General features: G+C 36.1%; 3 protein-coding genes, 1 long non-coding RNA gene and 2 pseudogenes across 5 annotated transcripts in view; 3 read left to right on the top strand and 3 right to left on the bottom strand.

Annotated features, from left to right (window-relative positions):
- Positions 1 to 5,364, bottom strand: part of LOC149065219 (uncharacterized) — an 8,683-nt gene extending 3,319 nt beyond the window's left edge. The window contains exons 1-2 of the long non-coding RNA XR_016195671.1: positions 4,883 to 5,364; positions 3,907 to 4,044 (exon numbers count right to left, since the gene is read on the bottom strand). This is a non-coding gene — a long non-coding RNA (uncharacterized LOC149065219). The remainder of the gene's footprint in view (positions 1 to 3,906; positions 4,045 to 4,882) is intronic.
- Positions 5,365 to 11,390: 6,026 nt separating this feature from the next.
- On the top strand, positions 11,391 to 12,471 carry LOC149065218 (uncharacterized). Its single transcript, XM_089254371.1, has one exon. The coding sequence runs from the start codon at positions 11,478 to 11,480 to the stop codon at positions 12,318 to 12,320; it is 843 nt and encodes a 280-aa protein (XP_089110497.1). The 5' UTR covers positions 11,391 to 11,477; the 3' UTR covers positions 12,321 to 12,471.
- An 11,945-nt stretch (positions 12,472 to 24,416) lies between these two features.
- Positions 24,417 to 33,842, top strand: S2P (membrane-bound transcription factor site-2 protease). The gene is made up of 2 exons (XM_089254451.1): positions 24,417 to 24,710; positions 31,482 to 33,842. The coding sequence occupies exon 2, from the start codon at positions 31,667 to 31,669 to the stop codon at positions 33,089 to 33,091; it is 1,425 nt and encodes a 474-aa protein (XP_089110577.1). The 5' UTR covers positions 24,417 to 24,710; positions 31,482 to 31,666; the 3' UTR covers positions 33,092 to 33,842.
- A 13,756-nt stretch (positions 33,843 to 47,598) lies between these two features.
- Positions 47,599 to 51,758, bottom strand: LOC149065216 (speckle-type POZ protein pseudogene; annotated as a pseudogene). Its single transcript, XR_016195696.1, has one exon. The product of XR_016195696.1 is annotated as a speckle-type POZ protein pseudogene (transcript).
- Positions 51,759 to 55,256: 3,498 nt separating this feature from the next.
- Positions 55,257 to 138,854, bottom strand: LOC149065214 (histone-lysine N-methyltransferase SETD2-like). Its single transcript, XM_089254544.1, has 20 exons — positions 138,598 to 138,854; positions 135,756 to 135,823; positions 131,570 to 132,966; positions 125,933 to 126,061; positions 125,330 to 125,458; positions 123,006 to 123,207; positions 122,767 to 122,864; positions 120,622 to 120,781; positions 113,464 to 113,595; positions 111,381 to 111,485; positions 106,948 to 107,511; positions 96,241 to 96,376; positions 94,540 to 94,648; positions 92,724 to 92,926; positions 86,742 to 86,896; positions 85,933 to 86,487; positions 80,979 to 81,097; positions 80,563 to 80,653; positions 76,511 to 76,702; positions 55,257 to 70,760 (listed from the first exon to the last, which is right to left on the bottom strand). Exons 3-20 carry the CDS (start codon positions 132,886 to 132,888, stop codon positions 70,605 to 70,607), a joined length of 4,554 nt encoding a protein of 1,517 aa, XP_089110670.1. The 5' UTR covers positions 132,889 to 132,966; positions 135,756 to 135,823; positions 138,598 to 138,854; the 3' UTR covers positions 55,257 to 70,604.
- Positions 88,809 to 88,956, top strand: LOC149065215 (U2 spliceosomal RNA; annotated as a pseudogene).
- Positions 138,855 to 144,179: the final 5,325 nt, after the last annotated feature.

Here is a 144,179-nt window from a genome sequence, read left to right as displayed (position 1 = left end):
TAAACTCCGTAGGATGCAAATATATCCTTAACAGCGACAAATTCCTCCACAATGATATTTTTTAAGGAGATTTAGCAACTGTTACAACAAAATTTTTTTATATTTCACTCAAAATCACCTTAATTTTGTTCCTCCCAGTATTTTTTGTTTCCAGCGTGTAGTGTCGGTGTTTTGCACTATCTACCCTTTGAAAGCGTTAATAAAGTTACTGTGAAGTTGATTAAAATTTTTGTTGTTATGAATAAACACTAATAAATACATTTTGTGGTGGTACTAACAATGCAATTCAGAACAACTGGCACCAGCAGTATAAATTTGTACCAATCAAAATATATATAACGATAACCCCTATAAAACAATACTTCTTCTTCACTCTTAGAGTATCGTTACATTGAGATTTCACTGTATATCATCAGGATAAGTTTTTCTTTTACTTCATTTCAATGTATTTCATTAACGACCTTTACTCATACTGAAATGCCCCTTTTGACACATTTTCCTGAATCTGTGCTGGGCAGTGATTTTGCCGTTTTCCATCTTCGAGGCGTGAATGCTAGCTGGTCTCTTATTCAAAAAGTCTCTAGAGTCACTAAAAAAGTCACATAGAGCAGGCGGACCAACAACACGATACTGACACAACATGAAAATTCAAGCATTTAGCATATTTTCTCGACAATATAAAAGTCCGGTGGCAGCACCAGCAAGGACACGAAACAAACACAATTCTGACAACAGAAATACTTTAAGAGCTCCACATACACATAGAGCACGCATTTTGGTATGCACCGATTCGTTAGAAATTCTGCAGAGGCATGTGTGTCATTCCCAAAAAAAGTGTATACAAACTGTTTCCAAGACTATATATTTTTTTTACCAAATTTCAGAGCATTCTGGAAGTAATTTTAGTTCTTTTACAGTTCTTTATCTAATTCTCTGTCATATGGCATTTCTTAATTTGTTTCGGACGGTATCTAATGGTTTTTTTTAAAATCATTATCTTTAGAGCAAAACGTCAACAGTCTGGCTGTTCCCAGCTTCAAAAAAGTGTTATACAAAGAGACTTGGTGCGAATCTCTCGCTGGATTTTTTTTTTCAAATAACTTGGAACGTTTAAAAATTTTTGAATTTTTTTATTTTATTTTATGAAAAACTTTTTTTGTGCGTTTCGAAATGTTTCCCATTTTAAAATGTCCACTCTGTTACCGTCATTTGCAAAATATGTGTTTATTCCACATTAAATGTGATAACACTTTTTAACTCATTGAAAGCTTTACTTTTTAATTCTTCATCAACTTTTTTGGATTTGATTTTTGGAAAACAACTTAATATTAACATTATGTTTTTAATACAATACCAACGCCGAATGTCTACTCTGTTATGTCATTATCACAAATGATTTTCTTTTTCCATCTATATCAACATCACGTGAGAGTATATGGAGATATGCTTAAAAATACAATAAAAGTTTTCACAAATCGTTTAAATTTATAATGAAAAAATAATAATTTAGGCTAATTTGTCCACTCTGTTACATCTTCCAAAAACTCAAGCAACGCAACACAATGGAAACTATGATTTAAAGTAAAGTTTCCTGAGTTAAGAGATTTTAAAATTTTAAGTTAAATTTAATATATATAAATTGCATGTGTTTCATTTAAACTCTTTACTACAATAATCATCATATTATTTTTTTCAGTTAAATTACAAAGTTAAGTGGTACAGATCAGCAAAATCACTGCCAGGCACAGATCCAGGAAGATGTGTCAAAAGAGGCATTTTAGTATGAGTAAATGTCGTTCTATGAGAATACATCCTGTTTTTTATGAAACGAAACCATTATTTTCCTATATTATTTTTATTTCTTCTCTACTTCCCCCCCCCCCAATCCACTCTAGATCACTAATCCTGAGAGGCATAAACACAAAATTTATTCAAACACTACATTACAACTCAATATGAGCAAAAAATTTTTGAAGTAAAACAAAAAAAAATCATCCTGATGATATAAAGTGAAAACTCGATGTAATGATACTCTGCAAACCAAGAAAAAATAGTGTTGTAGAGGGGCTATCATTGCATCAAGAAGTAGTGTTTTCATCAGTAGCCGCCAAATTTATGCTATTGTTGGAATTGTGTTGTTAGTTAACACCACAAAATATACTTGTGTTTATTCCCAACAAAAAATTGTAATTGATTAGATTCGATGTAACTTTATTAACTCTTTCAAAGGATAGATTGTACAAATACAGACATTATTATACTTGCTAGAAACACTCGGAGGAACAGGGTAGTAAACTCTAGCACAACTGACACATTTAAAAAAGAAATACAATGAACATGTTGGGGTAAATCGAGAAGCTATCCATGCTTAGAATGAGACATCCACATAAATACATCTTATAAGCATTGCATGATATTTTATCATGTACATATAAATTGTTTATAGTTTTTGTAATCATGTTTTTAATTGGGTTGCTGTTGTGGAGCCTCAATATTCTCATGTATTATTATTATACTTTGCACATTGGCTTTAATACCAAACTCTGGTCACGTGAGAGAATCTCAGTACAACCTGTACTGAAGCACGAGATGATCACGTCACCAGATGCCCTCTGAAGGACCATGTGTCAGAACATCAGATCAGTTTCAGCTTTCACATGAGAGAAGGCATCCATGTCGTCTTCCTCTCTCTTAATCTCATGTGAATATGTAAAATTAATTAAATATATCATGTTTCTTCATAAATAAACCTCATCAATATTGGAGTCAGATGTGCTACCGTCACCTTAGCACTGTATTTTAGAAATATATGACACCCATATTTGTTACCGGTATCTTCTTCTCAGCCACCTCATCTGTCATTTTGCCTGTAGTGGCCTTGTATTTGTATCCACATAATGAAAGTGATTTGGAGCGAAACAAAAAAAAATATTGTTGTAGTAATTGCTAACTAAAATATCATAAAGAGATTTATCGCTGTAAATGATATATTTCATTTGTATCAGTTTAACATTAGCCTATAGACAATTCCAAACAAGATATGAAAAAATATACTATATAGCTCTACGTTGTAGAACACGATTTATTGTTACATTGAGTATCGCTGTAGTGAGTTTTCACTGTAATATAAGCTACAGCTGAGCAAGTCTGGTGTCCATTGTGATTAGATTTTAGAAAAATTACCAGAGGAAAAATTCAAACTATGGGGGGGGGGGGCATACGTTTTTTTGAATTTGCTCATAGTGTGAACGTCTATCAAACATCATAGATGAGTCTCTGGTACACCGATCACATTGTGTATATAATTGTTGAGAAAATAAAACCACATTTGCATAATAGTCTATTTATAATTTTTAAAATATATTTTTCTCACTCGAACATTTCTGTCCACTCTGCGATATAACCTGCAAAAAATATAACATATTTTAAAAATACAGTCGATCCCATTTATAACGTTTTCCTGCTTAGTAAGACTTATTTTCGTGGTCTCAATTCTCAACGTAATTCTACGTAATTCTCATTGAGATTTTCCGCTTACAGCATTTGTTTATGATGGTTTCTTAAAAAACGCTATAAGCGGGATCCACTGCTTATAACGCATCTTCAGGGGTGTTGCCAGGGCCGTAACTAAAATTTTTGCCCCCCCCCCCCAAATCTTTAAAATTTGATAATTCTATAACATGTTCTTTGTTCTCACCTGAAATTGCTGTCCGGGCTGCAGCCCCCAGTTCCGGCCCTGGGTGTCAACCCCCATAAATAAATTTTTACAACTATTGGGTCACCATTTCTTTCTGTGCCATTCGCCTGTGTGTCAGTGGAATAACCGACTTTCTCCTTCACTCAAAGACATTCCTGTTTTTATTATTAAAACCAAAATGTTGGAAGGGAAAAAATAGAATTACTTACGGACTTCAGATAGCAGATGAATCTGAAGCAGCAATGGATTCAGACCACTTTGATGGTTTATAACTCATTAGCTCATATGAAAGATCAGCTTTTGGCCCCGTTTTCTGATGAATCGTGAACCACATTTCTACAAGACACCTACGAAGAAAAAAAAACGAAACATATAAATAGCAAAAAATGATTTGCATATAATCAGCAAATACCGATTCTTCTGCAATGAATTTTTATTAATTTCAAGGGCAGCTCGTGGAGGCGGCGTGATGGCGTGCACTCCCCCCCCCCTGAAAATTTCAAGTCGTTAATTTAATAATTCAAATGGATTTGGTACCAACTTAATACCATTGAATTTCTTTTCTTTTTTTTCAAATGAATTTGTTAAATAAGAAAAGAAATATTTTCGGAAGGAGACAACCTCCTTCCTTCCCAAAAATCGTCATGTCCGTCCTTCAAGGGAGTCGCTACCCACGCTTATTAGGGTAATAGAGTTTAAGAAAGCAAACTCGTCTCACATAATCGTATGTTGAGGGCAGCTAAATTTCTAGGGCTGGCCTAGTCCTTCCCTTACAAAGGAATGCTTGGGCTCAAGAAAAAAATACATGATGACAAACATGGGTGGAACGATTTTCACATGGGCAAGTGGGGGCATTTGCTCAGGTTCCCCATGATTTTAGAATCCCCCAAAACGTGGACCCCCCTCCCCGATTCCCCTTTACCTAGGGCCACTACCAAAATGGGGTCCGCTTCTGTATTTCCAAAAATATATCACTTTGATTAAAATTGTTTGTTCGGGTTCGAAGACCGTCGTCCGTTTGAGTTAGTTCTCAACCTTTCCCCAACATTAGTGGTTGGCATCATCAGGAGTATTGATACCATACGTTAAGATGGCACTGTGGGAAATATATAAATGGGTAAAAATGAAACGGTAAACCACTCACGGCGGCAGTTGAGAAACACTGCCCTGCACGCATCTACTGACCTGTCCTCGAATGTGAACTTGACACGAACGAATCCGCCCCAAGGAATTAGTGAATCCGTACAAGGTGGAATCCTAATTGAATCCCTTGGTGACAAGTTATGACCATTTAACGATCAACATAGACGAGAGCACGATCTGAACAGGAATGACCGTCGAGTAAACATTGTCGTCTGTAACTGCACTTGACTCTCGAGATAAACAAAGAATAAAGTTCGTAGTGGTTGTTATAGTTTTTTTAAATTAATATGACATAATCGTTTTTTTTTCCCTTGAGACATTGCTATTGCCAAAATTTCCAATTTCGTCTCCATTAAAAGTTCTTTAAAGTTGTTCTTGTTACGACGAATCTGATCAGATTTCTACAATAAAATCTTTGGTTGTTTTCGGAAAAACAACCACTACGAACTTTATCTTTGCTTATCGGGTTAGCTGAGTTCAGTCACAGTCGACAATATTTACCCGATAAAAGCTTGGCCGATTGTGTTTTCGCTGATCTCGATCGTTAAATGGTTATTATGAATTGTCATAATTAGTCGTCAAGTTCGCCTTCAAGTGCAGGTCAGTAGATGTAGGCCCGTTTTAACGTATTCGGAGGAAGAAAGCATTTTTTTTCTTTATAGCAGAGGAAAGGGGGTGTCTTTATTCTTAGTTTGTTTATTAAAAGTATTGGCGTTAATGAGACAAGATGTTGATAATTATCAGCCCCGTTGATCAATCACCCGTCAAGGATCTTGGCTCTCTCCTGAACATATACATTAGAGGGGAGTGCCCCCCACCCCCTTAATGGAAGACCGTGATGAGAAGCTTATAGTTCAGCTTGAAACAGCTTTGGTATAGAAGGCCACGCCAAGCTGGCGACTTTTTTCCGACGATAAGTTGCTAAAGCTGGGTTTTCCTAGGAGCAGGTTTTCTACAGAGGGCTCATTGGTCAACAAAACCTGAATTTAAATTTTTCAATTTTTCACGTTGCACAAGGTGAAGAAATTCTACTTGCAGGAAAATCCGGCTTAATGGCGACACAATTGTGCTCTCTGGGTCGTCATTCTAGATCAGGTATATTCAACCCATTGCTCGCGAGCACCACTGTGCTCCCTGAAGCACCTAGAGTGCTGGATGCTTGTGTTTGATTTCGTGCTCGCAAGCACTTGATCCACGTTCCTATTAAGCACCTTGTACAAACTATGATCAAAGACTAAAATCATCCTGATTTCATGCATTGAAGACCTCTATTCTAGATAGTTTTTATCCAGATGGCGCTAGTTGTTGTTTCTTTTATACTTTCTGGTATATTCGATGCCAAGTGGCGCTATTCGAGGAAGTTACTCTTGGCTATCCATATGAAGGCCTTTAACAGCTGGCTGAAGTGAAGATTTATTTAGGAAAGAGAGAAAATTCAATTGTCCTTGCGGGGAATCGAACCCACGTACTTTCACTGTGAAAAGGCTTATCATATATGGCTTAGAAGGTGGGTCGGAATGAATTTCTTGAAAAGAAATTTTGAGTTCTTCAAATAACGTTGAAATTAACATGAATTGATTATAATAACACATAGATATAAAAATTTCCAAAATTTTAATTTTGGGCCCCTGCGCATACGTCTCTGATCCCACCAATATGCGTTAGGAAACAGGGGCGAGGACTAATGACAAAGTTTTGCTGATGGGGGGGGGAGTGTCAGAGTTTTGCTGACAAGAGAGGGGGAGGAGGTCAAAAATGGCTGAAAATTTGCTGATGTAATACTTGAATGGCCCCTAACAAAGTGGTCTCTCCGGTCTCTTGGAGTTCATTATAACGTGATTCGATTGTAGTTTTCAGAGACACATCTCAGATGAATAAACAATCACCGATCTTTTTCTCTCGCATAACAGCCATACTTTTCGGCCATAAAAGGTTCTCGTATGGAATACGACTGCCATACAGACCAAGGTTTCTAACATATAATGGTGTAGACTACGATTTCAGGAAAAAAGGCTTTGAGAATGCTGGTCGGGTCCCCAGGGGGTGACGTTGATAAACTTTGAGGGTAACAAGTCTGTCCCTCCAGTTCACAAAAAAAAAAATTGGTATAGGTGGGAAGAAAGAGATGGACAATCATCCCCCCCCCCCCCTTCTTTCTTTCACTAATAACTTGGTGAGGGAGTGTCTGAGATAACCGCTGACCTGTACATGGAAAATCTGGACACAAAAGAGGCAGATGTCTGTATTTTCTCTCTTATAAGCCCCTATGCAGGTGAAGAGATAAGCTCACATTCACGCTTCAAAGTTGGCAACCACGGAAAACCATCTTCGCCTGACCTCCAACAGTGCCCCCAATGGGACCCATGTTTGCTTACAGTGGTGTTGAACCTTGGGAGGCTTGCAGCCTGTTTCATTTATTTTTTGTAACTGGAAGGCCCGGTCAAAAACACAAATAAAGGAAAATAAATGGGTTGAAAAAGAACTGCCAATCACTCGCATCCTGGTATGAATGATGGCGCAACCTGGTGGTTGACAAAACATGTGTGTTTTCTGTTAGAACCGATGGTTTTTCCTGGAATTTTACATGAATAGCTGTGAATTATCTTATTGGTGCTATAAAGAAAACTGGTTTATACTAAAGAAATATTGATTTTTTTTCAGACATTGGAGTTCCATAACAGTTTCAAAACCATCGATGGTTCCGTGCAAATTTGAATGTTGCAAATTTCTAGTCTAACGCTCCACCCACAAGCACCAGTAACAGTAAGGCATTTTATTTATCTAGTTTATACATTGTAAATCGTGTATAACAATAGTTGTTCATACAACAATAAGGTGGGACACAGTAAACCACCACTTTTGAATTGATATATTTTCCCATTTCTTGAGGTTGATGTTTTTAGTTTTTCGATGACAATAAATGTTTTTGACCGAAAAAGTAAGGGTCCTCCTTACGCTGGGATACTCAAATCAATCTTGAGTAGTGTAAAGATCAAAGTGACTGGCCAAACTGGCTCAAGTTGCTCGTTTTCCCAAACACTGGGCTGCTGAAAACATTTCAAAAGACTGAAGAAAAATGTTTTTTTAAGTTTCTTACACAGTGACGAATTATTCACAATTACGAGAATATATTAGTAAATACACATAGTGAGAAGATAGATGAGACATAGTTTTGGAAAATTTACAATTTTTTAGCGTAAAAAAATCTGAAGGGAGATCTTGACACAAAAATGGTGAACGAGATTATCTAATAATGACCAGATTCATGCAAAAAAGAAGCATGAGAATTGATGCTCCATCTATATGTGAAAAAGCTCTCAAAAACAAATATAGAGAAATATTTCATAGTCAAGATATTGGAGTAATGAGAAGACTGGCCATGCAAAATGCTTACGAAGGCACAAGGCGTAATTTCTCCTTTTTCTTAAATCTTGTACATAATCTTGTATATAATTTCGTCCATGTGCTAACTTATGGCATTATATTTTATTTTGGTTAGAAGAATTTGTTATTTGGAATCTTATTCTACTGTATGTGTTGCTATCATTGCCACCCCCAGGCACGAATTCCGTAATTCAATATTAAATATGTCCATGCAGAAAATACATCTTTGAGGAATTTCTTACTAAAAATATATTGAAGTTTATTTTCGTATTTAAAGTTTATTTTATTATTAAACTTGGGAAGGGGTGCAGAGAAGAGCTACACGTGCCCTTATTGGCACACAGGGCTTGAGTTATGAAGAGAGACTTCATTTTTTGAATATGTTAACATTGGATGAATGCAGGTGTCGGGGAGATATGATCGAAGTGTTCAAAATTTTCAATGGGATGGATAGGATTATTAGTACCACATCAATTGACTGCCTTTACAAGGGGACATGAGTATCGTTTGGTAAGGGACAATTCTAGGTTATGGTGTAGCAGGGAATTTTTCTCTAATGGGGTTGTAAATAAATGGAATAACTTACCCCGGAGGTAATAAATTGTAGCACAATTGACACGTTTAAAAGGAAATACGATAAACATGTTGGGGTGAAACCGAGGTGCTATCCATATTTAGAATTAGGCAACCATATGTATTCTTATGGTCATTGTATAATATTTTATCATGTGTATATTTTGTTTGTAATCGCATTTTTAATTGGGTTGCTGTTCTTTGGTAATATATGACATCCATATTTGTTATGGGCATCTTTTTCTCAGCCACTTCGTTGGGCATTTTGCCTGTTGTGGCGTTGTATTTGTATATATAACAGCTGTAGAAAGTGTTATTTTAAAATTTTCTTGCAATCTCATGTGCATTTCAAATCATCTTGCATAAGCATGACGAAATAATATTCAGACGCCCTATTCTCTTTGACAGTTGCATTGGGTAATTATTTGGCAGTGGACAGGGAGCTTGATGCAGATGTGTGTTAGCATTTATGTTACTGGTTTTTAATTTCAGTTTATCTTTGACTGGCCATAAATTGATTTTAGTCCTCTTCTACTTTTTATGAGACATTCCATTGCAGTGTCCTCAGCGTCTAGCACTGTATCATCAGCGAAAGATATCAATTATCCCTTTAATTTCAATTTACAAAAACCATAGACATAAATTAAGAACAAAATGTTCCTTGTACGGATTTTTGTGGTACGAATTTCTACTTGATCGCAATTTATCATCTTGAAGAGCGAGCACCCTAATGCCCCTCATTGCGAGAAATGTAAATCCTGACAGAAATAGCGAGGATTGGCTTATACAGTGAAAATTAAAATTTCAAAATTTATTTGATCGTACTTTATTATTTTTATCGGCTCCCCAATGCCCCTTGTTAGGAGAAATGCAAATCTCGACAGAAAACGTGAAGTGTGACTTATATGGTGTAATTCTGCTGGGATTTGCATTTCTTGCAGCGAGGGCGTTGGGACGCAATCAAGATAATAAACTGCGACCAAATCAATTTTGAAATTTTAGTTTTAACCATATAAACCGCACTCCACTCTTTCTGTCAGGATTTCAATTGCCTGCAGCAATGGGGTTTGGAGCGCTGATCAGGTTAATAAATTGTGATCAAATTTTGTAACGTGGGAAAAATCAAAGGATTGTGGGTTTCCTTTTTCTGACATTTATCACTTTCTTTGTTCGGCACAAATATTGCACTTCCTTTTGATTTTGTATGAGAATTTTTCGAAATTCTTTCTCTCTCAAATTTCAAAGGGATTTTAAATGTCAAATAATATTGCACATAGTTAGACTGTATCACAAAGCTCTTTAAAATTTTTAAGAAATTTTCCTCAAAGCAATTTAAAGTTAGAGCAACGTTTTAACCAGGGTTGGGTTTTGACGTCAAAAACGTTTCGAACACAATAGGCATATAACATGATGGGAACTTACTTTTTTGCATATTACAATGTTTTGATTGATAGCATCCATATTTTTTATGGCCACAATGTAAGCCTACATCCTTTTTTAGTTGTGTGTCTGAAAGTGTAGTTTGGTTTTTATCTCTGGTGCTTTGTTAGCGCTTCTGTCAAGTTGATGAGTTTTGAGCTGAAAAAATCTGTGCTATAAATTAATATCAGTCATATATAACTGTTTAAATTTGGTGGTTTCTTTTCAATTTCACAATTTTTTATTTGGTTATAGATTTTATCTTTACTTTGATTTTCATTTTTCATGTATGGTTATTGAGGCTGAGCTTTTTGATAGTAAAGTATACCATTGCTTTTTCCCCAAATTTCCCAAAACATTGCCAATCTTGATTGAAATATATTTAGAACTTTAAGATGATGATACTTTTTATTTTACAGGTTATCGAAGATTCCCATCATAACCTGCAGGATAAAACATCAGAATGTTTACAAGAGGATATGCATAGAAAAAAAACTTTGGAAAAACATTGAACTTCACAAGAATCGAAGAAACTATAACAGACTTGGTTGTCTGCTCTCGCTTCAAACACAGCTTTAATAGTGTGGATGATAGTCTGCAATATCGCGTAGTGAAGATAATGTGGATGAAGATGTCAGTTTTGTATAAATTTGAAAGCAATCTGTAGTTTCTGATAAATTTTTTGATGAAGAAATCTCACATGAATGTCAGTGCTGCAGAAGAACATTGATGAAAGGGAATAATTTAGATTTATATCCATAAAGATATTTGACTGAAATGCCCATACTGCAGAAAACACACGTGTGTTATTATGTGTGGTAAAATTTTTAAAATCAAATAAGCAATTTAAATCTATGTGAAAAAGGCACACACATAAAAGTAGCTACAATGTCAGTGCAATAGCGGATCCTGGAACTAACACTTCAAACGGGCACACAAATACTTAACAAGCCACACTGTCAATTTTGTAGACAGAATTGTTTTTGAAAAGGTTTAAATATATATAAACATACAAAACATACCATACAGGAGAGAAGCTGTATAAATGTGATAAAATATTTTCTGCAGCAATATATTATCAGCTATTTGAACCAACACAGAATAGTCCACACTCAGAAGCGAAATGTATGTTATATATGTAGTTACACATTTTCAAGCTGTAGCAATTTGAGTGAGTACAGAAGAGACCATGTGAGTTTGAAATCTGTGGTAAGACATTTTCTATAGATTGGATCATTTAAACCTACAGAAAAGATTCTGCATGGCAGAGAAGATACATAAATGTGATATCTGTGGTAAAACATTTTCCCAAAGTAGCAATTTAAACATGCACAGAAATTTGCACACTGAGAAGTCACACAAGTGTGATGTCTGTAGTAAAATATTTTCCAGCCATAGCTGTTTAAAAAGTCACCAAAGAGTCCACACAGGAGAGAAGCCACACAAATGTAATGTCTGTCATAAAACATTTTCTCGAAGTAGCAATTTAAACATTCACAAAAGAGTCCACACTGGAGAAAAGCCACACGAGTGTGAAGTCTGTGGTAGAAAATTTTCTCAACTGATCCATTTAAAATTACACCATAGGCTCCATAATGGAGAGAAGCCACATGAATGTCATATCTGTGGTAAAGCATTCACTGTAGTAGATGGATTGAACAAACACAAAAGAGTCCACACGGGAGAGAAGCCACACAAATGTAGTATCTGCCATAAAACATTTTCTCGAAGTAGCAATTTAAACATTCACAAAAGAATCCATACTGGAGAGAAGCCACATGACTGTGAAATCTGCGGTAGAAAATTTTCTCGCGTGGGAGATTTAAATGTACACAAAAGATTCCATACTGGTGAAAAGCCACATCAGTGTGAAATCTGTGGTAAAAAATTTTCTCAAGTTGGCGATTTAAAATCACACCTCAGGGTCCATACTAGAGAGAAGCCCTACAAGTGTGATATCTGTCAAAAAACGTTTTCTCAAAGTGGGAGTTTCAACCGACACAAAAGGGTCCACACTGGGACAGGGTTGGACAGTTTCTGCCAAAGTGGAAAAAACTGGCCGGAAGAAACTAGTTTTTCTTCAATAATTTATCATATAAGTTAGAATTTATGCTTTTGATATAGGAAATGTATATTTTTTATAACATTAAGTAAATTTAATTTCACTAATTTAATTATGTATGCAAATTAATAACTGCATCAGTCTTTTGAAGAGTTGGACAGTTTCTTCCTCTTGGAAAACACTGCAGACCAAAACGGGCTTTTTCCAAACAGGAGAAAAACCAGTCTTCCTTCCGTATTCATCATTTGCACTATAAAGTAAGATATGACAAATACATTTTAACACCCCTAATAAATTGGAATTAGGACTATGGCAATTTAACTATGCACATGTAAAATGAATTAGAAAACTGAGATCAGTCCTTTGACCAAGATAAGATATCTAACTGAAGCTTTTCATCAGACCTAGAGAAATTTCATTGAAAGTTTGAAATTCATTCATCTAATTTCAATCTAATTGACAAAATTATTTTTTAACTTTTTTAAGTAACAAAACAATTAAGCATTATTCATTTTAAATGACACTGATCTCTACCGTACTATTGCAAAATGAAAATTTTTATCTTATTTTATAGATCATTAGAAAACATTATTATTACGAATAATAGTTACAAAATATCAGAAAATATTATAAAAACCCTCTTTCATCTCACTGCATTGGAACATTGAAAAACAAAACTGTTTTTAGCAGTTGTATGCTGTAATTGATTTCTCAGATTAGTATGAATGAATGCAAAAGACAAAATTCTTCTGAGTTCTGTAGAATTTAAAAGGGTGCCTAAAAGCAATTTGACATATCTACCAAGTTCATCAGGTATGTCGCTGTCAAGATTTGGAAACTCCTTCCGAGTTGAAAAAAACCATGGAAAACAACAGCAGGACTAATAGGTTTCCACTTTAATGTGGAAGAAACTGATTTCTAAAACATTTCTTTTCATACTCATGCAGTCATAAGTTTAATTTACTGCTGTTACAGGAGGATTTTTTATCAATGGTAATTTTTAATATAGTAACAATTTTGAAAGGTTTTATTAGATGTGTATTTGAATAAAAAAGTCCTTTATTTATGAACTTCAAATTACTTTTATTAACAAGATATATGTCCATTTCAAAACTAATTGTTCACTTTCATCAGTTCAGTGTAACATAGTGTAACAAAACCTTTTTCGGTATGATAGTCATTAGTGCTTTGAAACAGCCAGCTGTTCCAAAGCACTAATGAAGCATCATTCAATGAAAATTTTAAGTTTGAGATATTTAACACATTACTTCTTTATTACATCTCTCTTACCATAATACTATATTAAAATTTGAATGTCATGACTGAAGTTTTGCACTTGCAGAGTTACAAAAAATCACACGTTACTATATTTTTTTGCACAGTGTTCCTGTTTCAGAATTCAATCTTTCATCCTAATATTCAGTATTGATGAGACATGAGAACAATTGATAGGGAAGAATAGTTTCTTCATATGTTAATTTCATGACTTACAAATAAGGCATCAAGTCAGCATTTTGTAAAAGCACCATTCATTTGATTCATTCGTGATAATAATCAGCACTGTTTACACAATCTATCTGTAGCTGATACATTGAGTGCAATTTATGAAATTCAAATTATGTCACAAGTATGCTTCTATCCACCTCATCAAGATAGTCACCCACAATGATGAAAAACATTACAATTAAAGATGTTTCTAAGCATTTCAATTGGCTGTTATATCTGATGTCTCCCAGCAGCTTTGGTTTTATTGCATAGGGAATGCCTGTTTATCGTACATAAGTCCTATGCCTGGATGCGACATGTAAATGTTTAGGAACTTCTAAGTTGGAACTTAAACCTCATCTCAAAATTGTTAATGAAATTTAAATGAGACAAAACAGATGAAAACAGACATTTTGTGCAGAATTTTGATCAAAAAGTGAAAACTTTTTTATTTTTGGGTATAACGATTATGTAAAAATTTGAAAAGTGTGCATACACACAAAAGAAAAAAACTGGTTTTTGCTTTCTTGATTTCTCTTAAAGGGTTAATATATCATTATCACCTTCAAAAATTTCTAGTTATACGTTTGTTGTACATTCTATGAATTTGGCAGGAACAAATGACATATTCAGGGTTGGGGTTTTGGACAGGACACACGGAATAAACTGTCCAAAACCTCTGTGTTTCAAAATGTTATGTGGAAACCTATAGATTTTATTTTCCTGGTACTAACATATTAAAAAAACACTAGCAGAATATAAAAAAAAAGGTGTCATTTGATTTTTGTTTTGGTTTTTTAAGTTAATTGTTTCACCAAATTCATGGTTTTAAGTGAGAAATCTTATGTAAAAAAATTAATATCACTCATATTGCTTTTTAAATAAACACTGTTTTCAATTTTTTAGTTTGTTATAAATGTTATTTCTGCTTCACATCTTATTTTTTATTTATGATTATGAAGCAAGTACTGTATTTAGGACAGTGCTTGTCCAGAACCCTGCCGAATTTGCCACAACATTTTTCTTTAGAAAATACATTATATTGAAGGTACTGAATACGCATAGTCCCAGTTATAACAATTGCATTATTATGAAACTCAACATTTTTTATTGGATAACATTATGATGATGCACATAAATATTAATGGTATAACATTTATTTAATGAAAATCATTCTATTTGACATTCCAAATTTTTATTTCTTTAAGTGAACTTTCTTTTTTACATTTTGAATTAAAAAATTGAATTTTGAATAAAAGAAAATATCAGAACAAAATGAAGCCACTATAGCCTCATTTACAATGCAATCATTTACATTTGCAATATTGTGGTAGCATTGGAGTTCTAGAGTTCTAGCACCCTCTTGACGGCTTTTTTTTCCCTTGTAAGGAATGAAATGGAGAGCAGGAATTGGAGAAAATTCTTAAAAGCGGGTTGTAAACACGATTTTTCCATTTCCCATGTAAACGGGGCTTACGAAGCACCTATGCATGACCAACAGAACACAATTTCACAAACACTGATTATACCTATATGACGGTAAGACTTGAAGATTAGGCCCGTCATTTGGGGGGGGGGGGGGAGGGTCTTTAGAAAATACACTATAAATAGTACTATATATACACTGAAGAGCCAAAAAAAACTGTACACCTGCATAATGTCGTGTAGGGCCCCCGCGAATCCGCAGAAGTGCCGCAACACGACGTGGCATGGACTCGACTAATGTCTGAAGTAGTGCTGGAGGTAATTGACACCATGAATCCTGCAGGGCTGTCCATAAATCCGTAGGAGTAAGAGGGGGGTGCAGATCTCTTCTGAACAGCACGTTGCCAGGCATCCCAGATATGTTCAATAATGTTCATGTCTGGGGATTCTGGTGGCCAGCGGAAGTGTCTAAAGTCAGAAGAGTGTTCCTGGAGCCACTTTGTAGCTATTCTGGACGTGTGGGGGTGTCGCATTGTCCTGCTGAAATTGTCCAAGTCCGTCGGAATGCACAATGGACATGAATGGGTGCGGGTGATCAGACATTATGCTTACGTACCTGTCAGAGTCGTATCAGAGGTCCCATATCACGCCAACTGCACACGCCCCATCACCATCACAGAGCCTCCACCAGCTTGAAGAGTCCCCTGTTGATATGTAGGGTCCATGGATTCACGAGGTTGTCTCCATACCCGTACACATCCATCAGCTCGAAGAAATTGGAAACGAGACTCGTCAGACCAGGCAACGTGTTTCCAGTCCTGAACAGTCCAATGTCGGTGTTGTCGGACCCAGGCGAGGCGTAAAGCTTTGTGTCGTGCAGTCATCAAGGGTACACGAGTGGACCTTGGCTCCGAAAGCCCATATCGATGATGTTTCGTTGAATGGTTCGTACGCTGATACTTGTTGATGGGCCAGCATTGAAATCTGCAGCAATTAGCGGAAGGGTTGCACGTCTGTCACATTTAATGATTCTCGTCAGTCCCGTTCTTGCATGATCTTTTTCCGGCCGCAGCGATGTCGTAGATTTAATTTTTTACCGGATTCCCGATATTCACGGTAACTCGTGAAATGGTCGTACGTGAAAATCCAAATTTCATCGCTACCTCGGAGATGCTATGTCCCATCTCTCGTGCGCCGACTATAACACCACGTTCAAATCACTTAAATCTCGATAACCTGCCATTGTAGCAGCAGTAACCGATCTAACAGCTATGCTTGACACTTGTTGTGTTATATAGGCGTTGCCGACCGCAGCGCCGTACTCTGATTGGTTCCATCTCTTTATTTGCATACGCATGCCCTCAGCAGTTTTTTTTGGCTCTTCAGTTTATATATATACATAATATAAAAAAAAATAATATATATATATATATAAATGTATTTTAATTCCATTTTTCCTGCGCATCCGCATGAACCTGGAACTATGATTAGATCGTTTTCTCAGTAATATTTATGCTGTCCTCCGGTTTCACTTCCTTTTATATGCATAACAAACACGGCAAATGAATAGCTTACATTTTGCATTTGCAATTTATTATGTTTCTGTAATTACTTCATTTTTTGGGATTAAACTTGCTGCTCTTACGTTCTAAAAATGTGATTTTATAAGCTGACGGTGACCACACTTGGGTGACGTGTTAGTTCACTCTCGTGTGTATATACCAACTTTCAGAGATTGACCTGATTTTATATCATATAATAATCAAATGCCAATCAACTAAACTACATTTCGGGAATATGGAACTGTTACTGAGCACTAGGAAAGCATTTTCTGTATTTAAAATTTAAAATTTATTAAATTTATTTAAATTTATTAAATTAAAATTTATATCAGGAAAATGGTTCCTACACCCTGGAACAGGGACCGCAAGGCTGAAGTCTTTGCCGGCGCTATGGTGAATTTATAATGTGAATAATAATAATAAGACGTACCCAGGGCTACAGCTACAGTACACATTTTTGTTTATCACTTAAAGATTTTTGCCACAAAAATTAATTTCAATATCTTAAGAAAACAACTATAAGGTATATCATTATGACCTCTCTTCAAACCTTTTGATTATTTCTACATGAACACTTCAAAATCAATAACTTTGGTGTCATTGAATAGCTTTTGGTGTAAAAATAGAGAAAAAAGAATAGAGTTAAACCTTAAATTTTTTTTTAATTTAGCAGCTTTTGATTTTTCAAAAAATTAAAAAGAGTTAATGGAAAAAGTAATAATTTTGCCTGTTGTGGCGTTGTATTTGTATTTGTACATAGAAACTCCAATTTTTAATAAATAGCCGAATATGTCCGACCCGCCAAAATTTTGTCTTTTCGTTTTTTGGCTCGCTCTCAAAAACGTTCGTCCGCCACTGGGTTAAAGCCGGGTTTTCCTAGAAGTAGAACTTCTGCGCCGTGTGCAGCGTGAAAACGCTGATTGGTTAAAAACGGGAAATTCAGGTTATTTTGACCAGAGTTTTCACTCTGCACGCGCTGTAGAAACCTGCTTCTAGGAAAACCAGGTTCAAGCCGTTTTTTGTTTTTCCTTTGCTACTTTTTTTCCCTTTTTTATGTCTTATAATTCCTTCGACTGCGTTGTTGTCGCGTTTTGTCTGAATGAGCACTCATTTTGCAATGATTTGTGCGCAAAATCCTCCCCTGACTCTTTTTAATCCTTCTCTATACACAATTCACGCACATGCACAAACTCATCTTTCCCCTTCACATACCACCCCTGGTGATTTTTAGGTCGCCCGACAAGCTGCGAGGGCTGGGCAGCCACGGATACGTTCAATTCTGGTCTGGCCAATTTTTTTTTTTTTGCATTTTATATGCACAGTGTACGTTTTGAGCAAGGTATATTATAGCTAAGATAAAATATATATATATATATAGTACTTATGAAATATATAAGTGAATGGGAAAATAAAAGTCGTAAAACACAAAACCCCATGTTAAATCCACATTGCATGTTATATCCAGGATGTTATAAGTGTATTCAACTTGTATATCAGCGCTGACGTTATCTTCTATTCTTGTTTTAGAATAGAAAAACAAAAATGAATGGAACGATTGAAAATTTTGCAACCAATTCTGTGGAAAGAAAAACAAAAGTTATCCCGTTTCCCATCCCAATCAACCATATATCCCGTTCGAGCAAACGGGATGTCTGGTCACTACACTTACAAACGGGACTCTTTTCGGATATAGTTATCATTCGGTTATTGTTCTCAGAAACTTCGAGTTCCGATGCGATCATATTAAGCTGCGTGGCTGTATATGAATTACTGTAACAAGAATGAACTGAAACATCGTCTTTTATGCAGTTCATCGAAGTCCCATATTCGATATCAGTCATTGTTATTGTTGAGCAAGAATTATATCCCTGCTTTTTCAATAATTCGTGTTGAATGTTTACCACGGCAAAAAGAGTTAGATTATGCAGTATTTCGAGATAGCCAAGTACGGCACACCACCAAAAGGTAACTTCGACTTCAGATTTAGATAAAGATCCATGGTGGAAGGGCAAAACAAAATTAAGGAAAAGGATTTCGGGATTTTTCAGCCGCCTCGTTTTGCCTGTTGTGGCATTGTATTTGTATTTGTATTTGTATAAAACAGGCATCTTCAACCCGTTGCTCACGAGCACCACTGTGTTTCCTGAAGTACTCAGAGTGCTCAAAGCTCTTGTCCGATTTCGTGTTTACGAGTTTTTGATCAATGTTCCAGTTTTAACACCTTGTACAAATCAGGGTTGTAAAAAACCCAGCCCGGGCGAGTTTTTCTAAAATACTCGGGTTTTTTTGGGCAAAATGGGGAAAATTGAATTTTCTTTTTCCACAACCACAAAATATCTAATTTAAACATGTGTACATCTTACGTTATGCCTAAATATATATTTTTAGTGCATGTTAAACTATGTATTTGATTAATAGAATTGGGAATAAGAAAATAATTGTTCACTTACAGCCCAGGCGGGATTTTCGGGAAAAATGGGAGGAAAATTGAATTTTCTTTTTCTCCACAACTTCAAAAATGTATGTACAACAGGGTGGGTTGAAAAAAAATGAAGTTTCATTTTCAAATTGCTATAGTGCGGAAAAGTTGCCTCTTTTAATAAGAAGAAAAACAACATAAAAAATTTTAAGATCAGTTGATATCTTCCGGTCGCGCATAGTACTTGAAGATTATGAAAATTGACAAAATTGAACATTTTTCTTAATTTTTTAATATTACTTAAAATTTTACGATCGACATGCAAAAGTTTGTTATGTTTATTTTATGGTTCAATAAAGTAAAATAAATTAAAACATCATTGATATTTCAATGTTTATCGGTCGCGCAATGTGTTCGAAAAACTGGAATTGACTAAATTTTTGCAAGTTTCATTGTGCAAAAATTAGACTTTAAACGTGAACACTTGGAAAAGAAACAATAGAAGAAACTGTAAACTAGTAAATCCTAGTCAACTTTGGTAACTATAATGTAAAGTACATACACTATCCTACTTTGGATGGTTGATTGGATAGAGTGTAGGTGAAACTCAATGTGCAGCCACCTCTTCATGGTAAATTCTGGGTCATTTTGTTCTGACAAAGCATGCAAAGAGCTGTACAATGAAACTTGCAACAATTTGGTCAATTCCAGTTTTTCGAACACGTTGTGCGACCGATAAACAATGCAATATCAATGATGTTTTAATTTATTTTACTTTATTGAACCATAAAATAAGCATAAGAAACTTTTGTACATCGATCATCAAATTTTAAGTAATATTAAAAAAATTTAAGAAAAATGTTCAATTTTGTCAATTTTCATAAACTTCAAGTACGATGCATGACCGGAAAATGTCAATCGATTTTAAATTTTTTTATGTCATTTTTCTTTTTATTAAAGGAGGCTACTCCTTTTTTCGACCCACCCTTATGCACATCCTTTATGTGTACTATGTGTAATATGTCTAAGTATACATTTTTGGTGAATGTCAAACTATGTATTTGATCTATAAAATTGACTATGATTATAAGTAAGGAAATAATTGTTCACACACAAACACACCCACTTCTGTGTAATTATATCTGAACCTTGAGTTGTATGCCGAACTGCAGCAAGAAAATTGTTTGTGGTAAACTAAATGAATTTGAAGATAATGAAAATTCTGAGAAATCAGAATGGTGCCTGAATTTTTTTTTTCTCCAAATTTTTCAGACCCCGCAGAAAATGTAACCAAAAGTGTCCTGATAAGTCAAAAATAAAACCTTTCAGCTATGTAACCAGAACCACAGTTTTTTTTTTTATAATTGAACCCAAACTTTCAGGAGCTAAAGTCTCTCTCTCATGCTTCTCTTTTTCTTAAATTCCTCACTGTTAAAGAATATCCCTACTTCATTAAATTAAATTCTGAAATATTTTTAAAGGAGCAGTGATAATTAAAAAATGATCTGGCTAAGAGGAGGAGATAAGTCATTCTGAGGATTCATTACTCTGGAGGTGTTTTCCACTTGTCCAAATTAGCCATTTTTGGGAACTTAAAACCACAGAATAACTTGAAGTATCATTAAACATAAATGTCAATAACATTATTATATATTAATTTTACTTTATACAAGAAACCTGTCATGTATAGCAACAGACCTACAGAATTCCTTCATCTGGCTGACGATTTTAACAGGCAAATTTTCTGGGTCGGGCAGCATCTTGACTTATTATCAGCATCTTGAAAAATCAAGCTGTCTTATTTTCTGCTTAGGTGTTATTTTCACATAAGAAAAACTATACTTTTTGTTCTGTTTCAAATGAAGATGTTCGTTGCCAATGTTCAATTCAAGAATCCCACAGTTATTTTCTTTTCATTATAAGATAATGTTATTTTTTTCTCTTGATATTTCAGTCATGAAAGTCTGATGTACCTGTATAAAACGTATAAAAAAGTATTGCAAAAACATGTAAATATTTTTTGAATGAAAATTCAGTGTACATACATTGGTTTACTTCTTCACAGATGCTTCAATTTATTTATACAAAGATTTGTGTGTGTGAAAAATTATTGTGTATTATAAATAAATTTCTGTGGGTATGCTTATCACATATATCAGGTATATTTTTTAAACTAAGGTCCAGGGTTACAATTTTCTGTTTGTGATTTCTTGTAAAACATTTTAATATGTGGATCTCATACCTAAATGCTTACATAAAAAAGTAGAAGAATTATAAAAAAGGGTGTTTGTGATTCCAAGAAATTATTTATTATCACATTTTTGTTCTTAAAAAATCATTAAAAAATATTTCAAAATATACATATTCTAAACACTGCACTATGCAGCAATTTTTGGAATACATAAACTAAGCTCAAACTAAAATTTTAACCTGAAAGTAACACATTTTCTTCGAAAACAAACAGTATTCCTTAAAAAAGCCCATTTTCCCCAAAAAAACCCAGGTTTTTTAGGCTAAAAAACCCAGCCCGGGGGGGGGGGAAATGGGTATCTACCCGGGGAGCAAATTTGACAACCCTGGTACAAATAGCATTCAAAGATTAAAATCATCCTGATTTCATGTATTTGTATGTCGAATTTACCGTAAGGGTGCTCTCCTTTTATTCGACCTTATTCGATATTTGAACCGGATTGTTCGCAAACCAAGACTTGAGTGCAATCATTTCTTATCAGTTTCTCTTGAGTAAAAGCCAGATTTGCGTGAAAGAAAAGTAATTTCCGCGTTTTCTTTTCGCTACGATGAATTTCGATCATTTTGTCGCACCGCGGTAAATTACTTCGAGACAGAGAGGTGGAAGTACATTGATTTTTAGTACAATAAATGCAAAGATCCCTTTTCATATTTGGAGGTATACAGTTTCCAAGGAGCAGAGGTTTTACTGTGCAAGCGATGATATTCACATCACAGTATGAAATGAAATGAAGATTTATTTATTGTGAAATTATTTCTTTTATTGATTATCAATTTCGATAAGTTCAGAAATAATTTTTTTTCACTAATTCTCAAAAAGTTTTGGATTAATTACTGATTAAATTAATTAGTTCCGAGTTTAATTTCAATCTGATATCACTTTGAATTAGTGTTTCCCAAAGTGGGCAATATCGCCCCCTGGTGGGCGATGGAAGCTATGGATATAACATAGTTCACTTGAGTTGGACGGCGACCAGAGAGAAAAATTTCTGAAGAAGGGGGCGAGATGGGACTAAAAAAGTTGAGAAACTATGCTTTAAATGATTCTTTAATTATTTATTTCGGATGTTCTGAAAAATTATTTTCTTTCTTAATGCATCTTTAAATCATTTCTCTTTCTTAGTGCATCTTGAAATCATTTCTCTTCCTTAGTGCATCTTGAAATCATTTCTCTTCCTTAATGCATCTTTAAATCATTTCTCTTCCTTAGTGCATCTTGAAATCATTTCTCTTTCTCAATGCATCTTGAAATCATTTCTCTATCTCAATGCATCTTTAAATCATTTCTCTATCTTAATGCATCTTTAAATCATTTCTCTTCCTTAGTGCATCTTGAAATCATTTCTCTTTCTCAATGCATCTTGAAATAATTTCTCTTTCTCAATGCATCTTGAAATCATTTCTCTTTCTCAGTGCATCTTGAAATCATTTCTCTTTCTTAGTGCATCTTGAAATCATTTCTCTTCCTTAATGCATCTTGAAATCATTTCTCTTCCTTAATGCATCTTTAAATCATTTCTCTTTCTTAGTGCATCTTGAAATCATTTCTCATTCTCAGTGCATCTTGAAATCATTTCTCTATCTTAATGCATCTTTAAATCATTTCTCTTTCTTAGTGCATCTTGAAATCATTTCTCTTTCTCAATGCATCTTGAAATAATTTCTCTTTCTTAATGCATCTTTAAATCATTTCTCTTTCTTAATGCATCTTGAAATAATTTCTCTTTCTCAATGCATCTTGAAATAATTTCTCTTTCTTAGTGCATCTTGAAATCATTTCTCTTTCTTAGTGCATCTTGAAATAATTTCTCTATCTTAATGCATCTTGAAATCATTTCTCTTTCTTAATGTATCTTGAAATCATTTCTCTATCTTAATGCATCTTTAAATCATTTCTCTTCCTAAGTGCATCTTGAAATCATTTCTCTTTCTTAATGCATCTTGAAATAATTTCTCTTTCTCAATGCATCTTGAAATCATTTATCTTTCTTAATGCATCTTGAAATCATTTCTCTATCTTAATGCATCTTGAAATCATTTCTCTTCCTTAATGCATCTTTAAATCATTTCTCTTTCTTAGTGCATCTTGAAATCATTTCTCTTTCTTAATGCATCTTGAAATCATTTCTCTTTCAATGCAATTATTCCTTTATTGATTGTGAAATAATTTCTATCAGAAATTACGAAATTATTTCTCTAAAATTGATTTATAAGTTTTTGCTTGTTTTATTTTTTTATTTTGATTTTTTTTCACTAATTCTGGAATAATTTGTTTCGAAAATTATTTCTTCCAGTAATTATGCATTTTCATCCATTCTGCTGGAATTATTTCTTTCATCAATTTTTTCCGGAATCGAAAGGAGAAAAAAAATTATTCGTTTTTCGTTTCATTTTTTGAACAATAGATATAGCAGCATACGTAGTGTGACCATAAGTCCCGTATTTTCCGGGACAGTCCCGATATTTTTGTTTTTTCAGCCGTCCCGACTTTTTGGCAAAAGTGTCTCGGTTTTTCCCGTATTTCACACGAAGCCTACTTGAATTTTTATTCTTTATTGAAGTCAAATATTGACATTATTTTTCAACTCATATATTATTTTATGATAATTACAACTATATATGAGAATATTAATCTCCCACATTTGCCTTGGTAAACGTTTTTCTTTAGTGGAATACATTTTAATACACTGCAATTTGCAGTATTTCCCGTTATTGTGATTTTTCCGTAATTTCAACAATATTTGGAAACTTTGTTTGGTTTTGGCATCGTTTTTGGCGATAATTAGCGATGTCCCGTATTTGGAATCTCGATGTCCCGTATTCCTCTCGAGAAAATATGGTCAGTTTACGCATAAGTCCTACTTTTTCCTGATTATCGAAGTTTATTAATGAAGTTCTTAAGCTTTTTGATAGATGGCAGCAGTATTTCGACGTGGACTTGAAATTGTTTCAACACAGAACTGACTATAACAAGTTCAAATATTTTGAGCTAATTTTTCGGCTACTTTTGAATAGAAACGTTTTTTTTTTTTCTAAGGATCTGGCAACACTGGTACCTCGTCTGATGTTCGTGTCGTCTGTTTATCAACTCCTTCCTCTGTGCGTGTTTATAATAAGTCAGCGTTGAATAGTGGTCGATCGCTCAGGTTCGATCTCCGAAATGTTCTTTCGTGTTTCTGACCTCGGCTTGCGTGTGCACGATCGTGATCGTCGTGGGCATGACAATGTGGATTGAAGCCCATAACGATCGTGATTGTCGGTTCTTAGGCCATGGGTGCCGGCAAAAGAAAGGTAAGAAAATATTTATTGATTTTATTAGTTCAGGAGGGGGCTATATATTGGACCGGGCAACAAATTTGAGCCACGAGTGGGTCAAGAAAATTTGTAGAATGGGAGAAGGGCGGCAAAATTTGTTTTGTTCACGGGTGGAAAAAAAAACGGATAAATCCGCTTCTGCTAGGGGAGAGAGGAACTAGGTCAGTGAGTGGCCAAACGAGCTACCTGAGAGAATTTGCAAGCATGTAAACAAACACGAAATAGAGTAAAGCACCAGGTCAGTGAGCTGCTAAAAGAGTGACCTAGAGGGCAAGGCACCAGGTCAGTGAGCTGCTAAAAGAGTGACCTAGAGAGCTAGGGACCAGGTCAGTGAGCTGCAAAAAGAAGGACCTAGAGGGCAAAGGATCAGGTCAGTGAGCTGCCATAAGTGTGATCTATAAAATTTGTGACCAAAAACAGTTTGCAAGTATGCGACCAGATCAGCGGGGCAACTTGAAGGGTTTAAAAGCATGTGAGGGGCAGAAACATCAATCTATAGAGTGGAACTAGGTCAGTGAATGACCGTAACAGTGACCTCGAGCTTGTGTTAGCTAGGCCGCACACAGCTACTGGGGAGCAGGCGGATTGCCACCCCAATCGTTGGACTAGATGAGGTGCAGAATTCACCCTATCACTGATCCTTCTACATTACACAGGGGCCTCGAGACGAGTGCTGACACAATATACAGTTGTGATCCTGTGTGTAAGCAACCAAAACAATGTGTAAAAATGTGAATGGTCAGAAGAGAATGTCCAAAAGCACATGACCTAGCTCATGTGCAAGGTTGTGATTGACCAAAAGTGCTACCTTTGAGTGTGTAAGCATAAGAATGAAGGGATTTCAAAAAGTGATTTAGGGAGTGACTGACCAGGTTAGGGAGCATTCAAAAGAACGAGACCAAGAATGTGTGCAAGCATTTGAATGACCAAAGGAATCACTTAGAGTCAGGGGGGCATATTTACAGAAGCGTAGAGGGGGTTAAGACTCCTAGAGCTGTAAATTAGAGGGATGAGTGAGTCGAGAAAATTGGACCAGAATATGAGAAGGTTGGCAAAACTATGAATCTGACTCTGTATTAATTGAGAGTATTGAAAAATCTGCCAAATTTGAATGTTGTCTAGTTTTTAATCTATCGATGCATCTTGGTAATGGTAGTAATTCTGTGATTTGTATCAGAGGTGGATTCATTGTTTTGCCGACCATGGACTGTACAATTTTGTCACTCTTTTGGTCAATCACATGCTTGCATACTTTCTTGGTTGCTGACTGGTGTCTTGCTCTCTAGATCACTCCTTTCATTGCACACTCTTTTGATCACTCCCAGGCTCAATCATTTTCTGAATCACTCTTTTGATTGGTCACTTAACCTACGTTACCCCGCACCAACTCCGGTCATATATTACCGTACGACAATTTCGAACCAGTGGAGTTGGGTGGGAAATGAAGCCACCATATATATATATTGGAGGTCACCTCAGGCTCGGTAGGTAAAGAACTTGTTTTTGATGTTGTTCCCCGGATTTGAACCCGCAGACTTTGACGGCAACCTTCATGGTGGAAGATGAGCATCTTACCACTCGAGCACCCGATCACTGACCTGGTCCCTTGCTTTTTATGTCATTCACATATTTGCAGACTGCTTTGGTTGCTCACATGTTTGCAAATGCTCTAGGTTACTCTTGATCACTCCTATGTTTATGCACTCTGTAGGCATGGGCAGAGATATAGGGGGCGTGGGGGCATTGCCCCCCAGCATCAAAAGTGGAGTGAGCAGATCTAATGTATATGTGTATATATGAATTGACATCATCATCGTGCCCCCCAGCAATAATGACCTTGCCCCCCCCCCCCAGACTTCAAAGTCTATCTCCGCCTATGTCTGTAGGTCACTCTCACTGATCTGGTCCCTCACTCTCTTGGGCACCGAGATGTTTGCACACTGATCTGGTCCCTCACTCTCTTGGGCACCGAGATGTTTGCACACTGATCTGGTCCCTCACTCTCTTGGTCACAGACATGTTTGCACACTGATCTGGTCTCTTGCTCTCTAGGCAGGGCCGTAACTAGTATTTTTGAAAATTTTTGCCACCCAGGGCAAACATGATTTTGCTGCCCCCACCTATACAAAATTTGACAATTCCATAATGGTGTTCTATGTGTCCGCCTAAAATTTGCTGCCCCCTTCCAGTTCCATCCCTGCTCTAGGTCACCATGTGCTGGCACACTGTTTTGGTTGCTCACATGCTTGTGTACACTCCTACAAATCACTCATCTCTTGATCATTCACATTATTTCACACTGTTCTGGCTTAAATGCTTTCACATGCTTTTGGGGGGAACATTCTTTTACTTTCTCACTCTCTTGCTCCGTGGGGCTCTCTTTTGGGAACAGCTATAGTATAATTTGCTTTTTGGTAATGGTGATTTTTTTTTTCTTTCATGAGAAAAACGGCCATCAAGAGTGAAACGAAGTCATTCTTTCGGACATCTTTCTCTTGCCAAAAATAACATCGAAAAGGGATAATACTATGGCTGTTAAAACAAAAGAAAAAATGATAAAAAAAAAAACAACGACAGAAATTATAATTAACAAAGCAACATTCTCAGACTAAGTACGGGATCAAGACAAAAATATATAGCATCCTAGATCGCGTTTCAAGATTGAAAATAATAAAAATGGGGACTCATTCTTTTAAATAACACAACGATCAGGGCAAAGAAAAACTCTCAAACTCTCTGGGTTTCAGTGAAGACATGATTGCTGGATTAAAATTATAACGGCTAGAATGTAAAAAAAATTAATAAAAATGGAAGTATGAAATGTGCATTCAGAGAGAATCTGAATATAATCGCAAGGACAAATGACATATTCCAAAAACAATAACAACAATGTAACATACTGGGAAAACGGTACATATGATACTGTTGAATCCCTTTATAACAAACTCCAAGAGACCGATGAATCACGTTGTTATAAAGGCGTTCCAGGTGTTTGCATTGTTCCTATGTTATTTGGCGGAATTAGAAAAGTGTTTGTTAAAACGAGATTTTTGCTATAACAGGATTCAACTGTACAATGTGTAAATGAACAAAAAAAAGCTTTAAAATGCTAACAGTAGGGTTGGGTTTTTGATGCCAAAAACTGATGTAAGCTGCCATAAACCTAAATGAATGCTTTTTCAATAGGTATGTAACATAACGATAACAAACATACTTTTTACATAGTACAGTGCAACCTTGTTTATACATCGCAGTTGCAATTGGTTCCTATACATGTTAATGTTAATAATTTATTCATTCGGCGCAAAACCTCATTTATTTGACGTTTTCACTACGACTCAAACTCCAAATCTTTTTTTTTAATCATTTATATCCATCAAACGTACATAATTTTTGTATGCTGTGAAAACACGTTGTTGCAACAGCTCTACTTGCATGTTGTCAATGAAAAAGCCATAAATTTTTGGGTGATTGCTGACACATACGAAAATCACCAGTGATCTTACTGATAGCCATTTAAAGCAGGCACTTAAGTGATTTGTTTATTGCTTGCTTTCTGAGAATACACAGACGTAGCAGTCCCCAAAAGAAATGGGTTCCAATTGTTTTGGCGGCCATATATCCTTTCCGAATTTTTTTCTACAGGGTAATTTCAAGAGGATAAAAAAGTCCACACATTGTAAGCATTTGGAAAGTACAGGTCTGCAGAGAAGAGACAGATACGATACACTTACTTTACGATACGAAGTTCTTTCAATCATTTCCTGTAGAATTTTTCTTCTGTTGCGGTGCTTTGCCTGCTAACTGTGTCAAATCCGCTGTTCATAATGTTGAAAAAACAAAAAGCACTTTCTCTAAAAAATATCAGGAAATTTTTCAGAAGAATTTAAAATTAATGACGAAACGTTGAATACGTATGTTTTCAACAGCTGGCTGATGCGAAGATGAATTTAGGAAAAAAGAGAAACTTCAACTGTCCTTGCGGTGAATCAAACCCATGTCTTATCAGTTTTTAGGTGAGCACACTAGACTACAAAAGCAAAGATTCTCAATCTTTCCTTAGTGCTTGTGTGGGCTGAACGGGACAGTTCGTGGATAGTCTCAGGCCAAAGCTCATAATTGGTAACACTACCACCAGATGGCGACTTATCCAAAGATGATGTCATTCTTCGCTATCCATACGAAGGTTTTCAACAGCTGATCTTCGCATCAGCCAGCTGTTGAAACCTTCTTATGGATAGCGTAGAGAGGCATCATCCTCTGAAAAATAGAATCGTTACAAATTAGTTTACAAAAAAATGTACAAACCATTTCCGAGACCAGTTTCAGACAGGGATATAATGAAAACAATTATGAAGCAGAGAAACAAAATCAAAGACCAAGCTGCTGGTTGGAAATCATCTACTACCAAAAAAATTAAATGAGTCCAAGATGGGGAAACTTTCCCACGTCGAGAAGATCTTGCTGCAATTTTTTTTACCCGAAGTAGTGTTCGGCTAAATTTTATTTCTTAAGTGATGTGAGATTTAATTATTTTTTTCCCCTCAAGTATGATTGAAATTATATCTTTTTTATAACAGAATTATGTGGAGATGTAATCAAACGCATCATATTTTATAATACGTATTTTGTATATGTGTGTGTGTGTGGGGGGGGGGGAGAAAAGTCTCAGTTATTGAACTTACACGACATTTGAACTTGGCCCCTTGAACGTCATATGAACGAGGTTCCAATGCACAATGTTTTATTTTTAAACACCAATTTATTACGATAATTAAAACAAAATATTAATTATAATTTACAGTTTTTGCAAAAACAGATTGTGCATCTAACTTATAGTGACCAAATCCTTTCCTTAAGCTTTTATGCTATGCTCTCTATTCGAATTGTATACTTTAAAAGCACAGTCGGCACTCAATTTTACAAACCTCCAATTTACGTACACTTTTATACAAACTGGTCTTCTGTGCCGAACAGCATGCTCTAGAGCTTATGTTAAAATCCGCTCTATTTTACAAACTCTCATTTCTATTAATTCTATATTTTATAAACTTCTTTTTCCTTCCCTCTTTTTCTTTTTTTTTTTTGATCTCTTATTCTTCCAGCCATTTCCGAGTTTGTTTTAAAGGCGTATCATTTAAAGGTTAAAAAAAATCACTTTAATTTCAACACAATTGTTTTCGTCATTATTAAACGAAATCATCTGGGTCTGTAACTGTTATCCCACCCATCCCCAAAGCAGAATGTGCCAAAATGTGCGACGTACGTCGCAGAACAACCAGTGCTGTTGCAGAACAATCTGGAAGAATTTTAAGAATAGTGTAGAAAAACGCTATTATGTATATGCGAATTTTTACAGCAGAACATTTTCAGTCAGCTGAGGGCTCGTTGCAGAACATTGCAAAACATTCTGCTTTGGGGCCACCCATAGGGATATGGGTGCTCACTATTATTAAAGTTCTAAAAAAAACATGTTTAAAAATCAAACCCCTGCAATCCAAATTTTTTGCTGATGTGAGTAAGTCCCGATTAGCAGGGTTTTTTTTTTATTCTTACTTTCTTTTTTCTGTAATAAATTTTTAAAAGGTACAATATCATAGGAGTACACTCAGGGAAAAAGATGGGGAGGTCAGAGCCGAGATCATGGTACATCTTTTACTATTAAAACGAAACACTGATTATGAGCTTATAAGCGCATGTACATTGAATCAAAAAAATAAAAGTTTGACTGATTTTACTGTCTGCTAACAGGGAGTGAAGCCCTATTCCACGGGATTGGGGATTAGAGTAGTGTCCGTTAACAGGGAGTCCGAAAACAAAAAAAACTAAACCCTTCCCCCAAGAAAGCCCTGGGCATCTCCCCCCCCCCCCCCCTCCCTAACGTCAAAGGTGGAGCTGACTGATCTATTGCATTTGTGTATGCATGAATTGACATCATCGTCATTTCCTTCCCCCCCCCCAGACTTTCAGGTCTAGTTTTCTGTGGTTCCCAACTTCGAGGCGCGAATGAGAGCCGATCTCCCCGTTCAAAAGTCTCGCCACAGAGAGCATCAGTCCTACTATGTTACAAATATTCAATCTTTACACTTTACTTCCAAAATATAGATGGCAGTACAGAAAAATTAGATACTACACCATATACACACTCCGACTGTTTAGTACATACACTTACGGCACAACTCATTTGGTTGTAAATTGTCCATGGCTATAAGCCAGAGTTGTGCTCTGTTTGAAAGAACGGAAGTTTCGACCGCGGAACCCGATGCAGCCACTCCTTTTATAGGGGGAATTTTTTTTTATCCCATGAGTGTCCACTAACAAGAGGTTTTACTTTAAAAGGAAAAAGAAAGATAAATTTATCTCTAGTCCTTATTTATATGTTTCTATGGTGCTAAAAACTAAAATTTGTCTATAACGAAAAGTTGGTTATGACAATTTTCCCCTCCGATTATGAACTGTCATTATAACAGACCTTTTACTGCACTCGTTAATATTGATAATGTAACGTGTAAATTTGACATTTTTTTCCCGTTTCTGCCGGTCAAATCCCAACCCTGCTCCTTACAGATGACGTTTCAGGCTCCCGTTATATAGACATCTGCATAATTTTTTCGAAAGTTCCTGCCCCAACTATTCTGATATCTATTCGAAACGAAAAACATTAATGCAATAAACTTTATGTATAGATTGACGTTGTTGATCTTTTTCCTTATATACACCTATTCAACCATTTCATTATATTTACAGGTTTCACTTCGGCATCGAAGAAATCTTCGACCATGACCGTGAGAGCCAAGGATGTGCCAAAACCATCGGAGAGATTTCCAGCATTCGTGAACAGAAATATCGGCCAGTCGTGGACATGTGAAGATACGAGAAGGAGAGAAAATAACTATTGAAATCGTGATGATAAATGATGTGCCAAAGTAAACATGTTCATCCATTCATTGATCACGTGGCTGGTCCTCCTGATCGCCGACCAACTTCTCAAGATGTACTCGTCATCCTACGTCCAGTTGCTGGAGCGCAGGAACGTAACTTTGAAACCGTTTTACTTGAAGGTCTACCTGCCGCATTTTCCAAGGTTCTTGATGAAACTGCCGTTGAAACACAAGAAATTTTTTCGCGTGTGGTTCAACATTGGGTATGTTCTAACCTGCTCAATTCTGCTCCCTTCCATGGCACTCCTCGCATTTTCTGCTTTCAGGATGTGCGTGACAGATGGGAAAGACGATGCGCAACAGTCTCAGATCCTACAACCTGTAGTCCCCGGGTATAACATCCCGTTCTCACAGATCCTGTACTACGTGTCGGCTCTCCTCCTCTGCAGCGTCCTGCACGAAATCGGTCACGCTTTGGCGGCTTTGACGGAAGGGGTGGATGTGGACGGTTATGGAATGCACGTGGTGGCTGTTGTTCCTGCCGCGTATGTTGATCTCCCCGGAGATCAGTTGTTCGGCGTCTCATGTGTGCAGCGTCTTCGGATATTCTGTGCTGGGGTGTGGCATAATGTTGCTCTCGCTGCATTAGCTTTCCTCTCGTTGTTGTTTCTTCCCGTGCTGGCCGGTCCCTGCTTTGTCAAGGGGAATGGTATATCGGTCATCAGTATTGATCGAGATTCCGGCTTGTTTGGTCCGACGGGATTATCTGCAGGAGATGAACTCATCGCGGTGAACAACTGCAAAGTTGAGTCACTCGAGACGTGGAAAGCCTGTTTGAAGGAGATATCTCTCAGCAAACAAGTCGGATGGTGCTCGTCTGAACAATTCGTGAACAAGGAGCAGTTGAATTCGAATGTTGAAGACCCGTATTGCTGTCCTGATTCTTCGAGCCACCTGTGCTTCAGGTACTCAAAACCGGTCTCTGGGACCTATTCGTTTTCCTGTTTACCTGTGCGTAAGGTTCTTCAAGGCGGAAGTGCGTGTTGGGTGCACTCGGACTGCGGCGGAGATGCGTGCATCGTTCCTCATTTCGACTCTAATTTCACTAGACTTGTAGCGATCAAAAGACGGGGTAAAGAAGACGTCATATTCCTGGGATCCTTGTCTAAGTTATACAACGACGTTGACATCACGGCTTGGACCCCAGAGTGTCGTTTCGTCCGTGTTCCTGTGATAAACGCAATCGAGACATTTTTAAAGTACGTAATTTCCTTTTCTGCAGCCCTGGCTGTCCTCAATGTGATACCGTGCCCCGGACTGGATGGGATGTATATCTGGGAGACTGTTCTAGAACAGTATTTTGGTTCGCGGCTGAAGACGACCACCCGAAACATATATTTCATGTATGCGGCGAAAGGCGTCGGTATTTCGTTGATAGTTTTAAATATTTGTCTCGGAATTTCAAAATTGATGTGAATGTTTGTTGTTTGACGACAGTTTTTATTAAGGAAAAATCCTATTGTCCTAAATTTCTTTATTGTTCTTTACAATTTGGTGTCTTAATGTTGATGTCCCTTGCAACTTGCCCAATTGCATTCCGGGATCCTGATATCTATCCAAATTAACAAACTGCAAAACAGAGCTGGGTTTTTGACGTCCAAAACTGATTTTTGATGTGTCATGCATCAAAGCTGGTTTGAAACCGTCAAAAACTTAAGTAAATGCTTTTGAATATTGTTTCGAACACAATGGAATATAACATGATGAAAAACTTACACAGTTTTGAATTTTTTCGACATAAAAAGAGTCTAGAACGTATAAAATATTGAAACTACTCATATTACTTGTGTTCAATTTGCTGAGTGAAATAGAGCGTTTTATTCAAAATATGTTTGATGGAGCATTAGTGTTCAGCTTTTGACGTCAGCCAAGTTAAAACTTATTGTCAATGTTATCAAATAATTTTTTTTTAACCTGATAGATATGTTGGATAATAAAACACTTACTTTTATGCAGATTAAAGTGTATTGTATTTTGAATCACCGCGTTATTGATGTAAAATATCTCTATTTTGATATTTCAAATTTTCCGATCTTGCCAAAATTTCATTCCATATTGAGGGTGTCTACCATCACGGAAGTCCCGAAATTTGAGTGAAGGACATGGATTTTACGATTTTCTACAGATATCTTTTTTTTTTCTCTATTTTTTTCCTTAAAATCAAGGTTTTGGAGCATTTGTGGTGGGCGGTCAATATATCTTTCTTCTCTCTCTCTCTCAGGTTTCTTTTCTACTTTGCCCCGGATTAATGGATGGGTCAACAGAAAAGAACAATGTCAATGTGTAGTCACCCTACATTGCGGCAGACGTTACATGTTTGGGCAACAATAAAATTATTTAACCTGAATGACCAAAAAAGAACTTTTCTATCTTTGCTTGTCCGAGTTTTTCAATATCTGTAACAGTCCCCTAAAGCAGTGTTTTCAGGGTCGCATGATAATTCCTGGGGGGGGGGGTGACTGGCGGGACAGTTGAGAGTCCTCACGGAAACAATATTGGTTTTCCGTAGAAAAGACATGACCTTCCCCGCACATCGTGGGGTGTTGGAGCTTTGGTGGGTCCGCAAGCCACAATTTTCGTGGGGGGGGGGGGGGCTCTCTAATGAATTTATAGCATGAAAAACAAGTGATTGTCCCGGCCTCAGGGCTGCAGCCCTGTCAGCCGATTCTGGGCTCAAACCCCACTGTCGCGGCAGTGGTGGTCAGCTGAAGATGATTTTCTGCGGTTCCCAACATCGAGGCGCGAATGCGAGCCGACCTCCCCGTTAAAAGTCTCGCCGCGGAGAGCAACAGGCCTTCAACGATATTTCATTACACTTCAAAACTCATAGTTGAAAAAATTGATGGCAGCACTACACATAAACTCCACGGAAGGTTCACTATGCGTACACACACATTCCAACATGTACCAAATCGTTAGAAGTTCCGCAAAAGAATACGGACGAGGTGCATATCTGGTTTAGTAGTAGCCCTGTCAGCCGGCTGCTGTGGAGGTCATAGTAGGGGTGGGATCACTGCGCCAAAATTATCATCTTGCGCCATCCTGCTCCAATAGCGTATTTTTCTGCGCCAAATAGCGAATTTTGCTTCAGTATGCCCAGAATTTTGGAAAGGACGCCAAAAATTTTTATTCCTGCTTGCCGCAAAACGATTCTTTCCGAGAAGAGGGTGTTTTATTCCACTGTACTTAAACTGTCGCCTTATTTAAACTATCAGGCTTTCTATCGTGAAACCCTATAATATCCGTGATCGTGCAACTGAAGATGTTTTGCAATGGTCTTTTCAGCTTTAAAGCACAAATGGGAGTTAGTTTCCATTTTCAAAAAAAAAAAAATGTTGCCACTGGAAGCAACAGAAACTACTGTAGTCGATCGTCATTGCGTCAAATCCCGATGTTTTTTGAAAAAAAATTTCATTCCGGGTGTAAAAAGCGCATGTCCGCCAAATTACGAATGCTAATTTAAAAACTTTGCCGAATAACGATCGTTAAATCACCAATGTTGCTGAATGAGTGTTATATTGCCAAATAACGAATGTCGGATCGCCAAACACGTGTTGATTCTTCCGAAATTCTCCCATTTTGCAATAATTTCTTTCCGAGTATAAAAATATTGAAAACGTATGGGAAATTTTTAGCCCATTTTTGAAGTGCTGCTGTTCCAGACAGCAAATAGTGCCCTCAGTAAGCAAAAATCATCTTAAATAGACTAGTGCGAAAAATTTTATGACAGCCGCTCTTTCAAACAAGGTGTGGTGTATATCTAGGGCGGCCTAGAAACAACAAATAGTAGATTCAGTAGCGCCAGGAAGAGACAAAAAAGAGAGATGAATCTGGCAACAAGAGGAGTTGACACTTTTGGCCAGACCACGCGGTACTGATAGGACACTCTTCCGTCGCTTTTAATTTAACATAATCATTTTATTGGAGTTTGTCGGAAAAGAACTCACGTCAGCTTTTTTCTTTATATATCTACTATAACCTTTTTTTAATTTAACATAATATAAGAACAATTGCATGTTTAAAAGTAAAGCGACGGAAGAGTGTCCTATGCCAAAAGTGTCAACTCCTCTTGTTGCCAGATTCATCTCTCTTTTTTGTCTCTTCCTGGCACTACTGAATCTACTATTTGTTGTTTCTAGGCCGCACTAGATATACACCACAAAGGTATCAAAAGCCTGAAAGCCCGTCGTAGTTACGCACCATTATTTCGCAACAAAGATGAAACTCTTTTTACCAAGCTGCCCATACGTACCGTATTTAGTGGGACAGTGCCGGTTTTTTCTGTTTTGGCTGTCCCGACTCATTTGCAAAAATGTCCCGGTTTTTCACGTATTTTCCACGAAGCCAACTTGACTTTTTATTCTTCAAATCAACGATTAAAATTGTCTTTCCAACACAGAAATTACATTACCATAATTGCGACTACAAGAATATGCAACTCACTCACCACCTGTCTTTTTTCAATTCAATTCAATTCCACTTCAAATTGCAGTGATGAAAAGCACCATTTGCACCAAGCAAATTGCAGTGAAATGAAGCACGTGCTTCATTTCCCGCGATTGGCGACTTTTCTCTGATTTTAGCATGAATTGGCGACTTTGCTTACTTTTGGCAATAATTGGCGATGTCCCGTATTTCGAAGTTCAATTTCCCGTATTTTTCTCGAGTAAATATGGTCAGCCAACTGAAAAAAAAAAAAAAAGAAAAGCTGATGAAAAGATGTTTGATAACAAAAGACAATGCAGTTGTTTTATTTTGATGAGGGTTAACGGAAATATTCTTGTAAGTTAATTTAACTGCTCCAATTTATAAATATCTGCACCGAATTCTATATTTTGCTGCTCCAAAACTGCTCCGCCGAATTCAAGCCTCACCGTCGTCGCAGTGGTGATCGGCCGAATTTAGTTTTCTGTGGCTCCTAACTTCGAGGCGCAAATGCGAGCCGATCTCCCGGTTAAAAAAAGTCTCGCCGCAGAGAACAACAGGCCTACAAACAGTTCAAGTATTCCGTCATTACACTTGCCTCACTTCACTTCTGAAATATAGATGGCAGCACAGAAAAGTCGTACACAACACTACATACGCACTCAGACTGTTAGGTACACATACTTATACCTCCTGCACAACTCACTAGACAGTAAATTGCCCAAGGCGATAGACCTGAGTTGTGCTCCATTTGAAAAAAACAGAACGAGAGAAGACAAACATCGGACTCATTCGCCACTAATTGTGTTTCGACGCAACATTTGGGCCGAATTTAAAGGAATGCTACAGTGTTTCTAAAACCGCGTCGCGGCGAGCTGTACATATTGATTTGCGCTTCTATTTATGCGTTCGTTCTTTTAGGGAAAGTATCTGCCAAACTTTTTGGGGAGCCTCCGAATGAACCGTAAATTACGCAAGGCAGGCAGCTGACAAAAGAGAATTCGAATACGGTGACAAGCTTGAGATCTAGACCGACACCTAGGCATGACGATAGAGCGTCTAATATCGGTCTTCGAAACATCTGAATAGGAAAGGGAATACATGTGTGTTAAACCCGTCCTTCGGCAAGGCCCTTGGTTGGTCTGGTGTAGTGTTTCTCAACCGCTGGGCCCTGACATCGACCAAACCGGGCCGTGAGAGAATGGTTTATTGTTTCTTTTTTTCCTTCCCATTAATCGTGTGTATGGCCTGGGCTTTCAATTAAGAAAAAGAAATCAACCGTGTCGCGGATTCCAAGCATTGAGAACCACTAGTCTAGTGGCCTCGCATCCTGCTGCAAGGCCCCTAAGCTGAGATCTTCGGCGGGCCCTCGTATAGTGAATTTGTTGTGTGGAAAAAAAATTATATCGGGTCCCCCCTAACGTGTCTCCCTGCGCGGGTGAACGGGGCACTGACTGCCAGAATTGGAAAATCGGCCTTACTATAATTTTGTATCCTTATACACGAACGTTTTTTAATTTTTTTATTTTACCTGCGCCGATATGTTTTGTCTGTACGTGGTAATGAAATGGGCTCATTCTTACACATTCTATTTAGACGACGTTTTCTTCTAATGCACATCCCTGTCTGGAGATTCTCGTCAATTCCGAATGCAAACTGCCGATTTCGACACTCGGCGCCGATAGTCGAACCGATCGAACTAATTGCTCGATCACTTACACCTCGTTCCATTCGACGTTGTTCGGCTCTTTTGCTCTGTTTTGAGCCCACTATCGCTATGCGTCGCAGCGCAACTCGGCTGTTGTGCGCACGGCTTAATATCGATCAATAGTGTGTTCAGTAGTTTTGCATTCGCAGGACGCGTCTTTGCAGGTTTTCGATACTTACAGTTTGAAACCAGTAACGGCTGTCTTAAGAGCATCATGGGCCCCCGGGCCAAATGATTTTTCTGAGGCCCTACCAGGCAAATTTTCGAAAATCTCAACAAGATCCCATTTTTGTGAGGCCCGTGTGAGCCCAGGCCTTAAGACGGCACTGGGTGGGAAGCACCTAGCCGGAAATCTTTAGTGGACTTCCAGGTCACATATTTTTTTTTCACTGGTCCTCTAATGAATTTATAGTGTTACGATAAAAAAAAAAATGTCCTAGGTTCCCAGGCTAGAGACCCACTAACATATGGGGAGAGGGGGGGGGGGGCATGATTATTACCTATAAGCAGTGCGTTTTAATATTCTTACTCATATAATGTTCAAAAATCTCAACATGAACGATCAAGGAGTGATTCCGCAAATAATATTTTTTATATAATATTTAATACTATTTTTAATATTATTTTTTATAAATATATAAAAATTTATATATATATATATATAAACTGAAAAGCCAAGAAACTGGTACAGGCATGCGTATGCAAATAAAGAGATATGGAACCAATCAGAGTACGGCGCTGCGGTCGGCAACGCCTATATAACACAACAAGTGTCTGGCATAGTTGTTAGATCGGTTACTGCTGCTACAATGGCAGGTTATCGAGATTTAAGTGAGTTTGAACGTGGTGTTATAGTCGGCGCACGAGAGATGGGACATAGCATCTCCGAGGTAGCGATGAAATTTGGATTTTCACGTACGACCGTTTCACGAGTGTACCGTGAATATCGGGAATCCGGTGAAAAATTAAATCTACGACTTCGCTGCGGCCGGAAAAAGATCATGCAACAACGGGACGACTGACGAGAATCATTAAACGTGACAGACTTGCAACCCTTCCGCTAATTGCTGCAGATTTCAATGCTGGCCCATCAACAAGTGTCAGCGTACGAACCATTCAACGAAACATCATCGATATGGGCTTTCGGAGCCGAAGGCCCACTCATGTACCCTTGATGACTGCACGACACAAAGCTTTACGCTTCGCCTGGGCCCGACAACACCGACATTGGACCGTTGAGGACTGGAAACACGTTGCCTGGTCTGACGAGTCTCGGTTCCAATTGCTTCGAGCTGATGGACGTGTACGGGTATGGAGACCACCTCATGAATCCATGGACCCTACACGTTAACAGGGAACTGTTCAAGTTGGTGGAGGCTCTGTGATGGTATGGGGTGTGTGCAGTTGGCGTGATATGGGACCCCTGATACGTCTAGATACGACTCTGACAGGTACGTAAGCATCCTGCCTGATCACCTGCACCCGTTCATGTCCATTGTGCATTCCGACGGACTTGGACAATTTCGGCAGGACAATGCGACACCCCACACGTCCAGAATTGCTACAAAGTGGCTCCAGGAACACTCTTCTGACTTTAGACACTTCCGCTGGCCACCAGAATCCCCAGACATGAACATTATTGAACATATCTGGGATGCCTGGCAACGTGCTGTTCAGAAGAGATCTGCACCCCCCCCCCTCTTACTCCTACGGATTTATGGACAGCCCTGCAGGATTCATGGTGTCAATTACCTCCAGCACTACTTCAGACATTAGTCGAGTCCATGCCACGTCGTGTTGCGGCACTTCTGCGGGGGCCCTACACGATATTAGGCAGGTGTACAGTTTTTTTTGGCTCTTTAGTGTATACCATTTTTAGTGTATTTTCAAAAGCTAGGGGGGCAACGCCCCTATCCTGACCATTACCTCCCAGAGCCTCTAGGAGGTACTGCCTGACCCCCCAAATGACGGGCCTGGTTTTAAGGGGTTATCAAATCGCCTTAATGTTGGCCAAGGCAGAGACCGCTGACGTCACACTCCATCCAGTAATATTAAGGCGACTTGATAAGCGCTTTGGACACAGCCAACAGAGGAAGCTTTAGATGTTAGGGACACAGCACTAGATACGCACGCATAGGGGTCATTCAAGTATTACGTCAGCGTCAAGGGGAGTTCGGATTTGCTGACTTTTGATGACAAGGGGGATTTGAAGGTTGCTTAGGGGTCATTCAAGTATAACGTCAGCATCGATGTGCGGGAAGAGGGGGGCGCTTTCCGGTTTGCTGACTTTTAATGACAAGGGGGGTGGTGTGTTTGGATGATGCTTACGTCAGATGCTAATGACATCTTACTCTCGGTGCGCCAAAAACGAGAAAAACCTTTCGCCAGTTTGGGGGCACCTGAACTAACATTCTCCTTAATGATAAATCCCTTACAAAGCCACTTCAGCGATCTCTAAATGCTTCACGGATCCTTCAAGTGCTCAGGAAATGTGTCCGGGCTGCTTAAATGCTCTGGAACTGTGCAACGCATCACTCAAGTGATCCGTAATTATGCTACGGGGATCACTTAAGTCAGCGGTTCTCAACCTTTTTTGGAGCCCTCTTTAGTAAAAAAAATTCTATGGCGGAGCCCTGTGGGGAAATTTTTTAATTAATGATCAAAGTTACTGACTTATTTTTACTATTTGAAAATATTTATAATCATTCAAAAAATTTTTTTTATTATTATTTTCCTCCAGCGGGCGCGGAGCCCCTGGGGAGTGCACAAGGAGCCCCAAGGGCTCCGCGGAGCACTGGTTGAGAACCGCTGACTTAAGTAATCTGGGAATGTTCTTTAACTTGAGCGATGAAGAACACCGCACTGGGGGGGGGGGCGGCGCTTAAATGAGCTAAAATTGTGCCACGTGTCACTCAAGGGATCTTTAAATGCGCCATGGATCGTTTAAGTGTTCTGAAACTGTCACGGGCTACTTAAGTTATCTTTGAAGTGCCACGGGCCTACTTGTGATCTGAAAATGTGCCACGGGCCACTTAAATGCTTTAGAATTGCGCCATGGATCATTTAAGCGATCTGTTGTTGTGCCGCTTAGTTTAGTTTTACAAAATTGGGTTTTTTGGGGGGGGGGGGGCAAGCCACATCAGATAACCTTCGGGGCCATATTTGGTCCACAGGTCAAGGATTTACCATGTATGGCTTGAAGGATGGGTTGCAATGAATTTCTTAGAGATAAACTTTGAATTCTTAGCCTTCGAATAGCATTGAAATTAACAGAAATCGATAATAATAGCATATAAAGGTATTTTCTTTCAAAATTTTAGTTTTTTAATGTTTTTCTACATTAAAAAAATATATTTTTTCCCTGGGGGGAGGCGCGCACGAGCCCTCTATGCCCCTTTCTCTCCCGTGTACATTTCTGATCCTACCAATGATCTATAATGAACGTCATATTGTAATTAACTACAATGAAGGAATGATCTGCACAGCGAGGGACTAGGTCCATGAGTAACCAAGTGTTTGTAAGCATACGAATGACCAGAAGATTGATCTAGCGCATGTGTAAAATGTTTCAAAGCATATGTGTAATCTACCGCGTCCTCTTGTATATGCCTTGGGCCAACAATATTGCATAAATAAATAAAATAAACATGTAAATGATCAAAAGAGCAAGATCTATAAAGCAAGGAACTGTCAGTGAGCAACCAAAAGAGTGACCTAGAGCATGTGCAAGCATACAAATGAGCAAAAGAGTGATGATTTAAATCAGTGTTGTGTTTCTCAACTGCCGGGCCCTGACATCAGTCAAGCTGGGCCACAAGGGAGTGGTTCATCATTTCATTTTTACCAATTTATTTTTCATGTCTTCTGTATCAGCAGGCCTTCCACTCACAAAGAAATCAACCGGGTCGCTGACTTCCAAAGGTTGAGAACCACTGAATTAAAAAGTGTGAGAGCATGTGAATGACCAAAAGAGTGACCTACAGCATGTCAAACATGTGAATGACCAAAAGTGTGATCTACTAGAGCAAGGAACCAGGTCAGTGAATGACCAAAAGAATGATGTAGAGAGTGTGACTGACCAAAAGAGTGAGCTACAGCATGTCAAACATGTGAATGACCAAAAGAGTGACGTGGTCAAGTGTGCAAGCATGGGAGTCGAAAGTGAAAGATGAGCCGAAAGTGAATTTCACAGAGGACTCCAGAAGTGAATTGCACAGATGGGTCCACAAGTGAATTTCACAGAGGATTCCAGAAGTGAATTTCACAGATAAGTCTAGAACTGAATTTTACAGATGGTCTGGAAGTGAATTTCACAGAGGACTCCAGAAGCGAATTTCACAAGCAGGTCCACAAGTGAATTTCACAAGCAGGTCCACAAGTGAATTTCACAGACGAGTCCAGAACTGAATGCCACAGATGAAACGGAAGTGAATTTCAGACAAGTCCAGAACTGAATTTTGCAGATGGTCTGAAAGTGAATTAGACAGATGAATCGAAAGTGAATTTCACAGAGGACTCCAGAAGATAATTTCACAGATGGGTCCGGAAGTGAATTTCGCAGATGAGTACGGAAGTGAATTTAACAAACTATATGTTGGATATATTTTGTCAAATGCCAGCCACAAAAGCCTTAAAAAAATATTTGAATAAAAAGATTGGTTTTACTTAATATAGTGGCAACTCTTCATTTACTAGAAGCATCAAATACAAACATGCTTCCAAGATCTTTAGGCCTTCAATTAAGTTATCCATAAAATGTGTTGCCACTAAAGTTAAAACCATTCAATGCCATTTGTGCTGCTTAATCTGTTTGTGTTGTGGAGAGCCTACCGTTTCGACAGTAGTGTTGCCACTATTAAAAAAAAAACAAGCTTCATCATTATATCACAACAAAACCAAACATTTGAAATTCAAAATATAAAATTAAAAAAATAAAGAACAGATGGCGCTGCTATTTTCTGTGAGCGCAGGAAAAGAAATTCAAAGACAACTAAAATTTCCGAAATCATAGAATCAATGAAATTCTCATCCAAGACAAATTTATTTCACACACGCTCACATAATCCATTATTCCGCATCAGAAAAATCCAAAATTATATTCATTACACAAGCAGAGCAATAAAATGATTATTACTAATTCTTCAACGCTTAAATGAAAATAGTTTGCATTCATAAAACAAATTCAATGATTTGGGAATTAAATATGATATAACATATACACACACACATGCAAAAAAACAAAAAATGAGTAACCGCAGATACTACTACACTACAACAATAAGAACACTCTTCTAAGATAAACATTAGGGTAATGAAGCTATCTGCGATAATTTAAACCGGGCCTGAGAAGTTCCGGGACTGATATTAGTGCCAAGAGACAAAATAATTGGAAACTGACATATCGCAGGTCGAAATAATGTAAAACCATCACCTCCAGCAACTGTGGCATGTTTACAGGGGGGGGGGGGGCTTGGCAGAAGAATGGATGACGAAGGAAATTTGAAGAATGGGAAGAGGGCGGCAAAATTTTTATAACCCTCGATAATTCAACCTTTGCCCAGCCAGTGAGTAGCCAAAAGAGTGACCCAGAGAGTTTGCAAACGTGAGTGAGTGAGAAAAAGTAAGACTTGGAGCGTGAGCAAGCATAGGTGAATGACCAAAATAGTATGCAAGTGACTTTAGAGAGACAGGTGCAATTTCGGGAGTGGGGGAAGAGAAGTGGGTTATAACACCGGGTGGTGAATTCAAAGAAAGAGTAGTCTTAAAAGTTGGACTAAAATGGGAGAAGGGCAGCAACCTCTGATGAAGCATCCCTGAAATATTTGTCTCTCGAGATGATTCAACTCACATTCGGAAAAAAAAAACCGATCATACGTGTTCCATTCCAATAAAAATGACACTATTATAGCCATCAAAGTATGTACACGCAGACAATCTACTAGCAGCAATGAATTGAAGCTCAAGCAGACGTGCCAACTTTTGGACCTGGGAGGGCAGAGTTCCCCCCCCCCCCAGTTGCCATAGCTCTGATCAAAAGAAATTTTTATTGCATTCCCATGAAAGAAAATTCTTAAAAGTTGCTGAACTGGTTAAACTAAAACTAAAAAAAAAAGGAAAAAACAAAAATTAGTTAGGCTGATGCCAGACGAGCACGATTATTGCCACGTGGCAAAGATGACGGAACGCACAAGTTGTCAGTCGAGCGCTATTTTTCCACAGAGGAACCCATTGCAGGGTTTTTGCTGTTCACGATCATCTGGCAACCTCATATAGTTTACCCTTCATTCCGCAGAGTGTAAGCTGAAAACGGCAAACGTGCAGTTAATGCTTGTAATTTTTCAGTTAAAATTGAGAGAAAATCTAATTTTTGGCAAAAATCGGGAGAAATTCCTAAAAATCCAGAGTGTTGGCAGATCTGCTCGAGGTACGTTCAGTCTTCAGAAAAACTGAGGAGAAGCTCATAATTCAGGCTGGGATTTTTCACTGGCTTCTTTTTTACGGGTTGTAAGAAAACTAATATCAATCCCAGGCCTGAGCCCTACACTTTGATCTTAGCCAAAAGGTCGAGCAGCAACTTGAAGGTTCCCGAGGCTTGAGCACTGCAGAATTTCATTCCCCCCCCCCCCATATGCACATCAAGGTACATTTCTTTTCCAACAAGCTCACGTGAAATAGGCCCTTCATAGTTGTTTGAAGATACATATCAAAGTTCCGCTGACATACTCCTTTTTCATTTTACAGAATGGAAACTCACAGGGAATTGATCGAGGCCACAAATTGTTTTTTTGTTTTCTCCAACAATCATGATGGGTCACAAAAAAATAGGGTTATGCATGTTTATCAACTCAAAACTTTTGGGGGAGCCCAAGCATACTTTTTTTTGACACAACAGTTTATTTTCAAAGCAATATTTTTCTTACGAGAGATAATTTCGAAAAAAATTTGTTTCCCTCAGCATGGGCCCCACAAGGGTAGGGCTCCAGCTCTGCGGCCCAGGACAAATGCCATAATTTTTTGTTTTTCCACGCTATACATTTACTATAGAAGGGCTCATGAAAAGTCTGTCTTGGAGGGGGTCCTGCCACAGGATGTGGGGTCATCTGTCTTAGACCCCCACAAACCAAACCCAGTGCCAGGATCATTTTGTCTGCCTAGGATTTGCCTGGATTAACAAGAAAGAAAACTCCCATGGAATTGCAAACTTCCACTGCATCAATGATGAAATTAACCCAGCTCCGTCTATCAATTTGCATTTACTGATCGCGAAAGGGATCGGGGCTGTCTTAAGAGCATCATGAGTCCCATGGCTCTGTCAAATTCTCGAAAATTTCAATCGGCTCTAATTTTTTGTGTGAGGCCCCCTCATCTTCTCAAAATCAAAATCACTCTGATAGTATAGAAATTTAATAATTTTCTGCACACAAGGGCTAATTTGACTGGGACCTACAATTTATTGCTGATTCTGAACGGCAGCCTCTTTTTCATACTCACAGAGAGGTTGGTGCAATAACCCACAAGAGCATCGTGGACCCCCAAGGCCAAGTGATTTTTTCGGAGGCAAATTCGTGAAAATTTCTGCCAGTTGTAAATTTTTGTGAGGTCACCTCTTCCCTTGAGCTGTTCCTTTCTTGGGCCCATGCCTTAAGACGACACTGCTAACCCCTTGATGCAAGACCCCCTACCACAGCAATCTTTCTCTGTGGTCACAACAGTTTCTGTTGCACCCCTGCGTCACAAAAATTTCTGACAAGGAGACAGGGCTGGAATAAGAGAGGGGTGGGAGGAACTGCAATGGATGGCAAAATTTAGGGGGCTTTAGTTTTACGTGGGAAACAAAGAACATTGTTACAAAATTATCAAATTTTAAAGTTGTGGGAGCGGCAAAAATCCTAGGGTCCTGCAAGGGCAAACCGGGTATTGAACTCGCAACACCTCTAAACATCCTTTGGTACTTTAGGCAAGTATCTTATCGACCTGAGCTACTGGGCCCACATATAAAAATAAAAAAAGAACAACTTCATAGGGCTACAACAAAGCCTCGAGATGATGAGACGAGAGGAAAGAAAACAGAACTTGTTTGAATTTATTCCACTGCACTGGCATTATGATGCAATGTTCACCCTTGATCGTAAAATCGTTAAAATTTGTACTTTAATTAAAGTGAAGTTTCAGCTGGAAATTATGTTACTCTACTAATGAATGGTAATGTTTTCAACAAAACGACTCAATCAGTGCGCAATGTGATTGGCATCAAAAGCTGTCTTACATTGTACACTATTTTACATTGCTCAGGATTCGACAGCTATTCATCAGGGCCATTATTTGCCCTCTATGGGCCAGACTTTTTCTTGAAGCCCCTTCAAAAAAACAGGATCCTCCCTCTAATTCTGCAGATTATTTCAAACAAAAACTAAGACATATGAAAAATAAGTGTACATTATTTTGTGTCTGTCGGGCCCGATTGCCCCAGTCTAATTACAGGCATGCTATTCACAGTTTCATAACATACATGCAATCTCTCTCCTCAAATTACTCAAGAGTATTGTGCTTCACACACTGTCATAGATCTGCCAAGTGAAAAATGAAGCCACGAATCGCAAGAGCTTAAAAAAATAAATAATTGTAGTCAAACCTCTTTTTAAAATAACAAAACACGGGATTGGTCTTTTTCACTATAACAAGCTCTTTTGTCCAAAAACAATTGGTACAGAAACAAGGGTTTATTGTCAAGGAGACTGAATAGGTGCTGTTTCAAGAAGTTTCAGTAAAGAAAAATAATTAATATTTTTTCCTATTGCGGTCAAAATGACTGCTATCAGTCGTTCTATACTGTTAATAAAATCAGCAGTTTTAAAAATTTTAAAAAAAAATTAATGAATTTTGTCTACTAAGAAACTAAAACTCAAAAAGAAACGCATTTGATGTGTACAGGATTTGAGGACACCCGTATGGCACATCCATGAAAATTCTTGAAGGGAACTTAACGCTGGCTCAGTTTTAACAAAGTTTAACAGGGAAGAGAGAGTCCAAAATACTTGCCCCCCCCCCCTCCTCAAGTTCCGAAGCATATGCCCAACAGTTTATGAAAATTTTGCCCCCAAAAACAGAATGTTTCACATTGTTTTACAACAAGCCCTTGGCCTACTGGAAATGTTCTACGGTTTAAAAATTCCAGTGATACCATTTTCTTAAAATTCTTCCAGGTTGTTCTGCAACAGCATTGTTCTACATTGCAGATTTAGACATATTCTGGTTTGGGGATTTTGCCTCCGACATTTCGTCCCTGAAAATTCACTTACCCTGACCACGTGGGTGAGTGATTGTATGAGTGAATATGCGAGTGACCCTAGTACTGATCAAGATAGTGAGCAAGTCAGCCATAAAGTGAATGGCTGTATGAGTGATCGAGTGAATGGGACATTTCACCCCATGTATAAATTTAATGAGCAGGCTACAGAACATGTTATTTTAATACAGTGAAATCCTATTTTATCAATTATACACGATATTGTAAATGATTCATTTAGTCCCTCACCCACATTCATATGATTCGTTACTCTATCATATGGTCATTCGCTAAAGCAGTGGTTCTTAACCTTTTTTCCACCCCACACAACCCCAGTGCAGTTGAATTTACCCCCTCTCCCCTTTGAATGACATGTTGACTATTTGTTAAAAATTGAATTCCCAATTAATTACATTAATTATCCACTAATTAATAGTTTAAAAATGCTACACTTAAAAGATAATTACAGAACTTGCAAGTTGTTGTGAAGTTTAGGTTTGAGGGGGGGGGGGGTGGGAACCTAACCCATATATTATCGCTTACATTTCCAGCGATTCATGGTTTTTGTTCTCATCAGCAAAAGTGATGCCAACTCCCCCCCCCCCCCCCATTCTGCAGAGGTAGTGAATGTATGTTTGTTTCTCCACTAGTTTTGGAAATGGTTCCAATTGAGCACAACAAAAATTGTTCTAAATCAGTCTTGAAAGTTCATTTGAATACACACATGTGCTGGCTCGTATTTCAATGAAAGCATGTCAAAATCGTATGTATGATTGCGCTTTCCCACACCCCCGGTTAAGAACCACTGCACTCTAAACCGTACTCTCTCATGAATTTGACCACCACTCATATGGTCAAGGCAGGCGAAATCTCAGGGATGAAATTTCTAGAGCTGAAATGTGCTGGCGGGTCAGAATGTCAGAAGTGAAAATTCCAGATCCCCGAATATCCCATGCTCAACATGGTGTTGGTAAGATGACCTTCCGGCACAATTTGCATGGCACCAAACCGACAATCAAAAAAAATTTTCATGACTAAATAAAAACAATTTTGAATTCAAAAGAATGACAAAACAAACATTTCTTATGAAAATAAAAGGACAGACGAAGAATGTCTCGTAGCGGGGGAGCAAAAAATACTTGTATCCTGAAAAACGAGATGTATGTATATGGTCTGTGAAATTAAAAGAGTGACACATGCATTGAAATTAATCTCTATTGCGGCACGGCTTGGAAAAGGGCTGTGTAGGTCCCACCACTATTTTATACTGTTTCCACAATCATTTTATTTGGTTAGAAATACTTTGATTTCCATTTTTTAATGTTTTTGTTTTTTGATTCATTTTGAGACAAATTTCGGATGCTTTCAGACAGTACCGTAAAAACGATGTCCACAAAACGTTGCCAACCCTGCTTTCGGGTGTTCTTGTAAATAGCAATAAAAAATTAGGGTAGGCTTGTCACAGACATGGCCACAAGTTCGGACACAAATACGTTCTTTTTGGGTTTCCTCTATGCATAGTAGGTACGGACATAATGAAATCTGCATCATCCGTCTAATCCTTAGAATAACTAACAGGCAATATCGATGTTGTATTTTTTTGTGTTGCAAACCGTAAAACAATTTCGCTTTAGTAAAGCAGGCTGCAAGTCTGGTACCCAAGACAGATATTGACCTATTTACGATCACGGGCATAATATTACATCCAAACTCCAGTGGAATAAATTCAAACAAGTTCTGTTTTCTTTCCTCTCTTCGCCATCATGAAGCTTTATAGCAACCCTATTATCTACAGATTGTTTTTTAAACATACATAATGTATCTTCCCAATATATACACGTAGAACGAGGGTGAAAAGGACTAAAAAAACGCTTTCTTCTATTATATTTCTTCCCCCTTTTTTTGTTTTTCTAACGTGGGGCTAGTTTAGGACAAGGTTACCATATTTATTGCAGATTCATCAAATAGAGATAATCAAAACTTCTTGTCAAGCGCTTTTACGTGAAGTGATTAAGCCAGAGTGTACATTGGGGGGAATTTCCCTTAACGAAATCTGCCCGCAGATATATATAACACCAATATATATTCTGAATGCTTCCTGAGATACAAGCATTTAAATTATTTTGTTATGCAACTTTTTACAAATGCACTCAGTTATCACGAAATAGTTTAAAAGATGCGTTCAGGTAAAAGAAAATCTGAATCGGGTCTGGCAATAATGTTTTTTTTTAAATTTACTTTGCCAGAAACACTACAAGTTCGTTCCTACAGGTCGACGAAGAATACTGCACTATAGTTTTAGACAGATCAGCAAAAATAGACTCAATTTCAGAAGGAAGTATATCGCTGGTTTCTTTTTTTTGACGATAATAGGGGAGGAGACACAATTAGTGAACTGCCTTAATTCTTCTCTAATTATTCCAAAGAATGTGACGGCAGACCTATATATACCTTCAGATAATTATGAAAACCATTTTCGATATCTCATATTACAGTTCATGGAGACTACAGGGGAGGGGGGAAGGAATTCCCAGTTCAGCTTTATTGTTCCTTTAACACTAACATCAGTTCCCGGAACAATGTTGAGATAATGAAAAAATTTTCATTCTTTATTTTTCCCATATTGGGTGACTTTACCCTCCGGTTCACTTTCACAATAAAAGCCGCAGCAGCTACAAGTCATGCAATTGATAAAACAATTTTCACATAAAAAAAAAAAAGAGGAGAATGAATCATAGGATGCAAACTACGCCTCTTTCACATTAATATATGCATATATATATATATATACCAAGTTTTTTGAAGGCACCAGAAATATCGGGAAATCCTCCGAAAAATTCAAGGTTGTTTTTTTTTTCAAACCGACAAACAAACACAAAATGATAATGACAAAAAAACATGAAAATTCCTTAGACTGACTATACACAGTATCGAGTGAGTATCTGATTATATTTCCGCTACTACTCCCTTTTTCCGATTTCCCCTTTAAACTAATGATAATTATCATTTCCATGAATAAACAAAAAATAATCGATAACACATCATCACGATATATATATAATATGAGTATACAAGGAATTCTTCCACTTATAAAACGAGAAAAAAAAACTGACACTACCGGTCACTAATTTGTGCAGCACACTTTTAAAGCTTATAACGTTGTGAGAGTAAAAAATGTTTTTTTTTACCAGGTGGGGTCATTACCATGTCCGAATGTACTTCCGAGAAAGAGAAAAAAAGAAAAAGAAAGTCACGGGCGAAGTTAGGATTGCTTCATCTTCTTTCTTGGGGGACCTACGATCGGCGGCACTTGTTGAGTTGCCAGTGCCTGAAACGCCTCCGCAACAAGGTGCGGATGCCCCATCACCATCGTCTTCCACCCGTTGGTCTCCATGACATCCGTCGCATGCAGTATGACGAAGTCGATAGCGTGCGCCTTGAGCTGATCTGCGCTGTGCATGTCGGCGAGGACCAGGACGTCAGACGCCGTTTCCACGGTCAGGTTCGAACCAAGCGCCTCCTCGCACATCACCTTCAGCCTGTCCAACGCGTACTTGTCCGCCGCCGCCAGCAGGTCATCTGCCATCTTCTCCAGGCTCGGCGCCTTACCCGTGTATATGAATCTCAACATCTCCCTCAGGACCTCATGATCCATGTCCTGGATCTCGACCCTGTTCTGCTTCTTCTCCTCCATCTCGTGCTCGAACATCGCAGAGAACACCGGCGACCTCGCAGCAAGGATCGCCTTGTGAGCGTAGAACTCCCTGCCGTTGACGCTGAGTATCACGTCGCTGAACTTCTGGCTCTCGAACAACTTCCCGAAGTCGTCGGACAGGCGGCACTCTGGGACCTTGAACTGGATGGCGCTGTTCTGTCCGGATATGTTTATGGAGTCGCCAACGACGCTCACCTCGCAGTACAGGGTCAGCTTGTCGTCGGTGAGCAGGCCGTTCGCCTCGTCGAGCAGGAAGTCCCGGCGTATGAACTTCTTGAAGCCCCAGTCCTTGCCCTGGACGAATCTGTAGGCCCGCTGGCTCTCCATGGCCTTGTTCTCCTCGCCCTTGCCGTTGAGGATGGAGAACTTGAACTTGGCCCTGACCTCGGTCTTGTTGCAGGACACCAGCAGCAGGTAGAGGGAGAGGTAGTCTTTGCTCTCCTCGTCCAACCCCTTGGGGTTGACGCGCAGGCACCACTTGAGCTTGTCGTTGGCACCCGCCGAGAACGTGGAGCTCTTGAGCACGTCGCCCATCTCCTCCCGACAGAAGCTGAAGTTGTTGATTGTCCACACGTACGAGAACCTGATAACCTTCACTTGGGTGTAGCACCAACTTTCGGCCACGGGCACAGCTGGGAATTCCAGCTGCGGAGCGGACGCCACCGACATTATTATTGTTATTATAATCCAATAATAACCCCGCTAATTCAAATAATAACCACTAAAGAAACTCGGATAAAACAACACGGCTCGAATATACTCTCGCTATAACAAACGCATATTATAATTTAACCTAAATTCACTCCAGCGGACGACATCATCAAAAAGGAAAGAACATTGGCCTCAATCGCTGTTGCCAGCATGTACTTTTTTATTCCTCGGTCGTCGTTAAATAACTAGAACGTCTTTGACCTCGGATGTCACCAAATATCTTTTGTCTAACCCTGCGTGTGTTTCTTTTCTTTCTTCCCCCTTTTCCCTCTTCTTCTTCTTCCTCCTCCTTCACCTTGCTGTGGACGTGATAATTAATTATTAATATCATCGAATTATTGCAGTTCTAATGGAATGTTCCATGTTTTTCATTATGATGTTAGAATTATTTTTTTCAGTACAATAAGGATTTTTGAATATGGACTGCAAAAGCTTCGTGAAAACCATTTCTTGTGATGTTGATCTGACCATAGTTTTGCGAGAAATATTCGGGACGCACCGCCAACTTTCAGCAGAAAAGTTGTCATTTGTCTGCAGATTGCTAAAATACAATAATAAATCGCCTTTCGATTGCTTGGACTCTGATTCAGTTAAGTGGATGTGGGTTATATTCTGTATTTCCCAGGGCAACTGCTTAATGCGATTTTGATCATCCTTGTGACCACACGTCCCATATTTCTTGCGACAGTCCCGTTTTTTTTTTCTCGCCAACCCTACTTTTTTTGGCAAAAAATGTCTCAGTTTTTCACGTATTTTTAACGAAGCCAACTTGACTTTTTCTCTCTTCAAATTATTGATTAAAATTATCTTTCCAATTCAGGAATTACATTAAGATGATTTACGATTATAAATATTAATATTCATCTAACATATTTGTCGTCGTCTTTTTTTTCAATTCACTGCAATTTGCAAGAGCTGTAGCGCTTCGTTTAACAAGAATGGTGAATTCTAATTTTACCAATAGCTGTAAACTTTGCTTACTTTCGGCATCATTTTTGGCGATATATAATTGGCTTTTATCCCTTTTTTTTTTCAAGAAAATTTTTGCAACAAAATATGGTTAGCTTTTAATCATTCCGACTTTTTAGTAAAAAAATCTTGTTTTTCCACTTATTTTCAACACACAGTCAACATGAATTTTTGTTCTTCATTAAGCCGAATTTTTCTAAAAGCAAGTTTTTCTGCACCGCGTGAACCGATAAAGGGCCGTTCAAGTATGAAGTAAGAAAATTTTTAGCCATTTTTGACCCCCCCCCTCCCGTCCGTTGTCAGCAAAATTTCGCCATCAGCTATGCCCCTCTAAATCCAAACGCATATTGGTGGGATCAGAGACGTACACGGGGGCAGACGTCGGAAGGGGGCCCAATGCTTCCCCCATATCGACGATCAAAAATTTAATGTTATTTGAAGGCTATGAACTCAAAATTTCTCTTTAATAAATTCATTGCGACCCACCCTCTAAGCCTGGCCTTTATGGCAAACATGGTCCTGGGCGTTATCTGATGCAGCCTGTCCTCCTCGAACCCAATTTTGTAAAAATGAACTAAGTGGCACATTTTTACAGATCGTTTAAGTGTCCCATGGTACAATTCCAGAGCATTTAAGCGGCCCGTGGCACATTTTCAGATCATTTAAATGACCCGGGACACAGTTCCAGAACACTTAAGCGATCCGAGACACATTTAAAGATCTCTTGAGTGACATGGGACGTAGTTTTAGAGCATTTAAGTGGCCCCCAGTGTGGTTCTACATCACTCACGTTACGAGCGGCACATTCTCAGATAATTTAAGTGATCCGCGACATAATTACGAATCACTTGAGTGATGCGTGGCACGGGTTCAGAGCACTTCAGTGGCCCGAGAAAAATTCCAGAGCACTTCAGCGGCCCGAGAAAAATTCCAGATCACTTGGATCCTCGTAGAGATCACTGAAGTGGCTCTGTAGGGCACTTATCAATAGAAGGGAATGTTTTCAAGTGTCCACAAACTATCGAAAGGTTTTCCTCGTTTTTCGCGCACCGAGTAAGATGCCATTAAAAAAGAATATAGTATATATATGCCATAAGTAAATTTTTTTTCCCACTTCGAAACATAAATTTCTTCATTGATACGAGTGTTTTTTCCCCACACGTTTTCACACATAGCCGTCGAAATTCCCAGAATTTTTTCAGTTTCTGCGTTTTTTTTTTAGCGGTTCTGTTTTATAGTTGGGGAAATTATTGCTCACCATTTATTGGGAAAGTTGGAATAAGTGACGTCATTAACGCTGCGTGCGCAGCGTCCTCCTTTCTCAGCCTTCGGATCTCGTAACCCTACTACCTAGTGAGTTGTGCTGGAAGTGTAAGTGTGCGTATCTAAGTCTGAGTGCGTATGTAGTGTTGTGCGTATCGAGTGTTGTGTCTGATTTTTCAGTGCTGCCATCTGTATTTAAGAAGTGATTGAAGTGTAATGATTGAATATTTGTACTGTTTGTACGCCTGTTGCTCGCTGTGGCGATACTTTTTAACGAGGAGATCGGCTAGCATTCATGCCTCAAAGTTGGGAACCACAGAAAACCCAACTTCAGCCGTCAACCATTATAATACCGGTGGGGTTCAAACCCGAGACCTCGTGATGCGAGTCCGTCATTATGACCACCACAGCGGCAGAATGGAAGGGGTTTTCCCTCAAACCGAGCACAACTCAGGTCTATCGCCTTGGGCAATTACTACCTAGTGAGTTGTGCCGGAGGTGTAAGTGTGCATACTTAACATTCTGAGTGCGTATCTAGTGTTAGGTCTGGTTTTTCAGCATTGCCATCTATATTTCAGAAGTGAAGTGCGACACACACACACACACACACACACACACACACAGAGGAAGGGCTTTCTTTCATTTCTTTGAAACTGAACAAAAATCAGGTTTATCGCCATGGGCCCTTCAAAATGCCATATGCAAACACAAAGGCCACAACAGGCAAAATGCCCAACGAGGTAACAGAAAAAAAAGTTTGCTCATTAAAAAAACAATATGAATGTCATATTTCTGAAAATACAGCAACCCAATTAAAAACAATATATATATATATATATATATATATATATGATGAAATATTATACAATGCCCATAAAATGTATTTATGGTTGTCTTATTCTAAAGCATGGATAACTTCTTGATTTATCCCATCATGTTTATCGCATTTCTTTTTAAACATATCAATTGTGTTCGAATTTACTACCCCCTGCGGGTAAGCTATTCCATTTATATCTTATTTGATGGAGTAGGCTTTCTTCCGATTTTCAGCAGATGCAAACTGAGGGGGAAGAGTAGGGAAAGTGTTTTATTGAGAAATCAACTTCACAAACTATCTGGGCTCGTCTAAACCAAAATAAGAGGGGAAGAAATTAAAGAGACATCTCGTCAATGCTGCCTAAAGAGTAAACTTTCCGAGTGTAAATAATTAATTTAAAAATGTATCTATTAATACAATTAATTTGATTAAAAATTTGTTGATTGCAGTTTCTAGTGATAAAAATTTCTTAGGCATGTCGAGAATTCAGAACAGAAATATGATCTTGAGTTCAACCTTATTCTTCTTCCAGGAAATGAGACCAGATTCCGAGGGGAAATTCCCAGTTACATTTCAGGTGCAGGATTCACAGGAAGCATACACCCTAGTTAGAATCATCTTTGACTATTTTGCTCAACTTAAACAAACTTTTGAGAAAAATCATCCACAAAACTTTGATTTCTTTTTTAAAAAATCAATCGCTTTTTTAATGGCGCAACATTATTTTGAAATACAAAATTATGCAGACACAAGAAAAAAGAAATTGAAACGACAATCTCATTGGTGTATTCAAAATTTTCCAGACTAAAGTTATTGAAAAAAAAGAAAGAGACAGAGAAAAAAACACATGCTCACATTTTCCAAGAAAAACTTCAACACGTAACATATATTTTTAAAAAAAGCAAAAAGTTTGGGCGTAAAAACGTGCAAATCGATCAACACAAAAAAAATATATATATAATTTCATTATTATAATGAACAAACTAGTTGAGATGAGACACGCTATTACAAAAATATTTTTTTCCTTCCTGCCAAATACGAAATATGGTGCAGTTCAATTTATTTTTTTTTATACAAAATGAATATTACAATCACCTCGACGCTGCGTCGTGTGAAAAGCTGCCATCCTCTCTCTATTGTCTCGAAAAAAAAATGCAAACACAGCTTCGATTCCAATTAGTTGTTACACTATTATCACCACCATTACATAAAACTGATTTCCAATTCACAAGAATGACATTCGATTTTTAAAAAATTGTGGAGAAAAACAATGTGGAATGTCTGCAGTGATTAATTAAGTCTTTTCTTCTGACCTGAATGTGATTTTAGTATTCCGATCATACTGGATTCTGCTGATGACGGACATGAAAATTAAGGATCAAAACTGGACTCCAGTGAACAAACGAAGAGATAAGATCAGACCACACACACACACAGTGGTGAAGACTTCAAATATACTACTATGTTCAATAAAGTTCAGAGGCTTATTTTATTATGGAAGAATGAATACAGATAGAACCCATTTATTTGGTACTTCCTTCGAAATAACTGTCCTGTGCAATTATGCATTTTTGTCACTGTTCATACAATGATGGAGGATATTGTGGATTAAACCTTTCTTTGTCGCATCCTCCAGTGCCTTTGTTGCTGCACTTCTCCGGAACCTGAGAAACGTTGCTCCTTAAGAAAATTCTTTATCCGAAAAAAAAACCTGAAAAAGTTAAATAAGCTGGTTGCGGAAGTATTAGAGAAAGTGATGTTTTTACAGGTAATATGACACCAGGAGGGACATCTGCATGATCAGGTGAGATGCAAGCAACAAGATCTTTGGAAGACCAAGTTGTGGATGCTCCATCACGACAATGTGCCAGCTCACAGGTCCCTCCTGGTGTCAGATTACCTGTCAAAATATCACATTCTGATACTTTCACCACCAGCATATTCCCCTGATCTCATGCCCAAATGTGAACTTTCTTTTTTCCTTGGATAAAGAAAGGGGGTAACAATTCTCAGGTTCTGAAGTGTAGCGAGTAACGATGGAGGCACTGGAGGATGTGACAAAAACCACTTGCACAATCCGCATTTACATGTTTGTATAAACAATGGCAAAAACGCATAATTGCAAAGGGTAATTACTTTGAAAGAAACACCAAATAAACAGGCTCTATATGCATTCATTCTTCCATACTCAGAACTTTTTAAACATAGTAGTATAATAGCACAGTCGATGCCGTTTATTAAAATCATGGATAACGTTATCATTTGGGTATTCTTGTTATCACTTTTGCAAAGAACAAAACGGACCAATATCATAACATGGGGTAAAAAATTGTTTCCTACTTATCAGGACTTCGGATAATGTTATCAATTAATTTTTTCTTTGAAAGTTTTTTTTAAAGCATTTTGAAGCTAAGGTTTAGTCAAACTTATATTTTTTCCCTGTAAGTTATCGTTATCAGGCTGCAAGACTATATAGGAGGCTACGAAGCGTTCTCTCCTCCCTGCCTTGTTGACAAACATTTCTGTACTTGATGCCATAATCAGAACATAGTATTCACTGTAATCTACATACGCGTGGAGCTGCTTTTGCAATGGCCTTTCTATAGTGAAGACAAATGTATAATGCGAAAAAAAAACTTTCAGTTGACCAGATTCAAATTCTTTTTTCTCGAGAGACTTTCTAAAAGGATCTATGAAACACATTGGGTGCATCGTAAAAAATATTGTAATTCATGATATACAGTTGAATCCTGTTGTAACAAACTCCAAGAGACCTGAGAAATCACTTAGTTAAAACGGAATTTCTTTATTTAGGAATCCCAGGTTTTTTTTTGTATTACTCCTATGTAAACTTATCTGGGGGATTAGAAAAGTGTTCGTTGGAAATGAGATTTTTGTTAAAACGGGATTCGACTGTAGATTGGACAGCTCCATTCTAACACTACACAATGGCTGAAAAACAAAAAGAAGATTTTTAGCTCAAAGGGGAAAGAAGTGCCGTTTTATAATGGAATAAAATATAAAATGGAACGATTGAACATTTTGCAACTAGTTATGCAGGAAATAAAATCAGTTTTCCAGTTTTACCAATATCCGTTTACCATACGTCCTGTTCAATCAAACAGGATATATGATCACAGTAACTGCAAACTGGAGTTTCTTCGGATATAGTTATCATTCAGTTAATCTTATCAGAAACCCCCAAATTCTGATGTGATCACATTAAACAGCGTGGACTGTATAAGGTTTCAATCCAATGAAACTCGTTCCAGTGCATTTATTAACAGAGATGAAAAAGGTGTATTTGATAGTGTGGCAGCAGAATCCAACAAAACTTTACACAACAATTCACTACAGTTTTTTTATTTCGAAAGAGATTGAATTTGGGGGGAAACCCATGTATTATGTGCTGTCACCTATCTTTCGAATTGGAAGTGAGAAACTGGCATTGGACGATCATTTTTGTAATTCATATGATGCTAGTTCTGTCACGCGATGTGGGGAAAGTTTTGGAAAGAAAAGTTTTGGATCAAAAGCAAATTATAAAGAAGCCAGAATATACTGGTATACAGGACTTGACAAACCGTGATAAGTGGCCGAATAAATAGACATTGGGGACGGGACTAATTTTCACTAAACTGAAGTCTGAGGACAGCATATAATTATCAGAAATTACATGAGCATGCCAGCTAGTATGGAAAGGTGCTCCCGCATGGGCGGAGATACAGGAAAGTATGTCCAGTGTCAAAGGTGGAGCAGACTGACCTAACGTATATACGAATTAATATCAACATCATCATGCCCCCAGACTTTCAAGTCCATTTCCGCCTATGGTAAGTCCCAGAATAAGTCAAAGAATACACTATTTTGACCTGATTTTGTCAAGGGGGGAGGAGGGAGGGGACGATGCTTGAAGCTTATGAAATTTTGCTGGCGACTAATTTTTTTTCCTTGCTTTGTCAAGCCCCTGCTAGTTGTGCATAAAAAATTCAGGAAGGCATTAAGGCATACATTAAAACTTCCTGAAAAGAAGACAGATACAGTCCACACTAATGGACGGGACATTTTTGCCAGTCTGCTAAACTCACGCATTGGGGGTGAGTCACATAAAGGCACTCAGACTAAGTCATCGAGTCAAGGAGTTTGATTTTGTCATTCAAAAATACTTTTTATAATGCCAAGAAATGTCACATTGCTTTATAGCAAGGGTTCTTGATCTATGAACCAAACTTGCATTGCAGGGGGCTTTGAATCCAATTATGATCCGGTTATGAATCCATTCATTGCGCCACTGGTTTCAGAGGAGTCTTGGTGATTTTGGTAGCCTGGGTTGGAGACGCAGACCTGCCAACTTTCTCATGAAAATCCAGCAATTCACTCAAAAATCTGGCAAATGTATGGTTTTTTTTATACTCACTGAAAGATTGTTGTGCTAGCCCCTCGGTGTTGGACTCCCTGTGGTAGCAATATTTTTCTATCTGTGGTCATGTCACCGTTTCTGTTGTACTCAGCATCAGTAGAGTTTATGACAAGCAGATGAGCCGGGTCTCAGAACTTGTGACACACCTAAAAACATCATTCGATACTTTGGGCGAGTGTCTTATAGACCTGGGCTACTGTGCTCTTGTAAATTAAGTAAGTAGAGAGCGTCTCACTCCTGGATGAGGTTCAGGGAAGGGGGGGGGGGAGACAAAGGAATAAGAGGGTTTAGAAACCATGTGCCCAATTTTTAAAAAAAATGCTCTAAAGAGATATGAATGAGCACCATTATCCAACAAAATCATGCCAGGGTGAAAACAGAACAATAATAATGGCAACTTTTCCCAAAAAAATCTACATTTCAGGTGATTTAGAATAGTGTGACTTCACTCAAACATGGGTGCACCCAGGACTCTATTATAAAGTGCTTTGTTAACTTCTGCTGCCACCGCCAGGTACACCTTTCCGTTTTACACAATAAATCAACTCCAACAGGTTTCATTTGATGAACTTTTATAGAGGATGGGAGAGTAACATGGATGATTCGGCAACTGCAGAAATGGCAAGGTTTGCGAGGAAGAAAAATACCAATACTGTCACATGGACGACTAAACTTTCACCATTTACATTGATACATTGACAAGACAATAAGTGTTCAGTCAGGAAATGGTTGTGCAAGGTTACATACAGTGGTGGCTTGTCCTATTTAAATTTAGTTAAAAATGTCTGCGGGATAAAAAAGCACATGAATTGAATGCCAGAACTCCACCTCCGGACTTACCCCAATGATGAAATGTCTTCCACTCCAGCTTTGTGGCAGTCTGGAACAAAGTGTGTGTACCTAACAACCTGAATGCGCACCTAATGTTGTGTCTGAATATTTGTACTGTTGTAGGCCTATTGCTCTCTGTGGCAAGACTTTTCAACGAATAGATTGGCTTACATTAGCACAAAAAGAAAAAAAGGGTATAAACATTCATACCAATGAAGAGATGTATGTTTCTGCGTGAAAAAAAAGGAAAAAATAATTCTAGAAACCTGAAAATGAGGACAAAGGTTGGAAACAGGACAATTTTGTTTTTCCTTCGTACATCACGTTTGAAAATGTTAAATGGTAAATTTTTTTAAAAATTGTTTTCAAACAGGACCCTCCCCCCCTCTCAAGCCAAAATCAATTTTTCTAATCAGAAATTGTGAGGAACTGTCTAATGTGTATTACGAATTACGTTACTTTTCATAATGTATGGTAGGCTCCATAGATTCCTTCGTGGAAGTCTTGTGGTCGGGGCAAAGAACTGTAGATGTTGCCAGTTGAAAATAACTGACCAAGAACTGAAGAAAGAGACATTTTCTTTTTTATTTTTATACATGCTTTCACTATAAGAAAGAAATAGCAAAAACAGCGTTGCATGGAATCATAGTGGCTATTACGGCCTGAATTCTTAGTGAACAGAGCATGGAAATTTTTGTCAATGAGGGAGATTAGGACATTGTGAACTGACTACTGAAATTTTCGTCAACAAGGGAGCAGGGCTGAACAAATCTCCAAAAATTTACATGACTTTAAATAATACATGCCCCAAAAATACTTCTTAATATTACAGGATTTGCTTATTTAATTGTAAAAATCATTTCTCATTGTTGAAAGAACGTGCAAAATAGCTTCCTATGATAGTTATTTGTACAAAATATTCTTTAAAAAATCACAATGTGAACACACAAAATTTTATGTGTACATTAAATTGATTTTCTGTCTGTGTATGTTCTCTACACACAAATCTATAGCCAAATTTTGCATATATGTACACCAAACAGGACCCGACTTGAATGATAGGCTACTTTAAAAGTTTGTCAGAGCTGGGCAAATGCCTGAAATAGGCCACATACTGTTATGCAACAATGATTTAAGCCTCAACAATGAATTTTAAAATGTTTACTTTGGTCATCGTGGCTCCCTAGCATTGCGTTTCAGACACACATATGCCTTTACAATGGGCTCCAAAGCAGAATGTTTTGAATTGTTCTGCAATGAGCTCTCAGCTGAATGAAAATGTTGAGCAAAACAATCTCATTGTTGCAAAACAATGAGATTGTTTTGCAACATACATCACAGATTTCGGCATATTCTGATTTGGGGTGCAATGGTTTGTCACTTTTTTAATGCTGCCAGTCCTATGTATATAATAGTTTATTCCTTTATAATGATTTTTGTCACTTTTTCAATCTTCCCAGTAAGTGAAGAAAACCTGGGCATCGCTGGGTATTATATAGCTAGTTTTTAATACAATTCATCATTTGAATGCGACTTATCACTACTGTGAATGTTGATATGATGAAAACCAGCAGAGGTTTTCCCAATCTTATTTGTCTTACTGCCTCTTGTCAGAAATTGCTTTTAGATTTTGGACCAAATTCATAAATTTTTGGACTATCGATCCTGAACCTCATAAAAATAAATGCAGTCACCAATTGAAAATCTAAGTCAAGTCAATTATGATTTTCCGTGCTGGTGGTGTCTGAAAAAAGGACAGGTGCGAGGGACGAGAGCAGCACCAGGCCTTTGAAGACCAGACACCAGGCCAGCAAAACATTAAGGGCCATAAAAACAAAATAGATTAAAATGCATTGCCTATATATATAATCCATCGCAACAGCCTAACTAAGTCCTAGCTGGAAATTAAATAAGAATAACTAGTGGTAGCTCCTAAATAACAATTATTTAGGAAGTACCATCAACAAACATTATCATACAGCTGTGTAGAAAGTCCTTATTCAGGAATTTTTCTTCTCAACCAGTTATTGAAACATACCTTCAATTGAAAAGGATTGAAATAAACGTGCTCATCTCACATGTGTCACTTACATTACTATACGCCCAGTAAGCTTTCTAAACACGCTCTATTTATATGCCATAAAAGTCCCATATTTGCTTTATTACACACCATACAGACATTGCAGTGATTTGTAAAATGACAATGATCTTGCATCGCAGCCGATAATCAAAACACGAAAAGTGTTTTCATTTTTTTTTATGTGCCCGCATCAGGCATGCGGTTGAAAAAATAAATGCCCAGCAAGAATTTTTGCATTCCCCGGGCATTTTAAGCAATAGATTTGCGCAGCCCTTCAAGAAATCCTTCATGAGACCTACTACAGTCTTCTAGATTGATAACAATAACTTACAGCGGGAAAAATTAGCCTGATTCAACATTAGCTTCAAAATATACAAGGGAAAAAAAATTTGTTTGATAACATAAACAAATTTCCCTCCATGTTACGATATGCGTTCATTCTGTACTTGGCAAAAGTGATACCAGAATAATATTATCTATGATTTTAATTAAGGGTGTATCTACTGTACAATTAACGCTTTAAAAAATACAAAAGATTAAAAAAAATTATCTAGGGAGAAACATGAAGAAAGCATGCATCTTCACGTCCTCTCTTCAGGAAAACATCCCTGGTGACATATCATTCAGAATATAATTAATCTGGTCTTACACATAGACCAGAGATTCTTACAGGATATTTCATACCATGCCCGTGGGAGTCTGACAGGCATGACACATGGCCGTCTTGCTAAAGAAACATTTTCTCATTGACAAGAACATCAGTGAGCAGCAGCACTGAAGAAATTTTCCTACATGCCAACATGGCATTTTGTATCTACAGCAACAGCACTGCTGTTTCAATATTTAAAAGAAAAAAAAAAACCTCACGCTCGATAATGTAATGACACCCCACACCATTTTCTGACTGAGCACAAGTTTTGTAAACCAGATGACAGCAATGCAGTTTTCCCTTGCATAACTTGCTTATTTTCAGAGTTGCCAAATCACTCCTTCCTCATTGCCACATTCTCTACTATATATAGAATTGTTAACATATATATATGTACGTGTCAATCGTTGGAGCTCTCGGTCAGGCATAAAAAAAGCAGCAGCACAAGAGAACAAATGGGGAAACAAAAACTAAGCAACATTGTTAATTCCTAAATGTTTTTAGAATTTCATGAATCCCAGCATTTTTTGATTCCTAATTATTCAATTCACATTTGATTAACTCCTTTACAGTTCATCGAAAAGTAAAGAAAATAAAACAAAAGCTCTCACCAGAGGTGGGAACAGACAAGTCTACACACTCTGAAGTAGTCATCATCTGGGTGAGTATACACCTCTATGATTTCATCACAGAACATTGAAGAATTAAAAATCGGGCAAAGATTATCAGTCGTTACATGAACAATCATGTTAAAAACAAGGCAAATGTGCAGTCGGTTTCAAAAGTTTAGACGCTATAGATTTTTAACTTGCTATAGATATTTAACTTGCTATAGATATCATTTCAAATTTTGATTTTTTCCTTAAATTGTGATAAGAATGCAAAAATTCACTTGAAACGTCAGTCATTGTCAAGAAAAATTGGTTATGAATATTTTTAAATTAAAAAATTTGAAAAATAGCTGTCTCAAAAGTTTAGACAAACTTCCGATTGTATGCAAATTTTGGCAATTGCCTATATATGATATTTCAGGAATGTGATAATATAAAAGTGAAAAACTATAGGTCTCGTTTCCATTCAAAGAAAAAAAAATTGCCAAAGTCATCACATATTTCATACAACTAGATTACTTGATTACTTCATTTGAAAGCAAAACTAAATGCTGTAAAAGATATTGCAATTACTTTAAACTGGTCAAAACAGTTTTTATCATGTATTGGCTAAATATGTCACAAGCAGAAACCTTACTGTAATATGCCAAGCAGCACAAGTTTACGTGACGACAGAACCAATCGAAGATTGGCTTCAATGCAAAAAAAGTGATCTTCCATGAAATTATAGCAGCAGTTGGAGTGAAAATCTCAAAAGATACTGTTCTTAGAAGAATAGGAGAAACTGGATACTTGATTCATATAAAAGAATGGTCCGGGAACGGCCTCCCACAAAAAAGCACCAAGTAGTACTGGAGAAACCATGAGACACTTCGGCTCTGTTGCAAGAAGCAAAGAAGAAACACAAGCACTTCGCCCCACGGTGGGTGGGTGGGGGGGGGGAACCCAAGCATTTCCAGCAAAGAAGTGGGACTGAAATTAGCACAGAATTATATGTGTTATGGAGACAAATGGCTCAGTGTCATATTTAGTGATGAAAAAAAAAATTGAACTTGATGGCCCAGACAGATCGTCTTACTAGTCGCACGATCTAAGAAAGAAATCAAGAACCTTTTTTCACCAGACAGCATGGTGGATCTGCAATTAATGGTATGGGCAGCATTTGCTTTCAATGGTTATGCTTCCTTAATTGTTTTGAAGGGTCATCAAAACTTGGACAGAATGATTTGCTAAGGACTGTATACAACTTGCAAATTCTGAGAACATACCAGTTTCATAATATACAAAAAATAAATAAAAGACTGCATGAACGAACGTAGCAAATTAATCCAATACAATAATAATAAAGGCCCTAGAATAAAATATTGCAAAGCAGAAACAAATTCAGTGAAAAAAACCCACTATACAAACGAAATAATGTCTTCACGTTGAAGAAGATTTAGGACCGACCAAACTAAACATTAAACATGGTAATGCATCTACTCACAGATCAGCAGCAACGAAATAGGTCTTTGATGGTGAAAATATCTTGGTTTTAGACTGGCCAGCGAAGAGTCTTGACTTGAACCGCATTGAGAATGTATGGGGGCATATTCACAAGAGCTGTGTATGCAAATGGCAAACAGTGTGTATTCAACTGTTGATAACTTAAAGAGATCTAGCGAGGAAGCATGGCACAATATTGATGTTGGAATCCTATAAAATTTAATAAGATTCACAGAGGATAGTGTATTTGACATTATTAGAGTATTAGAGAAAAAAACGGAAAGTCTATCAACTATTAGAAGCCCATAATTTTTATAAATGTTAATCGTCTTTAAACTTTTTGAGACAGTCGTATTTTATATTTTTGATATTTTAAATGTTCTTTTGTGAAAATATTATTTTCTATGAATGTAAAATTTTTTCGGGTACTGTCCATTAAAAGCTGCTAATTTTACTGTATTTAAAAAAAAAAAATGCATCACCTAAACTTTTGAGACTGACTGTATGTAACTTGCAAATTCGGAGAACATACCGGTTTCATGTACAAAAAATAAATAAAAGACTGCATGAACGAACGTAGCAAAATAATCTGATACAATAATAATACAGGCTCTAGAATAAAATATTGCAAAGCAAAAAAAAAAAAAAATCTGTGAAAAAACCTCTACGAACAAAATAAGGTCTTCACATTGTCCGTTCAATCCATCAATTTATATATATATGTAAAAAAAAACGAAGAACATTGTTTTTAAAAAATAGATCCGTATCACTGACAGCACATCACAGAAGATTATGCACATGAAATGCCGCACATGCATGCACATACGTATACACAAACATATATTATTGTGACCAAAGATTGTCGAAGAAAAAAAAAGGAAAATCCCTTTAGTTTCAGTGTATTTCTTCCAGCATCAAAGATAATGACTACTCGAACAAATTCAGAGTATTTCCGTTGGCAGTAATGACAGCATATGTACAAACTCGCTTTTTTTTTCATCAGCCACCATACTAACGAAAGGAAATTTACTTAGCGAGAGTATATCCTTTCGGTGTAAAATACCCATAACAACATAAGACTAGCTCATCAGTTTATCTTAATCTCAAAAATGCAATAAAACCTGGTAATTGAACAGTCTTCAGTCTTCTCGAACCCGTCCATTAAAAAAGTGAAAAAAAAGAATAATTCTTAGACTTCCCATAACAGCCGTTTGACGGAACTTCATTTCCATGGAAAAATCAGACAGACAAAACACTGCCCTCCCCCTGCCTTAACCTTTCCACGATGAACTTCTCAGAAGTTAAAAGCAGATCTCCCGCAAGCCATTAATACATAAGACATACAGTATATAAGTTGCAGTAAATGTGAAAGAAAATCTGGTTATTATGTATAATCACCAAGCATTTTGTTAAGTTTGATAAATTTCTCTATATTTATCACTTTTACCTGCGATTATCCACAATACCCAAGCGTCACAACAATGGTAAACATGGTAAATCGTATTATATGATAATACTATACATCAGCGTTTCTCAACCCATGGTCCACAACGATGGCATAGGTGGTCCGCAGGCAGACTTGATAATTCTATTCTGACTGAATGAAAAATTATTCAACTGTTCTAATTGGTATTAGTATTATTCATATGGGTTCAAATATAAATTCCACCATTTGATCATTTTTGTGCTACCACGGTCATTTTCTGCACACGGCGGCTAATTAGACTGGGACCTACAATTTATTGCTGACTACAAACTGCAGCCTTTTTAAATGCACACTAAGTGATTGGTACGCTAAGTCCCTGGTATGAGAGCCGCAGCAATCTTTTTCTATGATCATGTTGGCAATTCTGTTGAAATCACCCCCCCTCCCCCGTGCATCAGGAAAGTTTCTGACAACGATGAACTGGGTATCGAACACGCAACACCTCTAAATATCCCTTGTTACTTTAGGCAAGTATTTCATTAAACTGGGTAACCCTGGCCTAAAAATTCTATATTCATACTTAGATTCCCCATACTTCATCAAAGAAAACGTAGGAAATTGTGAATCTAAATATGAGACATCACTCATTGCAGCCAAAAAATGCATTTACAACAAATTTGCCAATTACTAGAATGGGTGGGGTGAAGGGTGGGGAAATAAATGACAGATACAAATCGCAGAAAGCAAAAATGTATTTGATGAAACAAAACATTCAAATGACAGGATGACCATTTTTCATTAAGAAAAATAAGGGGTACTGGGATCTTAAATACAGTAAAATACAGGAACCCACCAAATGTCTTCAAAAACACTGCCATAAGTTGGCAAAACCCCTAATTGTGGTTGAAATCACCAAGGGGAAAAAAACATTGTTCCTGAAAAATACACAGGGGATGAATATTTGTATATATAGCAACAATCATAATAAATTATGGAAAGCAGTGTATTCATGACTCTCGTAAACATTACAAATTCAAATAAGCATTTTCAAAAAAACAGGACAAATGTATGAGGGAAAAAAATCAAAACTAAAAATAATGTCCCATAATACAGGACACAAGTGGTCTGTCAAATAGTTTCAGACATGTTACTTGTCCTTGGGTCCAGAAAAGTTGAGAAACGCTGCTGTATATATAATTCATACACATATTGTATCATTATATCGTGGTCTGACTGTATTCATCACACATACTAGAGACTCATTTCAAATTTTTTTTTTCATATTCATCAAATTAATCAATTACACTAGGGTATTATGCATATTTGCCCGTAAAAGTGTGATAAATTTATCGAACTTATCAAGACGATTGGCAAGTATGCATAATAACCGATATATTACATTTTACGTAACATATACACGCCTGTTTCAAAATATTAGAACATTCCAGAAGAACTCAAGTTGGAAAGTTAAAATTTACAGTATGGCTGCAATTTGCATTTCAATCTCCCACGAGGCTTTTTAGTATAACAATGAGAAAAAATAATGGAAGTACAATGGAATAATATATATTGAAATGAAATGAGGAAACGGGAAAAGAGTAGGGTCAGGAATGCAAAACACCATTTTATGAGTTTTTTTTAAAATTTAGGCACAAAAACATGAATTTTATAAACATCCATCGGAAAGACATAATTTCTCAGATGGCAAATAAGTATAACGTTTACTTCACGCCTTTATAGTAGTTCATTATTATTATTACCGTAATTTCCTGTAATAAAGTCAAGGCTTGCTTAGTGCTCCCATTGAGATTAGATGATAGACTTGGTATACTCAATTATCGATGATTTGCGATAAAAGGCAATTTTTATTGTGTATTTAGACATATTAAAGAGTTACAGAAAGAAAGCAGGTCTTTCACTGTAACATTACTGAAAGGTTCCAAAACCTTAATGGACAGTGAATTTTTGAAAAGGGGAGGGGGGGGGGGGTATATGAACTGTAGCATGACATGCATTGGTGTAGGCTTTGTTCCATGGTCGGCGTATAATTAAAAACAAGGACTTACCAGGCTGTTAGACTGTGGTCTTCCAATCATATGTAACATTTCATTCACAGCTGCGGTAGCCATCTTCAGAAGTGAAAGTATTACAGTGTTGATGAGGTGCCCTCCATATCAACTTTTCTGTCTCGGCTTGCTGTAGTTTCATGCGATTAGCCGGATCCAACATGCTCATTTTGGATTGACTGATATCTGACAGCAGTTACTATTTTACGATTGGTGGAAATTGACTGTCAGTTTATTTTCTGAGAGAATTTCTGCGTGTTACTGCATTAAGAACCAGTCTGGATACATCTTCGAAATTTCTTCTCTTTTGCTGTTGTTGAAGTTATTCCTATACACATTTTTTTTCTGTACCAGGTTGTTTGGTCATGGTCTTCTAGGTATAAGAATAACTTCAACAAAAAAGAAATTTTGAGGATAAACCCAGCTTGGTCCCAACCCTCTCACATGTGGAAATTCTCCCTGAAAATAACCAGACAGCCAACTTTTACCAATAACAAAATAGTACCCATAAGCAATGGGCATGTAAAAATTGCACTCGGGCATGTATTTTTTTCGACTGCATGCCCAATACGGGCATGTAAAAAATCTCAAAAAGTAAGGGAATTTCTTTAATGGCTTGTGGAAAATTGAAAGTTCAAACAAATGAGAAATGCAAAAAAAAATTTTATACATGCATTTCTCATTATTTTAATATTTTTCGGTAAGTTATTTTCATCAATAGATGGCAACATATTTGTTTTAAATGTGTGGGAAAAATAATGTCGAAATGGAAATTTTCTTAGACTGCACTATGAAAGTTTCATGAAAGTTGTTTTACAAAACTTGGCTTAGTAGTTGCATTCGCTTGAGTGTAACAGATATGCTCATTGGTTGCTTTGTCAAGGTAATTGTAATATCAGTTTTAGACTAGGTGGCCATCATTGATCAAAACTTGGGGGTGGGGCTATCCAAAATTGATCTGTATGTCTTAGTGTTGTTGAAAATTTTGAGATTTCATCAATCAAAGGAATGGTTTTAGAATATTTTTTAATGTGCAGTGCTCTTAATTTTCTATATTATCTGCATATTTTCATCAATAGATAGTTTTGAATGCAAGGAAAAAATTAGCTCGAAAGGGAAAATTTTGAAAAAAATTTTGCTGGCCAATGTAATGTAAGCTTCTGACCGATCATGCAGTTTTTTTAGATTTGTCCAGCCCTGGTATCCATCCTCAGCCAATCACGAATGAGCACGAGGGGATCCAGCTAATCACAAGAAGCTACAGCAAGCAAGGATGGAAAAGTTGATAAGGAGACACCTTATCAGGCACTCTAATACTTTCACCTCTGAAGATGCCCACCACAGCTACAAGTGAAAGGTTAGATATGATTAGAACAAGTCCAAACAGCCTGGTAAGTCCTCCAATGCAGCATGACACATCATATTTTTCTTGATTTCTTCATAATGAAGAGAACTGACCCATTACAATCAATCTCTTTTATACACTGGTGCTCTCAAGGCAGATTTTTCTCATCTCATTAAATGTTTTTTAATCGGGTGCAAAATAACATAAAGATGGACGTGAAGCAGTGATCAAGAACACTAACAAATGAAATCTTCCATGTATACTTTCACAAATGACAAAAAAAAGAAGAAAATCCAAGGAAGAGAGGTGGCTTGATATTGGTCAAAAGATCCTCACAAGACCATGTGATAACACACGTTTTGCCTTTCACCCATATCTGTAATGGTGATACATATCATTTATTACTTTTGAAAAAAAATCTGGAAATTGAAGCAAACAATCGGAAAGAGGGCTGCCACTGCTGCTTAAAAAGCTGACATTAAGGACATAAAATTTTATTTGAATGGCTAGTTTCTGAATGACACGTGGTATGTGTGTTCCCTCCCCATTTTCCTGGGCGCAGCCTATGCGTTGCACAAGCTTATTTACTGGAAATTACGGTACTATTTCAACTTCTTAAAATTCACATGGCTAGGATATGCATAAAAACATTATACACAATGCTTCAATAACAAGCATATCTCCAGAAACTGATAATCACTGAATTTTGCATTCACCCAATTCCTCAGTTCAACAGCGGTGCTTTGTTTCATGCTTCGGTAAGACAAAAATTACACATGTCAACTTGAATCTTGCTCAGACTTGGTAATTGTCAACTTAAAAATAAAAACATTCGAGACGAGAGAGTATATGCTACTTTTTTTCCCCCATTGCAGATGAAACACGATATAAGAGTCTGTCTCACACGTGGGAGGGGGGACCATTTAGGAGAGAAGGAGGGATTATGCCATTGCACATAGTTCCCTTGATGATTTGTCACCCTGTGCTTCATTCAGATGGCTGATGAGACAGTATAAAGTCACAACACTGCAGCGCATGTAAAAATACACACAATTGGACTTTAGGCAGCTTAACACAGCGAAAGGAATGTCCTTCTGCTAAAAGAAAGGAATAAAAAGAAACTCATTCTCTAGTACTTTCAGCTTGATAGATTGGTCCAAATTTGGACATGTACTTCAGTATAAAGTCTTTGGCTTTTCTCTTTACATTGTCACTGCACTCGAGTTCTTCAATATTTTTGCAATGCTTCATCTCTTTAGCCATCACAAAATGTGTTAACTGGAAAAAAAAGATAAATAGATCAGGAAACTCATATGTATATAAAATTTCAAAACTTGTTATCAACAAACAAAGGTCGTAAAGAAAGTGATATCCATATATGCATGTGCACCATTTTGGTGGCAGCAGGTGTCAGACTCAAGTTCAACCGGCCGGTTTCAGTCAGTTGTCTGCTAATGGTATACTTCACGTTTAGTATTCTAACAATGAATGAATGAACGCCAGGGTCTCTGCCACCGGACTTATCCCATTGCCGAGATCTCTTTCAGCTTAGCTTCATGGCAGAGTCTGGAACAAAGTGAGTGTGTACACCTAACAGTCTGAGTGTGTAGCTAGTGTTGTGTATGATATTTCAGTGCTGCCATCTATACTTCAAATTGTGAGTGAAGTGTAATGATTGAATATTTGTAACGTTGTAGGCCTGCTGCTCTCTGTGGCGAAACTTTTTAACGGGGAAATCGGCTCGCATTCGCGCCTTGAAGTTGGGAACCACAGAAAACCAACTTCAGCCGACCACCACTGTGGGGTTCGAACCCGGATCCTCGCATTGCGAGTCCGTCACTATAACCACTCGACCACCACAGCGGCTTAGTATTCTAACAGTATTTATTGTCTTGGTGAGTGATAAAAATGTCTAAAAAATGATCATGCTGCAGTTTGTGAAGTGAGGTACATAATTTGTTATCTGAATGCTAAAAATGTGTGGTCATGTGAAATTTTTAGGGAAATCAAAGATGTGTATAGTGAGACTGAGGCATCGTTCACAGTACGTATCTGCACCACTGTAGTGATCGAGAGGTCATCATGACAGACTTGCATCGTGAGGGGGGGGGGACCTGGGGGTGAACAATCCTGTTGTCCTTAGAACCAGTTTTTTCCTTACGCGCGCTGTTTGTCGTTATTTAACGAAAAAGGGGAAATTTCTGCACTCCACTCTCGCCTTTCCCTAAATAAAAAATTTTTTCCCTCGTATAACGACAACGATAATGACAAAGAAGCCCCTCTCGTTTGCTCGTAACGACAACTTTTTTCTCTGTAATAGCTGAGTGATGTGTGCTCGGATGTAAGATATTTTCGAGTCAAAAAATTCTTGTTTTTCCGTGCTATTAATGCTTGATACATGCATTTAATGTAAAAAAAAAGAAAATATATTTAGGCTAACGAAAAATACAGCCAGCTATGCAAGGAGCTTGAGCCAAAGATGAAGACAAGAGTTGCTGTTGAGTGGAAGGTAGGCTAACTTATGATTTAAGTTATCAATTTTTTTTTATTTTTCTTAACATGACATTTCAATCATTTTAAATGATTATTGATGTTTTATACATACTCGAGGATTTGAGAGAATAAATCCTACGATCGACCTCGTTGTAAAATATGTATTCACATGGCCGTAACTAGGATTTTTGCTCCCAGGGACAAATATAATTTCACCGCCTCTACAACTGTAAAATTCGATAATTTTATAACGGTGTTTTTTGTTACCACTTAAAATTGCCACCCCTAAATTTTTCCGCCCGGGACAATTACCCCCTCCCCCCAGTTCCAGCTCTGTGTACAGATAGCGAGATGATCATATATGCAAGCTATATTCGCAAATATTAAAATTAAATTCGTTTATATATAAACATGGAAAACATGTATTATAATAATGTATTGTTGGTCGATATCATAGTTTCCCAAACTTTTTGTTCCATCGCCCCCTTCTTCAGAGAAATTTTTTCTCTCATCGCCCCCCAACTCAAGCGAACCCATAGGATCCCATGCTATACTCGTAGCTTCTATCGCCCCCCTGGACCTTTCCATCGCCCCCTTTGAGAAAAACACTGGTCTATATCGATAAGGTCACATTTTATATTTCTGTTAGCACATATTTTCGTGCCGTCTTAAGAGTCATAAACCAGCACCATCTATCTCTAAGAGGTGCTGCATAGACCCCGGGCCAAGTGATTTTTCTGAAGGCCCCCTCCCCCAGCATTAGAAATACTTGACCGTATTACATAGTTGCTGTCAAAAATTGCACGCAAATCTCATTTGCACTACCAAACCACACATGCACCTCGTCCACATTCTCTGCAGCACTATTAGTGATAGGTTGGTTGCAGACGCAGATTGAAAAATGTTCAATATTATCAGTTCTGTATTAAATCTTTTGATACAGTACAATCAGAGGTGCTGACGTGAAAACAACACAATGCACTACGCCTTCCCTCTCCTGTGTATGTGCTCGAGTCCCATATATATATATATATGGGTCTGTTGTTTTTTCAGAATCTATTGGGGGAGGACTTGGTTCTCTTCCAAAATTTATTGGGGGGGGGGGGGGGGAGGCTCAAATGGTCTCAGCCCCTAGGTTCCGGCACCTATGAGTACAATATATGTCATTTGCATTAAACGATGTATTTAAAATTAGCCTAAATTAAATTAATTAACCATAAAAACATAATAAATTATAAAGAACCAATTCTTTATATTTGTCTGTAGAGAAATTTAAGAAAACAATAATTGTCTGTACTACTGTGTTATACTTATCAAGTAGGAACACTGTTACGAGTGTTCAATGTAGTTGTTTGAATGGTGTAATTGACACTTGAGGGTAGGTTATTCATTAGTAATTGCTCCTAGGTATATTTTTTCTCCTATTTAACAAATATATATACACAAAAACAAAGGCTACAACAGACAAAATGCCCAACGAGGTGGCTGAAATATACATATGTCCACAGAGAACAGATTGACCCTTAATATAGTACTCGGAGCACAAACATTCAAGCACCTATCATCACTTTCAGTATCGAAAATAGTGGTAGTAAGTCGAACATGAAACATGCATATCTCATACATTGCAATAAATTTGCTAGGGCACAAAAACTTAGTTATACACGTAACACTTTCCAAAACATGTCAATTAGAAATTCCTCAGAAATATATTTATCACTTGTATATGTGGTTTAGTAGTACTAGCAGTTTGTTGGCAAATTGTTTTAGTTGACAAATAACATGTTATTTTATTCCATCACACCGCTGATACATTGAAATATGTTTGGTACTATTATTTATATATTTTGGTACTTTGCTATATACTATTTGAAATGCAATTTATTAGGTTCTTGACCATTTACTGAAATGAGAGTCGCAAAATGAAGACATTACATGCCTGTTGAAGACAAAAATCGGTGCTCATGGTGTGTACTTATGTACTGATGGATTAAGCCATAGATTTTGCAGGTAAGTTGAATCCTTTTCATTTTCATCTTTGGAATTTTTTGACATGCACAAAAAGTTCAATACTCAAAACTATCATACAATTTACCCTTTTAATTTCAGGTAAAAATGTTGAATGCAATGACACAAGTTATAGCCTACCAGTGTAAAACTAGAAATTGTTTGTTTTTTGAGCAACAACTCTATTAACTAGCACTTATATGTGTAGTCATACACAGCCGCAATCATATATGTGTATGAAGTACTGTTCACACATTTACCTAATAAATTTATCCATGATCGTAGGCAGTAAATGAGTTTTTCTTTGTGATTATAATTAGAAAAAATGTTTATGAATGTTAAATTTTTGTACTACAATAAATTTGAGAATTAGTTGCATAGAAAACAGTTTTCTATGCAAACATTTAAACAGCTCAGTGAAATGAAGTTTTGATTTATTTGAACCAGAGTTATATAATTCTTTTTTTTTGATTAAATGCATCTGAAATCATAAAACGAATGTTTCCATTTAGAATGACTTATTTTTGTTGACTCATCAAAATTTTCTGTCCAAAGCATTTCACTGCAGTTGATAACATGTCAAAAAATTTAATGAAACAATTGGAAAGAAATTAAAATTTTATTGTGAGATATGGTGAATGACATGGCTCAAGTAATATCAAAATATATAGTATCAAATAGTATTTGCCAAACATATATGTATATAAGGGGGAATAGCTACAGTTCCAACACTTCAAGACTGGATGAATAAGAGAAATCTCAATACATTTTCGTAAGTGAGAAAATCGTTAACATTAAAACATGAGCCATTAAAACTCATAGACCTGAAAGATCAATATTTTCCCCCCATGATTGAGCATGACGCTGCATGACACTTTTAATTGGTAATACGTCATGAGAAATTAAAATTATAATCTTTCAGAAAAAAATTGTAATTTAAAATTTCTATTCAAAGAAACTTGATTTGTCTCTAAAACAAATTTATACATCCAGTAAGAAAATTATGAAAATATCTTATAAAAAAATTAAAAATAAGAGGAAACTTTTGCGCATGCCAATGTTAAAAAAAAGAAAAATATTAAGCGAAAATAAAGTAAATAAAGCAATTGTTGCCACAAATGTTGAAGAAATATTGATTTTTAATACGTAGTAGTAGTTGTAAACTTTTTGCTTTATGTTGATTAGTTGCATAGTGAGCTGAACCGTAGAAAAGAACGAATGAACCGAAAGACCGGTTTTTTTCCTCCGCAACCCGTCACGTGATCCTAAGGACAATGCTCAACGCAAAGGGGAGAGTGCCGCTTAAGGAATTTTCCTTAGCACGTTCCTTACGATAGTTCCTTATCTAACCACAAGCACGGAACGGGCGTTATATAAGGAAAGTGGGATTGTTCACCCTCTGGGTTCAACCCCCACTGTGATGGTCAGTTGAAGTTGGTTTTTTGTGGTTCCCAACTTGGAGGTGCGAATATGAGCCGATCTCCCCATTAAAAAATCTCACCAGAGAGGCATCCAGGCATTGTTCTGGACTGTCACCCCAAGGATCTAGGTTCAAACTCTATTGACAGCACAGTCGTGGTCGGTTGGAGTTAGTCTACTGTGCTTCTCCAACTTCAAGGTGTGAATGCGAGCCAGTCTTCCATTTTAAAATGTCTAACCACAGAGACCAGGCAGACCTACAACACAATACTTGCATAACATGAAAATTCAAGAGTTTACCATCTTTACCTCAAAATATGGGGGGAAAATGGCAGCATTGGCAGAACACAAAACAAGCACAATTTTGATACATTAGGGCCACACATACACTCAGAACGCACAGTCTGACATGTACCAATTGATTCGAGATTCTGCAGAGGAATGTGTACGAGGTGCATGTACAGTTAAGTACTAGTGGCATTGTGCTTCTGCATGACAATTATGAGGCCCCATACTGCTGAAAAAAGCTAAACAAGTCCTTGAAAAGTTTTGTTGCAAAATTGTCTAAAAACCACCCCCCCCCAAAGGGCCGCAACCACACACTTTGTCAGCTGGGGCAAGCAAATATTTTGGCACCCCCCACCCTTATAATTTTGAAAAATAGGTTGAATTTGTATCCCCTCTGATCTGGCACCCAGGGCACGAGACCCGCCTGCTCCTCCTAGTTGCAGCTTAACTTTTGTTGCATGAAAATATACTAATTTTTTTTCTGATATCTTGCTCATTTTATGGGAGTCGGTTTATACACTGGTTTTTAATTTGTGATTTTGATGGTCCTGAAGTGAGAGAGGTTGGCTTATATATAAGTATATATATGGTACTTTCAGGATGTCTAATAAACATGTGTCAAGTTTCATTTCTTTAAAGGATGTCCATCATTAGATGTGACGAAAAATAACAGTCCTTGGTGTATAACACTCATAATATGCAAAACTGCAGATCTCCCCCCCCCCTCTCCACATTAGTAAGGCTCATGAAAATTACAAAAGCTACAATAAGTATTAGAATTGATAACTTTTTAAACTTGTGCAACAAAACTCGACACTCACTTTACGCGCAAGATGCTTAAAGTCTTCCGTCGTTGTGATACGACCTGTCGGACAGTCTGGCTTGCGATACACATTTAAACACTGTACTACAAATGCTGACATATTTGTTCGAAACAGCTCTTTAATTTTTTTTGTCACTTCAGGCGACAGGCTTGTGTCTGCTGCTGCAGTTCTTGTGCTTTTCTTCTTGCCCTATTAAAATAAAAAAGTTACTTTAAAGTTGGAAAAAAAATCAAATTTTCTGTGGAAACAGAAGTGTTTTAGTTTTGATTCAAGCTTTCTATAACATCAGCGAAAGGCGTCATCAAGAGATATTGCATGAAACTGAATGAACAGAACAGAATCGTGACTATTATTGCTAGCCTTTGAACCATAATGAACACAACTTTCAGACTGACACAGTTACAGTGGACTTGACATGTTGAGATGGTCATTTGTACAAAACTCTAGACAGGAAGCACTAGAATCCTTAAACTTTCATTGGTTATCAAATACAGGCTGATGGCCTATCCTCCATGTACACACATTACATACAAGCACGAGCACCGACGTATCTCAATCAGTATGTCAGTTCTTTGAAAAATTCGGAAAATGCAGAGTTGATTATGTACATAATTATGAATAGTATCGTTTAAGCACCATCTGTTGATTAAAATGAAACTAAAGTTCAAAAATAAGGTGGGGAGGGGTCTGCAATAATATTCTTGTCAAAAGCGGGTCATGCTTCAAAAAGTTTGAGAACCAAACTGGTTTAGATCATAATTCACCAAATTTTTCTGTTCTTGTTTCCCCCCATTGGAAGAAAACATTTGAGATGGTATTGAAGTCAATTATAGAAATGACAAATTACAAGGTTTAATACAGTCAGCCCCAGTATTTGCGGTGGGGGGTGACAGCAAATACGGAAATCTGCGAATAACCAAAACCATAGGTTTTTTTAATATATGTTATTTATTGAACATCAGAAGAGCAGGGTGATGCAGGGGTAGAAGGAAATCTAAAAGGTGTTGTTGATATTTTCTGAGAGAACATTGTGATTTCTGTTTGCAGTCTCTTCTTCATATCAGCAAGTATATATGTTGGAGTATGTTGATAAGGCTACTTCTATTAATTTTTCTACATGTGAAGAACGTACCATAGAAGGATCTATGTAATGAAAATAATCTATTGCTGATTTGAACTTGCAAAGTCCTTCAGCTATGTTATGCATAGTGAACTTGTCTTCTTTATCTTAATCTTCATCTGGTACAGCTTCAGTTTCAAAAGCAGTCAGCTGCATTAATTCCTATTCAGTCAATGCCCCAGAATTGCTATTAATTAGCTGTTCCACTTCTTCTATATCCATGTCATTGAACCCTTCTCCACTCACCTGTTTCGTTAATGTGACAATGTCTTTTATAATCACTTCAGTTGGTTTTGTGGAAATGGTTGTGTCCTGGAGCGCACATTGTGGCCAAAGGTTAATCCAACCCGAGTTGACCGTTTATCTCTTAAGAGCTGCCACAGTTCTAGTGATGACAGAAATGGCATCAGCGATATTGTAATTCTTCCATACCTTCAAGACATTTTCTACATTTGCTTCTTATATTGCGTGCACAATCATCTCCATTGCGTAACATGTATCGTGAGCCTTGAATGCTCGCATTACCCTTGATCAAGGATCTGAATGATCGATGTTGTATTGAAGACATATAAAAGACTTCCACGCCATCAGCTTTGAACTCGTTGACATCTGGGTGTCTAGGAGAATTATTCAATATCAAAAGAACTTTTAATGGCATGTCTTTACTCTTGAGTTACCTCTTGACTTCCGGAACGAAACACTGTTTAAACCAATCCAGGAAAAGTGTTTTCGTTGTCCAAGCCTTTTTATTGTTCATCCAACATACTCTGAGAGCTTTGACTTATCCTTTCCCTTCAATGCTAGCGGATTCACATATTTGAAAATAATGGTGGGCTTTATATAATGTGCCCATGTGCATTTGCACAAAACAACAGAGTAAGTCTATTTTTACTTGCTTTAAAACCAAGAGTTGGGTTTTCTTCTTGAGTGATAAATGTTTTTTACAGCATTTTCTTCCAAAATAGTGCCATTTCGTCAGAGTTAAACATATACTGATTGCAGAAAATTATTGAAGAGAATTGTTATGCACAAGTCTTTGGAAAATTTCTAGCTTGTTCCTGGTTGGCAGAGACTACTTGATTGCCAGTGATTTTCACATTGATAATCCAAATTGTTTCTTAAACCTATGAAACCAACCTTTACTTGCATAAAATTCTGATGGAATAGACATTTCACCAGTTCTTTCCTTTATAAAAGAGTATACTTTTTTCGCCTTTTCCTTTATAATATTACAATCAATTGTAGACGTGCCAACTTTTGAAATCCAGAAATCCGGAGATTCTCCTGAGGGGGGTACCCCCCCCCCGACACTCATAGACTCGATCAACAAAAAAGTTCATAAAAAAATTTCCGAAATTTCTTTTTTTTAAAAATAAATTAAGAAAAAGTTACATTCTCCCCCCCCCCAAGGCAGGTTCTGCATTGCCCCGGAGAAGAATATAATTCCATGTCAGTCTTTCCATGCAGAATAGAGAAATCACATCTACATACTGTTCATAAAGTATAAGTGTTTCCTTTTGTGGATGCTATCAGTGATTGATAATCTTGGGTATATGAATTCTTAAAAGCTTTATATTTAGCTGTATATAGCATACAATTTTATATTTTCTTTCTGAAGATGTTTAATCGGAAGAACCGATTTAAAAAAATTCAAATTACAAAGCTGCAGACGAAAAAACGTGTTTACCGCACGGCTGTTAATGGAATACAATAACGATTATACAGGAATTTTGGCAACCAAGGTCACGCCCCTGATTAATGATTGCCGATAAATGCTACGAAAACAAAGTCGCGTCTTTGCCAGTTGCTTAAATGCGGTCACAGACTTTTTTTTACGGCTGCTCGATGGAAATGACTGCCCTCCATGGGTGTTTTCCCTAACCACGACGGTAATTATTGACGCCACGACAACATGAAAGCTCGCCTAAAATCTAATTTTCTGCCAAAATCCGGAGAAATTTTAACAAATCCGGAGAGCGGGAGGAAGGATGAAAAATCGGGAGAGTTGGCAGGTCTGCAATTGGAATACCTTTTTTGTAGCAGTCTTGACCCAGAAAAAAAAATCATTTTCTGTACGAGAAACACATGGATCTCTTGGAAATGTAAAGTTTTCGCTACCATAGGTGCAGCTACAGCCCCAGCCGATTGAATTTCAGAGAGATTCACTTTTCTTGATATATCTCACTGTAGATTCCATAATGGCGAGTCACAGTAGCAATTGATTTACTTTCGCCAAGCATAGTCAATACATCAAATTTTATTGTAAAGTTCTTTTTTTCGTCTTTTCAAAACATTATCAGTAGCACTAAAAAAATAAGCCACCCTAAAGACGTACAACTCAAATTTTGTAAACAAAACACGAGAATGACAATTGCTGAGTGTTGGCAAAAAAAAAGGTTTCACAAACCGTGAATATGGAAACAATGAATACGGGGGGGGGGGGGGAACTATAACTTTATGCTACAGTAGTGACATACGTAATACAGATGAGAATCCCTCTTATCCAAAATAAAAATGGCTGAGCCTTGTAATACTTACAGTAAGCATTCTAAAATTCATTGCTAAAGCTGAGAAATCATTTTCGCTCTGGACAGTTTTCAACTATTTTGGACACTTGTCTAATAAAGCTTTAAAGTAGCCTAATCACATGATTGCCAGGTTCTGTCTGGTGCATCAAGTCAAACCCTGCTACAGCAAATCCAGATTTCAACAAACAAAACTTTTAATCAGGTTCCAGGGATGTTTATCTTATTGGATAGCACAGAGAACTGAATTTTCAATAGCTTAAACTTTGCAGCAGCAGGGTATAATGGTATGTCAAATTTTGGTGGACGAGATAGATCAAAGATGGTAGATTTTTCTGCTGAGATCATACAGAAAACCAAATCTTAAAGACACCCGTAGATTGAAGAGAAAAAGCAAAACTTACCGGTTCGTCTAAAGTGGGTGTCCCATCATCATCTTCAGGATCCAAATCATCTTCTCCTGGTTCAAATTCAGGCGGATCCCATTGTGTTTGTCTGAAGAGAGACACATCAATAAAAACAAGTTCATACAAACACTGTGTGTGTTTTATAGTTTCATTTTTATTTTTTCAAGAGCAGAAAAAACAAATATAAGCTGCAAAATATATTAATCAGAACCTCTCGTATAAAGAACACTTCAGCAAATATCTCCCATTAACAGACGCTACCCATAATACTAGCAGTTGAAACTGCCAGTTTCATTGCAGTCTATTGTTGATAGGTTCCACTATATATGTCTGCATCCTTTTTAGAATTTAATCCATCTATTCGGACGATGCCCTTCCTTAATATTTTACATGATTACAATGAGAAAACCCACCTGGTTACAGAATGATAGTAATAGATATTTCCTTCTTCATCTTTGGCAGTTCTCCACAGAGGCGGTAATTTGATGGGAAGATCTCGAACCCTTTCACCATGTTCCTTCACCGTCGTAACCTGTAAAATATCATTAAAATATGTATGGGGAACTGCTGCACCTTGACCATAGTAAACATTGAAACAGTTTTAATAGTATTGCATTCTAGCTGATGTTTTTGGAATGCAAGAGATCAGATACATAATTGAGTGTGGTTTTATAAATCTTAGTGTGTGACTTTCACAGAGATTTTAAAAGTAGCTTGTTTTTGCCACGTTTCTTCTTAACATTGCAAATTTAGTGAACTACACTGCATAATATATAATAATACACTGCTAACATATTTACATTGCAGACGTTATGTGTGTTCTAGTTCATACTGGCATAACATGGAAATTGAGGCATTTCCATCTTTCCTTCAGAAAATGGAAGACAGATGGCAGCATGAACACGAAACAAGCACAACTCTACAACATAGATATGTTAGGACCACACCTTCTGGCATGTGCCAATTCGTTAGAAATTCCGAAGAGGAATGTGTACGAGGTGCATGTACAGTTAAGAAGGGTCATACTAGTGCAATTTGAAGTCTGCATGGCATAAACTAAAGTCTGTTGGCTTACCACTAGAAGTAGCATTCTGTTAACATAATTGTTTCCCCCATCCCGTGCCAGGTTTTGAAAACTTTTTTGGAAGGTTTTCAGTAATAACTTTTATGTAGTGTTGTTTTGGGCCTCAGGTGTCCAAAATATCTATATGCTAGCAGGCTTCATCCGTTGCTTTGGATGTCATGTGCAGAGTCAATTTATTTGAATAGTTAATTAATAGTTAATAACTGCTGCTGTCTTTAGCATAATATTGTGTGGCCTTCAATTTACCATTCTCATTTGCCAAAATTTGTCTTTTTTAAAAAAAAATGCCAAAGACTTTGACACTCAAAATGTTTTAAGACCATTGACTTCGCAAAACTTGCAACAATGGGTAGTTTTGGATCATTCCAAATTGTTGATTAGTTCCACAACTTCCTTACAGAACTTAGAAGCAAAAGACAACTGAACTCATATTTTATGAGCTAGAACTTATAAAAAAAACAAAAAATAGAAGGAAAATTATCTGAACCAGGTACATATTTTGTAAAACAATCGTATGCAACAAAGTGATATAGTTTATGCAAGAGAATATTGGCTTACAAGTACATAAACAGGATACAAGGCGCAGGTACCAAGGAAAAAAAAAACCAATTTTTGCTTTTAAAATTGTACTCTTAAACAACAATAACACTTAACTGTTGAAGAGAGCTTGAGGGAATTTCGTCCCATTCACCCTTCAATGTTATTTTGAGTTACTGTATGGTTTCAAGAAGGGTTATGTCTTTGAGTAATTTGTAAAACTGACTGGTGTGGTCCTTCTACTGTTAAGCTACTGTACACCAGATTTTTATTAACCTCTTAACTGCCGACGAAATTTTGCACGATCCGCTTCCCCAGTGACACCCTTTTTTCGATTGCAAAGAGTAAAGATGTATAAATATGCCTGTGGCAGTTAACGCACAGACTCTCTAGGGTGTACATATACTTCCGTGGCAGTTAAGGGATTAACAAAGCGCTATATAAAGCCGAAAATGGACTGAACTTCACAATATTGTGCATTTTATAAATTTACTGAAATGAGTTTGCATAGCGAATGTGTACTTTTTTTCATGGAAAAAAAACAACTTCACCTGGTAACTATTATTTTCAATTGGAGTAAAAAAAACTGGGGTTGCACAGGGGGCATATTCTTCCGCAAAGTCAACCAACTTCCCGCTTTTCTCGAGCTTTTTAATAATCTCATTTTTTTGAACAAGAGCAAATGCTTTTGTTTCAACTGCAACGACATTACACACACACACAAGAGAAACAACAGTGATGCAGACAAGCTCTACCATAAGTGAAGGAAACTGAGAAGCAGACTGAAGCATACAGATGTGATAGGTGGGTTAGAATACACAATTTTGATGAGTAGAGAAGGATTACTCGACCGCTATTCATTATTTGGCCCTTTTGGCAAATATTAAGTTCGGCTGAGTATCTATGTAAATCTAAGCACAACAAACTTATTTTGAAAACTATATTAATTGGAATTTTTTGCGTAAATTAAAAATTTACTGATTACAAAAAATTCCCTGTCAGTGAAAAAGGTAAGGTCGGGGTGAATTTCTTGAATAAATAAAACATGAAAATGAAAATATATAATCATACTGCAATTACATAAGTTCACTAACTGTAGAATATACCTACACAAGAAACGTACTGAGCTATTTGAAGGAGGCAAAAAAGACAAAGAGCATCTAAAGAGTAAAAATAAGAAAATAAGTCGTAATTTGATGCATTCCTAGTTGAGAGTAAGTATTGTTGACATTTTTCCTTAATTAGATGTAAAACTAACAAATGTTGAAATATAAATTGATCATGGAGATAAAAATCTTTGAATTAACAGTTTTTTAATCTTTATTCAAACAATAAATTGCATAATTAAAATTCATTATCAATCATTTGAAATTGCCAATTTTATTTTCAATCAGACGTGCTAACTTTTGAAAACCAGAAATCCGGAGATTCTCCCGAGGGGGGCAACCCCCCCCCCACCGACACTCATAGACTCGATCGAAAAAAAAAAGTTAATGAAAAAATTTTCGAAATTTTTTTTTTAAATAAATTAAGAAAAAGTTACATTCTTCCCCCCCTCAAGGCAGGTTCTGCATTGCCCCGGAGAAGAATATAATTCCATGCCAGTCTTTCCATGCAGAATAGAGAAATCACATCTACATACCGTTCATAAAGTATGTGTTTCCTTTTGTGGATGCTATCAGTGATTGATTATCTTGGGTATATGAATTCTTAAAAGCTTTATATTTAGCTGTATATAGCATAAAGTTTTATATTTTCTTTCTGAAGATGTTTAATCGGAAGAACCGATTTAAAAAAATTCAAATTACAAAGCTGTGGATGAAACAACGTGTTTACCGCACGGCGGTTAATGGAATACAATGATTATACAGGAATTTTGGCAACCAAGGTCATGCCCCTGATTAATGATTGCCGATAAATGCTATGAAAACAAAGTCGCGTCTTTGCCAGTTGCTTAAATGCGGTCACAGACTTTTTTTACGGCTGCTCGATGGAAATGACTGCCCTCCATGGGTGTTTTCCCTAACCACGACGGTAATTATTGACGCCACGACAACGTGAAAGCTCGCGTAAAATCTAATTTTCTGCCAAAATCCGGAAAAATTTTAACAAATCCGGAGAGCGGGAGGAAGGATGAAAAATCGGGAGAGTTGGCAGGTCTGTTTTCAATTAAAAGCGCCAATATTATTTACAACTAGCTATAATACCCAGTACTGCCCAGGTTTTCTTCAATGAGAAGAAAAATTTATTTTCTTTTTGGATGAGGACATACTTTTTTTGAGGGACATACAAACCTGGTCCAAGTTAACCAATATGGCAACTTCCTGAGCGACTCATGAAAGAAAGAAACGTAGAAATTAAGTTTTTTTTTCTTTTTTGATAGGAGCTAGGTATTTCGATTCCCCCCCCCCCCCCAACTTCAAGTTATCCATCTGCCATTTCTGTTTCAAAAATGTAGACAGATATACTGCTATAAATTACAAACATTTAATTTTGGGCTGCTCTGAGCCTGCAATTTCGTAACTACACAAAGAACATTGGTTCCAACAACCCATGGTTCTCTTACGAGTTGAATGGTGTCACTATCCCGGATGCAACTAGGGTTACTGATTTGGGAATTCTCAGACGAGCGGCTTAGGTTTTCTGAACATTGTCCAGCAGTGGGCAAAAAATCAAATAGAATGCTCGGTTTTTCCAAAAGGGATCTTCGCGTTCTCCTAAAGGGATCTTCGCGTTCTCCTAAAGTCATTCTTCCACTTTTCCAAGGCTTAGTTCGTCCTGGACTGGAGTATGCTGTAAGGTTTTTGGAAACCATACCTACAGAGGGACATAGACTTGGTTGAAAGGGTGCAGAGAAGAGCTACGCGTGTCCTTATTGGCACACAGGGCTTGAGTTATGAAAAGAGACTTCAGTTTTTAAATATGTTTACATTGGATGAACACAGGTGTCCGGGAGACATGATCAAAGTGTTTGAAAATTTTAGCGGGATGGAGGGATGGATAGGATGGACCATAAATTATTAGCACACCGCCAATCGACTGCTTTTAGAAGGGGACACCAGTATCGATTGGTAAGGGACAATGCAAGGTTATGGTGTCGCATGGAATTTTTCTCTAATAGGGTTGTTAATAAATGGAATAGCTTACCCCTGGAGGTAGTAAACGAACACAATTGACACGTTTAAAAAGAAATACGTTAAACATGTTGGGGTAAATCGAGAAGCTATCCATACTTAGAATAAGACAACCATAAGCATTCCTATGGGCATTGTATAATATTTAATCATGTATATATATCGCTTGTAATTGCATTTTTAATTGGTGGGTTGCTGTATTTTTGAAGTATAAAACATCCATATTTATTATGGGAATTTTTTTTTTTCAGCCACCTTGTTGGGCATTTTGTCTGTTGTGGCGTTGTATTTGTATAAAATTTTAGGTGCCAATACCAACTTTTTAGTTTCCATGAAGACCTAGCACCTGGGATTTGTCCAGCCCCACACATACTAAAAATGAATTTAGTGAAATTTTACGGTAAAAATTGGCAGAGACAAAAAGATAATCAGAAAAATAATGTGCCTGGGTATAACAATCTCCCCTATATATTTTGTTTGCTGTAATTTTATGCTTCATACAAAAATAACAAATATATTAACAGGGAGAAATCAAAATGATCATTATAAAAGGACAGATCGACCAAACATCAAATTATAAATAACAAAACATATTAAACTATGCTAACTAACCAGTTCCGAAGTAACTGTTGTGGAAGAACCAGCAGGCGGAACGTAATAAACAGGATGACTCGTACTTGCATAAGATTGTACACTAGGAGCATATGCAGTTGACATGCTAGTTGCAACTGATGGAGGAGGAATGTTTGTACCTGCATAATACTGCATGGCAGTTTGTAAAGTGCTCTGCACAGCAGAGGGAGTCATGATGCCCTGACCAGATAAGCATGGCACGCTTGCGACTAATGACGGGATGGGTTGAGGCTGCATGCTAGTTTGTGAACTTGCTTGAGGAGGAGTTTGCATTATGGCTTGGGATGGAATACCAGTCTGTGAGGTTCCTGTTGGAGTTGGCAACAGTCCTTGAGATGGAACACCACCGACTTGATGGAGAGGATTCACGCCAGGAGTTGGTAACAATGCCTGGGTAGGTGCGGCTGTTTGAGGAAGGCTGGAAAGTGGTATTTTATGGATTCCAGTTGCTATAGGAACACTTGCTGGTGGAGGAACAGCAGCATGCATAACTGCTGGAGGAGGCTGAGTCCAAGACGGTGCTCCAAGGTACGCCTATCAATAGGAAAAATCAATCTCATTCATATTAAAAATTAACAAAGGCTAGCATGTTACTCTTCGACAAAAATGTGAATGATATTATAGTGACCTCTAATTACAATGCTTGTATTGCGAGAAAAATAAAAAGCACAATACAATTGCCCACTTTCTCTAGATTAACTGTTTAATTGTTAACTCAACAATTCTGATAAAAAAGGAGCACATTATCCAAATGCGAGTTATGATTTTATGCTGTATTCCTAAAATACCTGTTGAGGTTGCTGTGGTGGGGGATACATGCCAGGAGGAGGATAGCTAGTATCCGTGTAACCAGGAGGCAACGTGTTTATTTGAACAGTATCTGCATAACCTGGAGGCGGTACAGTCATCTGGACTGGTGGTGGAACACTTGTATCATGAACAACTGTAATGTAAAGCAGAAACAACATTAAAAGAAAAAAAAGATTGAACGTGAAAAATTCTAATTATGATAATCCAAATGAAAATTAAATTCTCAAATTAGTTGGTCGCAAACTGTGCACTATGAACAGTAAGTGTGTGGGGGGGGGGGGGTTGCTATAAAAAAATAACAGGGCCCTCACCCCTACATTAGTTGGCACACCAGGGACAGCAAGAACAAGAAAAACACGTATGCCAGGAAATTCGAGTGACAGATTCTGGAAAATTCAGAAATACCTGGACTTGAAGAATCGATCAAAATGATTGATCTCATTTGTCCTCTGAATTTTAGGATCCTTTTGTGTTTCACAAAGAAGAATTAAGATGGTTAAAATTTCACATTTTCTACAATTAATCTTGTCACTGTAGTGAATGTCAGGTATTAAGCATATTGGGTAGATTAGATGAGCTAAATGAAAAACATTTGTAGACTGGGGGGAAGCATTTTCACATATTTTTCGATTATGTGTTCAAGATTTGAATAAATCAAGCAAAAAATTAGAGAATTGCAGAGCGAAACATGGTAACGTAATACAAAAAGTGTGACAGAGCATATTTGCTCAATCTTTGAATAGCCAAAACACAGTATCTATCCTTCATATTAAGCTAGTGATAATTAGGGTAAAGCAATTAGTGAATGCTAAAACAGTGAAAATTATTTCATTTCAGTATTCAACATAGATTGACATAGGTCTTTTGAAAGTACCTCATCCTTATTGAACCTCGTTCTTGCTGGCTAATGCAAATCAATACTGTGAAACACACCAACACAAACACATTTCAATTCTGTCAAAGCAAATACAGTGAAACCTCACTACTACAATACTCGATATAACAATATAAATCCCTCTACAACTATATTTTTTCAAACCTTGTTTGGAATTCCTTATAATGTTAAATTTCTCTTGCTACAAGTATATTTCCTTTCGATACCAATACTGCTTCTATAACAATATTTTTTTTGAGAGATTTTGAAAATGCTAAAACATTTTTTTTTTAATATTTCACTCAATATAGTCTTGAATTTAATTTTAACTAGGTCACTTTTTTTTTGTTTCACGGCGGGTGTCTAATAACATTGTTATTCTTTTTGGTATTTTGCACCAGATGATTACCAACAGTGTTAATGAAGTTGTTGGTATTGTCACTTCAGCATAAAACACAAAAATGTAATGTGGTAAACCTCTTTATAGGGGCAATGAATGTAGCTGAATCTTTATATTAATCTACAAATAAATTAAAATTTTTTGCAGTTAATAAATAATTAAAATTGCATTTTCTGGAGGGAGTAAAAATGCAGATTTAGAGCTAACAATATAGATTTTGCCAACAACCGCATAAATTTGGTGGCACATGATCATAATGTAGCCTCTTGATATAATGATAATCCCTCTACAACAATGTTTTTCCTTGATCCTTAGAGCATTGTTATATTGAGAGTGATGTAAGAAATAACTTAATTTCCTCTTACATTACACATAACTTTCATTCAGATTCTGATAAATACATTCAGTAGCATATGCAAGATGTGGGGGGGGGGGGGGGGGGATAAACTTTTTTTCTTTCCCAGGGGGGGGGGGGTATACCATAATCTCAACTTTAACCCCAACCCAGAACCGCCGCCGAAATGGAGATTCTGGTAATCTACAGTGTGTCACTCTGATAGTGAGATTTGTTCCGCGTATTGATCGCGATGATGTGTTTAGTGCCTTTAAGAGTGTACGCTGTTCCAACTCCACCTTACTCGATGGTTAACATGTCAGAGCAGATTTTTGTGCCACAACAAGAAGAATTAGATTCCACCTTCATCCATTCATGGATAGTAGCTTGAAGGCAAAAAAGAGGATAAGACTGATACGGGACTGTCTATTTGTGGGATCGCTTCTCAGCCTTTTGGCTAAGATCAAAGTGTAGTATCTGTCTATTTGTGGATGGTAAATGTTTTTTGGTTGATTTAAATGATAACTCAATCATCGAGGTCCCATCAAATAGCCCAAATAATGCTGATGTCTGATCTCGGTCAATCGTGCCGCAATCCAAAAAAATAATTCTCCTCAGGATAATCAATCTCCGGAAAACAACTGTTTGAATCTGTTAACCCCCCTAGTTGATTGTCAAAATAATGATAATGCTTTAAAATGTTGTTTCTATAATATTTGTGGGTTACGGTCAAAACTCATCAAAACTTATCTCTGATCTTTCTGAATTTTTATTTTCTGGTTTAACAGAAACGTTTTATACAGACCAAAACCTGGAGGTGCGGGCATGGAGTAATTTCAATTTATTTATTTCACCGGCAAAAAAAACCCATATTCGGCAGACCTACTGGCGGTATTATTCTTGCTATACATAAATCAATGACTATCTTGAAAATATTAATGATATCTGAATTCGCAATATTTGTTAAGATCTCCCCTCCTGATACTCTGTTATTTCAAAATCTAATTATTGGAACTGTTTATATACCCCCTGAGAGTTCCCAAACAAAAAATTTTATTGAAATTTTAGATTTCTGTTACACTCTGGTCAGCAGAGGTCAATGGTTTTGGGTTGGTGGGGACCTGAACTGCCACTGCGGGGATCCCTCCGGTCGGGCACCTCCGGATCTTGCATCTAGAAATTTCAGCAGTAGGGGTTCTCTTGACCTTAAACGCGACAGAAGGGGCAATGCCCTAATTGATTTCTGTGAAACTAATGCAATAGCTATCATAAACGGTTCATACCCATGGGATCAAGATGGCAATTATACTATGTTTTATCATTTGGGAAATCAGTTGTTGATTATATTTTTTGCCCATTACAGTTCGCAATAGATAACATAATAAACTTCGAGGTCAAGCAATTTTTTTACTCTGATCACTTGCCAATCGTTGCCTACTTACTTATGTCATCATCTGCACATGTTTTCCCTAACAATAACTTTGAATCTAAGCTACGGTCGCAGCCCCAATTTACCGAAATATTCCAAAATACCTTTTCAGATTACGTAGTTGACATATCTACTCACCAAATCACAGACTCAAATGCTAATTTTGAATATTTCTAAAATAGTGTTTTTCATGCAGCAACTCTTGCAAATATGCATCAGCGGGTAAAAAAATAAACAACGTAAATATCTTAGATCTCCCTGGTTGGATTTGGAATGCTGTATTTTAAAGTGAGATGTAAGATATACTCTAAGAAAAGCCAGACAGAGAAATTGCCTGGAACTTTTCACAAAATATATTCAACTGAAAAAAATTTTCTGCGATTCATGCATTCGCAAAAAACATATATATTTCCAAGAAATCCACCATAAAATACAAAATGCTTAGTTGCATTTTGTTGTTGCATTTTCCTCTGAACTTTAGAAAGCTTTGAACATTTTTTAACCCCATACTAATTTCTAAACAATGTTGGTTTGATCATTTCTCTAATCCTTTTGCGGCCCCCCTCAAGATGGCAACTCACCAACTAACCTAACCCACTCCTTTGCCCACCCTTACTTTAATAACTCATGTAGTTTTTTAGAGGCGACCATCTCAGTTTCAGAATACTTTTCAGTGCTCTCATTACTGAAGCGTAATAAAGCCCCAGAGAGCGATAGCATCTCTAATGAATTCTTGACAAATTTGACTCCTGACAGACACAAATTCCTCATTAACTTGTTTAATTTCATTTTGGAAAGCGGTGACATTCCTCGGTCTTGGTCCGAAATAATAATCTCCCAATTATGAAAAAAGGCTCTCCGTTGGACCCGAGCAATTACAGAGCTATTTTTGCTATATATCTCTCTTGAATTGCACCACAAAATTTTTCTCCCTTATACTAACGAAAAGGTTATATCATTGGTCGGAACAGAACGGGATCCTCCCTGAATCTCAGGGTGCATTCCATAAGAACAGGGGTTGCACTGACCACATTTTCACACTCAGCTCAGCTCTATTGTTCAAATGCATCTTCCAAGAAAGTTTTTGCATATTTTGTTGACCCAAGGCAAGGTTTCGATTCTGTTGACTGAAGCTGTGAGTGAGTGAGAGACTTTCCCTGTAGCCAGGGGAATTTTGCAGGGCGAACCTGCCTCCCCCTTCTTTAGCCTCATGTTCATGGCATTCCAATTAATAACTCCACTGAACTTAACATCTTCCTGTACGCAGATGATATTGTAATACTGGATGACTCAAAAATACAGTTGCAAAAAAAAATCAATCTTCTTGATTCATATTTTAAATCTAACCACCTTACTGTTAATTTAAACAAAACAAAAATCATTGTATTTAGAAAGTCTGGCCGTCTCGCAAAAAATACTAACTTTTTTTGGGATAACGTTAAACTCGAAATAACCAGTAGCTATGTCTACCTTGGCCTCTCTTTTTCATCTTCAGGAAAATTTTCATTAGCAACTAATTTCATGATTAAAAAGGCTTTTGCAGCCATCAACCAACTACTTGACTTACTGCGTAGCTCCAGAAACCCCTGGCCGTGTGTGGCATTCAAATTATTCGATAGCCTTGTACGATCTACTCTATGTTATGCTGCACTGGTTTGGGGTTTCTTTTATGCTGGAAAGGGTTCATACGAACTTTCTGAAAAAGTTATTAAATATAAGCAAATATTGCCCTCGTTATCTTATTAGACTTGAGCTTGGTCGCTGCCCCATTGCCACTCAAATGTTTAACCAACTTATCATTTATTGGTTTACACTTCAAAAAATGGACGAAAATCGTCTACCAAAAATTTGCTTTCTTGAAGTCTGCCGTCACACAGATTCGGAAAACTGGGCAAATTCAGTCAAGACCCTTCTGAATAACTGCGGTCGACCTGATATCTGGTGCACACCCCCTCTTTACCTCACTCTAGTAGCTTTAATATCTCTTACTAATAATTATTCTGATATCTCTCTCCAAGAAGACAGATCTCGACTGTCTGTGTGATCAACATTATTTCATTTCACCGATAATTTTGAATTTTCGCTGTCCTTACAGTCTTACCTACTCTTCAATCTCCCCTTGGCGGTTCGTAAGAATATGACCAGGCTTCGCCTTTTATACTACGAAGGTATATTGCACAAATTTAACCCTGACAAACCTTGTCAGTATTGCAACCAACTAAATAGTTACAATGATCTTTTTCACCTTCTTAAGGAATGCACATTCTTTGCCCTTTAAAGACATACTCATATCTCTAAATACCTTCGCCATATCTACACCTGATCAAACTTTTATCTAATTTTTAGCAACCCCTCTCCTTCTATGTGTGTACATTTTTTTCGATTTATATCGAGGATATATCAAAAATTATATTTCTCTTGGGCAGTAGTTTTGATGCTCCCCCTTTTTGTTTCTGTTTGCCCCCCTATCTGCCCATGCGCCCAGGTAAAAAACATTTTATTTATTTATTTTATTTTTCAATCTATTTATCTGGATATATATATAGGTATATATATAGTATAGGACTATATTATGCATCTATATTTTTTTTGTGTGTTTAAACCTTATGCATTTGTTTGTTTTGTATATGTATCTCCAATAATCTAATTAATATTTGTACTTGCCATCCACTGGTGCATTGATAGGCACGATTGTACAAATCATTATAAGTTCAGTTCTTTAACCCCAATTCACTTACTTTGCATTCACCTATGTATGCATTAGAACTTTAGATATGCCAGAATCAGTCCAATTAGACAATATATATAAAATCATTGCATTTAAAAAAAATAAATCCTCATTTTTGGTATGTTAATTTGTAAATTTTTCTCCGAATAAACATGCAAAGGAAGAGAAATGGGAATAAAAAGCAAAAGCTTTTACCTGATGGTATTTGTGAAATTTGATACTGTCCAGTGTTGTACATGTATTGGTTGCAAACCGGAGGAGGATATGTCTGTATAGGAGAATACTCATTAGCCTGATTCTGTTTTTGCAGAGCCTCTTCATCCTGCTTCTGGACCTGTAACGCAAACAACTGACGCTTCTCTTGCTTTGTGAGTGACTTTGGTGATGGCAAAAGAACCCTGAAGTACAAATAATGTGTGCCAATAACATTTTTTTTTTGTAACACTGATACTTTATACACACTATGCAAGGATCTTTTTTTTTTTTTTTAAAAGGTTATTGAAATGCATTCATTCAACCATCCCTACCATCAATAATAATCTGTCCTAAATATGTCTGTTACATTCACATGATAAAAATATATTATTGTATACCCTCACTAGAACAGGGTATCTCGATTTAAATCAGCTTGAATTTGCAATTTAAATCAGATACTTTTGATATATTCAAACAATTTTGATTAATATGACTTTTTAAATTTGTATAAATAATATAATACAAGTAAATAAGAGATAGTAAGATTCATATTTTAATTATTTACACTTTAACATTTAAATAAATGTGATAAAGATATTAGTTTTTGGGTGAAGAATAAGGTTGATAGCATTAATTCAGTTTTTCGATTAGAAGATTTTAGAGAGGTTTCTAGGGTCTATTCCAAGAACTTTCTTCTCATGGAGAAAGAAGTTGTTAAAGAGTGTTAACTGTATGGATACACTTTTATCCCTGGAATGGAATTTACTACATGCTTTATAGAAGTAGACACTATTTGTGAGAATAATTGTCAGAGTTGGGAAACAATATGTTTGTTTTCAAAAGGAATAATAAAAACTCTACAACTCTAATTTTTCTCCTCCACATTTTTTTCCCTACAAAATAGAGTATTTTTTAACACTTTGAACACTTTTGTTCATTCAAGATGTTTTTTTTCAAAGAAAAGTTTATGGGGGAGTCACCAGACTATTTTATAAAGATTTTTTTTCCAGAATATTTAAACTGATTAAATTAATGAATGTTAATTCCATAATATGACTAAGTACTTTTGGTTTTTTTTACCAAGTACAAATTTTAATATTGTTTTAAATGTAGAATAATTTGTTCTTAGATGACATTAATATGACAAATGGGATTGTAAGTATGCTAATGGGATTTCTTTTAAAAAAGCAAGATTTCTAGCGCTTAATATAGTCTATAAGTTAAAATGAGAACTATAACTGTTATGAAAGCTATTTAATACCCCTAATAAGTTAGCATTTCAAACTTGGAATAAAAAAGGATTAAATATAGAATTTAAATTAAAGAAATCTGAGATTCGAATAAAAAAAAAGATTTTTATCAACCCTCGAAAAAAAAAAATTAGCAGAGAGAAATATTTCGCAACAATATTTTTCAAACCACGGATATAAATAAATGTTCCATATATGACTATGCACTTATTTCAAGTTTGATGTTGCCCGAAAAATTAGTGTTGGTCTGATTTCTATACTTAAAAATATACTTATCGGAAGGGAAAAATATGACTGAAAATTTTTAGACAATATTTAAACCATTGTTAATAAATTAAAAATTAGATTGTGTTTTATACTGCATAAGTCAATATTTTAAGGTGAAAATTAAGAAAAAAATAATAAAGGCATCTCATTTAAACAAAAAAAATCAGATTTAAATAGAAAAAATTTGATTTTTTATCAATTTAAAAAAAAAAAATGTGATTTTATCAACTCTGTCACTAGTTGACAGTTAAACCAATTGAAATACTAATCCATTCTATAATAATACATAAATTAATCACCTCCGTGGTCTTTGGTCTTGCAAATCTCTTTTCAGAACTTTGAATCTCTTCTCAGTGCCAATAACTGGAATTTCACCTGGCTTTCCATGCAGAGTTTCATTATTATAGTCTGGAGAGAAAGAAGTGATTGACAATTAATACACTTAAAATAAAGCTTTGGAAAGGCAGAAGAGTATGTTGAAAAAGCATAGGGGTGATATGAATCATGAAAGAGCTCCTTGCACAGAGATACTCAAATCAATCTTGAGTAGTCTGGAGTCTAGGAACCTGGGAGAATAAAAATTCAAGATGCCCATTCCCTCTCAGATGACGCAACTGGAAAAAAAATCTCAAAGCCAGAAAAACCAAGTAACAACCATTAATTCACCTTATTTTCCTGCCCCTTATGAACCGGAACAGAAACCCCCCCCCCCCCAAATATTCAGCCATTATAGCAACAATGAAGGTATGATATTGTTATTCTATGCTATAATCTCCACTATTAAAATGAGAAATAGAAAATTATTGGAACATTCATCCAATGAAGACTATTTCTTGCGGGCAAAGAATTATAGGAATTGGAATCTAAATTCACTGCATTTGACTAAACGAGGAAAGAGACTACCTGGAATAATAAGGTTGAATATTACTGCCATATATTTTATGCACGCTGCTTGCTATATGTGTGAGCCCTGATGAGCAACTGCCAATAACCTTCAGGTAAGTTAAATTCACTAATAAACATCCATTATTTTGAAAGGAATGGCAGTTCTATAAGATGAAGCAGCTTTATTTCCATGAAGAGAAGATTAGAGTAATCACCCGTTGAAGGAAAAAAAAAAACTGTAGTATTGTCCGAGGCTTTCATGGCCTGCACTCAATGAGTTGTAAGTGGTTTTGGGGATTATTAGAACATGCTCTAAGGCATATTCCTCCTGACGTTTTGTCCACATCTGTGGTGGGTATCTTCTGAGGTCAAATGCACATGTTTCTGCGACAAGCAAGAAAGGTTTCATGATAAAGTGCCAGATAACTGTCTATCTTGGGGGGGGGGGGGGGGGAAGGGTTATGGGTTTTTCCACTCATACCCATGTATGAGTGACCTATATTTATTTTATACACATTCCAGTCAAGAAGGAAAGTATGGCTGTAGCACCCTGGGGAACACCTTTCTTTAAAATAAACAAGTTATAAATTTTGAATGCCTGATCACCCTTTGTTCAACCACGACCACAAAAATATGGATAAATATTTTGGCAATCGAGACACTGTAGTTAGCTTGCAACTACCATGCCAAGTTACCAGCTACCCAGACTTTCTCGTCACCAACAGGACAATATCCCATCCATAAAAATACACGTGCGCGTGTGTTGGATTGTCTGAATAACAATTTTTCTGGTATATCTACGCGACTTCTGTATCTCTGGGTGAGGAGGGCTGATTGTGTCTAAAAGATTACAGTCAATCTGACATTATTTGAATGAAATCTTGCTGCAAAATATTTTAACACTTGAGCTTGAAAACAACCCAAGTTTACAACACTGAGAATAGGACTATTATATGGCTTTTGCATATATATATATATGTGTGTGTGTGTTTAATACTAGTGCAAACATTAAAAAAATAAAAAAATTGCACATACAATAAGAAATGAAAAATTTCCTGTACTCTTTAGTTTGCTTTACTTTATTATTTTCTCAAAAGTATAGAAATGAATCTTACCATCTGCTTTTGTATTTTTAGAATGATCATCTGTTGTAGACTTTGTATATTCCAGGGCGTATCCCTGAGTCATGTCAGCTTCTTTCTCATCATGTTCCCGTATCTGCTTTTCACGACGAGGTATCCGAAAAACTTCCTATATAAAACAGGCAAAACATATTATGGTGGTATTTTGACCCGCAGAATGCTCAACTAGCGAAATAAGTTAAAAACTTTTTTATGAGTATAAAATTGAACTAAATATGACAATAAATACCATCATTAATCATTAAAAAAATTATATGTATTAGTATCGAAAATTGTACATTGATAAACAGTAATTGTCACTGCCTTATAACTGCAATGTAGTTCTTAAAAAGGGCAGTGGGCTATTTTCTAAAATCGGTGCACATGAACATCACAAGTATGCTTTGAATGTCCCCATAACATCTTGAGCTATCAAGAGAAATAGGTTGCTTGTGTCTGGAAGAAACTAGCGGGTTGAAATTAATTGAATGTTGCAGGCTGGGTGCATTGTCATTAACGAGCATAACATTAAAACTTTTTTTAAAAACTAATAACATTGAACATCAGGTGTTTGAAGCTATAACCAGCCTGCAAACCTTGGGATTCCATTAGTAAATCACTGCAAAATTTTCACCTTCAACAGCTACCCCAGCTGTTGGCATCTCAAAAAACCAGCATAGTTTGTTACATATAGTATTCTGATTGACTAAAAAACTCCTACTTGTTTAATGCTATGATCTCAATAATCCAGTGATTATGCTTGAATATGAAGACTGCATTCTTCACATGCAAAATTGTAAAGGTCAAGACATCACTCTACTTGAAAGTATAAAATATGCTACTAAATCTACCTGGAAAAAATCATGAATATATCCCTATGTTTTATATCTATATAGAGTCGAATCCTATTATAACGAACTGCAAGAGACCCAAGAAATCACTTCGTTAAAACAAAATTTAGTTATAGAGAAATTCCAGGACTTTGCAGTGTTCCTATGCAAACTTATCTGGGTGATTAGAAAAGTGTTCACTAAAATGAGATTTTTGCTGTAATGGTATTCGTTAGAACAGGATTTGACTATGTAAAATCAATTTTCTGTCTGTGTGTTCTCTATACAAACCTACAATTTTAGATCGATTTTCGCTAAATTTTACATATATACCAAACAAGGCCTGGATTGAAAGATAGGCTACTTTGAAAGTTTCTCAGAGCTGGGCAAATGCACGAAATGGGTAAAAATGTCAAACAACAATGGCTCTGGGGCCTCAACATTCACTTCCGGAATGTTTACTTTGGTTACCATGGTTTCCTAGCAATGCGTATGCCTTTACAATGGTTCGTCACCTCTTCAATCCTGTCAGTATATGTATAATAGTTTGCCTTTATAATGGTTTGTCACTTTTTCAATCCACTCAGCAATTGATGAAAGCCTGGGCAGCGCCGGGTATTACAGCTAGTTTGCCTATGAATTTTATGAAGGCATGAATCTGAATGGTATTTGTATGAAAAAACATTTTGTAAATCAAACAAAATGTGTCCCACTATTCTCGGACAGTGAACCATGGTATAAAAATAGATATTTTTAACGTAAGCACAGGTTGTAAATTAATGTACTAGAAATTAATGTGGTGTTAAGTAAAATGAATTATAGTTTGAATCATTCAATAAAACTACAAATGAGATGTAAATTAAGGAAGGTTGAGATCAACAAGAGAATGTGGAAATGCATATGAGAAAAAATTCTACAATTATATGCCCTCTATTTGAATTTCTTAATTTCAAGAGGGTTAAATAACCCTGGTTTATGTATGGGTACATAGTAAAAATATTCGTGAATGTGCATTTCTAAATAAATTATTTAAATTACTATAGTCATAATTTTCATCCCACTACATGAGAACGCAATAAGAAATTGAACTATTTTCAAAGACATGCAGGGGGAAAAAATGTCGCACTTTACTGATCTTTTTTTTTATTTTAAATTAGCAAATTAAGATGCTTAAACTAGTAATTTAATAGTTTCTTTTGAAAATCAAATTATATTTTATTTAATATTAGTTTTAAATGGAAGGTTTCAAACCTTACAAGGTTTAAGAGTGTTTTTAAAATTTCCAAATAACATGGCAATTTTAAATTTTATTATTGTATTGTTATGGGCAACTTTTTCCCAGCGACCTCTTGAAATGGCATTTATTTTAGGACAATTCTTTTTTAACAATTTGCTTTTTGTAACTGTTGCCAAGTATTAATAATTGAAATAAAAGAATTTTTACAAATAAATTGATATACTGCTTAAGGGTAATAGTGCACGGTCCACTGTACCCCATACAAACTATCAGTAAGAAAACTAAGATTTTTTTACTTGCTATTAATGGACATATTTCATATAGGTTTCCAAGTAAACAAGTATCATATGCTTCAGCATTAAGTATTTTTCTTGCATTCTTCCTGTATTTGTTGTCAAGAAATCTCAAATATAGATGGAGCAATATTTTTACTTTATGTAGCTAAAAACAGCAAACTTCTGCAAAATAGCTAAGATAAGTTTCGACTATATACTTTTTTGATTGTAAACCTTTATAAACCAATTGTAAACCAAAAAATAGCAAGCTTGAAAATAAATAAATTTTTAAGGGGTGGTCCAATGTGCCCCATCTTCCCCTATAGCTTGGCTGAGGTCCATACAAAAGGATGTGATGGTGAAATATGAAAGAGATCACTGTTGATGCTACAACTGAAATCGTTATGCAATTAATGATTGATAAAATCTGTTATAGTTTGAGAGAAGAAATAAATTTGTGACAGTCTGATGAAGTAGAGAGGCTTGTAACTTTTGGGGATGGCTGAGTCTAATGAAAAAATGTGAAGGTTTAATTAGAATACGGGAAGTGTCTATATTAAAAAAGCCATGGGGGATTTTAAAAAGAAGAGTTAATAGAGAGATAAGTCTAAGAGTGGTAAGCGGTTGGATGTTGAGTTGGTGCTTGAATTAAGTAATGGAGACAGGGGAAGACCAGCAGTTGAAAATGAAGTATATGGACTTATTTTGTATGCATTCTAACTTGTCTATGTTGGTCTGATTATGAGGGTCCCAATTTGCACAGGCATAGGAAAGAACTGGGAGATATATATATCTGGAAGCAGAGGTGTCGGACATGAACAATGAGTAAGAAGTTGATTGACAAATTTCATGATAAACTTTTACTTTGTACGAGCATAGGTTTTCCCAAACATCTCAATCTAGACCTAGGCAAGTTAGAATAGAGTGACCACTGATTGGATTGTGACAAGAAGCGGTCACCAGAAGCGCTGCTGTGGTGGTCAAGTTGTCATAGTGACGGACTCGCATCGCAAGCTCCCGGGTTCGAACCCCACCATCGTCACAGTGGTGGTCAGCTGAAGTTGGTTTTCTGTGGTTTCCAATTTTGAAGTGCGAACGCGAGCCGATCTCCACATTAAGAAGTCTCGCCACAGAGACCAACAGGCCTACAAACAGTAAAGAATATTCAATCATTACACTTCACACTCATTTCTGACATGTAGATAGCAGCACTGAAAAATCAGACAACACTAGACACGCACTCAGACTGTTAGGTACACACACTCACACTTCCGACACAACTCACTAGGTAGTGAATTGCCCACAGATGGCGATAGACCTGAGTTGGTTTGAAAGAAAGAAAAAGAAAGTCATTAGAAGTATGACAGAGATAAGAGGATTTTTGTAAGAGTACAGTAGACTTACTTATCTGGCCCACATTACCGGAATTGCTGGTCACTAGAAGAAACCCATTCAACACTAGAAGGGGACCAAGCCAATTATTTTGACCATAATCGACCCTCTCACTCCATTTTCACAATGAACCAGACCGTTCAGGATGTTTAAATTTCATGACTTTTCTTAAAAGACCATTCAATTTGACCGGTAACATTATAGAAACTTTCACTGCATGTAGAACAAATATCTCATTGAATCATGACATTAAACTTCCTTTGATATAGATGTGCTTGCTCCAGCTAATTGAAAGCATTCTTACTGGCCAACTGACGCTGACATAGAAATACTAGTTTGGCCAAAAATTAAGTAACGTTTGAGCCACTAAATCTTAAGGTTCATGCACACTACGCTGACTTGACGTGGGACCAAGTGGTGAAGCGTGTGATATGAAATTATACCTATAAGTCTTCTGTAGGTACATTCACGCCGTGCTGATGTGACATGGGAGTGTGTAGGATGATGCAATCTGATGTAATGTAACATGCCATATGACTTGTCTGACCCAAATCAAACCTTCTATAGTCCGTTTCAGGTTAACTTTGCAGTGAAGGGGAAGCTACGAGGGAACCGCATCACCCGTTGCTATGGGAACGAAAGCCTCTTAACCTATGTATCAATGCGCGGCCTCTGTAAGGTATGGCCGATTCTCGCCAATCTCACTAAAAAAAATATTTTTTACGTGTAATGTAATTCACAGTTAAATTGGTAATAATTATAGAATTAAAAGAAAACTATTGCCGATACTTTCAGAAATTAAAGTGAAGTTTTTGAAATCATTTGTTTTTTGATTAGAAAGTGTTTTTAAAATTTAGAAAAAATAATTATCTTCTATCAGAATGTTGTTTACTCTTCATTGATGTGCCGTAAGTAACACTAAAAGTTTCAAAAAAAAGTCATATGTTTCCGCAATATTTCCCTTCCCTCAGCTGAAATTTATTTACAAAAAAAAAATCCAAACAATAATATGAAAGCAACATAATTTTAAAATACTGTATATTAACCATGGCTTTCAAAAACTTGGGGATTTTTAGTTTTTTCTTCAATTTAAATGGAAAAAAATTAATGTTAAATAAAATTGAGAAGAAGCAGATTAACTCTGTTTTCACGTGTAAATGCAGGAATAGCACCAAATAATAATAATGATACGGAAAAGTTTAGAATTTTTCTACTCACTTTTCTTGCCGAAATTTCCGTCGCTCGACCTCCCCCCCTTCCCCGAACAGTATACGTCGATGCCACTTGTTTGTTTTCACGACAGTTTTAGTCTTGTGTTACGGTTGATGTGCTGCTCATGGTTGTTACGGATGATTCTTATTGAGTTTTGTTTACAGCGAGTATTCAAAAACCAAAAATATAGTATTCAGGAATGGAAGCGCAGAGAACTTTAGCGTGGCTATCTCTGGTGAAAATTAAGACACAACTGTCACATAAAAGGTGAAAGTCCAAACCACTGTGGACCCCCCCCCCTCATCATTTATTTTATCTGAAGAGATGCTAAAGACAAGGGGCATCATCGAGAGAAACAGGCGGGTGGAAGACGGCATCCGTTCGAGTGAGTGGAAGTCGCGACTCTGTCAACACTCTCCGTGATCGGAAACTAAAACTATCCCATAAACATGGCAAAAAATAATTAAAAAAAAGGAGGACCTAAAACTTCTGCACCCATAAAGGGCCTCTCATAACAATATCGGTGCTCTCGCGGAAGAGAAACACTTCTTATAATCTATGAGTGAATATCTGAACTCACTGAAGCCTATTTTTGGAAGAAAATAAAACTGATTGAATATTGGTTTTTATGTAAGCCTATAACTGCATGTAAAACAATAAAAAATTGTATTGTTATGCAAAATTCAACCAAATAACAAAAAAAAAAAAAAATAGTATACAATTGTGTAACGGAAAAAACACGACAGTGATATTGGCGGGGAAAATTCCTAGGATATCGCGCCAGAGTGTCGTTGCCATGGATTTTTGATAATGGTAACCAATATATTTTATAATTTAAAAATTTTAAACAAGTAAACATCGGTTCAAAATGATGTTTTTTTCAGTATTTTTTTCAAAATCATAGAAAAAATTTAAATATTCTGTATAAAGGTTCATCTTAAACCTCCGATATGTGAGAACTATATTTTGCGGCGAAGGAATACACTCTCTACCTTTGTCTTCACTGCAAAGTTAACCTGAAACAGACTATAGATTTGTGTCAGTCACGTGAAGAGGCCATATCTGATCACTTTGTTTACCCTTTTGCTTTGTTCATGTTTGTTTTACTTAGTGATCTTCTAGGCTTATATGACGTTAGAAGAGGAACTGATTGAACATGTTTGATGGAGGTAATTAATTTGCATAATTAAAAAAGCTGCCAAAAAAGTCATGCAAATAAATGGGGATTTTTTTCAAAGACTGTAAAGGGTGACCATATATAACCCATTTTCCCGGCACATTCCCTTATTTTCCCTAACTATGGCCATCCCGACTTTTTATTATGATGGCCTGTTTTCCCTGCATTCTCAACGAAATTCACTTGAATTTTTATTCTTTTTCACTAAAATAATTTTGCAACTTCGCTCATTTTTGGCATCATACTTAGAAATTGTAGATTTCTAGTTTTTTTAAACCCAAATTTTTTGTATTTTTATCCAGGAAACATGGTCAGCTAAGGATTGAAAGGACTGAGGGATTTTTGTTAGGGATCTTTCATTTAGCAAAACACAATTCGAGGATTTGACTTTTTTTATGAAGATACGAAAAATCTGAATAATTTTGTTTCCGACCAGAAGGTAATAATAAGGATAAAAAAATTAGGAAAAATTAGAAGTATTGGCACACCTACAGGATTCAGTTCAGTGAAACATAAAGACGTTACATTAAGAATTTTTCCAGGATAAAAAAAAGGAAAACATTCTTCTAAGTTCAATGCATTTAAACATTGTAATATACATCTCAATAATATCAATAACATCTCAAAATATATAAATATAAATTCTAAAAGTGATAAAATTTCTTAAGCAAAGTATGGTGTTGATCTGATGGTTCCAAAGCACTCAAGTGTGAGTATCATTCATTTTCCAGTGGACCTTTTCGTACAAGATTCGACTTAGCATTAATAAATGCTTGGTCAACTTTTAGGGAGAAAAAAGACCAGAAAGGTTATTTTTTTTCTTTTTTAAGTAAGCTAAAAAGCTTGGAGAACCTTATTCGTTCAAAATCATAATTTTGCTGATAACAACAAGCGTTGTTGTACTAGGAAAACGACAGCAATGTCATATCCTGCTATGTGATAACAAACAAGTGACGCATCTTCAATGAGTGAGAAATCTGGGGAATGCATTTGGTAATTTAACAGAGATATTGAAAAATGTAAGAAGTGTTATACATAAATGTAGCTGAAGTTATAATGTTCAGATTAAATATTTTTTCATTGGTTATGCATTAAAGCAGGGGTTTCTCAAACTGCGTGCCACCAACCTTTGTTAGAAGAGGCGTGGAGTGGTGATGCTGGCAAAGGTTCTTTGTTAAACCACTGCTTTTGGGAGCTGAGGATAAGCAGTGATTAGGGGAAGGGGTATTGCAGGTGAAGAAAGTTTGAGAATCCATGCATTAAGGAATTTTTCAGTAGGTATTAAAAATTAAAATTATGGAATTTTATTTGAAAATAATCTCATATTCTTCATACTTTATGCCTTTTATATGCATACACTCATATACACATTTGAACAATAAAATGTACAAAAATTGGTAGTAAATAGTGAAAATGAACATTGGAATCATAATCTCAGCTGATCTCTCTCTCTCCGTTGGAATAATCATATTATGTCTACCAGAGAAATGTCTCAACAAATTTTTTTCCTTCGCCGCAACCTCAAACATACGTGACGTCAAACTTATATTTCTCCCGTTCTTTCTTATGCAGCTAAGGTCTGGCATCCCACACCTCTAGTAACATTGACAAACTTGAATCTATCCGAAATAAAGATGCCCGCTTTATTCACAACTGCTGGTCATCTTTTAGTTCAGTTTCCGATCTTAAACTTAAAATCTCCACCCACTCACTACTGACCGACTTATCTCCCGCCTAGCCATGCTTTAAAAGATTATTCATGGTCATTTGAATTTTGATACATCCGGTATTCTGACAGTCTTCCTATGTTTCCAATAGACTTGACCACCCGAAAAAATTAAAATCTATTTTTGCCTCACAGAGAGAGAGATTGTTTTAAAAATTCAGTTTCTTTCTCAATACCACAATTGAATGGAACAAGCTCCCCTCTACTATTGTTAACTCCCCCATGATCTCTAATTTCTTGTCAAATGTTTCAAAGCATATATGTACAAATATACCGCGTCCTCTTGTATAGGCCTTGGGCCAACAATATTGCATAAATAAATAAATCAACCTCTGATCATTTTGACCAGCATCAGTCCTTTTGGGTAGAACAAAATGTTGGTCCTTTTAGTATGAAATAATGTGAACTTCTATGCATAGACAAGCACAAGGACTTATTTTGGAATGGGTAAGAGGGGCATTTGTCCAGCTTCCCACGAAAATTTGGAAGCTCTCAAAAATTCCAACATATATTCTTCGACTGAAAGAGGGGAAAAAACCATTTTAGTGGTCGATCTCCCCCCCCCCCCCAATATCAAAGCCAGGCCCTGTACACACTGTGTGTCTTGGAAAAGCAACAATTTTTGATATGAAATCACATGAACAGAGACCACCAGAATACATCATCTTTCCATAAGAGACAACTGCGCATATTTGGTTTTAAATTTTTATGCTATCTGGAACAAGCAAGGATAGGAAAGGAGGGAATAGTCCCTCCTAAGTGTAGCGAATAACAAGGAAAACTCTGCCTGTCCCGTAAAATACGGGACAATCCAATGAACCTACACAATAAATTGCCTCTTCCTGAATTCGTACCTGATCTGGAATGTCTTCACGTTTTATTTTCAATGAAACTGCATCGCTACAGCTTCATAGCACATGCTCAGCACACAACGGCAACCATGTAGAGCTCCCATAGATTACTATAGCTGCTTTGATCCATGAAAATCGCAGTCATAATGCAAAGCAGAATCCAGACCCATGGCTATGTCAAACCAAACAAAAATAAATTCGGAAGTGTGACTCAAGACAGCACAGGCGATTAAGATAGCATGAAAGAACTGCAATGAAAGGGGGCAGAGGAAAGTATAAATATATGCTGAATCTAGTGCTCTGGCGATTGAGAAATTTGCATGAGCCAGCAAACTGGTTTTCAAACCATTGCATGTAAAAAAATGAACAAAAGTTTTTAAGGCTATTGCAAGATGAGTGCTACTTTTTATGGATGAACCAGTTTCATAATAGAAAAACCGCTGCCCATCATTTGTTGCGTGATTCTCGCTGTCTGCAATCCTGACAACTCTACTTCATTCTTGATCCCCCAAAGTTATGCAGAAAATGACATACGTGTGGTTAACCCTCATAATTTTTCCGTTAAAATTGAGAGGGGAAATCTAATTTTTGGCTAAAATCTGAAGAAATTTCCAGTAATTCCGGAGAGCGGGAGGAACGACAAAAATCTGGAGTCTCCCCACTAAATCTGAGAGTCGACAGGTCTGTGTTTATATATTTGAATTTGTTTATATTTTTAACTTGTTTATAGTGGAATCTGTTTTGTAAAAATGTTGTCTCTTACCTTATTTTGTGGCTGTGGGCTGTGTGCATGCCACATTTACAGCAATATCCATTGTTTAACAGTGTTCATAATCTGAGTAGAAATGAATGGATCCTATTCAATTTGCTGTCATGGTTGAATTTTTTTTTTTTTTTACAAAATTCTGAAAATATTAATCTGTGTGTGTAAATATAGAAATTTGTCTCAACAATTTTTTATGATGGTTGATCCTTACAGCCAGATTGTACCCCCTGTATTTCTTCAAATATAAAGTATAAATAGAGTTAGCACAGATGCGCCCTCGCACTTCACTTCTGATTTCTCACCGACTTTTCATAGTTTACTGACAGCTCTTGCAGTAGCCTGTATGTTCAGCATTATCCATTCAGCCACAATGATGCTCCAGTAAATATCCAGGCATCTGGGCCAGACATTTAAATCCATGCAGATGTGCCAATTTTACCATCAAGTGCTCCCCCAGTCTTTAAACACCGGTCATCGTGAAGCTTCTCGGTAGATCAGGATTGCTTTGTGGCTATGCCCACCTATCATCCATGCAGTGCAATATTCCGTTGATAGATGGGTGTTTCTTCTCTTCCAAAGCTATGCCTTCCCTCTGAAGTCATCAGATCCATCGTTCAAAAACTCCAATGCCACTTCGCTACTATATGAGGATTCAACTGAAGAAATAATTTCCAAATAACTAGACTTTTCTGGTGGTATGACTTTTGAATGGATTGTTATATATTTCATCGTTATTGAGATGTTCTGCTTGAGTTCATGTTTACTAATAAATTACAGTATATCCCCCCTTATAATGTTTTTCAAAAAACCATCATCGAGAAATGTTGTAAGCTGGAAAACGCTTTAAATGGGAAATCTTGATGAGAATTAATTGAATTGAAACAATGAAAATAAGTTGTGCTACACTGGAAAGCATTCTAAGTGGGAATGTTATAAGCAGGATTGACTGTAGTTTGTTAATCATAGAAAAATGTCAAGCTTTATTTGTCTCTGTGCTATATATACCACTGCACCTTATCTGGATGGGGATACGGGTTGGACACAACTTTGAGATAAAAGAATGATGTTGAACCTTCAATTTCATTGCACACACAAAATGAATAATAAACCTGCTTTTTGTTTTCATAATTTCGAAGATAAAAAATAGAATCGTGGTTGCAATAAATCATGGGCAAAGTTATGTTTTGTGCAAAATGAAAACTCTACAAGAAGCAAAAGACCACAAGAAACCTCACCTTCAAAGTCGACCACGATTTTAGAAGTTCAGAAGCTACGGTTTTTATTTTTTCATCAGTCGGTTTTTCCCCAGTATCCCCCGAATCAGTACTGTTGTCAGTGCTGTCTTCATCCAACTTAGGTACCGTATCCTTCACAGAAGGAGAACTGGGTCTGTTGATGTTCTCTACTTTTTTTTCAGGGTTTGCGATAGCTTCGCTGCTCATTTTGACATCTGATTCTGCAGCCTGAAGATCATCATTGATACCTTCAGGACTATCCTTTGTGAGGGAGATTGGGCTGCCGTCGGCTTCACTGTCAGATGCTTCATTCAATTTTTGCTTCTTGGCTACTGGCTCTGTGTCTTCTGCTGAAGCGATGATTGCTTGATCTTCACAGTCCCCAGTATTTTCGGAAGGCTGCTGATCTTTGTTACCACTATTGTTATCCATGATACCATTGCTCAAAGGAACTTCTGATTCTTGGCTTGCTTCCAGAGCCCATTTCTCTACAATACCAAGCACTTTGCTGTCCAGCAGCATGGTTTTATTTGGGATAGGAAGTACCGACAGAACTTGCAAGATCTGTGTTAAAAAAAAAAATTTAATTACTTAAAATTAAAATAAATTACATCAGAAAATAAACTATTAAAAACAAAACACATCTTGGTCAGTTTTAGATAAATAATCTAAAATACGATGAAACTTCCAGAGACCACCTCTATTTTGCAGCCAGTTTTTCTCAAAATGGGCCATGGGCGCTACCTATATATATATAAAATTGATTTTCTCAGGGTTCATACTCATTTTCGTAAAAACATTTCCCTGACTTTTCCAGGTTTTCCAGTCAAATTTTCAAAAAATTCCAGGTTTTTCTTAAATCAAAAAATTGATATAAATTAATAAAAATTTACTAATAATTAATTACAAAATTATTTATATTAATTATAAAATTATTTATATTAATTATAAAATTAATAATTTTAATTACAATATCATAATTACATCATAATCATAGTTTTTTTACACGCATTTATGCTTTTCAAACACGCCTGATGGAGCAGAAAAATAGAACACAATGAAGAAATGAAAGATTTCTCTCTTCTGCAATTTCAATGCCCACAAGATTTAAACCTTTACTGTTTTTTCCTTTGTGACATACGGTAATTAGTCAAAGATGTAGTTGGTTTCACTGCATCAATATTCTTTACAGTTGGCTTACGCTCGCGTAAGCGCTAGAACTGAGAAGTTTAGCAATCGGGGGGGTTGTTCACTGAACTCCTCTGATTTCACATGCTTGGCATGGTTCTGGATAACTTATCTGCCCACGTTGCGAGTTTTGCCGCAAAGCTAACACCACGATTTATACGGGTCATTTTTGACTGCTTCGATCCAATCAGCCTATTGACGATTAAGTTTTTTTTCGCCCACACAAGTTTTCTTACAAGTCATTGTTTCAAATAACAACACCCACATGGAAAATCAAAATATACATGTGCGTCATCCGCCGTAGCTAACTGAAGTCAACTTACGAAATTATCGCAACTGAGCACTACCCATCGCTTTCTACGATGCGCAGTTATGATGTTTCTGGAAACACTAGGAGTTACGATAAGGTCGTAGCAATAGGCTTTTCCAAGCGTACTTACGAAATCGTCGGCAGTATCTATAGTTTTTTCGAGATATTTTACGGAATATCAATATTTACGATGTTATTGGAATTCCCTTTTTTTTATCCCAACTGAAACTTTTTCTCTTTATTTATTATTTTTTCTCGATCTTTTTCCCCCGATCAGACGACAGTCGTGACCGTTGTCTGAAATTTCCAGGTTTTAAATCAAAAATGGGCCATTTCCCCTGATTTCCCTGACTTTTTTTAGTAAAAAAAATTTTCCCTGACTTTTCCAGGTTTTCCCTGACCTGTACGAACCCTGTTTTCTGTGTGTGTCTTGTATATGTGTGTGTATGTTCTCAATATCAATGTACAATTTTAGATAGATCGTAACCAAATTTTGCATATATACCAAATGGGACCCAATTTGAACGATAGGATACTTTAAAATTTCGTCAGAGCAGGGCAAATGCCCGAAATGGACAAAAACTGTTGGGCAACAATGGTTTTTGGGCCTCAACAATCATTTTTGCAACGCTTACTTTGGTTACCGTGGTTCCCTAGCAATACATTTCATACGTGTATGTGCCTTTACAATGGTTTGTCACTTTAATGCGGCCAGTGTATGTATAATAGTTAATGCCTTTATAATGGTTTGCCACTTTTTCAATCCTCCCAGTAAGGAGACTTTTTGAATAGATGCCATAATCATTATCAGCATCACTTTGAGGGTCAGGCAAAAGATGATCACCATAGAAATCAGTGTTAAAATTACTGATTTTACTGTAGAAATATGGAAATTTGGTGGGGTTTTTAGCCACATCAATAATTTTAAAAAATTCTCGATTTTTGAAATATTGAGTTCGCTTAGATATACGAAGCGTAGGAGATTAAATATGAAGTAACTAGCCAGACCTACTTTTGAGTTGGATATTCATGCAATAACATTGATTTAAACTTTTTATCTATATCTTTTCAAGCCTGAAAATTAATGTCTCCGTATTGTCTTTTATTATTCAACTGCATAAATTTGTGTAGTTTAGGATGTTTAAAAATTAATTGTGGGCTCATAAAGTACATTGAAGAAATTCCACAGCTTTAATTAAGCATTTTTTGACGTAGAAACAGGCAGATGAATAACCTGAAGTTTAGGGGGGATCGAAATACCTAGCGCTCCTCAAAAAAAGGGAGGGGGGGAATATTTCCATTTATACGTTTCTTTAAATCTAGATTTGTTTATTTCATGAGTCGCGCAGGAAAATACCATATTGGGTAACTCAGACACAGTTTGTATGCCCCTCAAAGAGGGATATATCACGTGATCCAAAAAGCCTCATTGAATAAAACCCAGGTAGCACCGGGTATTATAGCTAGCAGACATATATAATACAAAACAAACCCTGTTCGGTGGCCAATTCTGTATGGAATCAGCAGTCAACCTGTCTGAGGCCACTTTTTTTTATAATTTAAGAAAAAAACAAAACAAGTTTTTGCGCATTTTTTTAAACAAAAAATAAATTAGATGCTGATTAGATTGCTTTACATAATTCTCCTTGTATAAGCTTTTGTATATAACCATTTTTCTTTATACATCAGCATGAATATCTTTTCGGATAAATCTGATTTTCTGTTCATGCATGACACACTAGCAGGTTAAAAACATTCGTAAATAAGCTTACAAATGTTAAATGGTTGATAAAAAAATAGAGTAAAAATTTACCCCTGGGGGAAAAACATGGTAAAGTTAGTTCTCGCTTTATGGATACTTTCTTCACTTTTTAGCATGCAGAGATTCAGTATAACAATAGTGAGGGCGTAAAAGAAATGCGAGGAAAGAATATGTACGACTTGCTGTAAGGCAAGAAGAGATCCCTGATATTACAGATTAAGGAATCAATCAGGAAACCTGGTATTCAAGTTCTGCATAAAATACAGTAAAATCTCAATATACATAATGATACAGGACCAAGAAAAAATATTGTTGTAGAGGGATTATCATGATATCAAGAGTCACAATTATCATCATGTGCTATAAAATGTATTCTGCCGTTGACATCTTTTCTAAATAGCATTGTTAGTATCACCAAAAAATGCGCTTTTTTGAGTATTCATTTGTTGTAAAAATTTTTAAGATTAGCTGATGAAAGAAATTTAGTTAGATATGTGTGTGTGTGTGCACGTGTGCATTGTCCCTGTTAACAGATTTATCACAATACACTTCAGTGTATCACACAAAAAATAGCAATACCAAATACTTTCAATGATCAAGCGGTGCCACATACCAATATTGTTAGACACCCTCTGAAGAACTAAAATATGTGATAAGTTGGGAAATATATTGAAAGAATATTTCTTGTGAGAAATATAGTAAAATATTGTTGTAGCAGTTTCAAAATCTCCTAAAAACTATCGTTACACAGGGGTTTATCATAGTAAAAGATATCATTGTAACATTAAACTGTAGATAAGTAGATTTGAAAAAGTTATAGAGGGATTTAACAATCGAATATTTCGTTTTACCAAGGTTTCACTGTATATGTATGCTTTCTTGACATTATGAATAAATTGAGCATACAGTTTTTGTTGTGACATTGAAATCCCCCCCCCCCGAAATGTTTTCCTGTATGTTTTCATGTCATACAACTTCTATTCAGCAGTCACCTCTACAAACGCCACTTTTTTAAGGAACGTTGAGTGGCCATCTTGTACATCAATTGCACAGTGATCCAACTGTACATCAATTTAATTCCATGCAGATATTGACAACTTCCAGAATAATTAAAAACCAAATTTTAAAAACAAAAACAATATAGCTTGCCAAAATAAAGCCTTTTTCACTCACTTTTGCTTTTATATTCCAATCAGTAACATCAACCATCCAACTCCATAACAATGGAAGCCCATGGTAATCCAAGAACAATCTAAGGCAGGCAGTTTCAGTCGTGTTCTGTTATTGGATAGTTTAAAAGGAAAAATCATTCACATAAATAAAATGACTTTAGGAAAAATAATCAACTATAAAATTTACTCTTGCCAGTTAATAATAAACACACAATATGAGATTATGCTAAAACGAATCTATAGCAAAATCAGAAGCATTTTCCAAACAAACGTGAATATTATATATGTGCCAATTTAAGACAAAGTCTTCACACAGAGTGTCTACCACATACCCAAAAGAAAATTTGTGACATTTCCTTGACTTATTCAGTGATGTTGGCAATTTAACAGTAGCGTTTTGGCAACTTTGTGGTTTGTTATTTGGCAAAATAACTCTTTCCCTTGCAAATAGAACATTTCGTAAGCATTTGGCATAATGATGATGGAAAATAGAAACTTCTGTTGTTTCTGCTGCTCCCTAACATTAAAAAAAACCACAATGCATTTGCACTTTGAATCTGGAAAACCACAGAAAAAAAAATCTTCAGCCAACTACAAGTATCTTGAAGGCACACAATTTTCTGCAATAAACTAGAATACAGGAACTTGTTGGGAAAAAATCAGAAAATTGATTGGTAACCTTCTGTGGTGATGAATTCTGTTCTAGAATCGGTATCACTGTAGAATTTATTGACCATGTTCAAAAGCTTCATTTACAGAAACATTTCATGATCATCAGTTATGAAAATATCTCCCAAATTTTTCTTATCATTCTTATGCTCCCAAGGAAATATATTTTCCTTAACATGCTACAATGGAAACTTTTTGATACTTCCCATACTTTTGATAAAGGCAAAAAGATTTGGATTTTGAATGGTATACCTTGATCCGTGGGTTGAAAAGCTTTGTCTGTATCAAGTGGTATACGGTCTGTATGCACTCCAGGTGAACAATGTTAACATGGGTATTAAACTTAAAATGAAAGAGGAGAAAAACGGAATTTTCAAACTTTTATTAGTCTAAAAATTTGTTGTTCAACAACTTGATAGAGAAAAGCTGAGTCTGGGGCTTCTTGTAGAATTTTTTCAAACTAAATTTGCTCACACAAAGATCATGATTTTTTCCCCCCAACTTCGAATTATCCAAAAAATTCAACGAAAGAAAAATTGAATTAAACAAGAAATTTCAAAATTAAATTAGATAAAAAAACTCAAGAGTTCATAAAAGTTTGAATTATTAAAAATTCCAATTCACCAAGTTCTACTGTAATAAGAGTCTATTGACAAAATGAAATGAATTAAACTGCTATTAATGAAATATACACAACAGTCTCAAAATACATTCTCATTCCAGCATGGATATTTGAGGAGGTTAAAGTCAGCATGGTAAGTTGATTATCTTAATCTTTTTCTTTCATGATATAATGCTTATTGGGTTGCTGTATTTTGGTTATATTTGACATCCATATTTTCATGGGTATCTTTTTACAGCATTGGGCAATTTGCTTGTTGGGGTATTTGTATTTGCAATGGAGTCCTATGTTGAAAATTTTTGATTTCATATTCAAGTGGCAAACTATTCAAGCTGGGACATTTTTTCTTCCAACACAGTTTAGCTTCTAGATTACATTTCTAGACTTAAGTAAGAATTGTTGAAAATGTGACTTGCACCACTCTGACTTAATGACTCAGTTAACTGACTACGTTATACATGAATTATGATAGTTTTGCATTGGAAGATCTCATAAATTCTAAAAGACAGGTCAAAAATGAAACTGCCAAGGACATATTGCAGACATTGAAACTTTTAAGGAACAGAAGTATTGTGACAATAATTATAAATCTGAAAATGTACATAAATGTACACAAATATTTAATCCCTAGTTACTTTTTTTAAAATGGTTATGAGAGGGATAGAAATAGCTCTCACACAGTGAAAAATTAACTTTGATTGTATATTTCATGTGCACACTTTCAATTCATGGTGAATTTCTCATGATACATTGTGAGTCAAAATAGTAGAATTTTTGGAAAAAAAGTACACACCAGAATAACATCTAATAATTGTAGACGAGAACTTGAATCCTCTGCTCGCACCATCAGTCTTGCCAGCAATAATGTTTGCTCTCTACAGCGTAGGCTTCCAACTTGACAAAGTTTTTCAAATTCCTCATCAAACTATAAAAGAAAAAAAATTTCTCATTTATGACAAAAAGGTTGCAAACATAAACTGCAATTATAAGTTACAAGAATTACAAAAAACAGCATAAAAATGTTAGTCAAAATATGAAAGTAAATTGACATTAAAATTTGACACTGAGTTGATAATATTGTTTCAGTTTTGAACAAACAAAAAATACAAAAATGCTGGATCCATAACATAATTGGCTCATCAACCACAACAGATGCAGGTCTTTTTTTTACAAAGAAAATATGAAATTCTTTTCCAGTGAACACAATGAACTGACCACATCACATTACAGGACAGTTCCACATCACATGATGGAACACAGCATGAAATAAATACAAAGGTCACAACAGACACATTACCCAATGAGGTGGCTGAAAAAAAAAGAGATGCCCATAAAAAATACGGATGTCATATATAAACAAAATGATCTTCAGCCGTATCTCATCTTCTTTTAAATTTTCCTCATCCAATTGTAAAGTTGTTCATCTCAGCCTTCAGCCAGTTTTTTTATTTTTCTACAGTGCGTCTTGGTTGTTTCATAAAACTTATCTTCACATTTTGGACAATATTTGGAACAAATTAAAATAGAAACTGATGGAAAATCATGCTTTGGCTAATGGTTATAATATTAATAAGATTATTGCTAACGAATATGAATCTTGTATCAATTCACTTTAACTGTTAATGTTTATTTTGAGTTTATCTCTCGAAAAAATACTAATTTTCACTTGAGAAACGTTAGAGCAGTATTTTACAACTACCAGGCTGCGGCCCAGTACCAGATTCTAACAGAGCTATGAGTCATTCATGATTTCATTTTTCCCCCATTCATATTTCCCATGTGTCGTGTGCATATGACTGAGCTTTACTCTAAAAGAGAAATCAATTGGGCTTTCAAGAGTTGACTACTACTGCTTTAGAGGTGGTATACAGAAAATTTTTACTGTTTTTATTTATATCTAAGATGGGATTTAAATAATTTCACCTGGAAATGTAATGTTTAGTTCATTTTTACAAAATTAGGTTTGAGGATGCAGGTCACATAAGAATATACTCTTAGGAGTTGAACATGTATGCTCTACATTTGTTTCCCAACGTGGGTGATAGCGCCAAATGGGGGAAATGGAATGGTTTGGGGGGAGGGGAGTAGAAGCTATAGGTATAACAGGATCCTATGGGTTGGCTTACAGTTGGAGAAAAGTGTTGGGGAAACTCAGCTCTACATCAAAAGGTGTATATTGCATAAGCATAATTTTAATTTATAACTACTACTCTGCTACACTGTACATTCATAAACATTCCTCTGGGGAAGTTCTAACGAATCAGTAGATGTTGTAATGTGTATTCGGAGTGTATAAATAGCCCGAACATATTTATATTGTCAGAGCTACGAGTGTTTCGTGGTCTAGTGGTGCCACATCTGTCTTTAATATTTTGAATTGAAAATGGCCAATGCCCAAATTTTTCATTATGTACGCAGGAGCAGGGCCATAACTATGATTTTCGTGAGGAGGGGCAAACATGATTTTGCTGCCCCCCACAACAGTAAAATTTGATGATTTTATAACAGATTTCTTCGTTCCCACCTAAAATCTCCCCCCCCCCCCCCACTTCTAGCTTTCGCCCTGATAAAAGTGCAGCGTTCAAGGTCTGCCCACCCTCTGCAGAAAGACTTTTTCAAATGGAAGATCAGCTCACATTTGCACCTCCAAGCGCAAATGTCAGCAATTTTTTTGTTTTGTTTAAGACCACTACTAAACTCTGCATGCACCTCGTAAACATATCACTGTAGAATTTCCAACCAAATGGTGCATTCCACAAGCTGTTGTGTGTGGATATGCATGGTCCCAAAATATTTACGATGTCAGAGTTTTGTTTTATGTTCGAGAAGTGTTGCTATCTCTCTTCCATTACTAGAAGTGAAAATGGTAAATGCCTGAAATTTCATGCTTACGTAAGTATGTTGAATTACATAAGTTTTGAAAGTCTGCCTGTTCCCATGGAAAGACTTTCTTTTTAAATGGCAAACCAGCTAGCTTACATTCATGCCTTGAAGTTAGAAAATCCTAGAATAACTATTGTAACTGCATTTTGAGCAACTAGAGATTGATGCTAAAAATACTGAACACAACAGGGTTTATCCAGACCTTTTTTTATAGGGTTATACTTCTGTGGAAATATTTTTGTGAAAATGAACAATTTTGTGGGAAGTGAAACAATCAAATTAATTTTGTACAAACAAAATGAAACATCAAATTTCTGGTTTTTTTAATTTATATTTTGTGAAGGGGTCTGTTTTTCAAATTCAGAATTTTGTGAAAGGTCTGGAAAACGGACTCAAATTTCGGTTAGACAGACCCCAGTACAACCAAGATTATTTTGAAATGTAATCTAAATTTAAAAAAAATATTCAAATTCATATCAATTCAGGAGAGATGAAAACCATTTTTCCATGGCAGTTTTTTTATAAATGATCAATAATACAATAATTAGAGAATGACACTTGACTTCAGAATATGACCTTATGAAAAACAAGAAAACATTTTTTTTCATCTTTTCTCTTTCTTCTATCACAATAAAAGAAGTCATCAGGAATATTCACATAATTTCATGGACAGGAATGAGAGAGAAATAGATAAAAATCTCCTTGATTATGAACCTCATAAGTAATAGCTAAAAATGGATCAATACAATGTTTTGCATTTGTGAGTCATCCAACCCATGAAAATATTTTTCTAACTTGCTACTTATGTTTCAAAATCCAACACATTCATTTTAAATTAACCATTTAAAGCGAAATTTTTTCAATTTCAACCATAACCTTTCAGTTTATGTTTTTTCAGTTCTTAAAGACAGTGCATGCAACTGATAAATGCTGTGTTTGGATATTCTTTATACATTCCATAATATAAGTAAGTACTTCAGAGATTTAACTCATTCATTAAACTTTCCATTTTGTCACATCACACACGAAAATACTTTTTTTAATGTACAATTACCATTTTATGTTTCATAATGCATCACAAATATTTATGTAAAACTTCAAAATTCGAAAAAGGTCTGACAATAAATTCTGAAACATAGAATTCTCAACTCAGATTCACCCTCACACAAATTCACAGCTCTAATTACTTTATTTCCAGAAATTTTTTTAAAGTATATAAATCTAAAATTTCCATAGATACGATACCATCCTAGGATTTAATATACCATGTGAATATCTAATTTACATTTTTACAGTTTTTGTTGGAACTTACTAAGTGATATTTACTGTCAGACCTTATGCATGTTTACCTTACCAGCAAAAAATCATGTTCACATAATTTTGAAAACACCAAAAACTCACGGTCTTTTCTTCAAACACACTCTCAAATCTGGGTACATAATTATCAAGCCTTCGAAAAATTTCTGGTTTTATGGAGTTCTTCAAAAATTTTTGTTGAATATAAAACTGAGTGGCTTTAGAATCTGAAACCTGTAGGTTGAAAAGTTTTTATCGATGAATCATTTGAACCACAGAAAAACAACAAGCATAGTCTGAAATATTTTAAATTTTTCGCACTTGAACATCTTCAGAAAGAGAAATAACAGCCTCAGATAAATCTTGAAAAATCATTTTCAGTCTCAGATAGTCAGATTTACTAGTTTCAAAAGAAAGCAGACATCAGATGAACTGATTCAAGTAAAGATGAGGTTGAGATATAAATGAGGTTTTGGGACGAATCTTATTAAAAATCATGTAAACAACCACACCTTGGATAAGATTGCTTCAAATTATAACTGCTCGTTATAACTGTATTCTCTTGCATTAGCTGGCATGCTGGGAAATTCAAGTCAAATTCCAGGTAATATGCCAGCTCTCTAGGAATTGATTGATTCAAATCTTGTCTATTCTCTACATTTTAGGATTTGCATTCAGATATTTCGAACTTTATGTATGCAATTACTATCACTAATCTCGATTAACTAAAAATGTCAGATAAAAAGCATATTCACTTGCTTAGATTAGATGAGTTAAATGGAAACACGAGTAGATTGCAAAGTCTTTTATATTCCTGGAGTGTGCACGTTTGGAATAAGCAGAGCAAAACATTAAAAATTATAATACAAAACATGATACAGTATTATAATATTGTAAAAAAAAAAAAGACAGTATATTTTTTCAGTCTCTGAACATGCAAGAAAATGTGCAAAGTACAGTATACAGTCAAGTGCACTTATAACAGTGGTTCCCAACCTTATTACCTTCACATACCTCCAGAGCAATGCCACTTAACTTCCCACACCTCCTTGGATAATAAGTTTTTATCCAAGGAGAAGGTTGGAAACTTTTACTTAATGCATTTTCAGCTATGGCTAATATCTAATTTTAGCTTCATTTTATTTTTAAATTCATAACCAAAAACGAAAAAAACGTCCTACTTTTAAACATTTTTTTGATATTCGGAAAAAAATATTCATTGAATAGTTCACTTAATTATGATTCCAGCTGCAACAACTATAAATCATGTTTAACACACTTGACTGAATTTTCTGACGTTCTTCCTGAGTCATGTGTTCATGGCAGTACCAATAGGTAAATAATGGTATTTTTTCTCAACTGAAATGGAGAATAAGTATGATCGCTAATCAAAAATGAAATTTTACAATGCAAAATTTACATGACTCATTTCTGCAAGTCAGAAGATGAGACGTCAAATTATAGGTATGATTAATATTTTTTTAGGAATTGAAAACTTCAATTTTTCTCAGTTTAATTTTCATGAATAATCAGTCAACATGCAATTTTTTTTTCTATCTTGCACCCTCAATCGGGAACCACTGACTTATAACATACAGTTTTTGTAATATATGATTTTTGGCCCATTGACTTCCATATATTTGTATCTCTATTATTACATACCCGCTTAAAACATACACTGTGTATATAACATACCAAAAACACTCTTAACCTAGAAAATAATTTGGATATAACATACTCCAAACAGAAACCTAGAAAATGAAGCCAAAAAAACACCAACTTATTTGTGCAACATTCATTGTATGTGCAAGTGATATCTTGGTTTCATTTATTATTTTTTCAATTTTTTTCGCAGAAACATGAAACTTTTATAAAAACGAAAAATTTATGGTTGAAATAAATACATCAATAAAGGATAGATAGAGCACAGAAATGTCTACTATTAAAAAACACCACCTGTTAGTGACAAATATGAATATCCTAACAGTAAAATTTTGTGTTATTAAAAAAAAAATTCTATGAGTTTCTATGAAAGCTGCATGGGATATGCTTTCCTCCAATTACTGAATGTTTACTTTATCTCAAAAATATATAAATAAAAAAATTCATTCATCTAAGGGTTAAAGGCAATCAAATCTCTACCTAGATCTATGCAAAAGCACATTCATTGACAACTAAAATTCATGAACATTTAATTTACTGCATAAAAGCTGACAACTTTGAATGAAAACCCCATTAGCATAAATACAAACTCAAATAATACCAATTAAATTAAGAAAAAATTTATGCATGCCCTATATTTACTGTATATGTATGTAGTCCAATAAATTTTTAAAATTCCTCAGGAAATATCAACCAAAACTATATGCCATATTATATTTAATTACATGCACATGAGCTTATTTCGTCCAGAACAATGCCAATATATATATATATAATGTACTTTGGGCATATATATACACACAACCACTATATAAGCTAATTTCAAGACCTTGCTTATATAAGATACACATTGATTATAAAATATACTTCTTGAATCACCTATGGGTTATGTTATAAGCAAACTCGACTGTACATGTTTCATATCGGGTCAGAGATAATTATATTAGAACAATAAGTTCACCTCACAATGCTCGATTTTCATTATCGTTATCAAATTCCCAGACAAAGCATGTTTGCTACAGTGAGAAATTATCACTATATTCTTATTCGCTTACTAATTCAGTATTTGATATGAATTGATATCAGCCTTTTGAATGAATTTTGTGATCTTTATTAAAATTCCCCATTCCTGGCATGCCAGGAATGGACAAAAATCCAGCATTACAAAAGCAGGTACCCCCCCCCCCCAAATTTTAAGGCATGTCGGCCAACGTAGGAAAATATAGAAATTAAAAGAAAAATTCACAGACACTGAATGATTCAAATATAAAGGATCCCATTTAAGAAGTTTTAACTTATGATACCCACCCCTTAATATGTCATTAAAAGTAGGTGAAGATTCGTTTTAAACAGCCATAAAATTTCACCATCATTTGAGAGGGTTCCCCTCCCCTCAAATTGGTTTTTACACCAGAATATGCTGTCAAAAACTGCATCGTCCTGATGACAACCTGCATGCACTGTATAACCCATGTGTGTGCGTGCGAACCTGTATTTCAGTATCAAACATTTTCTGAACACTTGCACTGGCAAGTCAAACTGAATCCACTGTGACAGAAAATCATTTACAAATATGTATGGTATTTTTTTAAACAAGAATAATCATTCAATACCCAAATTTAATCTGATCTCTGATAAAATACAAACAAATCTATTTAGCAAATAAAAGTACATTTTCATACAAAAATTTCAGGTCAAATGGCTTTCTTAGGAACGAGAATTTATTTAAAAAAGCAGGCATTTTATAGCATTGTCAATAAAACTCATTTACATGCCTCTAAAATGGCAGACGGAAATTTTTTTCCCATTTGCTGCACAAAGGAGGATTATGGGAAAAATATCATACAAAAAGTTGTTGACCCAGAAAGACATGTGTGGGACTTCTCAGAAGTTTTTAGGCCATTTTTTTCTACTTGAATGAAATTATGAGCTGTCATAAAAAGTGTGTAATACAAACTTGAAATAAATACTATTCCAAACAAAATTGATTTCAATACAGTCACAACAAAACTGTTTTTAAGACAATAATCTGCAAAATACACATTTTTATAAACTTACAAATATTTTTCTCATTTCTGCCAGAAAGGACAAAATCAAAAGAAATACTAACTTGGATATCACCGAAAGCAGTTTTCTTCTTAGCAGCACTCCGCTTACGCTTTGATTTGCTTGAGGAACTGCTTCCATCAAGACTTTGTGGATCTTCATTAGCATCACCAATGAAACCTGTGCAGTTCTCACTTTCACAATAACATTTCTGTGCTTCCCTCCTAAACACAAATGAAGTGCACACAATTTTTTTTTAGAAAATTATAGCATACAATATTTTTCAGAGAAACACAAAAACTGGGAATTGTAAACCTTTCAACAAATACAGTAGTACGGTGCTTATTGGTCTACTGATAATGTTACCACTTTTGCAAAGTATGGACCAAGCTTCTAATCATAACATGTGGGAAAAACTGTTTATAGCTACCCAAATTTTATATTATGTTATCAAAAAAAAGTTTTTTTTCATAGAGTTTGAAGCTAAGGTTGGACCAGATTTATTTTTCCCATTATAACTTATAGTTATCGCCTATAAAGAACATATACAGGGTTCATTACTAGCATTGATTGTACATTAAATTATTACATTTTTCATATACATGCATTAATGCTTTTCAAATACACCTGATACAAGATTTCCCTTCTTTGTAATATCACTGTCTGGAAACGATATTTTAGAATGTCTCCAACATCCTTGAATCCATTATGGGATGAGTGGGACATCACTCATCAAAGGAAATGACTTCACTGTCATTTCCTTTGTGACATTAGTCAAAGATGTAGTTGATTTTGCTGCATAACAATTCTTTGCAGCTAGCTTACACTCTGTATTTGCATTAGCACTATAGTATTGAAAACTTCAGTAACCTCTCTCTCTCTATAGGGTTGTTTACAAAACTTCTAATTTCATATGCTTGCATGGCTCTGAATAGCTTGTCTGTCCATGTTGTTCAAAATGAATGTTTTGCTGTTAAGCCAACACCATGCTTTATATGGGTAATGTTTGATTGCTTCAATCCCTTCTAAAGGTTAGGTTTTTATTCACCAATTCTAGATTGAAAACTTTTTCTTATATATATATATATATATTACCCAGTTTTCAAATAAAAAATCCCCAAGTGGAAATCATAGTGTACATGTGTAGTATTCCATGCTTATCTGGCGTTGCTCACTGAAGTCAACTTATGAAATAATTCCAATTGAACTTTCCTGATATAGAACTTTTTACGCACGGCTTTCTATGATGTGCAGTCATAATAAGTTTTTGGAAAAACTTTGTATGCAGTGACGATTATATCGCAGCAATATGCTCTTCCACATGGACTTACAAAATCCTTATTTCTCCTCAGCAGTTTTTATGGCTTTTTGTATTTCATTGCGAGATTTTACAGATTACCAATATTTACAATGTTATTGGACAGAAAATTTATGTTCTTGATTTACATTTTTGGGGAAAATTGTTTTTTGCTTTCGATTAGACAACGATCGCAATGATTTTTTAGGTCTGTTGTCAGAAATTTCCAGGTTTCACAACAAAAAATATGATATTTCCTTGACTTTTTTTAGTAAACTCCCTCCCTCGACAATTTCAGGTTTTCCCTGACCATTACGAACCTTGTATACAGGAAGTGTACCTCCTGCTTTCTAATTGTCAAACATTTCTCTACTTCATGTGCAATGTCATCAGGCCCTAGTAGCCGCGATGATTCATGTACCTGCGCAATTCCTAAGACTACCTACAGGCAAATGAAAGGTAAAAAGTCTCCTTCTCTAAGTTTTTTCCAGTTGACAAAATTCACAACTTCTTGGCCAAAAAAAAAAATTTTCAAAGGATCAATCATATTCATGTATATTAAGAATTATTGTAATCCACATTAAGTTAACAGTTCTACCCAAACTCATTGCAATGGCTGAATAACAAAAATACATGTAAATGTAAGACATAAAGACCATAGTTTGGAAGAATAAAACAGTGTTTTAGAACATTGTTAGGTTGCTGAAAAAAGTCAGTGGATTGCAGTGGTACAATCAGACATTTTGCGACCGGGTTCGTTAAAAAAAAACTGCCCTATTTTAATCATCTTACTTGCATTTGTTTGATGCACTAATTAATTTGGTTATCAAAAACCCTGATTAGATTGAATGGTATTCACTGTTTATATAATAAATAGCACAGACCAATCCAAAGTAAGATGAAAAAAATTACCCATATCTTTGTAATGCATAGTCAAAAGTTACTTCCTCTCCACATTTTATAGCCTTCTTGGCAAAAAAACCAATCCTGAGATCTCCGTTAACTGTCCACTATTAGGGAGATAATGTAAAATAAATGACAATACACTTGCATAAAATAAATGCAATAAAATACTAGAGACCAACAGAAAATACTGGTAGTTATGTCTTAATCTGATTAAATCTATCTAAACTTATCTGTTAAATGATTACCTTTTGCGTAACACAGTTTGGATCACAACTGTGATTTATGAATCTTGAAAGATTTCCTTTGTAAGTTGCATCAATGATTTCATGACTTTTAAGGGCCATGAAATAGTAGTGACTGCATTTCTCTTTTGCATACTGTTTCACTCTCTGCTTGAAGCTCTGTTGATTGAGAACTTCGCCCAGATATTCTATGACGAAAGTTCCCCTGGTAAAAGGAACGAAAATCATAATTCACTGAAATTTCAAAGACAAATATACAAGAAATGTAATTTAAACAATACATATGTGCATACAATATGTCTCTTTTTTTTAAATCAAAAATAGATTTTTTTTTAAATTTTAATTCCGAATTGAGCACAGGAGCAATGATGTCACTTGCAACAGATTGACATCTACAATCTTGGTCCTAAACGAGTAAAAGTATACAGCAAGGTTTGTGCTGTTCTGGACTGCCACAGAGATGGGCTGGAAGAGATCTCGACAACAAGGTAAGTCAAGCGGCAGAGTTCTGGCATTAATTCATTTAGTGGGGTTTATGAATCAAACATTTTTCAAAATTTCTGACATATGACCATACTACAGCACTAATATACATGATCAACACACATTGCTGCAATACATTAATACAAATTACTTCATGGTAAATTTCATTCCATTTAAGTGCATTATTTTATTCCAGTGTAAGTGCATTTCATGCCTTCTGGGGTTATTGGAAATAAGTAAAATAATAAAAAAAAGAAAAAGAGCATACAAGTGGAAAGCAAAGAATTTGCAATAGTAATCAACATTTCAATACAATTATTAAGATGCCAGTCTGTGTCACACTATGTTGTTCGAAGAGAGCAAAAGCTTATGGAAATGAATGCAATGTGTATATTACAAATGTGCTATAATGTAAGAGGGTTGTACTATAACGAAAGATATACATATAGGTAGAAAAATATTTTATTGTGCGCGTTGGTAATGCAGACTTTGACTATGATCACTCAGCTTTTTCCTCTCGCTCACTATGGTGAGACTGGCTGAGTCATAAGTTTACAATGACAGGTGGCAGAGGTATTCAAAGATATAATTTGGGAATAATTTTACTCCTCTCCAAAATTGAAGGTTTTTTCCAATCAGTGAGAAATAACATTATCAAAAAAATTACTTGAAAATTAAAAGAGCATTTTCACTCCTCAATGGAATTCGGAGGATTAAAAATTTAATTTTAAGGTGTTGAATCACGCATCTAGACGTGTATTGGCACATGGTAATTCAAAATCCCACCAATTTTGGAATTTACTCTGCTATACATTTTTTCAGATGTGAACCCAGTGGATATCCCAAGCAATTGTTTCAGTTTATGGGTATTGAATTGACAAAATGTAACGACGTGGTGCTGTGAATTCCCTTGAGGTTGTGCCAATATTTCTGAATCCAAGCAATAATCATCAGCAATCATGCCATACACATTCATCAAAAGCCAAGAAATCCTAAACCATATAATTTGAGTTAAAATATTACTACTGGAACGTAATTTCTGTGACATATTTCTTTGACAATGAGAAAGTGAAGATTTAATAATATAATAATTCCAATAGCTGGTAGTAGATTTCTTTGACACTGGAGTCATGTAGAATAACAATACTTGAACTAGTGATAATTTGTAGATGTCTAGTCCATTCCAAAGAATATTTGGAATAGTAGCCACCCTCTCATATTTTTTGCTTAGTACTAAGTGAACAAGCACACTGTTCTGAATGGGTCTAATTTTGGAACATACAATAATCTGTGTTCTTCCACCAAGTTTTAATTTCCTTCTCTTTTAGCTCATAGAGCTATTATGGTGTCTCCCCAGCACATGTTATTAAGTTTGTTTCCTCTTGCAGCAACACCACATGACACACAAGTCAAAACAGCCTGGCTCTTTACATATGTTGTTTTATGTCCTCTCCATCATCTGTGCCCATGTCCCTGTTCTCCTCCAACTTCTCCCGTTTTAGTTTACCATTGTTAAATAATTATTGTAAATAAATTATTTTCGGGATGAATTAATCTAATATAAAATCTAATATAAAATCTGAATCAAATGTTCTGATCCTATAGTTATACACAAAGAAATCTCACTTTACTATACAACTAGTAAACTAATATTAAGCAAACATTCAAACAAAGTATTAGTGCTATTTTATACATGCGAAGTGAAAAAAAAAAATCCCACCAAAAGAATATTTCAGACAAAAGTTTAAAATTCTCTATATTATTCACTCCACTCATCTTATCTACACAAGTACACCACCTAAGTAATGCACAACAAAAGAGAAATGAAAGATAAAAAAACTTACGGAAGTACATCTTCAAGAGCTCGAAGACCCCAACCTTTTTTCCCAGTCTTGAACGGTTCTACTTTGACATACTGCCGTTTTTGAAACCTTTTATTTGAACATGCATCTCCTGTTGGACAGCGGGAACCACTGAAATTGCCAATAAAGGATTTTTTAATAAGAATATTTCACAGGTACTCATCATAAACACACATCATTAAACGGGGGAAAATAATTTAAAAACAGAATTTAAAAAAAAGTGATCTCTCAACTGTAATGTCTGTGAAATAAAGTTCAACATTAAATGGTTATTCAGTTTTATTATGAAGGTTCAGTTCCAACCAATTTAGTTATTCAATTTTACAATTTCAGCAGTGTCACGGTGTTGAAAAAAAGCAGTATGATCAAAAGATAGAGTGAACTTGTGGAATCAAAAAATACACACAAGCTCCAGTTAATAAGAACTAAGCACAATATAATGTCAACAAGTGTTATTTTTTTGGTTTAAATAACTCTGAAATGTGTTTTGAAGAATCTTTTCACATGTGTGACACATATTGTTGTTATTCATGTAAATTATAATCCACGTTTAATTTAAAAAAATGGAAAAAAAAAAATTCTTGCCATTCTATCATGAGAAGCCTGTTCAAGCACTGACCATCACACCCAACAGCGTTATCCTCGATTTCTTCTTTAGACAACGTGCAATCACATACCATTCGTCTGAATTCATTCCTGGTTCTTGATTTTTTTCTACAAACGCAATGGAAAAAAAAGTCATCAAGTGTCAAAAGTAAGACAAAATGTGAAATCTTTTTTCCTCATATATATGCACTTAAAAATTTGTATATTAGGCAAGCCTGGACGTGAAAGGACAAAAAAAAAAAAAAAAAATTCATATAATCAGTAACCACTTCACGATTCATTCAAATCCTCAAACATTATTTTATTCATCTGAGCTAGGAGACAATAAAATGTTGAGATATACTAATAACTAGAGCCCGGATTATATGCACTAAAAAAGTGGCAAAATATGCTCTAAAAATATGCAAATATGCACTGAAAAATGCAAAAATATGCACTTAAAACTACAAAAATATGCACTTAAAATACAAAATGTGCACTTAAAATACAAAATATGCACTTAAAATACAAAAATAAGCACTTAAAATACAAAAATAAGCACTTAAAATGTCAAAATGTGCACTTAAAATGCTAAAATGTGCACTTAAAATGCCAAAATATACACTGAAAATCCCAAAATATGCATTAAATACTCCAGAATATGCACTAGAAATCTTGAAAAAGTCAAAAATTCTGAAGTATGTACAAAAAAATGAGAAAAATATGCATTAAAAAAATTACCATGCAAAAAAAAGCAGATGTGTTTTTAAAATGCATCTTTTCTACTTTTAGTTTGTTGTAGTTGCTCAATAACGAAAATACCAGTAACAAAAAATTTCGACACTATTTCTAAAAAAAATTTAACACGACAATAAAACGGCTAATATTCGTAAAATACTTTATGAATATGTATTAATTCACTAAATTTCACCTGCGGGAAAAAAAAAAATAAATCGATATTATAAAAAATATTTATTTGAACAATATATTATTTATATGAACAATATTTATTTGAAAAATTATAAAAAAAAATTGAGTGAGTTAAATAAACCTTCAAAATATGCACTTATACTGAAAATTCTTTGATTTTATGCATTTATATGCATTAATGCTAAAAAAGGTCAAAATATGCAAAAGCATATGCACATATGCATTTGCATATAATCCGGGCTCTACTAATAACCATTCTACCATACTTACTTAATTTACCACTTTTAGTGGCTAATGTTAGGTATTTTTTGTAAGTACAGTGAAAATCCTACAAAATGATAGCTAGCTACTCCAGGAGCAGATTAATAGTATCATTCAAGGGCAACATGTCATAAAAGCGTGAGCGTCCTAAACCCCCCCCCCCCCCTCCTCATAAAGTTTCAAGGCATAGCTTAAATACCTCAAAAGCTGTAAATATTAATTAAATAATTATAGTGTAATCCTGGCCTAAGCAAAAAAATAATCCTGTTTTTAAATTTAGCACTTTCGTGTGCCCCATTTTTCCTTTTCTTCCCCTTCCACCTTCTCTCTTCTAGAAACCAATTTTATTTCTCTCTTTTTTCTCCGAGTATGCTGTACCTGATCATGTGTTGTCTGAATGTTGTCACTAACACTTCAGGGTTGTAGGATTTTTTGTCATTCTTGGCCTTCATTGGAATTGGATATATTAATATTCACATTTTGTTTTGAGAGTGGCCCATAATAATTCTGCCAGCTATTTTCACATTTCTGTGCATATTTTAATGAGTAGAATTAGTGGTAATTTTCTTGCATTGATATTCGAAAATAAACTAACAATGATGCTAGAGAGATATGAATCTCAAACACATTTTACCAAGAAGTCACTGGTCTAAGCACACACCACACACACATTACAGCTCTTAAACATTATGTCTGAGAAGAGTTTATTACCACTCACAAATAAAAAAGCTTCCATATCTCCCGAGTAGTAGCATTTGAATCTGTGATTAGCAGAAGCAAATGACATCAAAGATCTGGTAAAATACCAGCTGCCCATGGTAAGAAAAAAACTAGTGTCTGCGGGTGGCTTCACAATCGGTATGGAAATGTTACTCGATAAATAATCAATGGAAAAAAAAATCTGAAACTACTAATTACTTTGAATATGCCAATTCATAAAATAATTAGTTTGATTGAATAGTTATTATTTTACTGTTTCCACCAGTCACTTTCGTCACAAGCCACCATTTTTACATGCTTCATTGAAGCTTTTCATGCATAAAAGTTTCGATGAACCTTTACAATCACACTTTTGAAACATTTTTGAATGATGGCTACACAAAAATCGACGAAAAATTACAACTTCGTAAAACATTTCTTTTGGGTGTCGTCGTTTAAAGTAAACAGGAAGTTCAGTTTAGATTTTGAGAACCAAACAAGGTGATGTGTCAACGGAAGTACTTCTGATGGGACATCAGAAATACTTGTCTCACTTCATTCGGTCCTCTGCATCAAACTGTACCAGTTATTTAATTATGGCCAGGATTACACTATAAAACTTGGATGAAAGATCTTTTACAAAACTTGAAAAACAACCAATAAATATATTGGTTCTGATACGTTTATTGGTTGCATTTGTTTTGGTTTTATCAAAGAGCTTTTACAAAACGTTTATAGTGTAATCCAAGCATATGACAACAGCATTCATTGGGTAGCTGGAATATGCCATAGGCTGGGGTTACACTATCAAATTTTTAGAAATGCTCTTTTATAAAACTTGAAAAAAAAACAACCAATAAGCCTATTTGGCTACATTTGATAGAATATAACCAATACACTCATTGGTTGTATTTAAGTTTTATAAAAAAACTTTTTTAAAACTTTTATAGTGTTATACAGGCCATATATATATATATGTTGTTTTCTTATTTATCACCAGAAACACTGCAAGTAGTAATTTTCTTCGTTTTCTTTGATAAATGTCAGTCTCAAATTTCTCTGTTTACGTAGGTGTTCATCTCTCGTCCAAGGAAGCCTGCTTGGGCGTTAACAAGAATTTAATTTTTGTTTATATTATGGCTTATTTCAATGATATCATTTATTTATATTTTCATTTGATAATAAATAATAAAACAATTATAATTTTATATAGTTCAATACATCCGTCATGCGTTGCAACGACATACTAAATGTGTCTGACAATTTTGGATAAGGCTTATATCAGGAGCATCCTGAAAAATAATGTTAGGGGCTTACTTTCGGGGGAACACGGTATATTAATTTTCACAAGTCGATAGTATTCATCCTGTATATATAGTAGAGGGAGTGTCTCTTATCCAACCCGAACGGGCCGACAGAATGGATAAGCAAAAATGCTAGATATAGGGAAGTTTTTAAGAAAAAGCCTATTAAACACCAAACTATATAACTAGATAACATTTTGTAATTTAGGCCTGACTTGTGACAGTTAAATATCTGATCACCCATTAGGCTCTCAGTATCAATAAATTCCTGAAATCTTTTCCTTGAATGCTTACGTTTCTTCAAAATTTGACGATATTCACAACAAACACTTAACTGACTAATACCATAGTGTTTCCTCCTTATTGGTCGAACCAACCGACACTTTCTGTGAAACCTGGGTCCCCCTTCCTTCCCATCCAACACCAAAGTTGTCAGTTACTTTCCAAATATTGTCTCTCCCTTGACCAGACTCTTGATAGCCTCAAGTTTTTATTCCACCAATACAATAACTTTTTCTTTTCATTGCCGTACTTGCGTCAATTTCAACCTTTAAACAACACAACAACATTTGTCAATTAACATACACAGACACATATGCATGTAACTGACGATAAGCGATCCACATACAATGATCAACTGCACTGAGTAGCGAGTTGTGACAGTGAGTGATTTAGTGAAGGTGGGGTGAATGACAGACCCATGGGTCATAGTGTAGATGGGCATGCCACTGTACAGTCGGGTTAACTAATTAGCTGCAGTAGAGTTGGGAGCAAAAAAAAAAGACTATGCTCACAACTTAAGAGTTCATTGGGCATTTTTTTTTGGCGGCAGGACGTCGGATAAGTGAAAGCCGGATAAACGAGACTCTAATGTATATTTTCCATACAAACACACAGACCTATATTCTTTTTCTTTACTACCAGTTTTTTTTACAACCTCCGTTAGAGATAATAGGAGGACCAGAAAATAATGTCGTTTATTTACATTAAATTCAAACAAGTTTTAAAAATACGTTTTTATTTTTAATCAATGATGTAATAACTCTCTTTATTAACAACTTTTTGCCATCTAGTGTGCAAATTTTCAATGCAGGATGGATAAAAATCAGTTGGTTTTTGAGCAAAATATCTGGAGATGGCATTTTGGACATCAAATTTTTGCCACTTAGAAAATGTTGTAGCGATCGGAATAAATGGAAATCTGATGGTGCAATATCGGGCGAGTATGGTGGGTGAGGCAATATTACCCTCATTCATTAATTTTTTACAGGGTTCGTCTTACGCAGTGCGGTCTTGCATTATCGTGTTGCAGAATGCCTTTTCTGTTGACAATTGCTGGGCACTTTTCAATTAAGGATTGATTTACTCGATCCAACTGTTTACAGTAAAGGTCTGCATTCACAGTTTCAGAACTTCAAAATGAACGACCCCCGCGAATACTCCACCAAACACACGAAAGGGGTGTATGTGGCGATTCATTCAGCGAGAGCCACTGACTTTTGCGTTTTGGATGATCATAGAGGACCCATTTTTCATCTCCAGTGATCAAGCAATCAAAAATTCTTCTGTATTGTGCCCCTGAAGCAATAAGTTGCATGTGGTGGACCGGTTAGCTTTGTTCTTTATGGGCAGATTATGTGGGACCCAAATACCTGCTCCACTTACTTTACCAATCTGCTGCAAATGTTCTTGGATGGTCAACTAAGGTTGGTTAAGAGTAACAGTTCCTTGATTGTCTGACACTGATTTGCTTCCACTTCCACCCTACCACCTTTGGCATTTACAAATGTCTAATGCACTTGGGTAAACACCGCAAATGTTTTTGGTAGCAACTCTTGCGTTATTACCCTTGTGAAACTCAAAAGCATACAATGCCGGATATGTACCTCTTCTGGTATTTGGCTGGCCAATTCACCATAAATTGCAAAAAAAAAAATTACGAGAAAAGAAGTCACTCTAATCTTAAAATGTTTTTGGCATGACTTTGAAGTACACAATGAGCTGATAAATGGCAAATGAATATAGACACGAGCAGGAAAGACATTATTTTCCAGTCCCAATAATATTTGTGTTTAGAAATTTCCCTGGCCTCAATTTTTTACCCTAACTTTCCAGGTTATAGGAACCCTGTTTCATACATTATTTTAAAAAAGATCTGTGAATCATGAAAAAAAAAAAAGACAGCGAAAAATTGAGCAAAATAATTTAAAGAAAAGAAATATTTTGCCAAGGACATTTCATCTGTATCAAACTTTGAATTATCGAAAACATAATGGAAAAAAATCAAATTAAACAGGTAATTTCAATAATAAATTGAATACAAAACTCAAGAGGAATTCCCGAAATTTGAACTTTGGAAAAGATCCAAATTAACCAAGTGATCTCCTGTAATAGAAAAATTATGTTAAGAGTGGCCAGAAGAATACTTGAACTAGATAAATACCTTTCAAATGTAAAAATGTTTTTCTCAATCTGTTCATAATTAGGAAGCTTTAATTCTTCTGGAACCGTTTGCAGAACTGCTGCTGGAGCAGCAACTGGTTCATTCGTGGGTTGAAGAACAATGGATTCTGTGTCGCTAGGCACGGGTTTAGGTTCAGAAATCGGTGCGGCAACCGGCGATGCAGTAATACTGGCACTGCAGTCAATGTGTTCAAGCTCACACGTTCGCCACCATCTGGACTTCACTTTCTCTGGTTTCGGGGCATTACGTTCTTCTTCCTTTTCCTCAAATGACTTGCAATTGAGCAGCTGGCTTTTGTTGTTGGCATCTATAGATATATTAGAAACACTTAGGCTTAAATCCTCCTGAGAGTTGTCTTCTTTCTGTTTCAACGAGTCATTATTTTCATCCGCACAACCAGGAACAGATGTCTTCTCAGCACCAACATTTTCAGAAGAAGTGGGTGAATCATTCAAGGCTACTGATTCATCATCACCGCCACTGAAACCATCACAATCTTTATCAGTTGAATTTGTGTTACTCGCGAGTTTTGCGCTCTGTGCATTTTCACTTTGTCCAGATTTTGAACCCCGCCGGAACTTTGAGCTTTGCGATGATTTTCGTGTCCGGGAGCTCTTATCCTTCTTTGGGTCTGTTTTTTTAACATCCTGTACCGACAGACTACCAGAGTCTGACTTCTTGGATGTTTCTTTGTTGGTATTTTCTGAACTAGGCTTCTTTTGCTTGGGTTTGGAAACCTTGGTATTTACAGTCTGTTTCTCACGAATACGACTACTTCTGCGGACACTTGTTTCTGATTTCTTCTGCGGCAACCCATCAGATTTCAACAATGAACTAGATATGGTCTCCTCAGCATCTGACAAACATTTGTCCGATAGACTGCAATTTTCGTTGTCTGTCAACACATGTTTTGATTCTTGCAGCTGTGCGTTCTGCACGTCCTCCTCATTTACGGTGGCAGTGTTCTTTGGCTCGTCAAGCACTTCAGAAACCTGCTCAGAAGGTTTGTCTTCCAGAAAAGCCTGCTCTTGAGTGGTTGGTAGGTCTTGCATCGAACTGTCAGTCATTTGTGAAATCGGCGACATAGATGACTCTTCTATACACTGCTCTATCATGCCTATTCCAACCGCGAAAGACGACACCGAATCCATGGAATTTTCACCAGACTCAGGAACGATCACAGTGTTTTCCACCTCTGCCTCATCTACAATAACGAGTTCACTGTCCACAGTCTCCATCACACAATCTAAAATAGAAATTTGGAAGTCTTTATTCTGATCAATAATTTCTTCTTCCATGATGTACAGATTGAACTTCTATCTCACACAATCATACATATATGATCCTCCTTCTCATAAAATCTTTACATAATGGACCTAAAAAAATAAAATAAATCAAAATTACACAATCATGCATATACACATTTTCTATAGCACTAACGAAAATCACAAGATTATAGGTCAATAGAAAATATGAACGGATATAAAAACCAGGGTCGGCAAACTAGGCCCAGGACCCACCCATCATTAATTTATCACCTTGATTTAAATCATGATCAAATCACAATTTGATATTCATTTTTTAAAATAAAACATAGATTTAAATCACAAAATTTAAATTTTGTTTTTCCTTCACACAACTTCACATAACTTCACATAACTTCAATGATATTGAATTAAAATTAACCCAGTATGGTTTGCATGTTACAAATGCAGTAAAGTTTGTGATTAAAAGTATAGATCTTTAAGGGTAAATATAGACTTGAACTCAATCCCTAGATACAGCGCAGAAAGAAAGCTGCTCTGTTTCAAAATTTTGTGCATGGAAAAAAATGTAGAAAAATATAGGGAGCGGAACTTAGCTAAACTGCACCAAGTATTTTCAATGTATTACAATGTGACACTAGTTTTTCATGATTAAATTTTTTTTTTTTTTCTATAAAGCCTGGAATTCCATGCCCTAATTGCTAGATATTATATAGACATATTGTTGAGCTTTCGACTTTTTGTATTAAAATTTCGAGTTTGCTCGTTTTTTTTAAATCAAAACTGAATAAATCTGTGAAAGAATGAAAACATGTAAACTATTAATACAATGCCACAACAGGCAAAATGGCCAATGAGGTGGATGAGAAAAAAAGTACCCATAACAAATATGGATGTCAAATTTCTAAAATACTGCAACCCCCAATTAAAAAACTAGAAACAATATATATACATGATAAGATATACACGATGCCCATAAAAAATAATTATGGGTGTCTTATTCTAAGTATGAGTGGCTTCTCAATTTAATTCAATGTGTTTATTGTATTTCTTTTTAAACGTGTCAGTTGTGTTAGAATTCACTACCCCAGAGATAAGCAATTCCCAACATCATGCAAGTTAGAAACACAATCATAATAAATGGTATCCATCAATTGCGTAAGAAACAATCTTGTCAATAGAATTTATTTTTAGTTCATAGTTTCCCAAACATTTTTGTTCCACCGTCCCCTTTTTTTAGAATTTTTTATATTTTTTTTCCCTCATCGCCCCAACTACAGTTAACCCATAGGAACCTGTGTTATACTCGCAGCTTATATTGTTCTCCCCTGGACTATTCCATCGCCCACCTGGTGGGGGAGTGATATTGCCCACTTTGGGAAACACTGATTTAGTTGATGCTGAATGGTCCTTCGGTTGTACATTCAGTGAACTGAGATACCTGCATAATATATATGTGATACTGAGTTGCCACCAGGCATTCACTTTAGTGGGGGAGAGAATAAAAACAATTTTCTCTACAAGAAAAATGCTAAACTATGAAGTTGATTTGGGCTCAATGATCATTCATGTTACATAAACAGATTTTCGGTGTTCATATTTCTTGATTGTAGTTTAATCATTAATGCTAAATTAAATTTGAGAGATTAAGTGATATGAAAATATATGCATCTTCAATGATTGACAAGATTTGTTTTAATTGATAAGCAATCACTTTAATTAAAATATAAAAAAAAAATCTGATTCTAATCACAAAAAATCTGTTTTAAATAAAAAAGAATCCCTTTTTTTAAAATGGTGATTTTTTTCATACCCTACACCAGTGTTTCTCAACCGCTGGGCGCTGACATCAGTCAAACCCTGTCTGTGAGTGGTTCACTGTTTAATTTTTTTTTTACATTAGTCGCGCATATGACTAGGCCTCCCACCAGCACCTCCTTGAGATAGGAGGCCTCCGCATGCTACTTGTGACATCAGTAAGCAGTCCATTTCCCCCTCAGAATATTCAGGAGGGGGGAAAATTCCCTGCTCGTGCCAGTATCATCATTGCGTGGAAAAGAAATGATCGGGCTCAGAATTAGCGATTTATATGCTCCAGATCCAATCACTATGTTGTATTTGTGAGCCATTCAGGAAGATTCTACGCAAAAAAAAAAAAAAAAGAAACTAAACAGGATGCTATGTTTCAAAATGTGACAAACTTGCTAGGTAGTCTGAATGACATTTATGGCAACCTGTGCAAAGCCCTATCTCTAGGAGGTGCTGCTTCCACTCATAAAAACGAAATCAACCGGGGCCGTGGACTTCCGAAGGTTGAGAACCACTTCCCTACACCACAGTGTGTGTTAATATATTCCATCTTTAAGTTTCTCCGGTCTCCTTAGTATTGTTATATCGTAGTTTCACTGTATGTTATACCAGGTTGACGCAATTTCTCTGAATAGGAAAATCAATTGTCATCATAATGTATAAAAAGTACAGAAAAGCTTAAAAACGTTTTTTATAAGAAATCAAGATTTCACATTATACTATATTTATATATTTGAAACTAAAAATATAGCTCAATCTCGTTAATATTAACTTGATATAAAATTTTAATTAGTATGATATTGCAACAATATTAAACATTCATAAATGCAATCAGCTCTTAAAAAATTTGGCTGTGCTTAGTTTTTCCCCGATTTATTGAACCCTGTTTCATGTTTAATCTAATTACATCAGACGTAACATCAAAGTATGATTTTTTTTTCACAATCAAATAGTTTGTAGGAATAGAAAATAGAACTGAGCACTGACTTAAATATGTAAAGATGATCAAGCATTGACTATTAGTGATGCATCATTCAAAATGGAACTAAGCACTGACTATAAAGCCTATCAGTAATAATGCATCAACTTACCGCCTCTGAGAGTCACTGATATAATCTGGAGCAAAGCGACCATAAGCACACACCACACTCACCTTCTACTGCAAATAAAAAAATATATAAATGAGCGAAATAAAATTAATAAAACACTTAAAATACACCCAGGTTTGACACATTTCAGGTGTCAGGTCGCCATAAACACAAAATTAACATTTTCAACTTATTTTAACACAGAACTTCACAAATCAAATTAAAAAATCTGGAGGACGCAACGAAATTTTTTAAGAGCCAAGCATTTTTCTTCTTTCGGGAAAAATGTTCCAAAATAATAGTTCTTTTCACTTTTCCGCCAAACAGTGACCCACTTTTCCATGTTCATAGATACACTAATATTAAAGATGTAAAGTTCTCAAAAAGTACTCAAGGTAATAATCTTGATTAATTTTCCATAAGTGTGGTCAGTGTCAACGTGGATACTTTCTTTCGTGCCAAGTAATTGCAGCTTTCTTGGCAGTCAAAGACCAATTCAAGATAGCAAACAAAGACCATATTCAATTACACAAAATTAATTGATCAATGCAACAATCAGTAGAAATATGGTGGCAAATGTGCCAAAACTAAGGAAAAGTATAAACAAAAAAGGTGAATGAAATAAGTGGTTCATTAATACGGTTGATATAAAGGCAGGCACCAGTGACTAGGCGGGACAACCAGACCCCTCCCCCACAAAAAATATAAACATATTTTGAGTGACAATAATTCTTTCGAGGGACCCCAAGAAAAATTCTGCTCCGCATGGGCCCTGAGAAGTCTTAGTATAGCCTTAGTATAAACTACTGGGACTGTTTGAGGTAGATTTTAAATGAGTGACTAATTTAATATATAGTATTACACTGAAACTCATACAATGATGCTCAAGGGACAGGAGTGAGAAAAAAGACTGAAATAACACACACACACACACACATATATATATATACACAGTGTGATTATAATTGAAGTTCCGTACTCGGAATAGTTTTGCTCAAAAAGTGCTTGTCCAAATACAGCCAAATTTTTAAGATATCTTAACGAGACCCCTGGAGACAGATTTATGAAATAAAATAGTTTAATTTTTGACCATCAGAAGAAAAAGTGGCAATTTTTACTGCACTTCCCTTTTACCCCATGGTGTATTACATAGCCTACACCAAGTTTCAATTGAATGCGTCCTCCAGAATGGGCACTACTAGGTCGGAATAGTGTCAGTATACTGAAAATACTCACTTCTCTTGCGTGTGTTCTGGTAGACATATTCCATTGAAACTTTTTATACATGCTATATGAAATATTGGGGGAATGGAAAATGCAATAAAAAGTGCCACTTTTACACCTGGTGGTCAAAAATAGAACTCTTTTTTAAATTTCATAAGTGGTCTCATTTAGATATCCTAAAAATTTGGTTGTACTTGAATAAGCAGTTCTTGAGAAAAAACTAATCCGAATACCGCAACTTTATATATATAATGGAATCACCCCGTATATATACGACGAGGCACATGGCAGGACAAAAGAACGATATTCCATAGGCGGTGGTTATTGTTATGAAAGGTACCGTTATGTAGGATTTTAACATTGCTCCCGATAACTCTATTCAAATTTTCAGAAAGTAAAATTGCAAAGAGCAGTTATTTTCCGCTTTTGTTTGTAAGTATGGTAAATGCTTCTTAGAATACGATCAGTAGGCCTATAGCTTAGCCTCCCTGTGGTGTGTGTAAGGTGGAAGAACACCCTCAATTAAAAAGCAGGAAGTGTTTGTGGTAGATTTTTCAGGAGGGGACACATACGATCGTAAAGGCTTAGGGTTACTGGCAAACAAAGCCCAAAATATAAATTGATGAGAAACATGTTTTATGCGAGTTACATGTAATAAACAATTGGAAAAATCACCTTTGTCATTATTGAACAAGGGGTCGTGATGAGATGACTGGTTTAATATAGACTACAGTGAAACTCTTATACAACAATGATCAAGGCACAGGAAGAAAACATCGTTATAGATGGTGCATATTAACACCATGGAGAAACATGGCGGGACTGGAGGATATAATTTTATAGGCTGTTATTGTTATAAAGGATATCGTTACACTGGATTTTAATGCCATCATGCCTTCCCCCTCTGCTCCATTTGAATTTCAAGAAATAGTGGAATTACAAAAAGTAATCTCTTCCCGCTTTCGTTTATAAGCCACATTAATTAGCTTATTGGAAAATGCTTCTTAGATATGACCAGTAGGCCTATAGCTTGGCGCCCTGTGGTGTATGGAAGGTCAAAGAACACCCTCAATTAGAAACTACAGGGACTGTTTGAGGTAGACTTTTTCACGAGTACACATGATCGCAAGGGCTTACTGCCAAACATATCCCAGTGCATAATAAGTTCATGAAACAACGTAAATGCCCTACGTAATTTAAATGCAATGAACACTTGTAAAATTGAATCAACCATTCTTTACAAGGCATGATAGTGATACTTAACAAGACTAAAAAAAAATAACGATCATGTCCGTGTTTTACATTTCCCCAACACTCTAAAATTAAAACACTACACATTATTTAACATGTTTGAAATCACGCAACCAAACATGAACATGATTCAACCGCGTTCAATAACCACATAATCCTCCGGACGTGTAATAAAATAAAGATGTCGGATTCGGAATATCATTATGCATGCACAAACTGCATAAACCCAACAGTGTAGATATTTATACATATATATAAAATTATCATAACGGACACATTAAACATTAATACCGAACACATGTGCAACACTTCAACATTGATCCAACATGAACATAATTAAGGTCCACAACCTCTCTATTGACTGACTAACCTCATAGCACTAGATACATAGCAATAACAAACGGTGTGATGATGATAACAAACAGGGGCGGGAGGAGAAGGGCAGCTCGCAATCTGTGGCCTCGGCGACATCGTGATTATCACCAGCGCCTTTTACGAATTCCAACGCCATCTTTAGGTGGTCACGATTATGCACGAACCCAATGTTGTATAATGGGCCACAAAGACTAATAAAAAATTGCTATTTTCCTTAGGGGGTTTTTATTTTTCCTTTTTTTTCCCCCTAGCGGTTTTTAACAGGAACGGTCCGAACTTGAACCTTGGCGACTTTACAGCAGCCATGTAGATAGATACGCGAGACAAAAATAAGAAGAGACAATTTGATTGGCTGATAATATGACGTCATATGCACTCGATAGTCCACCATGCGAAAAAGACAGTTGTTTAAACGCTAAAAATTGGTTAAAATGATCACATAATGTTTTTAAACTTTTTAAAAATATACTTTTCATGAAAATATCGTGTTGGTCTATTTTTTTCCTAACCATCAAGTATTGGTGAAGCATTGGTGGTTATCATAGTGAACTCCGTATCTCAGTTTTAAAGAAAATTATAAAACATTTATGCGAAATATGTAATTTATAAATGATTATTTGAATTTCACGGCCATTAATTTTTTTGTTTATCTATGATTCATTATATAAAATCATGAAATGATGATTCTAGAAAGCTAAGTTGCCAAAGTTGTAGGATTGTGTTTACCGGTCATTCAAACTTACAAGCCAATTAAAGTATATCTTGGACTCGTAATTTTTCTTTTGTTTGTAATAGAAATTTCGTGATTCGTTCAAATTCTTCAACTACGAAAAATATTTTACTTTTAGCAGAAAAAGATAAATTAAAATGGATTTTTTTTGTAATTTAATTAATTTGATATTATTTTGCTTTTCAACTTCTGAACAAATTTCATTCTCATAGATTTTCAGTTTAGGGTATTCGGTGACCATATGACCCACACCCGTGACAGTCCTGATCCATAGGTGGAGATAGACTTGGAAGTCTGCGGGGTGGGGGGGGGGGCACGATGATGATGATGTCAATTCATCTATACATATATGTATTAGATCAGTCGACTTAACCTTTGATGCTGGGGGGCCGTCCCTGCGCTTCCTCATATCTCCGCCCATGTTCTGGCCAAAGCGTATTAAAGACTTCTTAATACGCTTTGGTCCAGGGCCGGATTAACCATTAACCGACTGGCGGTTCGAGGTGTTGGCACAAAACCACTTCAAAAATGCTTGGTCTCCAGGATTAAAATAGCTTTGAAAACGTTCTGACTATTTTTCCTTCCCCCCCCCCCAACCCCCCGTACGCACAGCAGGACAGCGAGGACTCTTTGTGAGATTTGATTCTTTGTACTGCCCCGATCGTCACAGAGATGTCTACAATTCTCGCGGAACAACATACCCTCATTGTATTAGATGGTTTGCCGGTCCTTTACATTCGAATACAATAGAATTAAGAATGTCTAAATAAGCTCAGAACGAGTCTGTTTTGAAATCTAGGTGAATATTTGTAAAGGAAAAAAGAAAAGAGAAGAGAAGAGATGCTCTAAATAACCTGGATTTACACATAAATTTGAATTATATACATACAATGCTATAAGCCGCAAAGGATAATTGACTTTCCGAGTTGACCACACAGATGTGGCGACAGCGATTCTCGCTCAGTACCGTGGGGAGCCCAATGGCTTTGGGAGTGTTTGTACGAAGAAATGAGAGAGGCGTGTGCTGAACCATCATTGTCATGTTTCAACAAAGACGTTGAGGGGGGAAGGAAAATCGGTTTTTTACGTTCAGAACCTTTTAGAAACGGATTTTCTCAACCGTGTTACAAATACAAATACAACGCCACAACAGGCAAATTGCCCAACGAGGTGGCTGACTTAAGAACATCATGGATCCCCCGAGCCATTTTTTGGAGGCCCTACCTACTACTGCTACACCCCCCCCCCGCGGAACCCCCCAACGAATCGGTACATGCGGGAATGTGCGTGTACGTGTAGTGAAACCTGACGTGAAGTTTTTTTTGTTTCTCTGTAATGCTTGTTATGTGTAGTGCTGCCATCTGCCACCAGTTTTTCTAACTATGAGTGAAGTGTTATGATTGAATGATTTATCGTTGTAGGACTGTTGCTCTCTGTGGCGAGACTTTTTAACGGGGAGATCGGCTCGCATTTGCACCTTGAAGTTGGGAACCACAGAAAAAGTGTTTTCACGTGCAGAACCTTTTTGACGCGACATTTTTACACGTATTTCTACGTGCAGATCCATCGGTCGGTTAATCAAAATAAGCTCGTGCTCAGGGCATCAGTACAAAAGGGGCACCACAAAAAGATATCAAATGGGTTTTTTTTAATATAAATTTTTTTTTTCAACATCGATCATCCGATAGAAGATCCTAAAATTTTAAGAACAGTTGATTCTATTTGAAAATCATTATCAGAAGGATGGCACAAAAGATGAGAACCTGGTGCCAGAAGTGCCCAGATGGGCTCATGCAGTAAACCAAGTTCTATAGAATAAGGACATGATTTTTGTGGGTCATTAGTAGATCAACTGTATAGTTTGATCTATAGAAGTAAAAGAAATGCTACCAGATGTAAATTACAAACTTGAGAATGTATCTAAAAGAAAAAATACACAATATAACGGTGATTCATCAGAAATAGGATACCTACTGGCAGGGCCACAACTGGATACTTGGTTAGCTAAGGCAACCACTCATTTAATCACTCCCCTCGTAATGCTGAAGGACAGAATGAATGGTGATATTTGCGCCCCCTTTTGTGATTCATCCGGGGCACCAGACCGCCTTCTCCTCCTCCATTATATTATGGTCATTTTAGCATTCAATGGTTTCTCCCTAGAGTGTTGTTACAGTCTTTATCTCATTAACAGTTCGTCGTAGTGGTATGGTTCTATTTTTTAAAAATTCTCGAAATGTGACCAGAAATCACCCTGTAAGAGTTTTGAGGATGAAAATACAGTGTACACAAAATAAATATGAAAATTTTCATACGATTCCCCCCCCCCCCGCCCCGTCTTCTAACTTCCAATTAGACAGTTGTTGCTTCTTCTGAGTCCAACAAACAAATTACGTGTTTTTAACTGCATTATTCCCTGAGATATTTAGATTCAAAAATCGAAGACAGGTCCGGGTTTAGGAGAATTTCGCAGCCCAATGCAAAAAAATATTTTGCGGGCCCCCTCTAAAAATTTTTATGTAGTTGCTCCCCGACTTACAAACTTTTCGAGTTACGAACGTAAATCTTGAAAAGGAATTTTTTTTTTCAGAAAGAAGGTATATTCTATTACAATAATTTTTTTTCATTATTTCAGGAACGCGTTGATAGTCTGGATCGTAATCAAACACGATCCATTGAGAGGGAATGGCATTCAAATTAATTTCACAAAATTCATAAATTATTAATAATAATTAGCGCGTGGTTCACCTGCTGACACTTCATCGTGGCTCGAACCATATTGAACGGGCATAATGTTTTGTCATACTTTTAAAGCGCTTCATCATCTCTATCAAATATACGTTGCAGTTCGATAACTTTGATCATTTTTCGAATTTTTTATTGGTGTTTTTGTTTAATTAATGTAAATTAATAGAAGTTATTATTAAGGAATCAAGTACTGGAATTCCATGACAACCACAAGGGTGGGACTGACATTCATTATCGTCTTAATAGCATCATGTGCCCCTGAGCCAAAGGATTTTTTGGAGGCCCTACCTGAAAATTTTTTGAAAACTTAAACTACCTCTCGTTTTTCTGAGGCCCCTCTTCTCTTGAGGCTCTTCGGGCACGGCCCGGACGGGGGGGGGGGGAAGAAGCATACGTTAAAACGGCACTGCCTAAAGTTTGCACCAGGCATCCTCCTTTTTAAGTTTTGAATCTGGTAACCCTATCTCAAGACCATATAATCCGTATTTTCACCTATTTTTTCGATCATCCATATTGTCCGAATTTTTTTGTGGAAAGAAATAATTATTTTTTCTACATGAAAAAATCGATTATTGCAAATGTAAGAATTTTGTTACCGAGAAATTTTCGTCTCATAAAAAATTTTATACTAAAAAATCACTCTCTCTCTCTCCCCAACAGCTCTGGGCGTGAGCGGTCATCAATCAATCAATCACTCAATCAATCTCTCGCTCTCTCTCTTTTCATCATCGCATGAATTGCCTGAAATTTCGAGATTAGATGGCAGCACCAACAGTATATAAATCAAGCCTCCATCGGGGGAAAGAGTATGACGTCAGCGGTCTCCGCCTTGGTAGTGACTCGGTGAAAACAAACACAATTCCCCGTTATTTTCTTATGGCATCCACAGGAATTTGAAACAATAAATGAAAGAAATAATTTCGCCATCGATGAGATAGTTCCAGAATTAATGAAAGAGATAATTCCCGAATTAATGAAGGAGATATATATTAGATAGAATATACTAGATAGAATATTTTCTTTCATTAATTCTGGAATGAATTAACGAAAGAAAATATTCTAGAATTAATGTAAGAGATAATTCCAATATTAATGAAAAATAGATAATTCCAAAATTAATGAAAAAGAGAATTCCAAAATTAATGAAAAATAGATAATTCCAAAATTAATGAAAAATAGATAATTCCAAAATTAATGAAAAATAGAATTCCAAAATTAATGAAAGAGATAATTTCAGCATTAATGAAAGATAATTAAAGCATTAACATAAAGAGATAATTAAAGCATTAACATAAAGAGATAATTAAAGAATTAACATAAAGAGATAATAATAAAATTAATGAAAGAGATAATAATAAAATTAATGAAAGATAATTCCAGAATAAAGGAAAGATATAATTCCAAAATTAATGAAAGAGACAATTCCAGAATTAATTAGATATAATTTCAGAATCAATGAAAGAAGTAATAGCATTAATGAAAGGAATAATTTAAGCATTAATGAAAGGAATAATTTAAGCATTAATGAAAGGAATAATTTAAGCATTAATGAAAGGAATAATTTAAGCATTAATGAAAGGAATAATTTAAGCATTAATGAAAGGAATAATTTCATCATTAATGAAAGAAATAATTTCAGAAACAAATAATAATTTCAGCAATAATTTCATAAAAAAATGATAATTTCAGCAATAATTTCAGAAAATAATGATAATTTCAGAAACAAATCCAGAATTGATGAAAGCAATTATTCCAGAAGTAATGAAAAAAATAATAATTAATAAAGGAAATAATTCCAGAATTAATGAAAAAAATTCAAGAAATAATGGAGGAAAATCCCAGAATTAATGAAGAAAAATTTCAGAGTTAATGAAGGAAAATCGAGAATTGATGAAGGAAATTTTTCCACATTAATGAAAGAAATTATTCCAGTATTAATGACATAAATATTGTAATCTTTTTTCACCTTTAGATGAGTTCTCTCTCTCTATCCTTTTTTTTAATCTTTAAAACGCAATATTTAGAGACCGAACTGTACATTTCTATGGGTAAATTGCCAGGCGGAAACTTTGTTTTCATCGAGGCACGTGATTTCCTTG

Source organism: Pholcus phalangioides, unplaced genomic scaffold (assembly GCF_987345545.1).
Source record: "Pholcus phalangioides strain wild (caught in Gottingen) unplaced genomic scaffold, Ppha-v1.0 ptg000041l_1, whole genome shotgun sequence".
Classification (NCBI taxonomy): Eukaryota; Metazoa; Arthropoda; class Arachnida; order Araneae; family Pholcidae; genus Pholcus; species Pholcus phalangioides.
Note: the sequence above shows the minus strand (reverse complement) of the source record. Positions and strands in the feature narration are given on the sequence as shown.

Bases quoted from the DNA above. Each gene is read 5' to 3' on its own strand.
- S2P (XM_089254451.1), top strand. From the start codon at position 31,667: ATGTTCATCCATTCATTGATCACGTGGCTGGTCCTCCTGATCGCCGAC.
- LOC149065218 (XM_089254371.1), top strand. From the start codon at position 11,478: ATGGCAGAGAAGATACATAAATGTGATATCTGTGGTAAAACATTTTCC.
- LOC149065214 (XM_089254544.1), bottom strand. From the start codon at position 132,888: ATGGAAGAAGAAATTATTGATCAGAATAAAGACTTCCAAATTTCTATT. The intron at 94,649-96,240 runs GTAAGATTCATT...CTTTCTCTCCAG, and splicing joins TAAAAATACAAAAGCAGATG to ACTATAATAATGAAACTCTG. The intron at 80,654-80,978 runs GTGGGTTTTCTC...GTCTCTCTTCAG, and splicing joins TACTATCATTCTGTAACCAG to ACAAACACAATGGGATCCGC.